At 39.8% G+C, this 144,179-nt stretch overlaps 1 protein-coding gene and 1 long non-coding RNA gene across 3 annotated transcripts; one reads left to right on the top strand and one right to left on the bottom strand.

Moving 5' to 3' along the window:
- Window positions 1-1,941: 1,941 nt before the first annotated feature.
- Window positions 1,942-119,536, bottom strand: LOC133607143 (uncharacterized). Of its 2 annotated transcripts, XR_009815383.1 has the most exons (5): window positions 119,461-119,536; window positions 15,113-15,254; window positions 13,522-13,603; window positions 7,496-7,661; window positions 1,942-2,880 (listed from the first exon to the last, which is right to left on the bottom strand). It is a non-coding gene; the product is annotated as an uncharacterized lncRNA (long non-coding RNA). The 2 variants fall into 2 exon arrangements; XR_009815382.1 differs by lacking the exon at window positions 7,496-7,661.
- On the top strand, window positions 63,617-69,501 carry spry4 (sprouty homolog 4 (Drosophila)). The gene is made up of 2 exons (XM_061962556.1): window positions 63,617-63,859; window positions 65,931-69,501. Exon 2 carries the CDS (start codon window positions 65,981-65,983, stop codon window positions 67,097-67,099), a length of 1,119 nt encoding a protein of 372 aa, XP_061818540.1. The 5' UTR covers window positions 63,617-63,859; window positions 65,931-65,980; the 3' UTR covers window positions 67,100-69,501.
- Window positions 119,537-144,179: the final 24,643 nt, after the last annotated feature.

Raw genomic sequence — 144,179 nt, forward strand, 5'->3', positions numbered from 1 at the left:
GCTTATTCCCTTCGGGGTCGCAGGGGGCGCTGGAGCCTATCTCAGCTACAATCGGGTGGAAGGCGGGGTACACCCTAGACAAGTCGCCACCTCATCGCAGGGCCAACACAGATAGACAGACAACATTCACACTCACATTCACACACTAGGGACCATTTAGTGTTGCCAATCAACCTATCCCCAGGTGCATGTCTTTGGAGGTGGGAGGAAGCCGGAGTACCCGGAGGGAACCCACGCAGTCACGGGGAGAACATGCAAACTCCACACAGAAAGATCCCGAGCCCAGGATTGAACCCAAGACTACTCAGGACCTTCGTATTGTGAGGCAGATGCACCTACCCCCCCTCCACCGTGCTGCCAAAATGATATTACAGTTTGTATAATATTTTTACTTCTGACAGAATACTGTCTCTTCATGGTCTTTGCAGCACGATCGCCTCCTTTCTCACAGCTATTTGTGCGTAAGTGTTCAGTTCAGTTTCAGTTTCAGTTTATTTCGAACACTGTAATGCATCACATGTGCCAGTTTGCGCAAACATTCCAGGTGTGCTAAATACAAACTCAAAAGACAAAAAGACAATATAACAAACATCCATAAACGTGGATGCATACGCAAAAGTGCAATATATTTATCTGTACAGTAATCTATTTATTTATATGTGCACCTTATTGCTCTTTTATCCTGCACTACAACGAGCTAATGCAATGAAATTTCGTTTTTATCTGAACTGTAAAGTTCAAATTTGAATGACAATAAAAAGGAAGTCTAAGTCTAAGTCTAAAAACAGTTTTAGTCTTGATAAATTACATTGCGAGCGCTGAATGACTATATTTGCACCTCCTCTTTCCGGTATTGTGGGCAATCTGATAATCAGCATATATTCCGCATATACACGCTAAACCAGGGGTGTCAAAGTCAATTATTATTAATTATCTATGGCCCCCGGGATTATATTTGATTAGTATTAGAACCGGCCCACAGGCCACAGCCGCCTGCTGCTTTTTTGCACGCACCAATACTCCATCAGTGTTGGCGTTAGGAATTTTCAAAATGGGGTCCCAGGGACTCCATCAAGTCATAAAAATGGGGTCCCACAGTAAATTTTTGGGGTCCCACTTTTTTGTAACTGTTTTAAAAACAAATAATAAATGTATGCATTATCCTGTTATATCTCACATTCTATATTGTGTTTTGAAAAAAGGTTGTCATAAACTTTGCTTAATTAATTTAAAAAAATAATACAAAAGAAAACATTTTTTTATGCATATGTAAATGTATTCAGTTATAAACATTTATTCACTTTCTTCTTTCCTTCATGGATCTAAACCAGTGGTTCTTAACCTTGTTGGAGATACCGAACCCCACCAGTTTCATATGCGCATTCACCGAACCCTTCTTTAGTGAAAAATAAAATGTTTGTTCAAATTCAAGAAAAAGTTATGGTTTTTTTTACTGGTGCACAAAATGAACCGTGCATGAACATCTCCTTGTTCAAGAACAAAACCAACACAGTGCATAAACTCACAACAAATTACACACCTTACACACATTACCATGAATTGATTAACGTGGACCTCGACTTAAACAAGTTGAAAAACGTATTCGGGTGTTACCATTTAGTGGTCAATTGTACGGAATATGTACTGTACTGTGTAAACTGTACTGTGTATTCTCTTCCTTTGCAATCTGCTAGTAAAAGTTTCAATCGATCAATCAAACAACCTGCAAATCAGATGGAAAATTAGAGGGAACATTGTTTGGGGGTATCAATAATACGCGGATAGGGAGAAGTTTTTATTTACACGATAAGTCGGATGTATATCTTTATCTCCGTGGCAGACGCTCCGCCGAACCCCTGAGGTCGACTCACCGAACCCCTAGGGTTCGATCGAACCCAGGTTAAGAACCACTGATCTAAACTTTACCGCTGCCGGTATTTTTTTCTATATTTTTATATTATTTTTTTCAGAAAGTGTTTGTTCTATTTTTGGCCAAAGTAAGACAAAGAAAACAATCTGTAGTTGTCTTTATTTTTTAGTTTTAATACCATGATTTTAATAGTCCAGCGCGCGTGTGCACAGATTTTCCTCCATGCGGTCCCTGAGCTAAAATGAGTTTCACACCCCTGCGCTAAACGGATTGCACGAGCAGAGTAGATCAGCTTTGCGTGTGTTATCAAGTTTTTTTATGTGTTTTAATACACGCAAACCTTTCTCGGGCCCTAAGGCAGTGTCCATATAGATATTGCAGCGTAAGAACAAAAATTTGCAAATTTAAACACAAATTGAGCATTTTAGCAAAATGTAGAAGTTGTGCCAATTTTAAGAACAGTCTTCAAAAAAACTGTCAAGAGCCTAAGAAATATCCTAAATTTTTTAAAAGTTAGAATTGCCTGGTAGTAAATAACATTTAGTCATTTTTCCAAACCTGGTTTTGAAAAAGATAGGTCAGCTTTTATTCAGGTTGGTCTTATATTCTGGTCAATACAGTACCTAAACTTGGGGTGTAAATGCAAGCCAAATCTGGTTTTATAGTTCCAACCCGAAATGTACCGCTTGGTGGCAACATGATTTTTTTAAGATACAAATCCAGTGATTTGCCATTGCTCCCTTTCTATAGCAGTACTTTGGTGTTAGACTTTTAAATGAATACACTCAGTATAATTGAAGTGTGTTCAGATACAACGAGCGTTGGAGATTTTCTAACCTTCTCTCCTCGTCTTCATAGTGCTGACCTGTGCTGGAAGTGTTCTCAATTGAGAAAGCAGCTAATGACTTCAGCAGAAGAAGCTTCAAACAATCCACCGCCTCCACCGTCTCCATCGTGGCCAAGGTTGGCACGTGTTCTGAGCTGCCTGTCAGTCCTTTGGCATCAAGAATCTGTGGAAGTAGATAAAGCATCTTTTTAGTAGCACGGCAATATGCTAACGACGGGATGTTCTGACATTTCAGTTAACATGGCTATTGCTCCAAAGACAGGTTTTTGGGGGAGGTCTGCAGTCACGAAGTCCCCCCAAAACCAGGATCACCATGGTCCGGCTCGGCTATTGTCATTATATAGCGGAAATAATCAATGACTTGTAACGAAATGTTAAACATATACTGCAGTCAAAGTCTGGGCTGCATGCTTGTGGAAGTGTGCAGAACACTTCCACACCTCACCTTTCACGGCGGTGGTCATGCACTAGGGAAAGGAACGGTTTATGAAAAAAATTCACACTGTTCGGTTGACCTAACACAATGTGAAGTTTGAAACTTCGTTTTTTTCTTTATCTTTTTAACACTTAGGGTCTGATTCATTACTAAAGGTATACGCTTACTAAAACCCGTGCAAACCTGATAGCACACGCAAAGCTCATCTACTAAACGTGCGCAAAGTGTATTGCGTCTGTTAAGCAGAGGTGTGGACTCGAGTCACATGACTTGGACTCGAGTCAGACTCGAGTCATGAATTTGATGACTTTAGACTCGACTTGACAAAATGTAAAAAGACTTGCAACTCGACTTAGACTTTAACATCAATGACTTGTGACTTCACTTGGACTTGAGCCTTTTGAATTGACATGACTTGACATGACTTGCTACTTTCCCCAAAACCCAAAGATGAAAAAGTTATTCAGGAGCGCTCCGTATTTTTCATTGTGTACTTGTCTATCAGCGTTGCGTGTGTCAGCTGGTGTGGTCTCAGTACAACAGCCAATCAAATTAGATCTATTTTGTTTTCATCACACAGCATTCATCCAATCAAATTGCAGGACAACCAACGAAGAAGACATGTCCAAACCACACGCCAGTGAACAAAAAATGATACCTAAAATAATTTTGTTTGGGTATAAAAATTACGAGGTGGTCAACACAAAACGGTTTGCAGTATGCAACACATGCGGTTCGAAAATTACTGATGGAGAGGCAACAACTTCCAACTTCGTCCGGCATTTGAAGTTGCACAAAGAACGGTAAGTTTTGAATGTAAGATAACGTTTATTGGCTAAGTAACGTGACTTTTATTTGCTGTGTAGTTAAATCAGTGAGGCTGTAAACTCACTGCTAACGTTATAACGTTATTGCAAACACGGGAATCTGTTGCAGTTCACTACCTTATTCATACTTTTTGTTCAGTGATTTTTTTTAAGCAGGGTTACGTTAGTCAATATATCACACGTAACGTTAGACGGCGGTCAGCAGCACCGCGTATTTTAGCCACCTAAAAAAAGACAAAAATAGTCAAATAAAGGTCAGTTAAAATGTATACTATATTATGAATATGTGTACCGTTTTAGCTAGCTTTCTGACATACTGTTGGTTGTTTACCTCAGTGGTCCCCAACCACCGGGCCGCGGCCCGGTACTGGTCCATGGATCGATTGGTATCGGGCCGCACAAGAAATAATTTTTTTTTTTTTCTTTTTTTAATTAAATCAACATAAAAAACACAAGATACACTTACAAGTAGTGCACCAACCCAAAACAACTCTCTCCCCCCTTTTGTTCTGGGCATTGAACATGAAGACTCTTCCTTCACTGTTCCGAGTGGCCATGAGAGTCTTGGCAGTGCCTGCCTCCAGTGCTCCAGTGGAGCGAGTTTTCAGCCATGGTGGCATCATACTACGCCCCCATCGTGCACAAATGACTGACAGACTCTTGGCTAATTTGGTCTTTTGCAAATGCAATGCAGCATAGGGCCCTGACATATAAAAAGTACAACTTTTTTGTTATGTTCACGTATATGTCATGTTTTTTCAATGTTAACACTTTTGTACAAATAAGTACATTTGCACTTTATTTTTCAATGTGTTTGTTCTGTAAAGGAATGAGTTAATGTTTAAAATGACTGGTTAATAGTGCTATTATAAAGTGCAATGTCAGCACAATTTTCTTTCCTGCAATTTAAAATGCACTTGTTTTAATAAATAAATACAGCGTTTGAAAAGCCTACACAATCTGTGTTAATATATTAGTCTGTGGTTAAAAGGACTTGAAAGGACTCGAAACTCAAAATGCAGGACTTAGGACTTGACTTGAGACTTTCCAGTCTTGACTTTGGACTTGACTCGGGGCTTGCCTGTCTTGACTCGGGACTTGACTCGGACTTGAGGGCAAAGACTTGAGACTTACTTGTGACTTGCAAAACAATGACTTGGTCCCACCTCTGCTGTTAAGTGAGCAGAATAATCCATTTTGCGTCTCTGTCTTCATTAATATGCAGAATATATGTTGATCATCAAAACGCAAGAAAATGCAAATCTAATTATTTAGCACTGGCAATGTGATTTATCAACACTCATCACCGGTTTGCGTTTTATTTAGCACCAGTCAAAAGGACGTGCAAACTGACAGTTCCACACACAGCTGCAGGATCAGTGCTCTTGCTGCACAGACAAATGACACAAATAGAAATATATAAATAATAAATGTCAGTGTTTATCTCATGCCGACAACCCGAACATGTCACTTTAGCTTGTTTGCATTAGCATTATGTTCACTCGGTTTAGTTAAAAAGTACCAATGATTGTCACACACACTCGGAGTGGTGAAATTTGTCCTCTGCATTTGACCCATCCCCTTGTTCACCCCCTGGAAGGTGAGGGGAGCAGTGGGCAGCAGCGGTGCCACGCCCGGGAATCATTTTTGGTGATTTAACCCCCAATTCCAACCCACGATGCCGAGTGCCAAGCAGGGAGGTAATGGGTCCCATTTTTATAGTCTTTGGTATGACTCGGCCGGGATTTGAACTCCCAACCTACCGATCTCCGGGTGGACACTCTAACCACTAGGCCACTGAGTAGGTTTAAGGCTAATAACTACACAAATGGAGTGTCACTGACTACTTTTACAACATGTAATAAAGTAAATAGTTAACAGTGTTGAGACTAACGCGTTACAAAGTAACGCCGTAGTTTATTTTTTATATTCAGTAACTCAGTTACCGTTACTACATGATGCGTTACTGCGTTATTTTACGTTATTTTTTATGTAGTATCGGCTAGAAACAGAAGATCTGAGTGTGTTTTAATGCAGCGCTGCGGTGGAAAAGAAAAGGCGTGCTTTGTGTGGGTGGGGGTGGGCTCCCAGACCGTAGTTGAGGGGCGCAGGGGAGACGTTCCTCCAGGGCCTATGTACTTCCGGGCTAACAGCCTTCACTTTACTCGGAAGTGGATCTTTACAGCTGAGGGTGAATGACGAGGCCGGCGGTTTGTTGCAACTTTGTGACTTTATTGGACGCAGCCATCCACCAAGCTAGAGCACCTGCACGCACTCATTGTCGCCGTTCCCTCACCTCTCTCGCCCACTCACTCACTGACGTAACTCACCTCACATGCTGTCATATATTAAAGGGCCACACACACACACACACATACGCTACTCTCATAACAGCTAACAAGACATCATGGTGAAGCCAGAAGTCGAGTTTCTTAACATGGAGACATTCTCAATACTTTTCTTTTGTCGAGCACAAAGAAAATAAAATTGTAGTTAAATGTAAGTTGTGTCTTGGATCAAAGATCCTATCTACTTAAAGTTAAAGTTAAAGTGCCATTATGTTGCAGCTATTTAAAATAGTTTTGTCAATTTGTTCTGGCCTGAAATAAATTGGCCCTTTGAAACATATCTTTGTCTTTGTGTGTTTTATGTAGAACACATTGCTTTCTGAGTTCAGTGATGCAAATGCATGTCAAGTTGATCAACACATTGTATTATTCTCCAGTGCAATAACAGTACTGAAATGAAGGCTAAAAGGGCATTAATGGGAGCCTTAAAAAAAAAAAAAAAGGGAAAAAAAGTAACTAAATAGTTACTTTTCACAGTAACGCATTACTTTTTGGTGTAAGTAACTGAGTTAGTAACTGAGTTACTTTTGAAATAAAGTAACTAGTAACTGTAACTAGTTACTGGTTTTCAGTAACCAACCCAACACTGATAGTTAATATTTGATGTTATTTACTTTCGTTTCACTGGTGTACTGCCTCCTTTTTTCCACATGTATCCAACAAAGTCAGAGTAGTAAGCAGCGGAGGTCGCCGCCTCGAATCCGGCTTCCTACTCCTCCGTAAATATGTTTAAAAGAATCCGTCTTCTTCTCGTAGCTTCGCGTATCGAAATTAAGTTTGTAAAAAAAACAAAAAAAACAACAACATTAAACTGCATATGATTTAGGGCTATATAAATAAACATTGATTGATTGATTGATATAGTTTAAAGACTACGGCGGAGTAAAAACCCTGCAAGATAGTTTCACTGATCAGCGTTCTTCATCACAAAGATGTCCCACAAAAGTTCCTGCAAGTCAAAAGTTCCTTTTTGTTCTTCTTTCTGTCCATTGTCAAGTTTGTTGTAATAGAAATACACAAAAATTAGAAATAAACAAGTCGTCCCCGAAAAGGTTCTGGGTAGCTTCCAAAAGTCCCACCTTGCAGGCAGGAACTTGGAAAGGTTCTTGAAGAACTTAATCTTCCCGGGTAGTTTTTTGGTGGAAACAAAGGGGGAAATTTATTTACCTGGGTAACTGGCAACGTTCCGGAAAAAGTTACTGCGGTGGAAAAGGGACCACCGGCGGAAAAAAAAAAAGTTTGGCCTCCCCTTCCCCAAAGCCAGCACACATGCAGAAGTCCCTGGTCCACCTGTTGAAGCCATGATTCTCTCTCTCTCTCCAACATCTGCTTTCTGGGACACAAAGGTTCATATAATAACACTTTGACACTTTGGCTGTCCTGCAAAACGAACTGAGAGTCATCAAGACCGGCTTTCCGCTTCTCCTTCCTGCCAAGCAGCACAACTCCAAGGTGATGAGAAAACCTCTCTCTGCGAGGAAATATCCCTTTTCTTCCACTGTCTACACTTCAATACACAACGTGCATCTAATAGGAGGGCATGGTTACAGGTCAAATAGGACAAGACTCAAACAGTAGCAGCTAAGAGAAAGAGTCCCGTATCCTGTTTGCATCCCCAGCTTAGGTTTCTCCTGAGCATTCCAACACTGAGAAGATCTTTTTTCAATTGTGATCTGTGAGCACGGAGAAGCTTTTTGGAAAAGTGGAACTTGACTATTCTCCCAGGAACCTTTTCACCTGCGCTGGACAACGAAAAGGAGAAAGAGGAGGTGCTCCAGGTCGTCTGACTGAACCCAAAAATGTCAAACTACCATAAAGTCACTGCAAGACATCTCTCCCTCGTATTTTTATGACAGAATAACTTCTCCTGAGACACTACTAAAAAATGGATATACTTTAGAGCAGTGCTTTTCAACCACTGTGCCGCGGCACACTAGTGTGCCGTGAGATATTGTCTGGTGTGCCGTGGGAAATTATGCAACTTCACCTAATTCAGGGGTCGGCAACCCGCGGCTCTAGAGCCGCATGCGGCTCTTTAGCGCCGCCCTAGTGGCTCTCTCGAGCTTTTTCAGAAATGTATGAAAAATGGAAAAAGATGAGGGGAAAACAATCTATTTTTTGTTTTAATATGGTTTCTGTAGGAGGACAAACATGACACAAACCTCCCTAATTGTTATAAAGCACACTGTTTATATTAAACATGCTTCACTGATTCGAGTATTTGGCGAGCACTGTTTTGTACTACTAATTTTGGCGGTCCTTGAACTCACCATAGTTTGTTCACATGTATAACTTTCTAGGACGTGTTTTATGCCACTTCTTTTTCTGTCTCATTTTGTCCACCAAACTTTTAAGGTTGTGCATGAAAGGTGAGTTTTGTTGATGTTATTGACTTGTTGGAGTGCTAATCAGACATATTTGGTCACTGCATGACTGCAAGCTAATCGATGCTAACATGCTATTTAGGCTACTATATGTACATATTGCATCATAATGCCTCATTTGTAGCTATATTTGAGGTCATTTAGTTTCCTTTAAGTCCTCTTAATTCAATTTATATCTCATGACACACTATCTGTATGTAATATGGCTTTTAATTTTTTGCGGCTCCAGACAGATTTTTTTTTGTATTTTTGGTCCAATATGGCTCTTTCAACATTTTGGGTTGCCGACCCCTGACCTAATTGGTCCAAAAAATATTTTTTGCAAATCAATAATTATAATCTGCAAATAATGTGCCGTTGCTTAGTGTCTGTGCTGTGTAAAACTCGGCAGGGTAACCACGTAATTCTCCATGTCAGTAGATGGCAGCAGTTAGTTAATTGCTTTGTAAAAGTCGGAATGTGTCGGGTGAGACAAGGATGGTTTGTTGTGATCCCAATATGCAGACCACATCGGGAGGCAGTGTGCAGGTAAAAAGGTATGTAATGCTTTAACCAAAAATTAACGAAAGGGAAAGGCAATGGCTATGCAAAACGAAAGTAAAACTGCACTGGCTACAAAGTAAACAGAAAAAGAATGCTGGACGACAGCAAAAACTTACAGCGTCCACAAAGTACATCCGTACATGACATGACAATCAACAATGTCCACACAAAGAAGGATAACAACAACTTACCGGTACTGTAATTAGCCTTGCTTGCTAACACAAAGCAGGTGTGGGGAATAGCGCTCAAAGGAAGACATGAAACTGCTACAGGAAAACACCAACAAAACAGGAAAAGCCACCAAAATAACAGCGCAAGACAAGAACTGAAACACTACACACAGGAAAACACCAACAAACTCAAAATAAGGCACAACGACTTGGTGGAGTTTCATTTTTTAACATTTTCTGCTGGTGGTGTGCCTCCGGATTTTTTGATGAGATAAATGTGCCTTGTAGAGAAAGGGTTTTCCGGGCCAAGGACCCCCAAAGTGATTGACAGATGGAGCAGGGATCCTCTACATCAGGGGTTTCAAACTCATTTTAGATCGGGGGCCACATGGAGAAAAATCTACTCCTAAGTAGGCCAGACTGATAAAATCTCGGCACAATAACTTAAAAATAAAGACAACTTTAGATTGTTGTCTTTCTTTAAAAAATTATGTTGTTTTGTTTACACTTACCGTATTTTCCGCACTATAAGGCGCAACGGATTATGAGGCGCACCTTCAATGAATGGCATATTTCAAAACATTGTTCATATATAAGGCGCACCGGATTATAAGGCGCACCTATGCATCCATTAGATGGAGCTGCAGCTCTTAGCTTTGTATGGATTCATTGATCGTTTACAAACGGAGTCAAAGCGCCACAGCCAGCTTCATAACAACCCGTTCGGTAACTCGGCGGCAACCACGAGAAAGATGGAGGCGAGTCATCCAGACATGCCCGTGTCTCTTCTTCTTGTACATGTACAGACGCTTGTGGAAATCACACATGAATACCCTTAAGAGAAGGAAACGGGCGATTGCAACTATTTCGGATACAACACATCTCAGACGGCAACATAGCAATGTTGAGCAACGGTTTTGGATAAGGCCTGGAAAAACAGCAGCCTGGTGGGATATGTTTGTCAACAAGTGTGTTGTTGTCGGAGGAATGGCAAGAGAACTTTCGAATGTCCAGGTCAGCTGTGATTCTACTTCGTGAAAAACTTTGTCCATTTGTCGAAGGAGAGACAACGAGAATGCGGGCTCCCGTGGACGAGGGAAGACTACGAAAAATAGCGAATGCATTTGGACTGGCAAAGCAGACTATCAGTTATTGCCCTCGATGTATGTCGAGCGATTACTCAACGTCTAGTTTTGTACTCCATAACTATTGTGAAGCCATGAAGTGGTTGCGGCCGTCAAGTACGACCACCAATTTCAGCCTACAAGCACAGTGTCCTGACCAGATATCTAGATCCCTAGCTTGATTGTTGTAAAATGTTCTTTATCACATTGTTTACTTCCAAACGTCCATTAAAGGGGAACATTATCACCAGACCTATAAGCGTCAATATATACCTTGATGTTGCAGAAAAAAGACCATATATTTTTTTAACCGATTTCCGAACTCTAAATGGGTGAATTTTGGCGAATTAAACGCCTTTCTAATATTCGCTCTCGGAGCGATGACATCACGTTGTGACTTCACATCGGGAAGCAATCCGCCATTTTCTCAAACACCGAGTCAAATCAGCTCTGTTATTTTCCGTTTTTTCGACTGCTTTCCGTACCTTGGAGACATCATGCCTCGTGGGTGTGTTGTCGGAGGGTGTAACAACACGAACAGGGACGGATTCAAGTTGCACCAGTGGCCCAAAGATGCGAAAGTGGCAAGAAATTGGACGTTTGTTCCGCACACTTTACCGACGAAAGCTATGCTACGACAGAGATGGCAAGAATGTGTGGATATCCTGCGACACTCAAAGCAGATGCATTTCCAACGATAAAGTCAAAGAAATCTGCCGCCAGACCCCCATTGAATCTGCCGGAGTGTGTGAGCAATTCAGGGACAAAGGACCTCGGTAGCACGGCAAGCAATGGCGGCAGTTTGTTCCCGCAGACGAGCGAGCTAAACCCCCTGGATGTCTTGGCTCACACCGTCCCTTAAACTGGACAGATCAGCTTTCAGGAAAAGAGCGCGGATGAGGGTATGTCTACAGAATATATTAATTGATGAAAATTGGGCTGTCTGCACTCTCAAAGTGCATGTTGTTGCCAAATGTATTTCATATGCTGTAAACCTAGTTCATAGTTGTTAGTTTCCTTTAATGCCAAACAAACACATACCAATCGTTGGTTAGAAAGCGATCGCCGAATTCGTCCTCGCTTTCTCCCGTGTCGCTGGCTGTCGTGTCGTTTTCGTCGGTTTCGCTTGCATACGGTTCAAACCGATATGGCTCAATAGCTTCAGTTTCTTCTTCAATTTTGTTTTCGCTACCTGCCTCCAAACTACAACCATCCGTTTCAATACATTCGTAATCTGTTGAATCGCTTAAGCCGCTGAAATCCGAGTCTGAATCCGAGCTAATGTCGCTATAGCTTGCTGTTCTTTCCGCCATGTTTGTTTGTGTTGGCTTCACTATGTGACCTCACAGGAAAATGGACGGGTGTTTATAACGATGGTTAAAATCAGGCACTTTGAAGCTTTTTTTAGGGATATTGCGTGATGGGTAAAATTTTGAAAAAAACTTCGAAAAATATAATAAGCCACTGGGAACTGATTTTTAATGGTTTTATCCATTCTGAAATTGTGATAATGTTCCCCTTTAAAGATATGATTCATGTATGATGGCTCAGGTGTGATTCACTACAACAGTCTAACAGCTGCTGATGGTAAGGCAAGCAAGGTTTACTGTTAAAAGAAATGTGGCAATAGGCTACGTTGAAACACAGGGTAAGGATACACTTCCGGATCAGAGGTGGCGCACATTTTTTTTTTTGCGCATGCGTACTAGGTCGCGTTGCGCCGGTGGACGGAGGGGAGAGGGGGTCTTAAACCCTCTCCTTCGTGGAGAGGGGGGTCACAGATTCGGTGACCACAGATGATTCGCTAGCTGTCCACAGTCAGGACCCAGGGTGTACCACTCATCTGTGCATCAGTTGGGGACGTGTCTGCGCTGCTGACCTTTCTCCACTCAAGATGATCTTCTGCTGGCCCCACTATGGACTGGACTCTCACAATGTTATGCTAGATCTACTCGACGTCCATTGCACCGGTTGCTCTGTGGTCCCCTCCAAGGTTTCTCATTGTTATCCCATTGGGTTGAGTTATTTCTTGCCCTGATATGGGATCTGAGCCGAGGATGTCGTTGTGGCTTGTGCAGCCCTTTGAGACACTCGTGATTTAGGGCTATATAAGTAAACATTGATCGATTGATTGATTAAACGGTGGCATTGTTGTGTGTGGACAGGGATAAGGTTATGTGGGATTTACCCTAGATAGTGTAAATGGGGCCGGAGAAGATGGCTCACTGAGTTCAGCTAATTCTACTGGTTGACACGCTCAGGTGTCTTTCCTCCTGTTTGAAGCGAGAGACAAACAAACGGGAGGTTCAACAATTCTGATTGGCAAACATGTCTGTCACTCAAATGCCGGTGACCCTGCAACTGACTCATTTTTTTTTTTTTAAACAGGGTGGTTTTTGAGCTTCTACTGTGCTGCCCGTGTCAGGTTTAGGTTGCGATACCTCAAAAAGCACCGTGGGGGTCAGGGATTTGTCGGACGAGCTCCCTAAGCAAACATCACGAGTTTGATCATGAACCTCTTTTCTTGTGCGGGTGTGTTTGTGTGATGACGTTGGTTAAAGTTCAGGTTGGGTTAAGGTGAGGATTAAATCTTGAGGAAATGAACGGAGGTCAGTGTAATGTGTTCTGAACTGATGGGTGTGTGTGTGTGTGTGTGTGTGTGTGTGTGTGTGTGTGTGCGTGTGTGTGTGTGCGTGTGTGTGTGTGTGTGTGTGTGTGTGTAGGGGATGTAAATCACCCTGTCCAAAGTGATCACTGTGAAAACATCCTGTGTGCATGCTGTGAACCCGCCCCCTCACACACACACACACACACACACACACACACACGCACGCACACAGACACACACACACACACACACACATATGCAAAAGCTATGATGCAAGCTGAGTAGTTCAAGTGAAGGGGAAAACAAGCCATCTAATCTTTCAGTTATATTTTCTGTTCTTTTCAAAATGGTCAACTCTGCTTACTTTATTCGCTTCCATCGTCCTGCACCTCTGAAACTGCCGTGTCATGCAGCAGGCAGCCCAAGAGTGTTGCTCCGGTCCACAGCTAAATATAACACACACACACACAGAGAGACATCTGTTAGAAAGACACTTTGCAAATCATGCAGATGAGTGTTATGCAAACTTCAAATGGTTGTGAAAAGTCTTTAGAGGTGGAGTTTTCGGTACTTTACATTATAACTACAGTATCACAATACGAGAAGCGCTTCGAGACAAATATGTCTTAATGTGGTTGGATTTTGCAGTAGTGTAAGTGTAGTAATACATTATTTATTATTTATTTTTCTTATTTTTTTGCAGAAGTACAGTAGTTCTTAGGGACGAGATAGTGTACTGAAGAAAGCCCTCCCATGCTTTGATCTACTTTCTATGTGTTCTATATGTTTGTTTATTCTTTAAATGTTTTATATTTTATATTGAATTTTATTAAATAATTTTTTGCAGCTATTTTTGGTTGTCGACTGGTTTAATTTTAGGACTAGTTACATTTTTGACGTGGTTCGATTTACTTTGTGAATGCTATTAATTTGCTTTTAATGTGTTTATACTTTACAGAATTGTATTCCATTCCCTTTTCCTCATCATTGTAATAAAAGTAACAATAAATAATTACTAGTATAATTTTAAGTTCTTCTATATTTCAGTTCAGTTCATTTTATTTCGGACATGCATACCGGATGACAACTGTGCACAAACTAAGGTTGACAGTTTATCTTTCAACATGTCCAAAAGGAGTAGGAAGAAGCAGAGCTTATTAAATCCCACCCCTTCTCAACATAACAATTCCCAGAGCAAATGTTGTCCAATCCTTGTGTTCAGTATACACCAAAAGTTTTTTACACAATTCGATCTCAAGGAAGAACCGTCAGGACGCAACGTGAGCATAACCCCGCCTTCACAGATGAACCCAAACCCTAAATTGTTGCTTTTTTTCTTTTATTAATCTTATTTATTTTTAACATATTTTAGTATTATAGATTATTGTAATTTTTTTAATTACTTGTCTCTATTTTCAATATTTTATTTCATACATTTTATATACATTTTTCAAGTAAATTTGGTTCGGCGTTTTTTTTTTAATTTTATTTCTCCTTTTAAATTTTGTTTGTTGCAGTTTTTTGTTATATCATTCATTAATATTGTTTTTTGTCATAGTTTGGAGGCTCTGTCATTGTCACTTATATTGTTGCTATTTTTAGTTATTTAGTTTTTAGTTAAGCATTTTTTTAATCTTATCTATTTTTTGTAGGATTTTTAAAATGTTTGTGTTCTTTTGTGTGTTAGTAGTACAGTAGTAGTATAGCACTTTAGTAATTAAAAACTTGTTATTTAAGATATGTTTTATTTTCATATCAGTTTTTGGAATAATATGCACAGCAAATTGTAGGTAGTGTAGCAATAGACAGAGCTATTTCTAATATTTTAGCTATGGATTACCTGGCCTAACAGGGATAATATCCGTAACATATTAACAAGCTCTCAGTGCAAAACATAAATATGACATTGATCAGGTGAATGTCTAATAAATTAGAAAAGAAAGTCAGAATGTCACCTAAAAATGTGTCCTCCTTGCTTAAAAGGCAGTTTGTGGCTGTCAGTGGCGTCCAAAAATAGTGGAGTGCTTTGATGGCTGCCAAAGTGCAGTCAAGTCATGGGTCAATAGGTCACACAGCAACAGGTTGCTAAAGGCCACGCTGCATGGGAGAGACACAGAAAGAAAGAAAGCAGCAGGGTAACGACAAATGCTTATCGCTTGACCGCCCTCGTGTCGACGGCGCCATCTCAGACTGTCGCCACCTTGAGTGACACACATCAACGGCAGAGGTGGTGGAGGAGGTGGAAGAGGAGGCGGAGGAGGAGGGGTTGAAGGTGGGGTGAGGAAGCAGGAGGTGTGAGGGAGAATCGTAAAGCTGCTTGGACAGCAACAAATACAAAAAACGTGGCCATGGTGGTAAATACACTGTTTTTAAAGGCACTACTGAATTACTCATGAAACTACAATTAAAATAAAGGCCATATTATTCGATTTTTATTTTATTTTATATATATACATATATGTGTGTGTGTGTTTATATATATATATATATATATATATATATATATATATATGTATTATATATATACACACACACACACATATATATATATGTATACATATATATATATGTATTATATATACACACACACACACACATTATATATATATATATATATATATATATATATATATATATATATATATATATATATATACCAGTGACGTGCGGTCACTGGAGGCAAGAAAAAATGTAAAGAAAAAAAATTTAAAAAGAAAAGAAAGTTTATTAAATTGTTATATGTATTCAGTGATTATACTATAAAGTTATTTTCCATTTAACTTCACCAGTTTTAGATTATTTTTATTCAAAATCGCTGAATTTTCACATTTGCCGTTCAAATACTGATTTGATCAGCAGCCAGTTGAGGCACGTCACTCAGTGCCTCAACATGGATTGCGCAATGACTCGGCTAACTGCTGGCCTGCTGTGCAGTGACACCGTATTGCTATATGAATTATATTATACATTTCCATAGTTTAGTTAGCTGAGGTATTTAATGTACAGTGTATTTTGTCAACAACTGTATATGTGTAACGTATTTATTGTGCTGAGCAATCATAAAACTGCTGCGAAGACGCACTGGCTGATGCTCGCAGTAATCCCGCCTCCTGGTGCCGGTTAATGCACCCCCCGACGGGAGCGCCACACCAACCAAAGCCACACCCAAACCCTCCACGTGCAAGACCGAATCCACCCAATAAAACTTAACAAGAAGCCAAAAAGTGCAAAAACAACAATGCTCGCGCCGGAGGAGCCGTACGTGAACGACTGCAGGGACACAACATTAGGTACACCTGCAGACTGCAGCACGGATTTCATATTTCATTCATTCACAACTCCTCCAACACCAACACCACTGTTCCCGCACTTATAAGTAAAGGTAAGACCATAATACAATTTTTTTAATTAAATGTGCTTTTTTGTGTGCTACAGTTTATATGTATAAAGTTAAAGTTAAGTTAAAGTACCAATGATTGTCACACACACACTAGGTGTGGTGAAATGTGTCCTCTGCATTTGACCCATCCCCTTGTTCACCCCCTGGGAGGTGAGGGGAGCAGTGGGCAGCAACGGCGCCACGCCCGGGAATCATTTTTGGCGATTTAACCCCCAATTCCAACCCTTGATGCTGAGTGCCAAGCAGGGAAGAATGCTGGTATGTGCTTTTAAACATAACCCGTTAACTGCTGCCAATCAAATGGTGAATAAGATACTCTTTATGGTTCATATGTTTGTAAATCTGACTGTGATGAAGTCAGTGCCTCACCAGTCATGAACCTCACCGCACGTCACTGATATATACATATATATGTGTGTGTGGATGTTTATATATATATATATATATATGTATTATATATATATACACACACACACATATACATACAACTATAAATAAGTAATGTATAGTTTTCAAGTTTTTCTTTTGCAAAAATTGCTTTGTTAAAAAGTAGATTTTTTTTTATTTTATTGGATTTTATGTTTTATTCATTTACATTATTTTTTTATTAAATCTTAATGAATTAATTATACAGTTACTATTTTTTGTGTGTCTGCTTTATTTTCTGGTAAAAGACTCACATTGACAAAACTGTGAGCATTATTATCTTTACAAAGGCAGAATAAAATATACATTTATATTTGTTATTATTTATGAATTAATTTAAAATACATTTGAATAAAAATGTGTTTTCTAAAAATCCACATTAAATTATCGATATTACAATAAAACTACAACCCAAAAAAAAAAATTCTGAAAACATACATTCAACATATTAATGTGAAAAAAATGAAATAAAAATGTATCTATTAATAAATGAAGTAAAAACAGTAAACAAAACAATAAATTATAAAATAAACAATAAAATAAAAAAAGATTACATTTTTAATAAAAAATAAAAAAATAAAAATATGGCAACAAAATCCCTTTTTTAAGCACTGTTAACTATTAAAAACTACTTCTAAAACACTGAATTTAAGTATATTTTTAAAGTTAAATAAACTGTATGCGCACATTCACTATAGTATACACAAATGGAGGTCGCCCAATAGGATACATTGTGGTCATCAACAACTATTTACAGTAGTTTTAGATTAAAGGGACACAATTTCAATGAATTCAGAAAAATAAAGCTTGAGTTTTGTGCATGCATGGCTAGGTTAAATGTTGATAAAGGTTGTGAAAGGGGGGGGGTTTGGTGGGTGTGGGCGGAGCCAGATTGAGAAAGGAGCACAGGTAGGGGGCATGGCAGTAGGTGGGTGGCTTAAGGCATTGTGGGAAGTTAGGCCACTCTTAGCAGGAGGATGCTGGAGGTGAAGTGAGGACGTGACTGACACTTGGATAGAGACCACTGGCAGGGGGTGCTAGGAGGTGGTGGGCAGTGGATGAATGGTGTCAGGATGTGTGTGCGCGCACGCATGTATGCATTTGTGTGTGTTCCACTTAAGGCATGGTCCCAGTCAATGTTTTTTCAGGTGTCCACACACCCCAGTCAACTTGGAGCCTGAAGGAAGAAGTGGCAGCTCATTAGCCTGATCAAAGACACAACTTCCTCCTACGCTTCAACACACACACACACACACGTGCGCACACGCACACACACACACACACACACACACACACACACACACACACACACACACACGTTTTCCAATGTTTACCAGGTAAATCCCTTGCTAATCTGCCTGACATAGGCAAAATGTGAGGACCTCAATTAAAGGAAATAAAGGTGTGCACGTGAGGATGTAGGAGTGGATAAAGAAGAGCGACGTTTTTTGGGTCGGCTTTGAAACTCTGAGTTAGAATAATTAACACATTTTTATATTTTAAACGGCATTCCACAGATGCATTGATAAATTCATTATTTGTAAACTAAGCCCGCTGCCTTGCCACCTGAGAACATTGTTACCACTAATCCTACAATATCTGCTGCGGTGTCACCTGCCCATATAAGGAGCCCAACATACCTCATCCCAATCAATATGATGGAGAGCTCAGCTCCTCCAAACTGTTCTTCCTCTATGCGCCCCAGCGTTCATAATGAGTTTGCTTACATGGAAGCAGCCGCCGGGGCTATGGCTATTAGCTCCTGCAGAGCCATGGTTCGCTCCTCTCTTCGACCGTTTCTGGATGAGATCAGAAATGTTTTTGACCATCCACTGCGGGGTAAAGATGCAGGCACCCGGTTGCTGGATCTGCGCCTGGGGTCTACCAGCTTACCTCCTTTGTTCAGATTCAACAACTTTCTCTGCCTACTGCTATCCCTGTGTGTTCAGTCATTATGGAGAAACCCATGCAGCTTGGAGGAGGTCGCCTGTCTGCTTCCGAGCGAGAGCGGCAGAGGAAGCTTCAGCTTTGCCTGTACTGCGGGAATCCCGATCACTATCTTTGCGATTGCACCGTCCGACGTCTACGGCGCAAGATTGCCCCCCTTGGTTGTCACACAAATTCTACCGGTGCTGCTCCACATTCAGGACAGCGTGTTTCCACACAACACTAGTGTGAGTCCAATACTTCATCTCACACTGCAGAATCCATCCAGAACCAGGGTGTTCCGTGATAAACTTCAAATGCAAGTGACTATGACTGTTGTTGGACTTAATATTGATGTTATTGCCCTTTTTGACTCCGGTACAGATGATTGTTTTTTGGACTCTACCTTGGCTGACTTGCACAACCTAATAGATGGATTACTTCTCCGTTGTGCCGAGAAAGTGCACTACTTGGATGAGCGCCTACGGCAGGTCATCACACATAGTACTAAAGACTTAACCCTTTCGCATTTCTGGTAATCATTACAAGACAATTTGTTTCCTTATTATGCCCTCACGATCCACCCAGGGAGTTTTAGGTATAAAGCCCCACTAAAAAACTTTTCAGTTTTGGTTGATTTTGGCGGCGCTAATGCACCAAAACGGTAGTGTTTTACCTGAAGTAAGACCACATTTCCCATGAGGACCAGCGCATAGCGTCGTAAATCGTCAGAAACTACAGTCACGTACATACAAGCTCACACGATAACACCACAATGATTCAGTATGACTGATCTTTCCACAGTAGGAACCTCAGAATCAGAATCAGAAATACTTTATTAATCCCCGAGGGGAAATTTAAATTTTCAGCACAACATACATATTTTACTCAAAATGTATATATTTGCGGTTAGATGATATACTAATATTTTCAAAATCTTTTCGCGAATGTCCAGCATGTTCGTTTGGTACAACACAGACTGTTAGAAAATTGTCTGTAGGTTAAGGCAGAGAAATGTGAGTTCCATTAGAGGTCTGTAGCTTTCTTAGGTTTTATTGTGGAGAAGGGTTAACTTAAAACAGATCCAGCCAAGATCCAGGCTGTGGTTGAGTGGCCCACTCCTACAATTAGGAAGCAACTGTAAAGGTGTCACTGATTTGATAATTTTTACAGACATTTATCGCGATTTTAGTAGTAAGGCAGAACCACAGACAAGACTCACGTTTACCAAAATAAAGTTTAAATGGTCCACCAAAGCTCTAACAGCATTTTGTCTACTTAAAAGTATTTTTACTAGCGCCCCGGGCGGTTCTTATTCACCCTGATCGATCGATTAAATTTTTTGTGGAGGTTGATGCTTCAGATACCGGAATAGGAGCAGTCCTGTCCCAGCGCTTACCTATCGACTAGAAGCTTCATCCCTGGGCCTTTTTCTCTCGCCGTCTTAGTCCTGCTGAGAGGAATTCCGACGTAGGCAACAGTGAGCTCCTGGTCATCGTTCTGATTCTGCAGGAGTGGAAGCATTGGCTGGAGGGTGCTGCCATACTCTTCGTTGTCACCGACCATACGAATCTGGCCTACATCTGCTCTGCTCTAAGACTTAATTCTCTGCAAGCACGTTAGGCTTTATTTATTACAAGATTCAATGTAATCATTACGGAACGCCAAGCCAGATGCCCTTTCAAGAGTTTATGGCCCAGACCAGGATAACTGCAGTCCTGAGCCGATAGTACCTGGAGACAGTGTTGTGGGAGCTTTTCAGCGGCAGGTAGAAAGTATCGTTGCCAGTGCCGCCAGGTAGAAAGTATCGTTGCCAGTGCCGCCAGGTATGTCCAGACTCCAGAAGGGATGTTCTTCAGATAAGTTGTTTGTTTCGAAAGTGGCACGGGCTGACGTACTCAGATGGGGTCACTTCTCCATGATTGCCTGTCACTCTGACAGTTCCTTATACCCCAGAAGTTTTGTGGCCATCAATAACCTAGAATCTGAAGGAGTTTGTTGCTGCCTGCCCTCCACTCCTGTGCTCGGAGTAGAACTCCAATCGTCCTCCTGCTGGTTTCCCTTGTCGTTTGCAAATCCCCTCCCGCTCGTTGTCACACATTGCATTGGACTTTGTCACTGGTCTTCTTTCCACTGTCTTATAGGAACACAGTCATTCTGAATATTGTCAACAGATGCTCCAAGATGGCACACATAATGCTCTTCCCAAACTGCCATCTGCATTGGCGACTCCTCGCCTGCTGGTCAAACACATCTTTCGCATTCATGGCATTGAATTGAATTGTCTTTATTGTCATTGTACCAGTACAACGAAATTACCTGTTGTCGGATATAGAATCCCAGTTTATTTCCCAAGTTTGGAGGGCGTTTTGCAAGGCATTGGGCGCCTCCCTTAGCCTTTCCTCAGGCTACCACTTTCAGACAAATGGTCAGACAGAGCAGGCCAATCAAGACCTGAAGGTGGCTCTGCGTTGTGTGTCTCATCAACATTCTTCTTCCTGGTCTATCCACCTTCCATGGGTGAAATATGTACTGTTATGTCTCTGTTTTCCACCCTTACTGCTGATGTGACCTCTGCTCTGCTTTTTCCTAGAGCCTTCTGGAGGTGCCGGGGGCGTAGCCACAGTACCACACGTGTTGCTAGTTTCAATTAGGCCCTTTATTTGCTTGGTGATCATTACTTTGGTTGGCAGATTGTTACACTCCCATGAGCTTCTCATCTGCCTTTCTTATTTCCAGTCCCAGTCTTCTTTGGTTATTGTGCAGTTCCTCTCTGAGTTGTTTTCCAGTGAATATTCTGGTTGCTACTTTATTCTTGTGTTTTTTGTGGCTCCGCCTTTGTTCTGTTTTGTACTTTGTTTTTTCTCTGAGTCAGTTTGTTACAGCAACCTTTTGTTGCTGTCGTTTTTTGTTACTCCTTTGTATTTTGAACTTTGACCTTTTTTACACCTCTGTGCTCTTTTTGTTTTTATTGACCTTTTGCTTGAGTCTCTGTTTTGAGGTCCTTTTCTGCTGCTTTACCGGCCATCGTGACATAAAGTGATTTATTGTATAAATAAATGCATTTGAATGCCAAAAAATGAATACATTGAATTATATAATATAATAAAATACAAATTATAGCCTTTCAAGCAGCTCTAAAAAAGTAATTAACCCCCCCAAAAAAGATTGTTACATTCTTTAAATAATTTCTAAATTAATGTTGAACTTTAGTGATACCTTCATTTTAAGAAATTAAGGAAAATAACATACAAATGAAAACCTTTGAATTTGATCAATATGAATACGAGCAAATATTCAAAGAATTGCAAGTGTAATTAATTACAAATAGCAACAATCCAACTACAATGCCGAGGAACTAATAACTACAAAAAATACAATACCAAATCAATACATGTAAAATATAAATAGATAACTTCAAATAATAAAAAAAAGCCCCAAAAAACAAATAACCACATGAAAAAATATAAAATCATGAATGAAAAAGAAAAACAGATTGTTTTTCATCAAATATTTTACTAAAGGCAACAATACATAAATACTATTATTTGATTCATGAATTTTTCTACCGCTTGTTATAATTTATTTCAAACATGTATACGCTATCAATATGGTACATCACATATTTTACATATTTTCTTTACATGTTCAAAAAGAAGTAGGAAGAAGCAAGGCTGATCTGATTCTCCCCCTTTTCACTTCATAGCAATTACTAACACATACTTCCTGTTCTCAATTTGTACACATATACATCAATGTGTTTTAAATAGTTAAATCAGTTATAATGTCATTTTCAATAAATTCATGACGTTTTGTCATATTTATTTTTCTTTGTACTTTAGAAAACACTTGTATTTTCAACAGCCTCTTAAAACTGGATCATATTACTGTAGTACTTTGTTTGACTTCTTCCATAATTTAATTCCACATACTGACATGCTGAAGGTTTTAAGTGATGGACGTGCATACAAATGTTTTAAATCAGATTTATTTCTAAAGTTATATTTCTCCTCTTCTGTGGAGACGAATTGCTGTTCATTGTTGGGTATCAGGTTATTGTGTGCTTTGTACATCATTTTAGCTGTTTGCAAATGCATCTTGTCGTTGAATTTCAATATTTTGGATTTATTAGTGTTTGTATGTTCTCTATTTCCAACATTATGTATTATTCTAACTGATTTTGTAACACAGTTAGTGAATGAAGTGTACTTTTGTAATTATTTCCCCATATTTCTACACAATAACTCCGATACGGTAACATTAGCGAGCAGTAGAGAATATTGAGGGATTTTTTTGTCCAATACATATTTTGCTTTATTCAATATTGACCTATTTCTTGCTACTTTATGTTGTATATTTTTATGAGATTTCCAGTTCATTTTATCATCTATTAATACACCCAAAAATTGTATTTATTTTATTCTTTCAATTTTTACTCGGCCTATTTTGTATTTGTGTTTGACTTTCCCTTCTACTGTTACCAAATAGCTTTGTTTTAGTTTTACTGAGATTCAAAGAAAGTTTGACAAACACAGATTCTCTCTTACATTTGTTAATTTCTTCTATTATTTTTATTAGCTCCTGTGTGTTCTCTCCTGAACAAAACACAGTCGTGTCTTCTGCAAATAATACTAATTGTATGTCCTTTGTAACTTTACAAATGTCATTTAAATAAAGCAAACAATTTTGTCCCCAGTATTGATCCCTGAGGTACACCGCAATATATCTCTAGCTCTGTTGATATATTTTCACCTAGCTTCACATATTTCTTCCTGTTGGTTAAGTAGCTTCTTAACTAGTTCAAGACCACCCTTCTGATGCCATATTGTTCTAATTTGATTGTGTCAAATGCTTTTGGTAAATCCATAAACACTGCAGCTGCACACAGTTTACCATATATTGCATTGGTAATTTCTTCCTATTATTTTGAATAATGGCAACAATGTTGAAATGTTAGATCTGTATCCGTATTGGTTGTCTGTGAGTGTTCCGCTTTTGATTATGAATTTGTCCAATCTGTTTTTCAAAAATTTTAGAAAACTGTGGCAGTAAAGAAATAGGTCTGTAGTTTATTACAATACTATAGGAAAACACAATAAATTATACATTTAGTTATTCAATCATATTTACATTAAAGGGGTCATACTTTGGAAGCAACTTGTGATGTTAACAAACCTGTGACATCAGTGTATATCTCCATACATATAGTAGAGGTTTTCAGAAGACATCTGAGTTTGCAGTTTTTATTTTCCCGAGCAGCAATTGTAGTCCAGACAAAAATGTGTCCGCAATAAGACACGGTTACCGAAAATGCTCTGTCACTGGTTGTATTAAACCGCACAGGTCACTACAGAAACTTCCAGCATCATTTGAAAAAGTACCTGACTTTTGGGTTTCGTGACAACGTCTCTACTTGACAATGTCGGAGAATTACAGCCAGACGTCAAATACAGATCCTGGCTAAGGAACCTGTCATGGTCCGAGGGTAAATATACAGAAGGATTTACACAAAACTGCATTTAATCGCGAAGACAGTTGCTATAATTAATGGCAACGGTGGATACATGAAACAGTAACAGTAGATATGACCATTTGTGATGGTGTGTTAGCATGTAGCATTGTAGCTTACTGGACTGCATGTCCAGTAGATGACAAACAGGCTACGTATAACGCAATATTCTTGCCTGAATGGACATAGTTGTTTCAAATAGGGAGGCAGACATAATGATAACATGTAGCCTGTATACTTAAAGCTTTATGAACTGAAAGGCATTGAAAGACAAAGCTAATAAACTAAACTTTCTTTACAATTCTTAGGTTTGTTCTTGTTTATATTCCTCTTGCTGCGGGTCAGACATGTACAAGTAAGGTTGGATGCTAAAATCCTTCGCTGTTGGCATTTCTAATAAATACTATAAGTGTATCTCAGGGCATTTAATCGATCGCAACTGGACTGTTTGGTTTATGCTCATAGACTTAGATTGGTCAGATCTAATCCCAAAGGCTTCTTCAGTTTGTGCTCCTAGACTTAAATTGGTCAGATATGGTACCAATCCAATCTAAGTCTATGAGCATGAACTGATGAAGCCTACTCGGAGGAGCGGCGAAACGTTTTCTCAGACAAACCCCGAGCAGTAGGGATGATACTCGAAACCGGCTTTCCCGGTTGTTCGATAAGAAAAGAACCGAGTCCTCGGACTCAAATTCCTTTTTGAGAACCGGAACCCGTTATCGAGACCACTATAGTAAAGAAAAAGAGTTGGTTCTTTATTCAAATCCCTGGGAATGAATCCCGTCCCGACCAGAAATGCTCCGTGGGACATCACAAGAAATGACGTCACGTAGCTCAGTCATTAGGCGCAGATAGCGAAAGCAGGAAAAAAATGGACCGAAAAAAGCGCTCCAAGGTGTAATAAAGTTCAAAACAAAAGGTATAATCCAATGAATAACTTTACTGAGAGATTTGAGCAGGGTACAAACACATGACGAACACGTTTACGACCAACCGGAAACATAGCAACCAGGCTAGCAACGCACCTCCTTTACGGCAGCTGTAGCAACGTTCTTAAAGCAACCGCAGCACATACATATATACACAACACATCTCCCTTTTTTAACTTTTGTTTTTCTTTCCTTGTAAACAAAACAAAATCACACTGTATATGTGTTGTCTGTCTAATTATAAATAATGCAGACGAGGCGTGTTGGCTGAGTTCTTGACGTTTACTTTCACAGCGTGCTCATAACCTCATTCTTAGCTGCCGGGTGGCGACATGCAACAACACTTTTCGGGGCTCGTCACTCCCGTTGCATGCTGGGTAGTGTAGTTGTTAGATTCCCTAGCTCATAACATCACATCTTTCCCCCTATAAAGAAATAATGTTAACTCAATAAAGTGTATTTCTTTTTTTAGCTTTAACTTTTCATTTTTTTAGCATTGTAACCACATTTGCAAACAACTTTTCTCTTCTTAGAATTTTCTTTCAATAAAGAAACAAAGTGCAAAAATGTCAAAGCATCATAACAAACAGTTATGTCAAATAGCAGCAGAAGTGCACTTTTTGGAGAGCTGTATTATTTTCAGTTTTGTGCCAAGGGACTGATTTTATTTAACACTATATTATTATTTATACACCTGTAGTGATCACAAAGACAGGTTGTTTTTGTGTTACTGTATATATTTGTTTTTCTGAAAAATCCCACTTAATATACTTTGGGTAACAACAGTCAATATTTTTTTTTTTTTTTTTTTTTAGGGGGGTAGCAGTCAATATTATTAATTTATTAGATTTTATTTTTTCTTATATAATAAAAGTGAGCTTTTGTTAAACCAAATATTGTGTTTTTTTCCATATACAACAACCTATCTGGACTCGATAAGAGAATCGATAAGGAATCGGTTCGATAAGAGGATTCGATAATAGGCTCGAACTCGATAATTTCTTATCAAACATCATCCCTACCGAGCAGTCCAGTTGCGATCGATTGAATGCCCTGAGATGACAATGACCTGGATGAATGAGAACATTCATAGACTAGTATAAGTGTGCCGTGAAAACTACAACATGGCGCAGTGGCAGTCAGCTGGAGGTGGTCAGGCGAGGAGGGGTTCATTGTCATCTATTTCGAAAGAAAGTGGCTTGAAGATGCTCGGTAAAGCAAAATGTTGAGCAAAGAACCACCGTTATATTTTATGCAGACCACAAAGAAGTGTTTTAAATGTTACCCAGGAACAGTAAAGCGTTATATAAATAAAGACCATTTACTATTTAGATAAAAACTCATAATATAACCGGGCAGTACGGTGGTACAGGGGTTAGTGCAAGTGCCTGGCTTCGATCCCGGGGTCTGTGTGGAGTTTGCATGTTCTCCCCGTGACTCCAGGAACTCCTCCCACCTCCAAAGACATGCACCTGGGTTTAGGTGTATTGGCATCACTGTAGGGCCCTGTGATGAGGTGGCGACTTGTCAAGGGTGTACCCCGCCTCCTGCCTGAATGCAGCTGAGATAGGCTCCAGCACCCCCCGCGACCCCGAAAGGGACAAGTGGTAGAAAATGGATGGCTGGATGGATGGCATCACTAAATTGGCCCTAGTGTGTGAATGAGAGTGTGAATGTTGTCTGTCTATCTGTGTTGGCCCTGCGATGAGGTAGCGACTTGTCCAGGGTGTACCCCGCCTTCCACCTAAGTGCACCTGGGATAGGCTCCAGCACCGCCGTGACCCCGAGAAGGTCAAGCGGTAGATAATGGATGGATGCATCATAATATAACCCCTGAATGTACTAATAAAATAAAATAAATTAATTAAATACACAATTTCAAAATACACTTGAACAAATAATACAATTAAAACAGTAAAATTGGATTAACAAAAATGTATTAATACATTATAATACAATCAAATTACATTATAACATTTAAACCCAATAAATGAATGAAGGAACTAGATGTAAAATAAAATAATATATATAAATACCAAGACAATAGGATAGATTGAAGAATTGATTTAAAAAGAAAATAATTATGGTATGAGTACAGTGCAGTAAATCAACGAATAAATAAATGACTCTTGCCCCTGGTGTGTCTGCGTTCATAAAAACTCTTCATATTTTAAGGAATTCATGTGACAAATATTATGAGTCACGCCAGGGAGAATGAAATGTGAATGAAGTGTGAGAATCACACAATGACAGTTTACACGTGTAGAAGTGTGACTTGTTCATCAGAATAGAATAACAATTACTAACTGAACTCATGGAGCTGGCATGAATCATCCTGGTTAGAATTGTTATGTTAAAATAGCTCAAAGGGATTTATTTTCACCACTTTTTGTGTACTGAATCAGATCCTGATTCATATCCTGTAGTGGCCGTTCTTTGTTTTGTTTTGGAACGGAAATTGGCCACCTCATCGTCCCTTGCAACAAAAGAGGCGCTGAGTCAAAGTGTCACGTTTGAGCCACATCCTCGTCAGTCACACTGTCCTGTTGTGTTACTCGCCGCAAAGTGGATCCACTCACCTTGTATTGAAATTATTCTCAACTTGTGTGTTTGTAGCTATAAAAGAGGCCTCACGGTCATGGTTTCGCTCCTCATTTCATGACATTTCACCATTTTGACATTGATGACGGGACAAGCGGTAGAAAATGGATGGATGGATGACGGCACATATTCAAGAGGTGTTATCAGAATCAACCATAAATTGGCTTAAGACATCGGAGTATACAATAAAAAGAAAAGTAAAACTTGTTGAATTCAGTGTTGGAGTATGTAGTTTGGAAATAGCACACAAACCTTAAAATAACACGTCATACAAATGAAGCAGGACTAAATTGGGGCCCATAGCAGAAAATATTTTGAGCCACCCATTACAAAATGTTTTCATACTTTTTTATTTATGTGAAATTATTTTTACACTTTTTTTTATTTAAACTCAAATTTTATTTGATAGGAGTTTTGCTAAAAAAAAAAAAAAAAGGAATCACATCCAAATACCGATTATTTTTTAAACCGATTCCAAATCCATCCATCCATCCATTTACTACCGCTTGTCCCGTTCGGGGTCGCAGGGGGTGATGGAGCCTATGTCAGTTGCATTCGGGCGGAAGGTGGGGTACACCCTGGACAAGTCGCCACCTCATCACAGGGCCAACACAGATAGACAGACAATATTCACATTCACACACTAGGGACCATTTAGTGTTGCCAATCAACCTATCCCCAGGTGCATGTTTTTGGAGGTGGGAGGAAGCCGGAGTACCCGGAGGGAACCCACGCAGTCACGGTGAGAACATGCAAACTCCACACTCCACACTCCCGACCGCAGGATCGAACCCAGGACCTTCGTATTGTGAGGCAGACGCACTAACCCCTGTTCCACTGTACTGAGGGGTTATTTCGGGATTCCAAATCGATTCCTAATTTTCAAAAAATGACATATATATATATATATATACCGTATTTTCCGCACTATAAGGCGCACCGGATTATTAGCCGCACCTTCAATGAATGGCATATTTCATAACTTTGTCCACCAATAAGCCGCCCCGGACTATAAGCCGCGCCTACGCTGCGCTAAAGGGAATGTCAAAAAAACAGTCAGATAGGTCAGTCAAACTTTAATAATATATTAAAAACCAGCGTTCTAACAACTCTGTTCACTCCCAAAATGTACGCAAATGTGCAATCACAAACATAGTAAAATTCAAAATAGTGCAGAGCAATAGCAACATAATGTTGCTCGAACGTTAATGTCACAACACACAAAATAAACATAGCGCTCACTTTCTGAAGTTATTCTTCATTCGTAAATCCTTCGTCTTCGGTGTCCGAAGTGAAAAGTTGGGCAAATTTACGATCCACTGGCAGATGTTGGCGTCGTCTGGCGCTGCCTCCTCGTCTTAGTGAAGGTGTGTTCGCCTTCTGTCATCCATTGTTCCCACGCAGTTAGCAGTCTAGCTTCGAATGCCCTGTTGACACCAATATCTAGCGGCTGGAGGTCTTTTGTCAATCCACCCGGAATGACGGCGAGTATTGAATTAAGCGCGTAAGCGTGTCTCTCAATGTGCTGTTATGAGCTAGCAAATATAACAACTACACTACCCAGCATGCAACGATAGTTACGAGCATGCGCGGTAGCCCTGAGAAGCGTTGTATGCTGGCAGTTAGAATGTGGTTATGAGCACGCTGTGAGTAAACGTTGAGAACTCAGTTAACACGCCTCGTCTGCATTATTTATAATTAGACAGACAACACACTTAATAGGAGCCATTTTGGGGTCTTTACATAAACACACAAATGGAAATGAAACGTCACATATCCCAGCATGCACCGCGCGCTTCTTCTACGGGGAAAAAAGATGGCGGCTGTTTACCGTAGTTGCGAGACCTAAACTTTATGAAAATGAATCTTAATATTTATCCATATATAAAGCGCACCGGGTTATAAGGCGCACTGTCAGCTTTTGAGAAAATTTGTGGTTTTTAGGTGCGCCTTATAGTGCGGAAAATACGGTATATATATATATATATATATATATATATATATATATATATATATATATATATGAGTCCAGCGCCCCCCGCGACCCCAAAGGGAATAAGCGGTAGAAAATGGATGGATGGATGGATATATATATATATATATATATATATTAGGGGTGTGGGAAAAAATCAATTCGAATTCGAATCAATATTCTCACATTGTGCGATTCAGAATCGATTCTCTTTTTTTTTTAAATCGATATTTATTTATTTATTTATTTATTTTTATTTTTTTATTTTATTTTTTTATTTTATTTAATCAATCCAACAAAACAATACACAGCAATACCATAACAATGTAATCCAATTCCAAAACCAAACTCGACCCAGCAACACTCAGAACTGCAATAAATAAATATTAGTTACAATTTCAACATAGCAGTGATTAAAAATCCCTCATTGACATTATCATTAGACATTTATAAAAAAATTAAAAAAATGAACAATAGTGTCACAGTGGCTTACACTTGCATCGCATCTCATAAGCTTGACAACACACTGTGTCCAATATTTTCACAAAGATAAAATAAGTCATATTTTTGGTTCATTTAATAGTTAAAACAAATTTACATTATTGCAATCAGTTGATAAAACATTGTCCTTTACAATTATAAAAGCTTTTTACAAAAATCTACTACTCTGCTTGCATGTCAGCAGACTGGGGTAGATCCTGCTGAAATCCTATGTATTGAATGAATAGAGAATCGTTTTGAATCAGGAAAATATCGTTTTTGAATCGAGAATCGCGTTGAATCGAAAAAAACATCGATTTTGAATCAAATCGTGACCCCAAGAATCGATATTGAATCGAATTGTGGGACACCCAAAGATTCACAGCCCTAATATGCTGTCAAAGTTAACGTGATAACGCGTTAACTATAAATTTAAATAACGGCACTCATTTTTTTAACGGCCGATTAACACGAACACATCATTTTGACCCTCCTGCCGTGCAGTAGCGGGGGGAACTTGGCTGCAGTTCACTTGCCACTAATGAGCCACAAGCGAGCAGAAATGCAAAAAGGAAAGTCCACCTCATGGAAATATCAGGTTCAAAGCCATGGCAAGATGTTCTCCCGACAAGAAAAGGACTATTTTTCGCCGTGAGAAGAGGCGACATCCTTGCAGCAAACGCCTGCTGCGCGTGTCGTTCAGAGGTGGGTGCTGCTTCACTTCCGTGTTCAGATTACGATTAAGGCGCAGTGATAACATAACATTTAGAATGTTACTGTGACTGCTTCAGTAAGTAAGATGTATAAGCTCAACAGAAATGAAAGACGCACATTAATATATTGGAGATGTACCCGCGGACAGCGATCATCACAATTTAAGGCCATGTCTACATTAAGCAGATAACTCCTTAAACAAATAATTATTTAGCCTAAGCACCATGTCAGCCACACTAAACCATCGTTTAAGGTTCCCCTTCTTGGATAATTTTTTACACGGGTAGGTGCACCGTGTATTTCTTGAATCTCCGGCTCTTAGCTTTGTATGGACTCATTGATTGTTGACAAACTGAGTTCGGAGAGGAAGTGACGCCACAAAAACCGCGCCCCACACAGGAAGTGACTTCAGAAAGAACGCGGCACAGTCAACTTCATAAGCGGTATCGTAACTCGGAGGTAACCACTGGAAAGATTGAGGCGAGTCATCCAGACATGCCCTTGTTTCTCCTTCCTCTACATGTACAGACGCTCGTGGAAATCACACATGGATACCTTAAGAGAAGGAAATGCGCAATTGCAGCTATTTCGCATACAACACATCTCAGACGGCAACATAGCAATGTTGAGCGACGGTTTTGGATAAGACCTGGAAGAACGGCAGCCTGGTGGGATATGTTTGTCAACAAGTGTGTTGTGCCAGAGGAACGGCAAGAAAACTTTCGAGTGTCCAGGTCAGCTGTCATTCTACTTAGCGAAAAAGTTTGTCCATTTGTCGAAAGGGAGACAACGAGAATGCAGGCTGCCGTGGACGAGGGAGGACTACAGAAAACAGCAAATGCATTTGCACTGGCAAAGCAGTTATCGTCATTGTCAGTGATGACAGTTCAAGGGCCCTCAGCCCGCTACAGTAGGGCCCACACACAGCCCCCAGTAGCCTCCATGTAAAAATGATTATGCATACACTTGAACGAATATAAATTAATACAAATTAAAACAAAGCCGGGCTTCACGGTGGCAGAGGGGTTAGTGCATCTGCCTCACAATACGAAGGTCCTGAGTAGTCTTGGGTTCAATCCCGGGCTCGGGATCTTTCTGTGTGGAGATTGCATGTTCTCCCCGTGACTGCGTGGGTTCCCTCCGGGTACTCCGGCTTCCTCCCACTTCCAAAGACATGCACCTGGGGATAAGTTGATTGGCAACACTAAATTGGCCCTAGTGTGTGGATGTGAGTGTGAATGTTGTCTGTCTATCTGTGTTGGCCCTGCGATGAGGTGGCGACTTGTCCAGGGTGTACCCCGCCTTCCGCCCGATTGTAGCTGAGATAGGCTCCAGCGCCCCCCGCGACCCCAAAGGGAATAAGCAGTAGAAAATGGATGGATGGATGGAAACAAAGCCACAAGTCATACAGTAATCATGTCAATAACCCCGTTGGCCCCTTCTTATAAAACAGTTTGGCCCATACCTTGGTTCATGCATGTTTCTTCCTCATTGGCATTAAGTGAGCACGAGTGAACTCCAGCAGATTAGGATGCCCCGCAAATAGCGAGGCTAGGAGTAGGAGCAGCAGTAGTTTTTTTTTCTCGAAGAAGCAACTAAATTCAACAGAACAGGGGCCCACACCGATATTCTTTCAGGGGGCCCAGAATTCCTAGCTACGGCCCTGCTGTTTGCAAGACCAGCACTAAAGGACCAGTGATGACGAAATGTGCCATTGTATTCTTTATTGTGTATTGTGTTAACTGTGTTTGAGGCTAAATTTGGGGCCCAACACACGTGAGGGAGGGGAGGGGGGCGGCCCTGAAATGAAGGCAAATATTGCATAGCTGAAATAACAGCAGAAAGTACTACAGTGTAAGGAAATAAATCACATAAAAAAGGCATACCACAGCACATTTTTAGATATTTTGCAAAAGATCCTAACAGGGGAGTTCTGACATTTTGGCAAGTATAAAGACTTGAATCAGGATGCTTTTTTTTTTTTATTCCAATTTAGTCCAAAAAATAATTAGGGGAAATAAATTACGTGGTTGTCAATTTTGATACCGAATCACCGTATTTTTCGGACTATAAGTCGCAGTTTTTTTCATAGTTTGGCTGGGCTTCAGTACGACTTATATATGTTTTTTTCCTTCTTTATTATGCATTTTCGGCAGGTGCGACTTATACTCCGGTGCGACTTATACTCCAAAAATACAGTAAATAACAAACAAAGAAAAATAAGTCTAGTAGGGGTGCTCAAAAAAATAAATTTACATCCAAATCGCCATTTTTATCTATTCCGATTCTAAACTGATGAAAACATTTTGATAATCGTTTTTTTTTTTTTTTTAATATCTTGCAATTAACTTTTTCAAACAAACAACTATTACTGATGTTATTATTATTATTATTATTGATACTGATGCTTTTTATTAATTTTGGGTTTCCTTTTTTGAGGATTGTATTTAGTATTGTGTTTGTATGTTTTCTTAAATGCTTTGTACATTTCTATCCTAAGTTTTGTAAAGCCCGGATTTGGTTGGAGTCGCTCTATTTCGCTTAATTCTAAATTAAATTTAAAACAAACATTTTTAAAAGGATGTTTTTAGGCCAAGACCCTGCATACAAGACGTGCATCAGCAACCAAGAGGAGCCTTTGTAACCGGTTTTGAAAATGTTTTATTGTAACTCGTGCACCAAATAATATATTACGAGAATCGTGTTCAACCGATAATTGATCCTGACTCGAATAGTAAACCCAAGAATCAGAATCGAATCGTGAGGTTCCCATAGATTTCCACCTCTAATGTTTAGAACTATAAACCTTCTTCTGTCGCTTATTTTTGATGTTTTTAACGTCACCTGGTGCTTGTTGAGAAGAGCGATATGTGCTTTCATTTCAGAGTCTACAAAAGTCTCCACTACTTTTTTTTATATAAAAAAGAGCTCTGATTACTTGACAAATATAGCGCTAAGTTGGCAACACTGATCCCTCCTGCTCTGTCTTCGTATTCTCAGGCAGACCAGGTGCGCTTTAATGCAATTATGAGCAAGGGCAAAAACACAAGGTCACATCCATTTATGGTGGTCAACATGTATTTGGGACAGGCCGTCATAAATAAATGAATGTATGGGAAACACTGTATATAACTATTAGAATATACAATTGAATGCCCTGAACTAGTTGTTTCTTACTAAAGTTGTCGACATTATCGCACCTGATAAAGCGTTTATATTTTTAGAATACAAATAAAAATGTCAATATGAATGCGAAAAGTTGATGCTGAGAAACTCCGTTGAGCACTAGCATATCGTAGAACAGGGATTCTTAAACTGTGGTACATGTACCACTAGTGGTACGTGGGCTCCATATAGTGGTATACGCTACTTGATTAAAGTACAGTGCTTTATTTTCCTACCTTCAAACACAGTGTTACTGTTCAAACTGTGTGTAATGTTACAGTGGCCTGAAATATTAAATACTGCCTTGTTTTTAATGAATACTTTGGCCTACTACGCCACTTTTATTTAATGTTTGTCATTATGGTGGAGCGGGGCAGCACGGTGGGCCAGGGGTTAGTGCATGTGCCTCACAATACGAAGGTCCTGAGTTCAATACCAGGCTCGGGGTCTTTCTATGTGGAGTTTGCATGTTCTCCCCGTGACTGCGTGGGTTCCCTCCGGGTACTCCGGCTTCCTCCCACACTGCAAAAACTGAAATCTAAGTAAGATTAAATATCTCAAATAAGGGTGTATTTTTGCTTATTTTCTGTCTGATAAGATAATTCTTCTCACTACGCAGATTTTATGTTAGTGTTTTACTTGTTTTAAGGGTTTTGGTCCTAAATGATCTCAGTAAGATACTACAGCTTGTTGCTGAGATTTTATGACCTATATTGAGTAAAACATGCTTGAAACTAGAACATCAACTGTTGCAAAGCTGTGTCATCAACACTCACAAGTATAAAACTACTTTTTTAAAGTAATTTCTTACTTCAAGCATGAAAAGAAAAATCATGATTTTGACGCAATTGTGTCTCATAATTAAAACAGATGACAGCCAAATGGACTTTGCTGTTTTATTTTCAATGAAACAATAGAACATACGTACTCATATAGTAGTACAGTTGGCACAGTACAGTAAACTGACAGTTAATATTGAAACATTTAACATGTGACATTTCTAACAATTCTGAACAGAAATAGTTCATGCACATTCAGATAAATTCTTCAAAATTACAATTAAAAAAAATGTATATATGCGCACTAATTGACTGAAAGAGCACGCACTTGGCGCGATGATGTCATGTTATCGATGGAACAATGTATTTTTAGACCATATGATTTGCCTGAGCGGCTAGTAGACCCGGAGAGTAACAAGCGGTTGCCTCGTTGCCTTTCCATTAAGAACAATAAATTATTTTTTAGTATAAGTTTGCTGGTTTCAAGAAATGTAATGCCGAGCGCATATCATTATGTCAAGATAATGGCACTAGCATTTACTTAATTTAAGAATATTTTTCAACATATTGAGCGAAGAGGTCTCGTTTTTTTTTTTCTACCAAGAAAAGTGCACTTGTTATTAGTGAGAATATACTTATTTTAAGGTATTTTTGGGTTCATTGAGGTTAGCTAATTTGACTTGTTTTGGAAAGCCTTGACAAGCCGAATTTTCTTGTTCTATTGGCAGATAATTTTGCTTAGTTCAAATAAAATACCCCTCATTTTTGCAAAGACATGCACCTGGGGATAGGTTGATTGGCAACACTAAATTGGCCCAAGTGTGTGAATGTTGTCTGTCTATCTGTGTTGGCCCTGTGATGAGGTGGCGACTTGTCCAGGGTGTACCCCACCTTCCGCCCGATTGTAGCTGAGATAGGCTCCAGCTCCCTGCGACCCCGAAGGGAATAGGGTAGAAAAAGGATGGATGGATGGATAAAATACCCCTAATTTTTGCAGTGCACCTCCAAAGACATGCACCTGGGGATAGGTTGATTGGCAACACTAAATTGGCCCTAGTGTGTGAATGTGAGTGTGAATGTTGTCTGTCTATCTGTGTTGGCCCTGCGATGAGGTGGTGACTTGTCCCACCCTCCGCCCGAATGCAGCTGATATAGGCTCCAGCACCCGCCGCGACCCCGAACGGGACAAGCGGTAGAAAATGGATGGATGGATTATGGGGGAGCCAAGTTTTTCCCAAGGTGGTACTTGGTGAGAAAAAGTTTGAGTACCATGTCATAGAAATCCCCAAACGCCATGCTTGTGACATGATGATCATGTGATCTTCCAGAAATGGTCTAGTCAGAATCTTGCATTATTGTCAAAATATTTGGGCAAAGAAAAGGCAAAAACAAAGACAGCATAAAAAACACCACCACAAACTTTTTTTTTTGAAGTTTGAATGTACGCAGGTTGCACTGACCGCTACCTCGGCAGAAACTGATATCGTTTTGGCGTCGACGTCACGGTCTAAACGGGAAGATCCCCCGCCGAGGGCAAGGGAGGAAGGGGAAGGAAAGGAGAGCTCCGGTGGAAGTTGACCCCTGACCTTTCTTCAGAGGAGCGACAGGACCCCCGACTGCACTCTGACCCTCGGAAGGGAGGGGCAACCAATCGGTGAAGCGTGACCTGCCAGGAGGGGGCGTGGCTCTCGCATTCTGGGCATTCCAAAGTGTCGCTGTGAGCACATATCATCCAGCCCCCTACCCCGCTATAAGGGGACGTACTAAAAATATATTGTCACGATTGTTTGGAGGGGATTTTTTTTCCCCCCTGAGGTTTGTCGAATAGAAATCCTCTGGCGTGCCGTCTACAGCCTATGAGCCGCAGCTTGCACACCCCAGCTGTAAGTATAATCAATCATAAACACACAATAGAGCCACCTGCCTTCCAGCGTACTTGCTGTCTGCTTCGTTTGGCCCACTTGCATGTCCTAATGTGTGTGTCTTGCAGCGCGCCGGGTTGTACTTTGCGCTATTTGTGCGCATGACAAGCCTCAAACCGACGCTAATGTGTTTTTATTTTCCCTTCCCTGTGTGTGGTTCCAGCTCCGAGTGGCACAGGCCGCAGCCCGTCTACTGCTGGCTAACATCACACACTACACACACACACACACACACACACACGTATATACTCACACAAACGCACAATTTTAAGTAGTGACCCAGACAGAGACAAACCTGGCTACACGATAATTACATGGCTGGAATTAGACAGAATAGATGTTTGACTGGAAAACATGGACAGAGGGCCAAGTTACTCACGCATGTCGAAAAAAATGATCATACAAACCCCGTTTCCATATGAGTTGGGAAATTGTGTTAGATGTAAATATAAACGGAATACAATGATTCGCAAATCCTTTTCAACCCATATTCAGTTGAATATGCTACAAAGACAACATATTTGATGTTCAAACTGATAAACATTTTTTTTTGTGCAAATAATCATTAACTTTAGAATTTGATGCCAGCAACACGTGACAAAGAAGTTGGGAAAGGTGGCAATAAATACTGATAAAGTTGAGGAATGCTCATCAAACACTTATTTGGAACATCCCACAGGTGTGCAGGCTAATTGGAAACAGGTGGATGCCATGATTGGGTATAAAAACAGCTTCCCAAAAAATGCTCAGTCCCGTCCTTTCACAAGAAAGGACGGGGCGAGGTACACCCCTTTGTCCACAACTGCGTGAGCAAATAGTCAAACAGTTTAAGAACAACGTTTCTCAAAGTGCAATTGCAAGAAATTTAGGGATTTCAACATCTACGGTCCATAATATCATCAAAAGGTTCAGAGAATCTGGAGAAATCACTCCACGTAAGCGGCATGGCCGGAAATCAACATTGAATGACCGTGACCTTCGATCCCTCAGACGGCACTGTATCAAAAACCTGACATCAATCTCTAAAGGATATCACCACATGGGCTCAGGAACACTTCAGAAAACCACTGTCACTAAATACAGTTTGTCGCTACATCAGTAAGTGCAAGTTAAAGCTCTACTATGCAAAGCGAAAGCAATTTATCAACAACACCCAGAAACGCCGCCGGCTTCGCTGGGCCCGAGCTCATCTAAGATGGACTGATGCAAAGTGGAAAAGTGTTCTGTGTTCTGACAAGTCCACATTCACTTTTTTTTTTGGAAACTGTGGACGTCGAGTCCTCCAGACCAAAGACGAAAATAACCATCCGGATTGTTATAGGCACAAAGTTCAAAAGCCAGCATCTGTGATGGTATGGGGGTGCATTAGTGCCCAAGGCATGGATAATTGACACATCTGTGAAGGCACCATTAATGCTGAAAGGTACATACAGGTTTTGGAGCAACATATGTGCCATCCAAGCAACTTATTTTTCATGGACGCCCCTGCTTATTTCAGCAAGACAATGCCAAGCCACATTCTGCACGTGTTACAACAGCGTGGCTTAGTAGTAAAAGAGTGTGGGTACTAGACAGGCCTGCCTGTAGTCCAGACCTGTCTCCCATTGAAAAAGTGTGGCGCATTATGAAGTGTAAAATACGATAACTGTTGAACAACTTAAGCTGTACATCAAGCAAGAATGGGAAATAATTCCACCTGAAAAGCTTCAAAAATTGGTCTACTCAGTTCCCAAACGTTTACTGAGTGTTGTTAAAAGGAAAGGCCATGTAACACAGTGGTAAAAATGCCCCTGTGCCAATTTTTTTGCAACGTGTTGCTGCCATTAAATTTTAAGTTAGTGATTATTTGCAAAAAAAAATTACGTTTCTCAGTTCGAACATTAAATATCTTGTTTTTGCAGTCTATTCAATTGAATATAGGTTGAAAAGGATTTGCAAATCATCGTATTCTGTTTTTATTTACGATTTACACAATGTGCCAACTCCACTGGTTTTGGGTTATGTACAATGGCATTCGATTTGTATTGTTCCAGTTTCAGAAATTTCTTCGGGAAATTCACCAAGACGTCACCGTGAAGTTATTGAGTCTGTTTAGCTGATTGGAGAGCGAGCTTACGGAGCAAGTGGGTTAATGGCGATGACATCTGTTTTGTCTGATCAGCCGTTTTACTACCGTGTTACAGACACCGTTTGAAAACAATTAAAAGGTATGTAAATAAACATTTACAACATCTTTTTGTGTAAATAACTCACTCTAAAATGTATATATCTGCAGTTAATCCAGTGCGGCCAATATGGAAAAATAAGTTTCTTCTAAAATTTAGTTGGTGCTGATTATATACCCGGTAGTTAAATGTGTGATTTAGAAAAAGGTTTTTTTGCGAGAGTTACAACAAGCAAATGGCACCAACTCTGTTAAATGGCCTACATTCTGTAGTTTCTTTTGTCACCCATGCCTACATAAGGTTTTCTACAAATCAGTTCATATCAATTGACTTGAAAACTCCACCTAAAATGTGTACCTCTGATCAGTTGTACTGTATTTTAGGAGTTACAATACACTGAAGGGCTTGTTTTCATGGCGTGACGGGCCGCAGCACTCAGTAGGATTAAAGCTGAAAGCATCAACACAGTTAAGTCCACAGACGTCCCCGCAGTAAAAGAGGCGGATTTCCACCACAGGGCCAGGTAGCTATTTAACTCCTCAAATATTGACTTCCTTCCTCGTGGTCCCGCCTGCTCGGGACGGAGGTGTGTTTGTATGCTTTGAGGTGTAAGGGGGGTGTGGGTGGTGGCTGCATGTACTGTACTGCACGACTGTCCACGTCCATTAAAATAAAGTGCTACATGGCTCCTAGCTTACACTTCAGGAATTATAATTGGATTGTATTTACTTAAAAGTGCTCTCGAAAACCACAATCTAATTCAAATATGTTATATATATATATATATATATATATATATATATATATATATATATATATATATATATATATATATAGTATATTTATTTATTGTGACGAATTGAAAGCTAAACTCCCCGAAAATTGTAAACATCCAAAAGTAAACATCCACCCCATCCATTTTTTACCGCTTATCCCTTTCGGGGTCACAGGGGTGCTGGAGCCTATCCCAGCTGCATTGGTGGTGTTTTAGACTGCAATATTGTTCAATTAACAACATTTATTACGTATCTCTAGCTTATGTGATATTGTGTGCTTAGCTGTTGTGTAGCTGCTAGCTTCAAGTTGCCTACAGCCTATTATGGTTGCCTTTTTGTAAATTACTTCACTAAAATACTGATCATAACAACCCGATACTTTTGCGACTATCAAAATTTTATAAGTTATCAAAATCGGACCAGGACTCCACTAATTTATAACATGTACAGTGCATCCGGAAAGTATTCTCGGCACTTTACTTTTTCCACAGTATGTCATGTTACAGCCTTATTCCAAAATGGAATAAATTCCTTTTTATCCCCACATTTATACACACACAATACCCTATAAACAAAATGTGGAAACGTTTTTTTCAGAATGTTTTGCTAATTTGTTAAAAGTATTTAACTAAGGAATCATATGTACATAAATGTCCACAGCCTTTGCTATGAAGCTCAAAAGAGAGCTCAGAGGCATCCTGTTTCAATTGATCAGCCTTGAGATGTTCCTACAGCTTAGTTGGACTCCACCTATGGTAAATGCAGTTGTTTGGACATGATATGGAAAGGCACCCACCTATATATAAAATATCTTACACTCGACAGTGAATGACAAAGCACAAACCAGGTATGAAGTCTAAGGAATTGTCTTTAGACCCCCTGGACAGGATTGTCTCGAGCCACAAATCAGTGATAGGTACAGAAAGATATGTTCTGCCTTGAAGGTCCGAATGAGAACAGTGACCATCATCCATCAATGGAAAAGGGTTTAGAACTGGCCGGCCGTCTAAACGGAGTGATCAGGAGCGAAGGCCCTAGTCAAAGAGGTGACCAATAAACGATGGTCACTCTGTCAGAGCTACAACATTCCTCAGTGAAGAGAGGAGAACCTTCCAGAAAGACAACCATCTCTGCAGCAATCCACCAATCAGGCCTGTATGGTAGAGTGGCCAGATGGAAGCCACTTCTTCCTAAAAGTTTGCCGAAATGCACCTGAAAGACTCTCAGACCATGAGAAACTAAATTCTCTGGTCTGATGAGGTAAAGATGGAAATCTTTGGTGTGAAACTAGGCACCGCTCATCACCAGGCCAATACCATCCCTACAGTGAAGCGTGATGCTGCCACCACCATGAACTTGGAGACTCATCAGGATAGAGGAAAAGATGACTGCAGCAATGTACAGAGACATCCTGGATGAAAACCTGCTCCAAAGCGCTCTTGAACTCAGGCTGGGGCGATGGTTCATCTTTTAGCAGGACAACGATCACACAGCCAAGATATCAAAGCAATGGCTTCAGGACAACTAGGTAAATGACTTTGAGCCAGAGCCCGGACCGCAATCTCTGGAGAGATCTGAAACTGTCTGTGAACCAACACTTTCCATCCAACCTGATGGAGCTTGAGAGGTGCTGTCAAGAGGAATGACCGAAACTGCCCAAAGATAGTTGTGCCAAGCGTGTGGCATCGTATTCAAAAGATTTGAGACTGTAATTGCTGCCAAAGGTGCATCAACAAAGTATTTAGCAATGGATCTGAATACTTATGTACGTGTGATTTTAGTTTTTTATTTTGAATATATTTGCAAACAATTCTAAAAAAAAAAAAAAAAAATGTATCACATTGTCATAATGGAGTATTGTCTGTAAAATTCTGAGGACAAAAAATTGTCTATTCCATTTTAGAATAATAATTATAAAATGTGGGAAAAAGTAAAACGCTGTGAATACTTTGCAATGTATACATCATATTTTTAGTGTTTTTATTTCACTTATTTAGCAGCCATTATTGAAATTAGGCTTCTAATTCATATTTCTGAATTGCTGTGTATTTACTTTAATGGGGTTATTGCGCTTTGCAAAATGGTACGATTTGATTTGATTACATGAATTATTGTCTGATTCAAAATGAACTACATAACAAATGCTGCCAAATACACCACCAGCTGCAGTCAAATTACTAAAGAGAAGTTAATAAGACTTGTCAAGTTGAACCTTCAGCACTTAAGATTTACACTATATTGCCAAAAGTATTTGGCCACCCATCCAAATGATGAGAATCAGGTGTCCTAATCACTTGGCCCGGTGTATAACATCAAGCACTTAAGCATGGAGACTGTTTCTACAAACATTTGTGAAAGAATGGGCCGCTCTCAGTGATTTCCAGCGTGGAACTGTCATAGGATGCCACCTGTGCAACAAATCCAGTCGTGAAATTTCCTTGCTCCTAAATATTCCAAAGTCAACTTTACTATAAGAAAAGTGAAGAGTTTGGGAACAACAGCAAGTCAGCTACCAAGTGGAAGGCCACGTAAACTGACAGAGAGGGGTTGGCGGATGCTGAAGCGCATAGTGCAAAGATTTTCTGCACAGTCAGTTGCTACAGAGCTCCAAACTTCATGTGACCTTCCAATTATCACACGTACAGTACGCAGAGAGCTTCATGGAATGGGTTTTCATGGCGGAGCAGCTGTATCTAAGCCATACATCACCAAGTTCAATGCAAAGCACGTCGCCACTGGACTCTAGAGTAGTGGAGACGCGTTCTCTGGAGTGAGGAATCACGCTTTTCCATCTGGCAATCTGATGGACCAGTCTGGGTTTGGAGATTGCCAGGAGAACGCTACATTTCGGACTGCATTGTGTTGAGTGTGAAATTTGGTGGAGGAGGAATTATGGTGTAGGGTTGGTTTTTCAGGAGTTGGGCTTGGCCCCTTAGTTCCAGTGAAAGGAACTTTGAATGCTCCAGGATACCAAAACATTTTGGACAATTCCATGGGATGGCACTTCAAGTTCACATGTGAGTAAAGGCAGGTGGCCAAATACTTTTGGCAATATAGTGTAGGTCACAGTACGCACAGATTTCATCCTGTATTGTAAATGCCGACACATCAACATTGCACAGCCAATTGTTGTTTCATCCACCCTGGATAAAAGAATCCCAATATACTCAGTGGCTTAGTGGTCACAGTGTCCACCCTGAGATCGGTAGGTTGTGAGTTCAAACCCTGGCCGAGTCATAGCAAAGACTATAAAAATGGGACCCATTACCTCCCTGCTTGACACTTGGTATCAAGGGTTGGAATTGGGGATTAAATCACCAAAATGATTCCCGGGCGCGGCTGCTGCCCACTGCTCCCCTCATCTCCCAGGGGGTGATCAAGGGGATGGGTCAAATGCAGAGGACAAATTTCACCACACCTAGTGTGTGTGTGACAATCATTGGTACTTTAACTTTAAATGAGATAAGGAGAGTATGTAAACTTTAGTCTCACCTGGTTTGGGTTGGTCATAAAAGAACACAATGTTTGACATTTCCCTAAAAGAACAAAACTCTTCCTATTAAACTTAGAAATATGAGCCAATATTAAGAAACCATTGTTGTTGGTGGTTGTTTGTATGCATGGTTTCAGTTTAGAAGGGAGAAATACCTGGCAAGGATATAAATCACACATCAGCTTCACTTTGCTGCTGACTCTCAGGGACACTTGAGGGCTCATAGCCTGGAAACCCGTGACCCCCCACACCCGGGTCAGGCGGACTATATTTTCTGGCCCGTGACCTCCATGTTGACAAGCGTGTGCCCGCCCGAAAAGCTCTCACGCGAAAACGGCGTGTCGCTGTTGGCTGCAGGGGGTGCTGCTCTGTCGCTGACCCCTTGACTCCTGAACTTCCTGTTTTGGTGTGGACACGCAATGAAAGTATTTTGTCAGTTGGGATATTTGAGTTACTGCAGTATGTCATTAAGATTATTGCACAGAGAAATGTAGATATATTAACATTGGCCTCAATGGATCCAAAAGGTTTGGACAATTTAGTTGAACTGGTTGGCAAAACAAGTATAATCATTAGAAGAAGCTACAAAACCTGCTAGTTTGCATTGATAGCAACAAAAATGTGATGTTTCAAAGAGTTACTACCGTATTCTTCAGAGTATAAGTCGCACCGCAGTATAAGTCGCACCTGCCGAAAATGCATAATAAAGAAGGAAAAAAACATTAGGCAACTTTCATAAACTATGAAAAAAACTGCGACTTATAGTCCGAAAAATACGGTACGTCTTTTAAATCTTCAGTAAACATATTTATGGACATTTTTATGTTTTTATTTATAGCTTTCGTTTGCTATTTTTATGGATACTCCTTGTTTTACTTTATTGATAATGCTTATATTGTTGTGTATGTGCTCAATTAGTTGCTACCATTTTATTGTTGGTTAGTGTGACGCTTGGGTCGCATGACGGCGATATTCGGCGTGTTTCTCGATATGCAGAAAGCCGAGGAAGGTAGTTTACATGTATTTAATCCAGTGACCAAAAAATAAACAAAAGACGAGTGCCGCTTGGAAGTGCACCGAAGCATAGGGAAGGCTATGCAAAACTAAACTAAAACAAACAGGCTACAAAACGGAGTGCTGGAGCACAGCAAAGACTTACGTGCAGAGAAGTGTGCCAGGAGACGCGTCCACATGAATAAACAATCACTAAGTCCCAACAATGAGAAGCAGCAACCACTAACTTGAATAGTCCTAATTGTCAATAGCATACTGATGTGTGAAGCAGCGTTCAAAGGCAGGAGTCAAGTCGCTGCAAGGAAACACAAAAACGGAAGTGCCACCAAAATAAAGGTACAACATAGGAACTAAAACACTAAACACAGGAAAATACTAAGAAACTCAAAATACGTCATGATCAGGTGTAACAGATCATGACAGGTTTGTGTATTATATATACAATGTTCTATACTTACTGTGAATTTTATTTTATTTTTTTACTTTTTACTAGGGCTGTAGCGGCTTTGTAGATACTGCGGTATTGCGGTTTCAAAGTCTTCACAATAATGCCGTGACGGTGTCAAATAAAGACTTGGTGCACAGTTTTATTCTGGCGCTTTAGCGTGAGCCCGGTCTAAAAATAAACTACATCTCCCAGAATACACGGCGCTGCATGGACATCGTAAGCAGAAAGTGAAGTGTGTTTTCATAGTATGCAAGAGGATTTCTTTTTTTGGACATTTTCCCCCCAAAAACCATAACAATCCAAACCATCCATAACTTTTTGAGTTATGTTGCTAACAAACACACAAACAAACCCTGGCGAAAACACAAGCTCTTTGGCGGAGGTAAGAAAGTCTGCGTTCTGCAAAGCAAAGCGCGCCACTTTAGTCTCGAGCGTTTCCAAGGCGACACACAGAAGGGAAGTCACCAAAAAAAAACTACACTATGGGAAATAGTAGTGAACTGAAAAACTATCGTATTTTCGGACCATACAGCGCACCGAATTATAAGGCGCATTGCCGATGAATGGTCTCTTTTTGATCTTTTTTGGGCGCATTAAAGGAGTCATATTTTATTTTTATTTTTTTCTAAATGGAAAACATAACATGTAATGGTGGTTCTTTGGTCACAATGTTGCATAAATTATGTATTACAGATCATCTTCAAGTCGCTTTCTGACAGTCGCTTCAGGATGCGCCGTTTTGTGGGCGGTCTTATTTACGTGGCTCACCTTCGGCAGCGTCTTCTCCCCGTCATCATTGATGTAGCGGTGTAGCGTGCAAGGACGGGAGTGGAAGAAGTGTCAAAAGATGGAGCTAACTGTTTTAATGACATTCAGACTTTACTTAAATCAATAACGGAGCAGCATCTCCTTATCCATAAACAACAACAATCCCGTGAAAAACCGTCCGACCGGAACTCTCTAATAATTAAAGTTCCTTGGGTGAATAATGTAAACTCACTACACCGGTATGTTTTAACGCTTTAATGGCGAGTTTACTGACAGATATAAGTAAGAACTTTACACTACTTTATATTAGAAATGGCAACAGTGGAGGATGAATGTCCCATAACAAGAAGATAGAGAAAAAGAAGAAGCTTATCAACTACACAGCAATTTTCCAGGACTTATGCAGATCCCAAATACAGATCAGCAGGTACCAGAAGGTAAGAAAAGTTGCTTTTGCATAATATTGCGAAACAAAATGCCAGATAAAATGTCTTACCTTATACACACACCATAATAATACTATGTATATCATAGTTTACCAAAATCGTACTAAAATATTTTGATAGATTTCTGAGCGCCATGCGTAATGTTCTATATTTTCAATGGAACATATAAAATGTTGCTGTTGTTTGAGTCATATTGCCATCATATTGCAGTCTACACATATCTCTTATTTTTGACTGCTATCTACTGGTCACACTTATCATTACACCATGTACCAAATAGAATTGCTTCGAGGTCGGTAAGCAAAACCAGAATTATTTCGTACATTAGGCACACAAGGTTATAAGGCGCACTGTCAAGTTTTGAGAAAAAAAAAGGATTTTAAGTGCGCCTTATAGTCCGGAAAATACGGTACTTAATATAGCCTCAATCCATCCATTTTCTATTGTTTGTCTCTGTAAATGTCGCGGGGGGCCTGGAGCCTATCCAGCTGCACTCGGGCGGAAGACACGGGACACCTGCTGGGCTGGACAAGTTTCCACCTTATAAACCGTCACCCAGAAAAGATATTTGAAGCCAGCGAAGCTAAACATCAGTTTGTGAGGTATTTACATAATTAAAAGTTACATTGTTCGTTAACTTTTCTGAGCAACAGCATATTCCAGACTGATCGCTCATCTTTTTACTTCTCAGACCACCTCTTCAATCGAACGAAAGGCAACAAAGATGCAACAAACACGCAAAAAGTAAAAAATACCCATTATCTGATATAATAATCCTTTTTCTGCAGAACTTTGTTGTAAAAATCTGCTTCAGCGTCTGTCCCTGACACCTGTGTCTCGGGCTGGCTGCTTTATGCCTCATCTGCTGTGACGTAGATTAATAATCATTATTATTATTATTAATCATAATAATTAATTTCACTCAAAAGCGCAGATTCCAACCATTGGAATATTTTCTATAATTTAAGACTTACGGTAATTTAAAATATTGGATTTGCATTTTTATAGTTTCGATGTTAAAAATCTTACGGCATTTTCAGTCGTGTTTTCGGGTTGGTCCGCATGAATTTTGAGGAGCTTGTCGTCTGTGGGTGAAACTTGTCAAGAACCTAAGAACAGATGTCAAGTGCACGTGCTTTTATTTAAAAGGATTACTAATCCAATTTCATTTTGAACCATTATAAATTGGCTTACCCACACGTTTCAACATGATGATCATACAAAGTTTTTATGGACAATCTGTAACTCATTACAAATGGTCTCAGGATCTATGTTGTCAATGGAGAACACTGACCTAACGCTGACCTAGAAGGTAGAATAGGATTGCTAAACGTTGCCTTACAACACAAATATTTACAGGAAGCAGGCTCAGCCAACATGCAAGGTCAGTAAATAAAATGTGTGTGCACGTGTGTGTGTGTGCGTGTGTGTGTGTCATTGCGAGAGTTTTCAAACAGGCATGTGTTTTTTAATTGCTACTTTACTGCGGAACATTGTGTGCTCCAAACTTGGAAGGACAATTCAAATGACTGTTTATGGAAGCACGGTCATGGGATTTATTATTTCATTTTTTCAAAGAAAAGGATGAGCAAGAAAAGCCTGTAGAGGCGAGTTAAGTGTAGATGCTAACTTGACTGTCACTACGTTTCCATGCACTAAATTAGTCTGATTTGTCCATGCACACTCTCAAATGCCACCATTGGTCATACGCCATGTTACTACTGATAGTCACACGCACACTAGGTGTGGTGAATTTTATGGGCTTATTGCGCTGCTCAAAATGGTACAATTTGATTGGATTACATAAATTATTGTCTGATTCAAAATTAACTACATAACAAATGCTGCCAAATACACCACCAGCTGCAGTCAAATTACTAAAGGGAAGTTAATGAGGACCCGTTTACACTAAGGTTATCCAGGGTAAATCACACCTAACCTTATCCGTGTCCACACACAACAATGCCACCGTTTAAGACCCCTGCCCCCCTCCGTCCGCCGGTGCAATGCGACCTAGTACGCATGCGCGGAAAAAAATACAAAATAAATCCACCTGCGCGTCCATCTGCTCCAAACTCTCCAGTAGATGACTTTACTTCACTGTGAAGTTGTTATTTATAAGAGCTTTATTGTAAATAGTTTGCTGTGCATTTTACATTTGTTTTCTGTGTTTTGTGTGCAAGATTTTAAATTGAAATGTATCTCCTTTAAATAATATCCAGTGTTGTGGTATTTCAATGAACTAGAATCCAGTGTGCTGTGGGGCCCTTTTGTAGTGAATATCACACCTGAGACATCATGCATGAATCAAATCTTTAATCGACATGAGAAAGTAGACAATGCGATAAAGAACATTTTACAACAATTAATCTATATATATATATATATATTTATATATATATATATATATATATATACATATATATATATATATATATTTATATATATATATATATATATATATATATATATATATATATATATATATATATATATATATATACATATATATATATATATATATTTATATATATATATATATATATATATATATATATATATATATATATATATATATACATATATATGTCAGGTTTGTCACTGACAGTTTAGTTATGTTTTGAGTTTTTCCTCTGTTTGTCTTTATTTCCTGCCGGCGCTCTTATTTTGGTTATTTCCTACTTGTCTCCCAGAGTGCTGTGTCCCCTCAGCTGTGGCTGATTGGCACCTGGCCACACCTGGTGTCAATCAGCCAGCTGCTATTTAAACCTGCCTTCTCCTCCAGTCACTGCTGGATTATTGTTGTTCCGACCTGTCGTGTTGATATCAGTGTAGCTGTATGCGGTAAGCTATATTTTGTAACTGTTTGTAGCTTACTGTCTTTTTGTTCCTAGTCCCTGTTTGCTGGATCCCTGTTCACTGTTTCCAGTTTGTCCATTCCTAGTTCCTGGTTGGTGTCTTTTCTTTATTCTTTATTATTTGAACATTAAATAATGTTTTCCCGCACAATGCCTGCCGCCTTCTCTGCATCTTGGGGTTCGTCACCTACAACTCCTGACTATATATATATATATATATATATATATATATAACATTGTTGTGGGTTGACTCCGCCTTTGGGGTATTCTTTTGTGAGATATGACGTCAGGGGAAAACCTGGGTCACCCAAAATAAAAACAGGGACCAGATCTTCATCTTCCAGCAGTTGTTTGGGACACGAGGGGATGGTTCCATCTTTCAGCTGCGCACTAATGGCGGAGTTAGCGAAGATGCGGGCATCACGCACGCTGCTTTGCCATTTCACAGTCACATCCATGAATCAATATTTGTAGCCACACACTGCCTGTATCACATCCACGGGAGGAAGAGACCAAGTTTTTCGTTAATAGACTCACAGCTGCGAAAGTTCTCTTGCCCGTCTGAGAAGTGTTGTATCCCAAATAGCTGCAATCGCTTTCTCAAAAGGTATTAATGTGTGATTTCCACAAGCGTCTGTACATGTAGAAGAAGGAGAAACACGGGCATGTCTGGATGACTAGCCTCCATCTTTTTAGCTCCGGTTGTTATGAAGCTGGCTGTGGCGCGATCTTTCTGGCGTCACTTCCTCTCCGAACCCACTTTGTAAACGATCAATGAGTCCATACAAAGCTAAGAGCCGGAGATTCAAGAAATACACGGCGCACGCAAAATTGGTCCGAGCCACACTAAACGCTGGTTTAGTGTGGCTGAAATAATTATTCATTTAAGGGGTTAAACGACTTAGGCCATGTCTACACTAAGTCGTTTAACCCCTTAAACTCCGCCCACACAGGAAGTGACGCCAGAAAGCCCGCGCTGCACACAGGAAAAGACATCAGAAAGAACGTGCCACAGGCAGCTTCATAACAAAGATGGAGGCGGATCATCCAGACATGCACGTATTTCTCCTTCTTCTACATGTACAGGCGCTTTTGGAAACCATAAATCAATACCTTCAGAGAAGGCAACGGGCGATTGTAGCTATTTCATATGCAACACTACTCAGACGGCAAGAGAACTTTCAAATGTCCGCGTCAGCTGTGAGTGAAGTGAAGTGAAGTGAAGTGAATTACATTTATATAGCGCTTTTTCTCAAGTGACTCAAAGCGCTTTACATTGTGAAACCCAATATCTAAGTTACATTTAAACCAGTGTGGGTGGCACTGGGAGCAGGTGGGTAAAGTGTCTTGCCCAAGGACACAACGGCAGTGACTAGGATGGCGGAAGCGGGGATCGAACCTGCAACCCTCAAGTTGCTGGCACGGCCGCTCTACCAACCGAGCTATACCGCCCCTATTTACCGAAAAACGTTGTCCCTTCCTCCCGTTGATTGATTGAAACTTTTATTAGTAGATTGCACAGTACAGTGAAGTACATATTCCGTACAATTGACCACTAAATGGTAACACCCGAATACGTTTTTCAACTTGTTTAAGTCGAGGTCCACGTAAATCAATTCATGGTACAAATATATACTATCAGCATAATACAGTCATCACACAAGTTAATCATCAGAGTGTATACATTGAATTATTTACATTATTTACAATTCGGGGGGTGGGATGAGGAGGGTTTAGTTGATATCAGCACTTCAGTCATCAACAATTGCATCATCAGAGAAATGGGCATTGAAACAGTGGAGGTCTGACTTGGTAGGATATGTACAGCGAGCAGAGAACAAAGTGAGTTTGGAAAGCATAGGAACAAGTATATACATGTGATTATTTACATTTGGTTATTTACAATCCGGGAAGGTGGGATGTGGAAGGGGGAGGGTGTTAGTCAAGGGTTAAAGTTGCCTGGAGGTGTGATAGGCAGTGTGTGGCTACAAATATTGCTTTATGGATGTGACTGTGAAATAGCCCGGCATGATGCCCGCATCTTCGCTAACTCTGCCATTAGCGTGCAGCTGAAAGATGGAACCATCCCCTCGTGTCCCAAACAACTGCTGGAAGATGAAGATCCGGTCACTGTTTTTCTTTGGGGTGACCCAGCTTATCCTCTGACGCCATATCTCATGAAAGAATACCCCAACGGCGGAGTCAACCTACAACAACAATACTTTGGGTATTCTCTGTCGAGATGAATTGTTGTAATTGTTGTAAAATGTTCTTTGTCACATTGTGTACTTTCGTGTCCAATAAAGATTTGATTAATTTATGATGTCTCAGGTGTGATTCACTACAATAGACACACTGGATTCTAGTTCATTGAAACACCACAACACTGGATATTGTTCAAAGGAGATACATTTTAATATAAAAACTTGCACACAAAACACAGCAAACAAATGTAAAATGCACAGCAAACTGTTTACAATATAGCTTTTGATTGATTGAAACTTTTATTAGTAGATTGCACAGTACAGTACATATTCCGTACAATTGACCTCTAAATGGTAACACCCGAAGTTAAGTTTTTCATCTTGTTCAAAAGGCCTACTGAAATGCGATTTTCTTATTTAAACGGGGATAGCAGGTCCATTCTATGTGTCATACTTGATCATTTTGCGATATTGCCATATTTTTGCTGAAAGGATTTAGTAGAGAACATCGACGATAAAGTTCGCAACTTTTCGTCGCTGATAAAAAAGCCTTGCCTGTACCGGAAGTAGCAGAAGAGTAGCGTGACGTCACAGGTTGTGGAGCTCCTCACATCTGCACATTGTTTACAATCATGGCTACCAGCAGCGAGAGCGATTCGGACCGAGAAAGCGACGATTTCCCCATTAATTTGAGCGAGGATGAAAGATTCGTGGATGAGGAAAGTGAGAGTGAAGGACTAGAGGGCAGTGGGAGCGATTCAGATAGGGAAGATGCTGTGAGAGGCGGGTGGGACCTGATATTCAGCTGGGAATGACTAAAACAGTAAATAAACACAACTCTATTAGCCACAACACAACCAGGCTTATATTTAATATGCCACAAATTAATCCCGCATAACAAACACCTCCCCCCTCCCATCCATATAACCCGCCAATACAACTCAAACACCTGCACAACACACTCAATCCCACAGCCCAAAGTACCGTTCACCTCCCCAAAGTTCATACAGCACATATATTTCCCCAAAGTCCCCAAAGTTCCGTACGTGACATGCACATAGCGGCACGCACGTACGGACAAGCGATCAAATGTTTGGAAGCCGCAGCTGCATGCGTACTCACGGTACCGTGTCTGCGCATCCAACTCAAAGTCCTCCTGGTAAGAGTCTCTGTTGTCCCAGTTCTCCACAGGCCAATGGTAAAGCTTGACTGTCATCTTCCGGGAATGTAAACAATGAAACACCGGCTGTGTTTGTGTTGCTGCAGTCGGCCGCAATACACCGCTTCCCACCTACAGCTTTCTTCTTTGCTGTCTCCATTGTTCATTGAACAAATTGCAAAAGATTCACCAACACAGATGTCCAGAATACTGTGGAATTTTGCGATGAAAACAGACGACTTAATAGCTGGCCACCATGCTGTCCCAAAATGTCCTCTACAATCCGCGACGTCACGCGCTGACGTCATCATACCGAGACGTTTTCAGCAGGATATTCCGCGTGAAATTTAAAATTGCACTTTAGTAAGCTGTATTGGCATGTGTTGCAATGTTAAGATTTCATCATTGATATATAAACTATCAGACTGCGTGGTCGGTGGTAGTGGGTTTCAGTAGGCCTTTAAATCGGGGTCCACGTAAATCAATTCATGGTATTCAGCTCTTTTAAATAACTTCACAGTGAAGTAAAGTCATCTACTAGAGAGCAGATGGACACTTTCTTTTTCCCGCATGCGTACTAGGTCGCGTTGTGCCGGTGGGGGTCTTAAACGGTGGCATTGTTGTGTGTGGACACGGATAAGGTTAGGTGTGATTTACCCTGGATAACTTTAGCCGGCTTAGTATAAACGGGGCCTTAGTGTAGACATGGCCTTAGTCTGACTTTTCAAAAACCGAACACAATCGGATTAAGTTGTTTTTTTGGGTTTATTTAGAGCCAAACTATTTGAGAAATTGGATTAATTTAGTGCATGGACACATATTAAAAGTTGCCATCAGTACGCAAAAAAGACAGCTGAGAGGTGGCGTGAATTTCACTTTTAAAGTGGGTAGAACAAGTTTAATGGGCCTGAGAGATGTGTATTAACTGCAACAGGAAGCTCGTTTGCATTTAAGCACTGACACCTAACACAAGGGGAAATGACCCACTTGTTTTGGGAGACTGACAAAACACCTTCAGATGAGTGGAATAAGTGAAGCCTGTTAGACTTTGTCATTTAATTTAAACTGCATGTGTGCCTTCAAAATGTGTGTTTTAAACCCAGGAAGTCATGCTTCTTCGATTGGACTGAGGACAGAAGAAAAAGAAAAAAAAACACGCGATAGAAAAATGTGTTCCAGGAGCAGATGGAGCTGTCCGTTATAACCCAAAAACTCACAGCAGTGGGGAGCAGATGTGGCCGGAAGGAAGGCTGCTGGGGTGTGGTGGGGGGGGGGGGGGGGATTTGGTGTCTAGGGATGGGGGACCCCCGAGGTCCCCCCCCCATCCCCCTCCTCCGCCTGCCCCGTGCGCCTGCATAGAACGCCTGGTTGATCACATCAACATTGAAAAGAGAACTCCGTGTCAGTCGGTCACGCAGCTGCAGTTTGCATGATGTCATTTTATAACTCATATCTCAGCTCGGTCAATCGGCCTATGTTTATCTGAAATAGACGGATAAATATGATACAATAATGACATTGAGGAAAAAAATGAATGCAGTAAATGGAAGGAGTGATTTATATATTTTTTTGGCATAGAGCAGGGGTGTCCAAACTACAGCCCGCGGGCCAAAAGCGGCCCGCCGGAGTCTTCAGTGCGGCCCGCGAGACATAACAAGTTTAACAAGAAGATTGGCCTGTTTGTGCCTAAATTTTGTCCCCTGTGGATTGAATTGGAGTGATATTGCTACCGTCTTTTGGGTAAAGATAAAATCGATGGCCAATGACCACAAATGTTATTTGACAGTAACTTGAGCACAGCAATAATATATCTCAGGGCATTCAATCGATCGCAACTGGACTGTTTGGTGTGTCTTAGAAGACGTTTCGCCGCTCATCCGAGTAGGTTTCATCAGTTCTATGAGCACAAACTGAAGTTTTACCACGATGGATGAATGGATCATTATTATCGATTATCCCTGTATCGGTATATGGTCGATACAACAGTGATAAGATTTCGTAGTTTGTGTTATTGTTTACAAACTTAATAAAATAAGAGCCAATAGTATTTTTCACTTCTGTTAAATTATTTTACCCTATCGACTTGAATACACATTTATAATGTAACCAAAGGGTATGAGGAAATAGTTTTGATCAGATCGGAAAAGGGTGGAGTGCCATCTCCAGGTTGGGGAGGAGATCTTGCCCCAAGTGGAGGAGTTCAAGTACCTCGGAGTCTTGTTCACGAGTGGGGGAAGAGTGGATCGTGAGATCGACAGGCGGATCGGTGCGGCATCTTCAGTAATGCGGACGCTATATCGATCCGTTGTGGTGAAGAAGGAGCTGAGCCGGAAGGCAAAGCTCTCAATTTACCGGTCGATCTACGTTCCCATCCTCACCTATGGGCATGAGCTTTGGGTTTTGACCGAAAGGACAAGATCACGGGTACAGGCGGCCGAAATGAGTTTCCTCCGCCGGGTGGCGGGGCTCTCCCTTAGAGATAGGGTGAGAAGCTCTGTCATCCGGGAGGAGCTCAAAGTAAAGCCGCTGCTCCTCCACGTTGAGAGGAGCCAGATGAGGTGGTTCGGGCATCTGGTCAGGATGCCACCCGAACGCCTCCCTAGGAAGGTGTTTCTAGGGAGAAGACCCAGGACACCTAGGACACGCTGGGAAGACTATCTCTCCCGGCTGGCCTGGGAACGCCTCGGGATCCCCCGGGAGGAGCTGGACGAAGTGGCTGGGGAGAGGAAAGTCTGGGCTTCCCTGCTTAAGCTGCTACCCCCGCGACCCGACCTCGGATAAGCGGAAGAAGATGGATGGATGGATGGAGTTTTGATCATTCGTGATGGGAAATTAAATAATTAATTGATTTTTTTAAATGTTGGATCCCTTGTAACTACAGTCGCTCCTGGTTTATCGCTGTTAAATGGCTCCAAACATGACCGCTATGAATGAATTCCCACTATATTAAAAAATATTTTCATAGCTAAACCATAAAAAACCTAAACTGTTTTTCTATATATATGTTTCAACATCACAAGAACCCTCTAGAAATGAAATAACACCTTTTAGTCACCGTTTCACTCTTTAATTCCCACACAGTAATGTTGTTGAGGCTTAGCCAATCAGTGGCCACAATACTGAACAGCACGCTGTGATTTGGTCTCATCTAATAACCAATACTACTTTAGTATTGTTATTTTTAGTTTATTTGGCCATTTTTGAGCTTGAAAATACTTTGTTTGGAAACAAAAATGTGTTGAATATGCCTTGAAAAAATCTGCAATGTGTTAAAGCTGCAATATTTGATGTTGAGACAATAATACAACTGGAAAAGACACAACATAGATAGTACTTTATTGATTCCTTCAGGAGAGTTCCCTCAGGAAAATGTAAATTCCAGCAGCAGTGTACAAAATTGTAAAAAGTAAAAAGTAAATAATGGGGGTATAAATGGAAACAAAATAGAAAAATACGCAAACGTCAGCAGCTAAATTAGGAGACATTTTTACTCGTTTTGAAATAGTTCCATTATCGTTTATATGCCAAATATTATATTGTGATGTATATATGTGGGCTTTGTACCGAGGATGTCGTTGTGGCTTGTGCAGCCCTTTGAGACACTTGTGATTTAGGGCTATATAAATAAACATTGATTGATTGATTGATTGATATTGTTGTCGCAGGAGGGTGCAATATAGATTTCAGTCCCTACTACCATGGAAATATATGTTCCTATAACAGGTCAAATGTATCTTTTTATTCAACAGAAAACTGAAGATATATAAAAATACAAGTGAGTTACTTGAGACAAAAATATGGGCATACAATAGGACTCCAGTTAAGGAAAGGAGTGAAATATCAGAGAGAACAATCGCACACTGTAAAAAAAACAAAAAACACCTGCACAATTTACGGTAAAATACTGGCAGCTGTGGTTGTCAGGAATTCCTCGTAAAAACAAAGTAGGGCCAAATTTAGTATTGCAAATCAGCCTATTTCCAGGTGCATGTATTTGGAGGTGACATGCAGAACCCACACACTTACAAGGAGAACATGCAAACTCCACACAGAAAGACCCCGAGCCTGGGAATCAAACCCGAGACCTTCTCACTGTGAGGCACAAGTGCTAACCAATTCTTCTTCTAGTATCTGCCAAATGCCATGAGGATTTTAACTTGAAAATATTTGTACAACCTTTCAATGGACAACTCACAACATGGCCTTCTGCAACATGTTTCTTTAAGTGAGCTAATAAAAATGAGCCTTAAATGCTCCCTATGATCTGCTAAATAGCTGCTTGCAAGCAGGTCCAACACACAGCGTGGTTCATTTCGATGCAGTTTGCAAAAAAGCACACAGACATAACCCCCCAATGTCTGAAACCACTTGCCACAAAAATACAAGAAAACATGTTGTTAGCCCGAAGTTAACTAGGCTAATGCTTGAACACAAACCCCTGAAACAATTAAGGTCTGCTGTAAATTCAAATGTACAATCTGCAAAAGTTTTAATTTAGACAGAATAATACCTTTTTTTTTTTTTAGTATTTGCATGCTTGTGACATTACAGTATTTTTTTAAATGCATTGTACAATATTTCATTATTTTCACAGCAAAGTCATGTGTTTTCTACATTTTATAACCATAGTTTCTTGGTTTGCAGGAATCCACAGCAGTTACGGTGTTTTACTGTTGCTATCAGTGTTGTCACGATACCAATATTTTGGTACCGGTACCAAAATTATTTTGATGCTTTTCGGTACTTTGATACTTTTCTAAATAAAGGGGACCACAAAAAAATTGCATTATTGGTTTTATTTTAACAAAAAATCTTAGGGTACATTAAACATATGTTTCTTATTGCAAGTTTGTCCTTAAATAAAATAGTGAACATACAAGATAACTTGTCTTTTATTAGTAAGTAAGCAAACAAAGGCTCCTAATTTAGCTGCTGACGTATGCAGTAACATATTGTGTCATTTATCATTCTATTATTTTGTCAAAAATATTTAGGACATGTGGTAGAAAATGAAATATTAATCTACATGTTCATTTACTGTTAATATCTGCTTACTTTCTCTTTTAACATGTTCTATTTACACTTCTGTTAAAATGAAATAATCACGTATTATTTTGTTGTTTGGAAGCTTTACATTAGTTTTGGGTGATACTGTATTTTTCGGACTATAAGTCGCAGTTTTTTTCATAGTTTGGCCGGGCTCCAGTGCGACTTATATTTTTTTTTCTTTTTTATTATGCATTTTCGGCAGGTGCGACTTATACTCCTAAAAATACGGTACCACAAATTTGGGTATCAATCCGATACCAAGTAGTTACAGGATCATACATTGGTCATATTCAAAGTCTTCATGTGTCCAGGGACATATTTCCTGAGTTTATAAACATAGTATTTTATTTTTTTTTAAACGAAAGAAGATGTTGTGATGCCAAAACATTGGGGGTGGCGGACCGGTACTTTTCAGAGGCGGTATAGTACCGAATTTGATTCATTAGTACTATACTAATATTGATATACCGTGCAACCCTAGTTGCTATTTAACATTTGCTTGTCGCAGTTTTTAACGGCCTTTTTTTTTTTTACTATACTATATTCCAATAACCGGTTGATACATAGCTCTGTCTCGAACATATTAACAAAGGAAGGCTGAAAATAATAAAATAGTAATACGGAAATGAATGGAAAAACAAAGAATTTCTGCAATACGTATTTTTTAAACATCTATTTATCCACACAATAAATGAAAGCACAACAAACATAAAATAATGCCTTTTGAAAAGGGAGTGTCAGATTTATCTATTAACATAAAATAATACAGTTTATGGACAAAAAAGGACTGCAATTGATGTGAGTAAGTAGTCTTTTGGGACGGCGTGGCGCAGTGGAAGAATGGCCGTGCGCGACCCGAGGGTCCCTGGTTCAATCCCCACCTAGTACCAACCTCGTCATGTCCGTTGTGTCCTGAGCAAGACACTTCACCCTTGCTCCTGATGGGTGCTGGTTAGCGCCTTGCATGGCAGCTCCCTCCATCAGTGTGTGAATGTGTGTGTGAATGGGTAAATGTGGAAGTAGTGTCAAAGCGCTTTGAGTACCTTGAAGGTAGAAAAGCGCTATACAAGTATAACCCATTAACCCATATCTTACACAGCTGTAAGAGCACATGTGTGGTGTCTATATATCATATATCTGTATGTTTTGTCATTGAATGAGACTGGGTTACTTACGTCTAGGGATGATGTTTGAAACCGGTTCTCCCGGTTGTTCGATAAGAAAAGAACCGATTCCATGGACTTGAATCCCTTTTTGAGAACATGTCCCCGTTATTGATGCCACTATAGTAAAAAAAAAAAAGAGTTGGTTCTTTATTCGAATCCCTGGGAACGAATCCCGTCTCACAGGAAATGCCCTTTGGGACATCACAGGAAATGGCGTAGCTCAGTCTAATGCATACTTGCCAACCCTCCCGAATTTTCCGAGACTCTCCCGAATTTCAGCACCTCTCCCGAAAACCTCCCGGGACAAATATTCTCCCGATTTTCTCCCGATTTCCAGCCGGAGCTGGAGGGGGCGTGGCTTAAAGGCACGTCCCCTCCAGCTCCATGCGGACCTGAATGACGACAGCCTGTTTTCACGTCCGCTTTTCCACGATATAAACAGCGTGACGGCCAAATCACGTTATAACATCTACGGCTTTTAGAGAGTGCACAACTGCGCACACAACAAGGAGACGAAGCAGAAGAACGAAGAAGCTACAGCCATGGCGACGCCGACGACGAGTAAGATGAAGAAATACGCTTGTAAGTTCCAAAACAAATGGAAACAAGAATTTCAGTTTATCTAGGACAGTTCGAAGGGGAAGGGGTATGCTGCCTGTAAATTTTGTAGAACAGACTTCTCCATTGAACACGGTGGCCGCAGCGCAGCACCGGTCCCAGCCCAGTATTATGGTCCACCTCACTAAATGGAGACCCGATGGTGTAACATATGCCGAGACAAAGATGGCTAGGCTGATAGCTGGAAGCAACATCCCTTTCTCATTTGCGGATGTCTTCAACAAATCCGTGAAGGAAATGTTCCCGGACTCAGAGATCGCTCGCCAGTACTCAAATGGCAGAACGAAGGCTACTCAAATAGCGAAAGGTAAGTGTTGTTGTTTTTTTTTAGTAAGCAGCAAGCACAGTACAGTTAGTAGAACAACTGTGTTTTCATTACTGTGTATTTGATAGGTAAATATATATATATATATATATATATATATATATATATATATATATATATATATATATCCATCCATCCATCCATTTTCTACCGCTTATTCCCTTTGGGGTCGCGGGGGGCGCTGGAGCCTATCTCAGCTACAATCGGGCGGAAGGCGGGGTACACCCTGGACAAGTCGCCACCTCATCGCAGTATATATATATATATATATATATATATATATATATAGTTAGAATTGACTGAAAGTCAAGTATTTCTTATATATATATATATATATATATATATATATATATATATATATATATATATATAAATATGTATATAAATATATATTTGTATGTATTTATATATATATATATATATATATATATATATATATATATATATATATATATATATACTGTATATATATGAAATACTTGACTTTTGGTGAATTCTAGCTGTAAATATACTCCTACCCTTTAAACCACGCCCCCGACCATTTAGACCACGCCCACACCACCTTTTTATAGTAAAATAACATCTGTGAATTAGTATATACAACAGTTGTGTAATATGTAATAAATTAATTAAGTCATTATTAATATACTGACATGAAGAATATCTTATTTTCAATAAGGTTTGAAGTATTTCTCATAATTCTTCTTTGTACTTTGTAAACACTATTAATTTGAACAACCTCTTAAAGTGGATCATATCAGTACAATGTTTAACTTCATTACATCATTTAATTCCACATACTAATGCAAAATACTTAATAACAGACACCCTATTCTTCACATTCAGCTAATTTCCCCCCTAATTCTATGCTGTGTGTGTCCCTCATTTTCCCTCCAGGAGAAGGACGTGCAGTCATTCCTGGAGTAGGCCACACTGATGGACCCCAGAAGGTTTGGATACAGACTGGAGGAGGATGTCGTCAAACCTATCTGTGTGTCCAAGCTAGTTCCACGCCAAGTGAACGTGTTTTTTCCACCTTTGGCGACACGATTAGCGAAGAGCGGGTCAGACTTGATCCTGAAAAAGCAGACATGCTAATTTTTTGGAAGAAGAATTGTTGATTGATGACTGTGGTGTTCTTAGTGTCATAGTGTGTGTAGTTGGTATGTTCCAATAGCAGCAGAAGTGCACTTTTTGGGGAGTTGTATTGTTTTCAGTTTTGTGCCCAAGGGACTGATTTTATTTAACACTAAATTATTATTTATACACCTATAGTGATCACAGAGACAAGTTGTTTTTGTGTTACTGCATGTATATATTTGTTTTTCTGAAAAATCCCACTTAATATACTTTGGGTAACAACAGTCAATATTTATTTATTTTATTTTTTTAGGGGGGTAACAGTCAATATTTATTTATTTATTTTATTTTATTTTTTTCTTATAAAATAAAAGTCAGCTTTTGTTAAACCAAATATTGTGTTTTTTTCCATACACAACAACCTATCTGGATTCGATAAGAGAATCGATAAGGAATCAGTTCGATAAGAGGATTCGATAATAGGCTCGAACTCGATAATTTCTTATCAAACATCATCCCTACTTACGTCTATATGACTACTAAATCGATCCATGTACAAATAACTAACTCTCATGCACTTCCGCTTTGTCCAGAGAGCAATAATCCCAATTTGGAGGTGTTGTTGTTACCATGGTGATGTATGCACGGTGTTAATAGGGGCAACCTTTGGCTGGTTGAAAGCCTCTATATCTCAAGGAGGGAGAGGAGAGGGGGTTGCAGCAATGGGAAACTCTTTCTCCCTCTCACACCACGCACGCACGCACGCACGCACACACACACACACACACACACACACACACACACACACACACACACACACACACACACACTCATGTCAAAAGAGAAAAGGAAATTCACACTCATTTCCTCCGTGTGGTTTCGGTACAAATCAACAACATCCTGTCCTTTTGTGAATCCTGCCTGCCCTCATGCTGGTTTGCCACACACACACACACACACGCACACACCCCTCCTCCCACCCTCAAACACACACACACTCTAAACCACCCTCCCCCCCTTTGTGTGTGTGTTTCCAAGCCTTGGTCATGTTGTTGTTTTATAGGAAGTAAGAACATGTCTTAAATAGACAAACTTTATTGATCCACAAGGGAAATTGTTCCACACAGGAGCTCAGTTACAAAGGATGGAAAGGGTAAGGATGGAAAGGATAATACAGGTGTAAAGTAGACTAAACATGTACCATAGTAGCAATATAAAATGTAACGGTAACACTTTAGTATGGGGAACATATTCACCATTGTAGTTGCTTATTAAAGTAACAAAGACTTAATTTAGAGTTATTTGGACACTTCTCCAAAGTGAGCTGGCTCAGGGTGGAGGACAGAGTAAAACAACCTGCACTGAGCCTAGTCTATAAAATCCGCTACACCTCCCTGATACCGAAGTACATGTCAAACTACTTCCTTAACGTAAATGACCGCCATAACCACAACACCAGGGGGAGCTCCACTAACCACGTCAAACCCAGGTTCCGATCGAACAAAGGTCTTAACTCATTCTCTTTCTATGCCACATCAATATGGAATGCACTCCCAACAGGTATAAAAGAAAGGGCATCTCTATCCTCCTTCAAAACCGCACTAAAACAACACCTCCAGGCAACTTCAACCCTAAACTAACTATCTCTGATGATGCAATTGTTGATGACTGAAGTGTTGATACCAACCAATCCTAAAGCCCCTCCATAAATCACAACCTGGATTGTAAATAATGGAAATAATTCATTGTATATACTCTGATGATTATCTTGTGTGATGACTGTATTATGAAAATAGTATATATTAAAGTTAAAGTTAAAGTACCAATGATTGTCACACACACACTAGGTGTGGCGAGATTATTCTCTGCATTTGACCCATCACCCTTGATCACCCCCTGGGAGGTGAGGGGAGCAGTGGGCAGCAGCGGTGGCCACGCCCGGGAATCATTTTTTGGTGATTTAACCCCCAATTCCAAACCCTTGATGCTGAGTGCCAAGCAGGGAGGTAATGGGTCCCATTTTTATAGTCTTTGGTATGACTCGGCCGGGATTTGAACTCACAACCTACCGATCTCAGGGCGGACACTCTAACCACTAGGCCACTGAGTAGGTATCTGTATCATGAACCAATTTAAGTGGACCCCAACTTAAACAAGTTGAAAAACTTATTCGGGTGTTACCATTTAGTGGTCAATTGTACGGAATATGTACTTCACTGTGCAATCTACTAATACAAGTTTCAATCAATTAATCAAGGGGAACAAAAATGGGTTAGGGTTACTAATAAGCAATAATTCTGAGGTTATTGAGGGAACACTCTTAGTTAATGGCTTACTGGTTGTATAATAGGGCCATGCAGAATAAGGCATTAATAAGTACTTAATAATGACTAATTAAGAGCCAATATGCTACTAATGTGCATGTTAATAAGCAACTAATTATTGGTGAATATGTGTTCCCCATACTAAAGTGTTACCAATGTAACATTTTAATATTATATATACAGTATATAATAGATACTGATATATTATATCCTTAAATAGTTACAATATGTAGATACAACACGCACTTCAATAAATCTGATCTATTTGAATAACGTAATACTCAAGTCTGATTAATAGTGTGTGTCTTAAAGAAAAACACACATTGAATTACATTACGGATTTGATGAAAACGTGAAAACACCCACTTCCTGGATCACAGCCGCCATTATATGCACCAATAGCGACCATGCATAGATAAATATATTACGGGGATTAAAACGGCGTGAGACTCTTTATGTAAATCAGACCTGACATCGCTCTTGTGACCCAAAAAAAAAAAAATCCCCTCCTTCGCCATTTCTCCCCATTCATAAAAAAACTAAAAACTGCGCTTGCGCATTGTCACTAAGAATCCTCCCCATTCATAAAAATGTAACCTCCCGAGTCTCAGTCCCTCCCATTCACAAAAAAAAAAACGAGGAAAAAAAAAACAAAAAAAAACAACCGAGGCATCTGCGCAACTCCTCCTCACCCTCCCATTCATAAAAACTCAACGCCCTCCCCCTTTTTTTTCTTTTTTTTTCCCCCTCGGAGGCGGTTGCAACATCACATCCAAAGCTGCGCGTCCACAACCGCAGTCGTCTTTTAACGCACCAGCGAGCTCGGAGGAGAGACCTCTCTCCGACATTTTATTCCCTCCTTTTGCTGGATTTAACACTTTTTCCCGGGGCTAATCGGCACACGATTGGGAATATATACACGGTATATATAGACGGCGTGTTGCGCAACGACGACGATGACGTGTTTTTACCCCCAAAGCACCGTAAGTACGCTTTTCTTTGGAAAAAGGACAGGAACTGTGGTTGCACCGTCGCGCTGTTCCTGGGTCTTCTGCAACGAAGCTGCCCCCTTCTTTCCCCCACCTCAGCCGTGTTTGCACTTGGAGTCAATATTTAACCAAAGTTAAGGGCGCAGGAAGGGGAAGTTGTGACGCTTCCAAGCAGATTTAAGTACTAATAATAATGACACCAAATAGGGTGGCATACTCCTCATTTCTTCATGCTTTCATCTCCAACCTACATATGTGCTTTTTGGTGTCTTTTCATGCAAACCTGGCAACCTGCATTCAACACGCTGCCTGCATCATTTCCTCTCCATCAAGGTTGTACATCACGTCCTTACATATAAAGCAACCATTGGAGAATATATATATATATATATATATATATATATATATATATATATATATATATATATATATATATATATATATATATATATATATATAAGTAAGACAGCGTCCGCCTCCGGTTTTTATGACTCAGTCCATTCACATATCGAAGGAAGGGGATGGGGGGGGTTGAGGGGGGAGTGCGTGCATGCACACACGCACGCGCGCAGAGGCACATAAAGCTCACGCACGCACAGTTCCGGCTTATAATGATCCAGATTTGATCACAGTGCCAAGCATTAGTGCAACAACAGGTTTTTGTCGTTGCTCGACCCAATACAGGAAAAAAAAAATGGTGCACACATGTTCATTCAATATAAAAATCCCCAGTCCTGACATTGAACAGCCATCAAAATGTGCTGTTTTATCTTTTAATGAAGAAAATGTTGGTTGCAAAAAAAGGGCTCATCATCATCATCATCATCATCATCATCATCATCATCATGACTGCTGCAGCGCTTTGAGTCATGCTTGCAACAGCCAGTGCAGCCAAGCAGCGTCCATTCACAAAAAAGAAGAAGAAGCTGCAACACCCCCACCAGTAAAAATACATAATATCAAAAAAAATTGGAAGCCATATTTCCACAAATTATGCCTATCGGGATGACTAAAAGATATAAAAATATTATAAATTTGACTTTGTTGTACTTTTTTTTTTTTTTTTTTTGCATCTTGGGGGTCTTTTGCATGCAAGTCCAGCTCGGTGGTGCGCCCCCGCTCTTTGGAACGTTCATTGTTCTAATGTCAGAGTTGGAAAGCGGCTCTTGTTTGGGTCGGTCGACCCGTGAGAAAATTACTAAGATGTTCCAATTTGCATTAAAGGAATGAAATTGTGAGTACATTCTGCAGATGAGAGTTGAAAATACCAAAAAAGAAAAGGAGGGGAAGAAAAACTTTTTGTAAAAAGTGTTTCCAAATGGGTTCGTTGCCGAGAATAGGTCGCAACTTGACCTTCGATGGTATGAACAGATGTGTCCAAAATGATGAGTGTATTTTATTCATGTCAGGGGGTTTTAAAGTGAGTGAGTCTCCCCTCTGAAAATACAATCCATCTGGGGCCTCCCCTGATCACTGGTTTTCTGAAGCAATTTTTGTGGAGTTTTCCGTTCACCACAGCATCTGTTTACCCTTTCAGCGTAGAAAGTAAAAATCTATTAATTTGGCCTTTAAACATACCGGAACTTCCTATGTTTTTCTTTATTTTCCTCAAACTGCCGAGCACATTTCGAATTCGGGGTCTTGGACCTGACAAGGTTAGGATCCGATAAACCCTTCATTGATGACATATCATAGGAATCCCATGCAAATACTGCCCCTAGTGGCTGTGAATAGTATAGGAATGGAAGGACTATTACAATATTTGCATGTAAGCTTTTTTTTAGTCATAGTTCTAAAATATTTTGGAGTAATTGAAGCTCTGCCCAAAAGGAGTATTCCAACTAGCCTTATGCTATGTCACAGAGGCACAATACTCATGACAATAACTGTTTAACAGCATTTTTTGGGAGACAAATAAGTAAAATAAAGTCAGTAAAAAAATTTTTAAACAATGATTTAATTTGTTTTAATATCATTTAAAGCCATGTTTTAATGAAAAAATAGGCAAGTAGGGGCCAAATTCTTAAAAAACCCAGTGCTAAATGTCCTTTGTATTTCTTCACAGTTGTGCTAGATGCTGCTTTGAAGTGACAAGTGCCAGGCACCACCCTACAGATGGAGTCCAGGGTTCCCCACCACATCCCCGGAGTGTCGTCCTCCATCATATCCCAGCCCTTACTGGACAGCCGAGTGCCCTACGGCCGCCTGCAGCATCCCCTCACCATCTACGCCATCGATCAGATCAAGTCCTCGCACGTGGAGAACGACTACATCGACAGCCCGGCCGTCGTCTCCCAGCAGCCCGAGAGTCAGAAGACGGCGAGCAGAAGGACCAACTGTCCCAGCCACGAAGGGTTTGTGGGCGCCAACCACAACAACCATCACAATCATCAGCACCATCACCAGGGTCGTTGTGAGCCTCACCACGACACCACCACCCACCCTTGGATCTCTTTCAGCGGGAGGCCCAGCTCAATCAGCAGCAGCAGCAGCACGTCGTCGGACCAGAGGCTGTTGGACCATGTCGCGCCGAACCCAACGGTGGACCACCACCCTAACCTGCACCCCCACCAGGGCCTTGTCAACACAATCACCACTCGAACTCCCGGCTGCTTGGCTCCCTCTGAACCTAAAGTGATCAACTCCTCCTCCTCCTCTCCTGCTTCCTCCTGCACCTCCTCATCTAAATTGCTGGACCTCAAGTCTGGGAAACTTCCGGCAGGAGGCCAGCAGGGGTCGGCGCTAATCCCGTCCTCCCCAGCTGAGAAGAAGCACCTCCTTCTCTGCGAACACTGCGGCAAGTGCCGATGCACCGAGTGTACCCTTCCCCGGACCCTGCCCTCCTGCTGGGTGTGCAACCAGGAGTGCCTGTGCTCCGCCCAGAGCCTGGTAGACGCGGCCACCTGCATGTGCCTGGTCAAGGGGATCTTTTACCACTGCACGGAGGACGAGGACGACGAGGGCTCGTGCGCAGATAAGCCCTGCTCTTGCTCGCAGGCCAACTGCTGCGCACGCTGGTCCTTCATGGCCGCCCTCTCCGTTGTCCTGCCTTGTCTGGTGTGCTACCTGCCAGCCACCGGTCTGGCCAAACTGGGACAGAAGTGCTACGACAACGTCAGCAGGCCCGGCTGCCGCTGCAAGAACTTGCAAGGTGGCATGCCGGTGTGTAAAAACGGAGGCGTGGAAGCGAAAGCGGGGACACTTGAGAAGCAAGGGGAGAAACAGGGGTCATGATACCAGAACTTTCTGTCAGGCGTTGCTAAAAAAGACAAACTGGACGGCACCACAGTACTTGCTCAATCTCTAGGGACCTAACCAACCACATTAATCTGCTGGAAGATGTATAACAAAAAGGTACTTATAATAGCTTCTTGACCTGTGTTCTGAAAGTGATTAAAACGAGCTTGACAAGAGAGAGTTGACGAGCTCTTGTAGATGTTCTCCTCTGTTAAAGGGACCTCACCCTGGGTCTGGAGTTTGGGTTGTTTTGAGAGGACAACTGCTAGCGAAAAGTCAGCTAATTTTGTGACTAACCATAAACCGGTCCTGTTGATTGTGGGATAATATATAAAATATATAAGTTGAACTACCGAGCTACGTATCTATCTACCCCTTCTTTGTCCCTATAAGCACAGCCCCTCTGTCTGATTATGAACACCTATAGTTAAAATATGCTAGCTTAGTAATGCTAACTATCCATCTATTGCCACAGATCATTTGAACAAACCCAATATTCCCTTAAAGTGAGACTCGGAACATCTCAATCTGAGGGTTGATCCTCAGTTCCGAAGTAGTGCATGTCATGACCTGCATGCTCCACCGTGCTAGAAGTTAGTCAATGTGTCGTAGAGACGTTTGTAAACAAAATTAGACCCAAACCTTCTCAGGGACTGTCCACTTTAGAATCTGCTGCATACACGGGTTGCTTGGGAAGTCGGAAATGTTCGGGATATGGCCTCAAAGGGTTGTAAGCAATGGTAAATGAAAAAAAAAAAAAAGGCAGACGACTGCGATAAACTACTCATCGAGTACAATCGAATCCCAGTGAAGTCGTAGGACTTTCAGTTGTCAGTGTTCTTGAATGCAGCGGGGAAACTGCCGAAGAACCCGATCTACTTCCTCTTCGCAATAGGGCAAAGAAAAAAATCGGGGCAAAAAGGCAATAGCAAAAACTAGTTAGCCAACTTTCCGTTGGAAAACAGAGGGCGGGTTTTAAGTCTTAGGTACGTAATCCGCCTTGATCCCTTGCACAACTTTTTGTTTTTAGGTCAACGCTAGCCCCTAAAGATCGTACTAAAGCACAGGATTACGGTGGTAAGTGCGCTACTTTTAGTGTCTTCGTTGTCATCATCAGAGCTGCGTTTTATTCCGAAAAGTCTTATTTTTGTGGCTTGCATGAGGACTTTTTTTTTTTTTCTGCCAAAGGAAGCGAGCTTACACTAGCATGTAGTCGCAGTCCGAGAGGGTGATTATGATGCACTCAGTTGGTTTCTCTCCCAAAAAAAAGGAACGTTAAAAAAAGCATGCTGCCCTTTAATACCGAAGGCCTTTTGTGTTTTTAGCTTAAACATGGGGGTCTGTCTGTGTTGCTCCATTTTCACCCTCAAATTCCGCTAACATTTGTCTTGTTGCACAAAAGCTGATTACACACTGTCTTTAGCCTTGATCGAATGTATGTGGCAATATCTAAAAAAGTGGAAAAGGTGCCAAACAAACCGAAGAAGAGCGGCCAAGCTTGTATCACCAGACGATATATTTAGTAATAGAAGCTATGCAGGTTGTTATTTGCTGTAAATACTTTCACTACATTTGTGTTCTTTAGAAGAGAAAATGTCCTTAAAAGGTTGCATGGTACACTATGATAACTACGATTAAAAGAGAATATATTAGATATCTATTTTTGAGATTGAGAATGGTGAGAGGAAGCACTTGATTCCAAAAAAGTGCCCGGCAATAAGAAATATATTTGAAAAAGTGAACAGCTCCAAGGCTTTTTAGCAGGCTAAGCTAATTCCCTCCAGTGTGGATTCAATGAGTGCACAGAGGGAACACAATCCGCCCGTGTCCGGATCGACCCATTTCCTGCCGCTCTGTTTCTTTCGCTCTTGAGTGACAAACACAGCTGCCGTGCATACATTTGTGTCACGGCTCAAGGTTGTGTTGCCGCCTGTTTCGCCTCGTCTGCTGCCGTTTTTCCGTCTTCTTCTGCCCTTTGCATACTTTTTACATGTGCTTATTGTAGCATAATCCTCAACAGTTCCATTATTGTATTTTATTCTCTGCAAATGCTGTGACCCTCTACATGCTCTCAAACGCCACTTGTGTCGCTCGCTTTTGAGCCAATGACGCTCCTCAATCCTTGAATCCCATTTTAGCTGAGTAACGCTACTCCGTTCCTTTATGCCTTCGCAAAAGTTCTGGGGAGCGAAGAAATCTGTGCTTTTTTGTTTGTTTTTAGATATACAGAAAGGAAAGGAAAAAAGCTCTCATTTAAAAGTTTCCCTTTATAGATATATTTATTTTGAAGTTCTATTTTATATAGTATTTATTTAGATTGCCAACTTTTTGTTTGTGAAGAAAGCCTATGTTGAAATGGAATGTACAACGACAATGGAAATATATATTGTTAAATATAACACGCTGATGTGTTGCGTCTTTTGTGACTGGGTTCTTATATAACGCACAACATTAACACATAACTCATATATATAGATAGATAAATAGGTAGGTAGATAGGTATGTAGTTTTAATTGACAGCTCAGTAAAATATATACACTAAGTAGCTACCATCGATGGATAGGCTAACTGGATTACTAAAATATATAAGCTAATTAACTACTATTGATAGCGAGACAGATAGACTGTCTAACAAAAACGAGCTCAATAAAATATATACATACACTGGGTAGGCTACAGTAATTAACTATGTCAAATGTATAGGCTAAGTAGTTACAATGAGTAGATAGTATGCATATTTTAGCTATCTAGCCTAAGTAGCTACAGTAGTTAGAAACTACCTAAAATACTGTATATCATATACACAAAGTAAGCACCATATGGATACTATACAATATAATACATACAACTACCGAGATAAAAATGAAACTATCGTACTATATACATACATATATACACATATACATATATAGATGTACATATATATACATATATATATACATATATATATATATATATATACATATATACACATATACATTTATATATATATGTTTGTATATGTATATATATATACATATATACATACATACCTATACATGTATACACATAAACATATATATATGTATGTATATATACATATATATACATATATATATATATATATATATATACATGTATAGACATAAACATATATATATGTATGTATATATATACATATATACACATATACATTTATATATATGTTTGTATATGTATATATATATATATATATATACACATATACAGTATACATATATATACATGTATACACATAAACATATATATATGTATGATATATACATATATATATACATATATATACATACACATATATACATACATACATATATACATACATATATATACATACATATATATACACATACATATATACACACATATATATATATACATACATATACACATACATATATAGATACGTATACAGTATATACATATATACATACATATACACATATACATACATATACATATACATATATATACATATATATATATTCATATACATATATATACACATGTACATATACATACATATATACATATACATTAGGGCTGGGAGATATGGCCTTTTATTATTTAGGCCATGTCACGATACACGATATATATCTCGATATTTTGCCTTAGCCTTGAATGAACACTTGATGCATATAATCACACCAGTATGATGATTCTATGTGTCTACATTAAAACATTCTTGTTAATACTGCATTAATATATGCTCATTTTAAACTTTCATGCAGAGAGGGAAATCACAACTAAGTCAATTGACCAAAAGTGTATTTATTAAACAGTTATTAAGCAGTGGTACAAACATTCATGTCATTTCAAAACAGAAAGTGCAAGATTGTCAGACATTTTAAAACAAGCTATTAGTTAACTTTTGTGCGTGATGTCACTAAGATGACATATCAAAACAACACTAAATCAAAGTGCACTTTTTGTACAGAACGCCACAACAATAGTTTAAAACAAATAAAGTGCAATTGTGTGCATGATGTCACACAAGATATTTCAAAAAGTGTCAAATAAAAATGAGCTGCATAATAGGAAATCAAATAGTGTATGTCCTTCGCTATGTGGTAGGTTACAGCGGACGTTATTTCCTTCTGTTGTTGACTATTTTTTTCATACGGTGTTGATGTGGAAATGGAAGATATATATATATATATATATATATATATATATATATATATATATATATATATATCTTCAGGGGATTTCATTATTTTTCTTAACTTATTTATATAATAAAATCCCCTGAAGAGCAGGGAAACCTGCGAAACAGGCTTGTAGGGATGAAATAGCCTCCGTGTTTTTTCCTGACCTAACGAATATATATATACATATATATATATATATATATATATATATATACATATATGCTAAGTAGCTATCATATGTAGATAGGGTCACTGGTGTGCTAAAAAAGTATGTTGCTAAAATATAAGCTAAATAGCTGTCATAGGTAAACTGGTTGACCAATTAGATTTTAAAAATGCTTGCTACAATATATAAGCCAAGTAGATAGACAACTAGTCAGTAAAAACATAAGCTTGCTTAAGACATATAAGCTACATAGCTACCTTGGTTAGCCAGATATGTTAACTATCTAGCAAAGAACATATGTTTGCTAAGACATACTGTACAAACTAAGTATCTATCATAAATAGATGGGATAACTAGCTCTGAGATGAGATGGATACTGTACAAAAATAATACTATATACAATAAATATTCATTATAGCCAGATCTAGGATAACTACCTAGCTAAAAAAAATAAATAGAAAATAGTTTACTAATATATATATATTCTAAGTAGCTACTATATGTAAATAGACAGGGGACCTACCTCTCTAAATAATATATTGCTTAAATATAAGTTAAGTAACTATCATGGGTAAATGGATTGGCCAATTAGATTTAAAAAATGCTTGTTACAATATACAAGCTAAGTAACTATCTTAGACGGATCGATAACTTGCCAGCAGAAACATAAGCTTGCTCAGACCTATTATCTGCATAGCTATCTTAGTTAGCCATATATAGAAATAACTTTCCTAAAGCATACTGTATGAACTAAGTAGCTATCATAAATATATACAGTATGTAACTAGTTCCAAGATGAGATGGACACTATCCAAAATACATTTATACAGTAGGTATTTATTTAAGCCAAATAAGCGAATTACATATAGCTAAACCTAGGATGTTTGAGTTAGGTGGAGTAGATACATTCCAATGACCTCTAATTGATCATAACTTCACCTTGCAGAGTAAAAAGTTTCTCCGAGATGTTATCCAGTCTGTGATTTAGTTAAAAAAATCGCCAGAGTGAGTGCCTCCAGCCCTAACCCATCCGATCAATAATGACGGACAGCTTCTGGGTACTTTGAACTGCAGCCATCGTCTTACAAATTTGTCGATACACCAGGGTAAAGCTTAATCTAGTCAGCAGATGCCCCGTTATCATAGTTCCGAATACGTAGACAACTTTGATGTCCTCAACAGAAAGACTCGCCAGGCACATGACCCTCTACTTCTTCTACGCGTTCATCATGTGTTCAGCAGCAAACATTCCCTCAAGACAGACAGATTCCCCCGAACTGTCGTAAAAAAATCTTGTCAATTGCGTTGAAAACCAGTTTATCAATTCCATGTTTTAGATTTGGAAAACAGTGCATGGAGAGGCTCCAAAAAGACGAGGCAAGACGAGACAAGACAAAGAAGAAAAAGCAGGGCACAGATAAGGGAGACAGAAAGGAAGCGTTCGCCTTTGTTGAAAGCAAGAAATCATTTTTGATGGAAAGATTGATAACCAGCCAGCAAAAACATAAGCTTACTTATTTTTTATTTTTACATTGTTTTTATATTGGATTTATATGTATTTATTTTGTTTTTATTCAGTCATTGGTGGAGCTAAGGATAGTATTTGAATCTTGTTTTTAATATTTTTGTGAAGCACTTTGGAAACATGTTTGTTGTTTGAATATGCTATATAAATAAAATGGACTGGCTAGCTATATATATTATATAGGGTAACTAGATCTGAGGTAAAATGGACACTTACCCCGGCGATAATCGAGGTACCACTGTACAGTAGGAAAGGGTTTCACATATCCCCATTCTTGGGCAACGTTCCCTCTAAAGTGCGCGCCTGTGCAGTTGCGCACTGCTCAAGCGTCCTCTGCGCACGGCAAATCTATGCCATGCACAAAATCAAATAAAAAAATAAGCGCATAACAATTTTCGACACACGGACACGACAGAGAAAACAGTTTTCGTCATCATTGTTCAAATATTGTAACGTCTGTCGAGACGCTTTGAAGACATGAATTCCATCCATCACTTTACTGAGCAAAACTCTTTATTGTCGGCCATAAACACATCACCAAAACATTAGGGGCGGCATGGCGTAGTGGGTAGAGCAACCGTGCCAGAAAGCTGAGGGTTGCAGGTTCGCTCCCCGCCTCTTACCATCCAAAAATCGCTGCCGTTGTGTCCTTGGGCGGGACACTTCACCCTTTGCCCCCGGTGCCACTCACACCGGTGAATTGAATGATGAATGATAGGTGGTGGTCGGAGGGGCCGTTGGCGCAAATTGCAGCCACGCTTCCGTCAGTCTACCCCAGGGCAGCTGTGGCTATGAAAGTAGCTTACCACCACCAGGTGTGAATGTTTGATGGGTTCTACATGTAAAGCGACTTTGGGTACTTAGAAAAGCGCTGTATAAATACCAGTTATTAAAAAAAATGATATCTAGCAAATGTGGTCATTTTCTGCAGCACAAACCAGACCAAAAGCAACTTTGTTATATCAACAGCAGCCGCTCGCTCTTTCTCACTTGCGCCAACACATGCACATATGGCCAGTGATGCGTTTACAGCCACACAAAAAGTCGGACAACTCCAACACCACACATAAAGTGTAATTCCAGGTCGTTACACTATGATTTACCAATCAAATGTGTGCTTATTCTAGTGTCATTTATTAGGAATCTTAATGTATAAATATTAATCATGAAATGCTGTTAGTATATTAAATAAATACTAATAAAAATATATTTTTTACAAACAGGAAGTTGCAGGAATGTACACATGATCCCCTGCTTACATCTCATTGTGCAACATGTGAATGTTTTAATGGGAACTAAATGCAATGTCTGAAAGGGGTACAAATTATTTCCAAAGCAGGACCTCCACCCAGACAAACAATACAAGTACACAGTTCATGAAAAACTATATTTTTTGTTATTGTCATTGTAAGTGGGCCTAAGCACTTATATTAGAAAATAATCTCATGGAAATGACTGCTGTCATTTGATTATAATAATAAAACAATGTTGTCTGTCTATCTGTGTTAGCCCTGCGATGAGGAGGGGACTTGTCCAGGGGGTACCCTGCCTTCCGCCCGAATGCAGCTGAGATAGGCTACAGCACCCCCCGCGCCCCGAAAGGGACAAGCGGTAGAAAATGGATGGATGGATGGAGATTGAACTTGTTATTTAGTCCGGTTTGGGACAGGTGTGCTGCTGGTGTAGCCACAGTGTGCACGTCTGATGTTGCTCACATGGGCTCCACTGAATGCTCAGGGAGTTTTTGCGTTTGCTCACACACATGAAAAATTAGAGGGAACATTGTTTTTGGGTGGATCTCGCGTGAGAGGAAGATGGGGGTTTATAATTTTAGACTTAGACTTACACTTAGACTTCCTTTTTATTGTCATTCAAATTTGAACTTTACAGTACAGATAAGAACAAAATTTCGTTGCATTAGCTCATGGTAGTGCAGGATAAAAAAGTATTAAGGTGCAGATATAAATAAATAGATTACTGTACAGATAAATAATATTGCACTTTTCCATATGCATCCACGTTTATGTATGTATGTTATATTGTCTTTATATTCCAGTGAGTTAATCCATTTTTGGGGGGAATTGAGGGGATTATTATGATAATTTGATAATATTTAATTTAATTGTAATTTAATTTAATTTAATAATATTATGATAATAATGATTTTGCAATTCAGTCTGCCGAAAATGATGGAAAGCGCCACTCTACATAGCAACGGACCCTGTGGTCAAAGTTGGAATTGCCACAAAACACATCTTTAGATATTCGACACTCTGGCGGAATAGTGCAGCTTACTGTCTAATGTCAATAAACACGATTGCTAAAATTGGAAAAGTGTTTAACTCATTCATAAAGAAACCTTTGTGACTAGAAGCTGCTGTCCTTGTTTTTTTCTAAGCAGCCTTTACATCACCACAGTTCCTGAGTCCCACACTTCCTCTGTGAGTGTGTGTGTGTGTGTGTGTGTGTGTGTGTGTGTGTGTGTGTGTGTGTGTGTGTGTGTGTGTGTGTGTGTGTGTGTGTGTGTGTGTGTGTGTGCGTGTGAGACTGGATCTCACTTTATAAAACAGTGGCGGGCCCACCAAGGCCAAATAAAGCTTGGACTGAATGGGAGCGTTACATAAGTGTCAGGAAATAGTTGTTAGGCTTCCTGCGGACCCGATGCTTGCTAGTTGTTGTGTTGCTGAGCACACAGGGTTGCTTTGTGGCAATCTGGATGTGTCACATTCTTTTCACGCTAAGTCTTCCTGCACTCACCTGCGCCGCTTGTTACCTGAGGCTGCACCCCCTCCCCGCCACGCCGCCTTCAAGGCTCGCTTCCTGGGTGTTTACCCGAGTGCACCTGGAAGGGAGGGATGTGTAAGACGGCAGGAAAGGCAGAGAAGAGGAAGATAAAGTCAAACAGGGAGAGAGAGCGCGAGAGAGAGAGAGAGAGAGAGAGAGAGAGAGAGAGAGAGAGAGAGAGAGAGAGAGAGAGGGGCCCTGCAGGCACGACTGTCTGCTCTGACTGTAAGATCACACTGCCTCCTGTTTACCTGCACGACTTTGTCAGCACACACTCACACCTGCATTTTGACTTCCTTCACACCTACATTGTCATCTACACACACACACGCGCACACGCACGCACACACACACACACACGCACACTCCCACACACACCCCTGGCCCGCATACTTATCGTCAACACAGGAAGCTCAGGCAGCAGAAGAAGACAGTGTTTATTATCAGCAACATGCTGTCCAACCAGTCACAACAACAAAGTAAAAGTACGAGTCATTATCAAGAAATAAGATAACAAAAACTTGACTTTTCGCTTATACACCTGCAATGAACATAGACTAGGAAGGAACAATCCAATCCAATCCACTTCATTTGTATAGCACAGGGGTCGGCAACCCAAAATGTTGAAAGAGCCATATTGGACCAAAAATACAAAAACAAATCTGTCTGGAGCCGCAAAAAATTAAAAGCCATATTACATACAGATAGTGTGTCATGAGATATACATTGAATTAAGAGGACTTAAAGGAAACTAAATGACCTCAAATATACCTACAAATGAGGCATAATGATGCCATATGTACATATAGCTAGCCTAAATAGCATGTTAGCATCGATTAGCTTGCAGTCATGCAGTGACCGGTTGGTCGTAGCGTGGATGTATATTGTAGCCCAGAAGAGTTAGTGCTGCAAAGTGTTCTGGGTATTTGTTCTGTTGTGTTTATGTTGTCTTTTATACGGCCACCCTCAGTGTGACCTGTATGGCTTTTGATCAAGTATGTCTTGCAGTCACTTACGTGTGTCTGCAGAAACCTCATATAACATGTGACTGGGCCGGCACGCCGTTTATATGGTGAAAAAGCGGACGTGACGACAGGTTGTAGAGGACGTTAAAGGCAGTGCTATCACGGCACGCCTTTAATATTGTTGGCCGGGTGAAAATGGGGGACAAATTCGGGAGAATGGTTGCCCCGGGAGATTGTCGGGAGGGGCACTGAAATTCGGGAGTCTCCCGGAAAAATCGAGAGGATTGGCAAGTATGTTGCTAGGGCAGGATAGCCATTCAAAGAAGGTGAATTCATTAAAAAGTGCATGTTAGATTTTTTTAAGAAATCTTTTCTCGTGACCCAGCCTCACCCAGTTTCTGCATCCAGTGGCCCCCAGGTAAATTGAGTTTGAGACCCCTGCTTTAAATAAACATCCAAAAACTGCCAACAATACTCCATTTACATCTGGCAAACTGAATATTAACCAAGTATTAGCAAAATTGTTATTCTAAGCGCTAACTTTGAGGAACTTCTTTTAGCGGCGCCGTGATTGCAGAGAGGTAAGTAGCTTATGCAGCGATTGACGTACTGAGCTGCTGCATCGCCTCTGAGTTGGTGAAAGTTAATTCTAGAATATATATCATGCCTCTCACTTTGATAGTAGAAGGCTGTTACCAAAAACCGAGAAGTTGGTCAACTTGGCCATTCAACTTAAACCCGGAGATGGTTGGTTTATTAAAATATGTCAAAGAGACTGATCTCAAATTTAACCCCGATTGAAAAGTAATTGACCGGTAAGTAATTGATGAGCGCTTTGTCTGCTTTTGTGTATTGCTTCACCGTGTTGGGGACATTCAGGAGTGCAGTTGCCTGTGGCTTCATGTCAATATTGGCCTTTTTCCTTATTTGACTGATGCCTGTGGTTAATTTTATTTTTATTTTATACAATTTTTGGAATTTTATATATCATTTTTGGGGGTTACTTGTTTGGGGAGAAAAATAATTTTTTTCATGTGTTGAACTTCATTGAACTTCTGGACTGTATATGTCAAAATTCCAATAAACAAATATTTTGTTTTTAAATTACGAAAAGATGCTCGTTTCCATCACCTTTTATTTTTTTAAACTTGCCTGAGGATTAATCACAGAATGACACAAACATCTCATCAGACGGCATCTCAGTGAGAGCAGACATTGTGCAGTATGTGATTATTTTTGTTATGTTCAGTTTGTATTTCTTGTTCAGCACCTAGCAATACTGGTGCATAATGTTTCACTAAAGCTGTGTTTGTTTAGCACACAGTTTCTAAAACTGGATGCTTATCCTCCTTAGATTCAGGCTCAAAAATATACATTTCTGCATCATCATTTATCCTAAAGTAGTCTTTGTCGTCTCTCATGAAGTCTGCCATCAGAAGTAGAAATTGTTGTTGAAGGAAATAACGAACATTCTGCAGTGTCTGTGAAATTAATACGCCGCCGTATGTTATTACATTACATAATGTAAATACTGTACATACAACGTGTATGTAAAACCTTAATGGAGGTTTTTGGATGTTTTTAAGAGCGCTTTATAGGTGGAATACAGCAAATCTTATTACCCCAATTGTTAGATGACTTTTACTAGCATTTATTTATAAAAATAGAAAAAAACGTGTGCTTGTCGGACATGATTGTGAATGGTCGGCCCCCCAAAAAGTGCAGTTCCCCTTTAATGAATGCCTAAAATGTAGATATTTTGCTTACACATCTGCATTTATCAGAAGCTAAGAAAGGAACAGGACAACTGCATGTATAAATAAGTTAGTAAAATAGAATCAACGTGTCAAAATTACATAATTATAATTAGGGCCTACAATTTTCATCATTTGTGTGTGCATCTGCATTGAACATTAAATACGGAGTACAAGAAAAACTGCATATATAAAGTCAAGAAAATACAATCAAATCTCATCTTTGCACATGTTAAATAAGGCCTCAAATGTATATCCTTTGCTTATATTTTAGCACAAACTCATACTGAGAAGAAGAGTGAAAGTCAGTAAAAGATTACACATGTTAAACAGGCATATCTGTCAACATTTGCATGTGGAAAATAAGGGAGTTTTACCAGGAAAATAGAGAAAATACACAGGTCGTGTATTTCTAAACATACTTGTTTTGCTTTTCATGCGTTCCGCTCACTTTTGTCTTTGCCACGGCATCCACAGTGATTTGCTTATTATACAAATCAGGAAATGGAAGTGAAGTGAATTATATTTATATAGAGCTTTTCTCTAGCGACTCAAAGCGCTTTAAAGTTAAAGTTAAAGTCCCAACGATTGTCACACGCACACTAGGTGTGGTGAAATGTGTCTTCTGCATTTGACCCATCCCCATGTTCACCCCCTGGGAGGTGAGGGGAGCAGTGAGCAGCAGCGGTGGCCGCGCTCGGGAATCATTTGGTGATTCAACCCCCAATTCCAACCCTTGATGCTGAGTGGGAGGCAATGGGTCCCATTTTTTGTAGTCTTTGGTAAGACTCGGCCAGGGTTGGAACTCACAACCTCCCAGTCTTAGGGGGGACACTCTAACCACAAGGCCACTGAGCTGGTTTACATAGTGAAACCGATTATCTACATCTTTAAAATACATTTAAACCAATGTGGGTGGCACTGGGAGCAGGTGGGAATAGTGTCTTGCCCAAAGACACAACGGCAGTGACTAGGATGGTGAGGCGGCACCCTCAAGTTGCTGGTGTTAGAATAATTATGTATAAGTTATCACACAACTCTTATGCTTAAAGGCCGTTGGTATAGTTATTATCAATTGTGCTGAAGTTGTACTTTTCTATCTGTGCAAAGGCACACAACGGGTAATCTTGCTTTGCGAGTTGTCTCCTGTCAGTAGTTTGTTTCCAGACCCTGCCTGCTGACAACCAAGGATGGGCATCGAGTACCTCGGCACGGACATGACAGAGACAGGGCGAGATCACGAGTGTCAGCACATTTCCGTTCTGAATAATCATGTATTGTGTCTACTGGGGCTGCTTGCAGCCTCAGTGACGTTAACTAGGGACCTCCCGAATAAATAGAGGAGCATGTGGGACTGTACCTCAGAGCGTAGGGGGAAACTGTAACTGAGTGTACAGCCCAATACGTCTCTCCTCATAAGTAACATTCAACTCTGTCTCTGCTTGATTCCTTCTTCTTGCCTTGTGTAATAGATAGTTCGGTGTTTGAACCTGACAGCTGGGACCAATGGAGTCATTGAGACCCCAGCCCCTGCAACTTGCAGCCACAAATAGATTGCAGTCCTGTGAGAGACACTTATTTAAAATGATCTCAGTAAAAAAAAAAAAAAAAGATACAAATATAAGATATGTAAAATCAGAAGAATCAAAATAAATATACGGAGTAAAAGGATGCCAACAAAACTGCCGTAGGGTAAAAAAGAATCCTTAATAAATGCCCTTTTTGGTCGCGTCAACAACCCCCGTCTGTCTGAGGGGCGTCTACGTAAAATCCACTACATGAACAAATAACACTTTCAGTTTGACTTCTGTTATTTGCCATGTTAAGATTTACAAGAACTACCGTATTTTTTGGAGTATAAGTCGTTCCGGAGTATAAGTCGCACCGGCCGAAAATGAATAATAAAGAAGGAAGAAACCATATATAAGTCGCATTTTTGGGGGAAATTTATTTGATGAAACCCAACACCAACAATAGACATTTGAAAGGCAATTTTAAATAAATAAAGAATAGTGAACAACAGGCTGAATAAGTGTACGTTATATGAGGCACAAATAACCAACTGAGAACGTGCTTGGTATGTTAATGTAACATATTATGGTAAGAGTCATTCAAATAACTATAACATATAGAACATGCTATACGTTTACCAAACAATCTGTCACTCCTAATCGCTAAATCCCATGAAATCTTATATGTCTAGTCTCTTACGTGAATGAGCTAAATAATATTATTTGATATTTTACGGTAATGTGTTCATAATTTCACACATAAGTCGCTCCTGAGTATAAGTCGCACCCCCGGCCAAACTATGAAAAAAAACTGCGACTTATCGTCCGAAAAATACGGTACATGAACTCCCTCCAAGAACTGCACAGTTCTCGTCACATCTTGTATCCAGACTTCAGGACAACCTGTCTAATAGTTCGGCTCCATAAAACATTGGGGATTCTGACAATGTTAGCATTATACGCCGTGCATGTGTGTGTAAAATGTAAACACACGTGTACTCTTTCCTGCAAGTGGAAACTCCTGATGTCCACACCTGTGGAATGCATGCATGTTGTTTGCCTTTACAAACACACACACACACACACACACACACACACACACACAGTATCTGCAACGCTTCCGCTCCCCACCCCTCCTCTTCTTCCCTCAATGGAATTCAAAAGTAAAATGAACCCGAGTGTGACAGGACGGCTTCAGCTGCAGGGAAAACACACATTTCAACACTCGGGGCTGCTGGGACAGTTGGAGGAGAACAGGGAGCAGCGGAGGCGCGGGTGTGCAGCATGTGGCCTCAGTCCATGTAAGTGGGAGTCAGCGTGAAGGTGGAACATGTACTGTAGGTGGCCCTTTAACGAGCACAAGCAGTACTCTACCCGGTGTTGACGCTTTAAATTGGACTCAGATGAGCGTTGACACAATCGGATGGAGAAATATCGCACTAAAATCAGTGTAAACATTTTTAGTTGTTTATTATTGTGTAAAGACATAATCCAGCGCTCGGGGCCACCATGTTGCAGAGCAAAGAAATCAGTAGAGACCGCGGTCGCATTCGAGACTGCTTGAAAGTAGGAACTTGGAGCTACTGGAAAGTAAACTAACAACATGGCTGACGACCTCAATAAGAATGCTGGTTAGGATTAGAGGTGCATTTACAAAACCCAAAACCAGTGAAGTTGGCACGTTGTGTAAATCGTAAATAAAAACAGAATACAATGATTTGCAAACTTATATTCAATTGAATAGACTGCAAAGACAAGATATTTAATGTTCGAAATAAGAAACTACTTCTTTTTTTTTTGCAAATAATCATTAACTTAGAATTTAATGGCAGCAAAACATTGCAAAAAAGTTGGCACAGGGGCATTTCTACCACTGTGTTACAAGGCCTTCCCTTTTAACAACACTCAGTAAACGTTTGGGAACTGAGGAGACCAATTTCTGAAGCTATTCATGTGGAATTCTTTCTCATTCTTGCTTGATGTGCAGCTTAAGTTGTTCAACAGTCCGGGGGTCTCCGTTGTCGTATTTTACGCTTCATATTACGACACACATTTTCAATGGGAGACAGGTCTGGACTACAGGCAGGCCAGTCTAGTACCCGCACTCTTTTACTATGAAGCCACGCTGTTGTAACACGTGCCTTGGCATTGTCTTGCTGAAATAAGCAGGGGCGTCCATGATAACGTTGCTTGAATGACAACATATGTTGTTCCAAACCTGTATGTACCTTTCAGCATTAATGGTGCCTTCACAGATGTGTAAGTTACCCATGCCTTGGGCTTTTGAACTTTGCGCCTATAACAATCCGGATGATTCTTTTCCTCTTTGGTCCAAAGGACACAACCTCCACAGTTTCCAAAAACAATTTGAAATGTGGACTCGTCAGACCACAGAACACTTTTCCACTTTGCATCAGTCCATCCTAAATGAGCTCAGGCCCAGCGAAGCCGGCAGCGTTTCTGGGTGTTGTTGATGAATGGCTTTCGCTTTGCATAGTAGAGTTTTAACTTGCACTAACAAATGTAGCGACGAACTGTAGTTACTGACATTGGTTCTCTGAAGTGTTCCTGAGCCCATGTGGTGATATCCTTTACACACTGATGTCACTTTTTGATGCAGTACCGCCTGAGGAATCGAAGGTCCGTAATATCATCGCTTACGTGCAGTGATTTCTCCGGATTCTCTGAACCTTTTGATGATATTACGGACCGTAGATGGTGAAATCCCTAAATTCCTTGCAATATCTGGTTGAGAAATGTTGTTCTTAAACTGATCGACAATTTGCTCCCGCATTTGTTCACAAAGTGGTGACCCTCGCCCCATCTTTGTTTGTGAATGACTGAGCATTTAATGGAAGCTGCTTTTATACCCAATCATGGCACCCATCTGTTCCCAATTAGCCTGTTGACCTGTGGGATGTTACAAATAAGTGTTTGATGAGCATTCCTCAACTTTCTCAGTCTTTTTTGCCACTTGGGCCAGCTTTTTTGAAACATGTTGCAAGCATCAAATTCCAAATGAGCTAATATTTGCAAAAAATAAAGTTTTCTAGTCTGAACGTTAAGTATCTTGTCTTTGCAGTCAACTCAATTGAATATACCGGTAGGTTGAAAAGGATTTGCAAATCATTGTATTTTGTTTTTATTTAGAATTAACACAACGTGCCAACTTCACTGGTTTTGGGGTTTGTAAATGAATGTGCTGAAAATTGCTCTATGTCACCTAATGACGTCACTGCGACCTCCACAGTGGTAATATTCATCCAGATATTTAAAACAAAACAATGATTTTAATGCCGCATTTGTATTTTTGAAGGCATCTCCTGCAATATATGGACAACTCAACACAGATGATGCCCTTTAAAAGTGTGATGAGGAATACAATTAGAAAATTAAAAAAAAGTCATTAAAATCAAACATAGAGGTTTTTGTTAATACTATATGTGGAAATTAAAAGTATTTTAAATAAAAAGTTTAACACAGCTTTTTTATGTTATTTGTTGGTTTTTATACGCAAAAGAAACCACATATGGTTATAAGAGCGGGTATTTAAAGTGGTAATCAGCTGCAAAAAAATATAATAATACTAGAGGGGCTTTGCACTGTTGGTGCTCGGGTCCTAATTATTAAAAAAATAGAAAATATAGAAAATATTTTGAAATATTATAACATACTTGTATAATATAGTAATTAAATATACTTGTAATAATACTAGGGCTGTCAAGTGATTACTTTTTAATCACACTCTAGAACTGTGATTAATCATGATTAATAACAGTGTTTAAACATTGCTTTGTATCCAAATATTGCCAATATTTATAAAGAAATGCAATTTAATCACACAGGAATATTTTTTAAATGTTTTACTGAACTGCAAGTCATTGATTTGCTCAAAACGTGGTGACTGTAAGTATAGTAAGAATTAAGTGCACATTTTAAAAGTCTTTGCAATCATATTAAAACGAGGTGCAGTTACTAATCTATAATGTGGTAAACGCACTCATCAACAATTTAACATCATGCACTAATTACTCTTCTTTAGTTTAAACAGTTGTTTAAACAAACAAGGTTATTTACCTCTTCAGATGACAATGCTGATGTCTTTTTTGGTACAAAAAAGCTTGTTGTGATTACTTTCAGATGTCTAGTGTTCTCCAGTAAGCAAAATAAATTCCCATTCAGCCGGTAGAAGCAACTTGATACTCTTGTTTGTGTAGTGCAGTTGGCTTATCCTTGTTGTTATTGTGCCTCTCCAAGGAATTGTATGACAGATCCTTCATGCGATGGTTGTCTGTTTAGCAAAGGCTTATGTTTAACTTACTGTAAATTCGGTACTTTTGTTGATGATTTTGACGCAGGTAAACTGCTAGTGTAGCGTTCTCCTCTGCTTGATGTCAATGCAGCATTCACGCTAATGGCCCCATCCTCGAGTACGTATTTGTCGCTTTAAGATGGTATTTTAAACTTGATGTGTGTCGATGATAAGAACCTTTGTCGCTACAATACCAACAAGTTACCTCAGTTTTATCTGTTTTAAAGGTAAATTGGCCGCCTCTCATCGTGATAACAATGCGAGCGTCCTGCGGGTTAAGCCTTAACGGATGTGATGAATCTTCACTCATATAATAACGCAATATTTAGTTTAATTTATCACATGCGTTAACACGTTAACACTGACAGCCCTAATTATTACATTTTATGAAAGTCACAAAATTCAAAGTTACAGTTTTTTAAAAATACTTACAAAAAATAAGTATTAATAATGATTAATACTGATATTATTTTTTATTATATTAATATTAAAAAAATGTGTCAGTGACCATTAATTAAAATGTCAGGTATGAAAAAGAATTCAATTAAAAAAAATATTCGAAAAAACTAGGGATGTCCGATAATAGCTTTTTGCCGATATCCCGATATTGTCCAACTCTTTAATTACCGATACCGATATCAACCGATACCGATATCAACCGATATATACAGTCATGGAATTAACACATTATTATGCCTAATTTGGACAACCAGCTATGGTGAAGATAAGGTACTTTTAAAAATATATATATATAAAATAAAATAAGATAAATAAATTAAAAACATTTTCTTGAATAAAAAAGAAAGTAAAACAATACAAAAAAAGGTTACATAGAAACTAGTAATTAATAAAAATGAGTAAAATTAACTGTTAAAGGTTAGTACTATTAGTGGACCAGCAGCACGCACAATCATGTGTGCTTACGGACTGTATCCCTTGCAGACTGTATTGATATATATTGATATATAATGTAGGAACCAGAATATTAATAACAGAAAGAAACAACCCTTTTGTGTGAATGAGTGTAAATGGGGGAGGAAGGTTTTTTGGGTTGGTGCACTAATTGTAAGTGCATCTTGTGTTTTTTATGTTGATTTAATAAAAAAATAAAATAAATAAAAATAAAACCAAAAAAACCATACTGATCATAAAAAAAACAATACCGATAATTTCCGATATTACATTTTAACGCATTTATCGGCTGATAATATCGGCATGCCGATATTATCGGACATCTCTAGAAAAGAACTATTTTATGAATAATATTGATGATAGTAATGAAAATAAATACATTTTGTAACGCTTTTGTAGAAAGTGAAAGACGTTAGAACAGTGGTTCTTAACCTGGGTTCGATCGAACCCTAGGGGTTCGGTGAGTCAGCCTCAGGGGTTCGGCGGAGCCTCCGCTACGGAGGTAAAGACACATCCGACTTATCGTGTAAATAAAAACTTCTCCCTTTCGGCGTATTATGGATACCCCCAAACAATGTTCCCTCTAATTTTCCATCTGATTTGCAAGTTGTTTGATTGATCGATTGAAACTTTTACTAGCAGATTGCAAAGGAAGAGAATACACAGTATAGTTTATACAGTACAGTACATATTCTGTACAATTGACCACTATATGGTAACACCTGAATAAGTTTTTCAACTTGTTTAAGTCGGGGTCCACGTTAATCAATTCATGGTAATGTGTGTAAGGTGTGTAATTTGTTGTGAGTTCATGCACTGTGTTGGTGATGTTCATTTTGTGACCAAGTAAAAAAAAAACATAACTTTTTCTTGAATTAAAAAAAAAAACATTTTATTTTTCACTAAAGAAGGGTTCGGTGAATGCGCATATGAAATTGGTGGGGTTCGGTACCTCCAACAAGGTTAAGAACCACTGCGTTAGAAAAACAAAAGCTGCTTCATGTTGTATGCAGTTAAAATATTTTCCACTTCACAACTCAAGTGTCACTTTGAAGCTAAAGAGGTGAATGTGGAAGAAAAAAATGATAAGTGGCCGAGAAAAGACAGATTATCTGCAATTTATTTTTTCCGGTTCTGCTTGCTTTCTCTCATACAAGTCATGCAGGCAGTCGGCATGTCCACCAAGGAGTCAGCCAACCCAGGCGGAAAACAAGCCAAGCGTTCCGCTCCTTTTCAACGGGGCCACTGGCACGGGACCAAGTAATGCCACCAAACAAAGAGCTAGTGTCTTGCATCACTTCCTCTCAGAAAGGCCATCCAGGCCACAGCAGCTCTTATCACCAGGCACTGCCAGTCTGCAGCCAGGCGTCCAGCACAGTGGACGCCTCTTTTTGCAAGCTTTCTCACATTCGGGATCACCATTAGACCACTGTGCTAAAGTCATACATCCTACTAATGTACCCAAAGAAGCGTAGTATGGAAAATAACTAGCAATGATCTCCACTAATCTCAACCTACTAATAAAAGTCTCAATCAATCAAAATCAAAACCAAGGCCCAACTATCCTAATTTGGATTTAAAACTCAAAACACTATACAATATCATTGCTTTATTTTGGCAGCGATTAGAACAAATATGACAGTGATTATGCGATGTGATACATTGCAATCAAATTATACGTCCCGTGGAGAGTTGCACATCAATGAGTCAGTTTAGCAAAATTAAAACCCTGATGTCAATTGTCAACACAAACATTTTTGCTGTACATTAACCCACCCAGGGCCGGTCAATATGGCCCAAAAAATGACCACAATGATTTTTTTCATATCATCTGATCTTGATTAATATGATTTTTTTTTTTAAATTAAAGGCCGATTGTCCCATGCAGTATTATCGCGAGTACCGTTACATCCCTACTGTTTACTACTGCAGTATCTTGTAAGAGACATTTCCACCATTTTTTTTCCCTGGTTTTGTTTATTTTTTGGTACGTTTTGTGGGGGTAAAGAGAAAGTTATTTTGTTTTGTCATCACAAACATTCTGCAGTAAACAAAGTATCAGTGGGGTAGTGAGTACTATAAGACTTTTATTTCAAGTTAACATTTACTAAACAATACCTTCAAATAGAGATGTCCGATAAATGCGTTAAAATGTAATATCGTAAATGATCGGTATAGTTTTTTTTAATTATCGTATCGGGTTTTTTTTGTGTTTTTTTTTTCTTTTTTTTACTAAATCAACATAAAAAACACAAGATACACTTACAATTAGTGCACCAACCCAAAAAACCTCCCTCCCCCATTCACACTCATTCACACAAAAGGGTTGTTTCTTTCTGTTATTAACATTCTGGTTCCTACATTATATATCAATATATATCAATACAGTCTGCAAGGGATACAGTCCGTAAGCACACATGATTGTGCGTGCTGATGGTCCACTAACAGTACTAACCTTTAACAGTTAATTTCACTCATTTTCATTAATTACTAGTTTCTATGTAACTGTTTTTATATTGTTTTACTTTCTTTTTTATTCAAGAAAATGTTTTTAATTTATTTATCTTTTTTTATTTTATTATTTTTTTTTTAAAGTACCTTATCTTCACCATACCTGGTTGTCCAAATTAGGCATAATAATGTGTTAATTCCACGACTGTATATATCGGTTGATATCGGTATCAGTAATTAAAGAGTTGGACAATGGGCAGCACGGTGGGAGAAGGGTTAGTGCGTCTGCCTCACAATACGAAGGTCCTGAGTAGTCGTGAGTTCAATCCCGGCCTCGGGATCTTTCTGTGTGGAGTTTGCATGTCCTCCCCGTGACTGCGTGGGTTCCCTCCGAGTACTCCGACTTCCTCCCACTTCCAAAGACATGCACCTGGGGATAGGTTGATTGGCAACACTAAATTGGCCCTAGTGTGTGAATGTGAGTGTGAATGTTGTCTGTCTATCTGTGTTAGATCTGTGATGAGGTGGCGACTTGTCCAGGGTGTATGCCGCCTTCCGCCCGATTGTAGCTGAGATAGGCTCCAGCGCCCCCGCGACACCGAAGGGAATAAGCGGTAGAAAATGGATGGATGGATGGAGTCGGACAATATCGGAATATCGGATATCGGCAAAAAGCCATTATCGGACATCCCTACCTTCAAAGGTAAATTATTATTTGTATTCTTTAATGACTTGCATACACCAGTGCTTGAAGCATTAATGGTGCCTTTACAGATGTGTAAGTTACCCATGTCTTGGGCACTAATACACCCCCATACCATCACAGATGCTGGCTTTTGAACTTTGCGCCTATAACAATCCGGATGGTTCTTTTCCTCTTTGTTCTGGAGGACACAACATCCACAGCCTCCAAAAACTATTTGAAATGTGGACTCGTCAGACCACTTTTCCACTTTGCATCAGTCCATATTAGATGAGCTCGGGCCCAGTGAAGCCGGCAGCGTTTCTGGGTGTTGTTGATAAATTGCTTTCGCTTTGCGTAGTAGATTTTAAGTTGCACTTACAGATGTAGCGACGAACTGTAGTTACTGACATTGGTTCTCTGAAGTGTTCCTGAGCCCATGTGGTGATATCCTTTACACACTGTCGTCGCTTTTTGATGCAGTACCGCCTGACGGATCGAAGGTCTGTAATGTCATCGCTTACGTGCAGTGATTTCTCCAGATTCTCTGATTCTTTCGATGATATTACAGACCGTAGATGGCGAAATCCCTAAATTCCTTGCAATAGCTCGTTGAGAAATGTTGTTCTTAAACTGTTCAACAATTTGCTCACGCTTTTGTTCACAAAGTGGTGACCCTCGCCCCATCCTTGTTTCTGAATGACGGATCATTTCATGGAAGCTGCTTTTATACCCAATCATGGCAACCCACCTGTTCCCAATTAGCCTGTTCACCTGTGGGATGTTCCGAATAAGTGTTTGATGAGCATTCCTCCACTTCCTCAGTCTTTTTTGCCACTTGTGCCAGCTTTTTGGAAACATGTTGCCGGTATCAAATTCCAAATGAGCTAATATTTGCAAAAAATAAAGTTTTCCAGTTTGAACTTTAAATCTTGTCTTTGCAGTCTATTCAATTGAATATACGTTGAAAAGTATTTGCAAATCATTGTATTCTGTTTTTATTTACAATTTACACAACTTCACTGGTTTTGGGTTTTGTATATACTGTTCCGGGCAGCCCAAGCGGGACAGAATTGATCCATTTTTATCAGTTACACTCATGAAACGATTAATAGGAGCAATAGAAACTTTTTCCTAATCGTGTTAATCGATTTACAACGATCATATTATTTTCTTTTAGCAGCAGTTAAAAAGTGGAAGGCTGGAATCTTAATGGGCAGCTTTGCTCCTCAGTCTTGATAAGTATTCCGCCGATGTAGTTTGATACTTCCTTCCATGCCACAACCTCTGTGTGTGTGTGTGTGTGTGTGTGTGTGTGTGTGTGTGTGTGTGTGTGTGTGTGTGTGTGTGTGTGTGTGTGTGTGTGTGTGTGTCTGTTTTCAACAGCCCCCTTGGCTGCCTAAGGGGGGGTGGACATGTGCAGGGAAACAGTTGCATTCCTTTCAGATCGTCCTCACACACACATCTTTCCCTCTATTCACACGGCGGTGCATACGAACACACTTACCCTCTCCTCCTTCTCTCTGTTTCTCAACAATCCCCTCCACCCCCTTAAAAAACTGAACCGACCAAACTTGGCTTCCGACCCCGGGCCAGGGCCACGCCCACTTGGCGGGAGCCTGCAGTGCATTCCTGCTAAGAGCATTGTCAAAGCCAAGCACTTCCTCTGGATGCGGGCCAGCGCCGAGACAATAACATTGCAAACATTCATCCCCTGGCTCGTACACTTCATGAATGACACCAGACACACACACACACACACACACACACACGCAGAACTGTATTGCAAAACACTGTTCGGAATCCCTTCTTTTCATCGGACTCACACTTTGTGCAAAATATAGGGGGCCAAAAGAAGTCTGGCAACTTCTAAATGGCATGTGTACCTTCATTAAAGCTATTCAACAGGTCGTCCGTGGGGCCAAATTAGCCTTTGGATGACACCAAATGTTCACCAAAAAATTGAGAAAACTGTCATACGGTTTTAAAGCCCTCCACAGCACAGAGTCAGCGCTTCTAAAAGTTTTTAACGATATCCTCCTGTCAACTGATTCTGGTAAATATGTTGTCCTGGTGCTTTTAGATCTGTCTGCTGCGTTCGACACCGTCGACCACGCCACCTTAATCACTCGTCTTGAGAACTGTGTGGGCATTAAGGGCGCCGCCCTCAACTGGTTCCGGTCGTACCTAACCGACAGGAGTTTTTGTGTAAAAGTAGACAGTTTTATGTCTTCCACAGCTCCTTTACCACATGGGGTCCCCCAGGGCTCAATCCTTGCCCCAATTTTATTTGCGCTTTACCTTCTCCCCCTTGGTTCTATTTTTAGGAAGTACAGTAATGCATTTCATTTTTACGCCGACGATTGCCAGATTTATTTTCCCATGGCACAAAATAACACGGTTCAACGTCTTATTGACTGCCTGCACAACATCAAAGTCTGGCTTTCAGCTAACTTCCTGAGCCTAAATGAAGATAAAACAGAAGTTATGTTGTTCGGTCCAAGTCGCTCTCCCTCCCCCAACGTTGACCTCGGCACTCTGACCCCGTATCTCAGCGACTGTGTCACAAACCTGGGGGTAAAGTTTGACTCAGATTTTAAATTCGAAAAACAAATCAGCAGCGTCGTTCAAAAAAGCTTTTATCAATTACGCCAAATAGCGAAAGTGAAACCGCTTCTATCAAGACATGATCTTGAGAAATTAATCCACGCCTTTATCTCGACTCGTCTGGACTACTGCAATGCCCTGTATGTAGGCATTAACCAGGCCTCCCTCGCCCGCCTGCAGCTCGTGCAGAACTCTGCTGCTCGTCTGCTAACTCAGACCCGCAGGCGTGAGCACATCACCCCTATTTTAGCGTCCCTTCACTGGCTCCCTGTGCGTTATCGAATCAATTTTAAACTCCTTTTATTTGTTTTTAAATGTCTAAACAACCTCGCGCCAACCTATCTCTCCGACCTCCTTCAGCCTTACTGCCCCACCCGATCCTTAAGATCAGCCGATCAGCTGCTGTTGACGGTCCCTGACACAAGGCTGAAGCTTAGAGGTGACAAAGCTTTCGCCGTTGCTGCTCCCAAGCTCTGGAACGACCTACCTCTGAGTGTTAGACAAGCCTCCTCTCTTCCTGTTTTTAAATCTCTCTTAAAAACATACTTTTATTCCATGGCTTTTAACACTGAGTGATATCCATCCTGCAATGGCGCCCCATAATACACCTGCTGTGAACCTGTTTTTATGTTTTTATTTATTCTATTTTATTTATTTATTTTTCATCATGTTCTGTTTGTGTTGTGTTGTGTTGTGTTTGCTCGGTACTCGTTTTATCTTTTAACCTGTTCATTGTACAGCACTTTGGCTACCTCTGTGGTAAATTTTAAATGTGCTTTATAAATGAAGTTGATTTGATTTGATTTGATTTGATAAAACAAAAGTTAACAACTCCACTTTTAACCAAATATTCATCAAAATGCAATGCCATCCATCCATCCATCCATTTCCTACCGCGTGTCCCTCTCAGGGCCGCGGGGGGTGCTGGAGCCTATCTCAACTGCATTTGGGCGGAAGGCGGTGTACACCCTGGACAAGTCACCATCTCATCACAGGGCCAACACAGATAGACAGACATCATTTACACTCACATTCACACACTAGGGCCCATTTAGTGTTGCCAATCAACCTATCCACACATTAATGCAAAACTAACTTTTCTTTGGTTGCATATGACGTCACGTCTGTTTTTCTTCTTGGCGGCTTAATTTACACAATGGTCAAGCAGCTTGAACGTAGCATTAAAACAAGTGAGAGTAAGTGTAGAGTTTGAGCAGAAAATGTCGTATTGCTGTTCTGTTCTTGGGTGTTCCAGTCGTTCTAATAGAGAGATAGGAAAGAGCTTTCATAGAGTCCCGAAAGAAGTGACTCATAAAGGCAATAAAGTCAGGGGGAAAAAATAAAAGTGCGTCGAAAGAAATGGCTCTTGAAAATATCACTTTCATCGTCCTGTGGAATAAAATCAACCATGCTTGTGTCTGCAGCGATCACTTTGTAAAATGTTTGTTTGTACATTTGATTTGTTTGAGAACCTTTCTGTGATGTAATCAAGTTTATTTTCCACTATATTTGTAGTGTTTGAGAGCAGAACTAAGTGTAAAGAAAAGAGCTCGCATTTGTTTGTGTTTTTTTGTGTTTGCTATGCTTGAAATGTATAACTACAAAGACCAGGTTGTGCAAATAAACTAACGTCATGTTAAGTCTTAAGAATAAATATTGTGATTGTTAGTCCAATCCCCTGTATTTTCTTTCTTGATTTTCATTTAAAAAACTAAAAGCTTAGTTGTTGTTGAGCAGGTAAGCCAAGGGCTTTATTCGACACGGATGACCACATGATAGCATCTTTGTTCATTTATTAATTTTTTAATTTTTTATTTTTTAATTAATCAATCCAACAAAACAATACACAACAATACCATAATAATGCAATCCAATTCCAAAACCAAACCCGACCCAGCAACATTCAGAATAGCAATGAACAGAGCAATTGAGAGCAATTGAGGAGACACAAACATGAAACGGAACAATCTAAAAGTAGTGAGACAAAAATGAATATTATCAACAACAGTATCAATATTAGTAACAATTTCAACATAGCAGTGATTCAAAATCCCTCATTCCCTCATTGATATTATCATTACAAACATTAATCAAAAAAAAAAAAAAAGAACAATAGTGTCACAGTGGCTTACACTTGCATCGCATCTCATAAACTTGACAACACATTGTGTCCAATATTTTCCACAAAGATATAATAAGTCATATTTTGGTTCATTTAATAGTTAAAACAAATTTAAATAATGGATCCCATATTCCAATATATGACTCATTATTATCTAAACTAAATTCAGTTTTTTCTACTGATATCATCTCCATAGCTTGTGTGTACCAGTCAGTATCAGTTGGACTATCAACATCCATCCATTTTTTTAATATTACCCTTTTTGTTATTTTGCATATTGAGAGAAATGCATTTTTACTCTTTGATGACACGTTACTAAATTGATGGAGATCCCCAAGAATACAAGTTTGCAGTGTCATTGGGATATATATATTAAGGAATGTGATTGCTTCTTTTGTTGTTTTCAACAATAACTCTTTTATTCTCTGACATTCCCACAATAAATGAACAAGAGTTCCCTCAGCTGCCCGACACTTCATACCTCTTTTAGGTTTTGCTGACATTTGCTTGCTTTTATTCAGACTCGCCGAGTTGGTGCTTTTCGAAACACTCGCAGCAAACGTGTGTGTAAAAAATACAAATAATATCAAGATGATACTTAAATGGAAAATTATACACATCAAAAATATATTAAATAGACATGTCCGATAATATCAGCCGATAAATGCTTTAAAATGTAATATCGGAAATTATCGGTATCGGTTTCAAAATTATCGGTATCGGTTTCAAAAAGTAAAATTTATGACTGACGTAGGGAGAAGTACAGAGCGCCAATAAACCTTAAAAAGGCACTGTCTTTGCTTGCCGGCCCAATCACATAATATCTACGGCTTTTCACACACACAAGTGAATGCAAGGCATACTTGGTCAACAGCCACACAGGTCACACTGAGGGTGGTCGTATAAACAACTTTAACACTGTTATAAATATGCGCCACACTGTGAACCCACACCAAACAAGAATGACAAACACATTTCGGGAGAACATCCGCACCGTAACACAACATACACACAACAGAACAAATACCCAGAATCCCTTGCAGCACTAACTCTTCCGGGACGCTACAATATACACCCCCCACACCAAACAAGAATGACAAACACATTTCGGGAGAACATCCGCACCGTAACACAACATAAACACAACAGGACAAATACCCAGAATCCCTTGCAGCAGTAACTCTTCCGGGACGCTACAATATACACCCCCCCCCCCCCCCCCTCCACCTCAACCTCCTCATGGAGCATGTCCCAAATTCCAAGCTGCTGTTTTGAGGCATGTTAAAAAAAATAATGTACTTTGTGACTTCAATAGTAAATATGGCAGTGCCATGTTGGCATTTTTTTCCATAACTTGAGTTGATTTATTTTGGAAAACCTTGTTACATTGTTTTATGCATCCAGCGGGGCATAACAACAAAATTAGGCATAATAATGTGTTAATTCCACGACTGTATATATCAGTTCCGGTTGATATCGGAATCGGTAATTAAGAGTTGGACAATATCGGAATATCGGATATCGGCAAAAACGCCATTATCGGACATCTCTAATATTAAACAAACCTTTAACGAAGTGATCACTGCAAATTCATGCACTCTTCCATCCTTTTTAATTACCTCTCAAGGAACTCTGAAGAGATGTTTATGTTACGACTGCGTGGCATTGTGATGCCGGAGGTCGTCTTTTCAAGATGCAGAGGGGTCAGGAAGCAGCTTGCAGGTGAGAATAAATGATTTATTCGAGTTGTAGTACAAAATATGCTGCGCGGTGCCCACAGCACAGAAAACAAAAGGGTAGCCAAAAGATGCTAATATCAAAAATGCAGACTATGAGCGAAACTAGGAGCGTAACTTGTTGCATGGGAGCAAACAAAACCAACAGACCGAATGAGGCCAGCGCGTAAACTAAATAGCCCTCTGATTAGTGCCCGGGCAACAGGTGCGCGTCCGGGACACTAACCAGAGGCAGGTGACTATAATTTGCCGTCATGGCAACAGAAACAAACTCAAGATGTGCTGAAAACACAAGTGACTTGAAAACAAAAACAAAAATATGATCCGGGCAGCGGATCATAACAGTTTATCCTTTTCGCGATTTGAACGGTTCCGACAGCCGAAAACAACACAAGCTTAGGGCCTTTTTTTCTTCGTGAAAGGCTAAATGGTGCCTCGTGCCCATTGAAAACAACGTATATTCATTGGACGAGACGTGAGCCGGATGTGATGTCAGTAACATTCCAGCAATACTGTTTTGGCTTCTGACTGAAATTTGTAATTAGTACAGAGTTTTTCAGTGGGCATTGCTTGCTTGATTGATGTTCCATTTTTCAGGGTCAGAAAAATCCTCCCACTTCCATTTTTTGTTGCCTCTGCAGCTGATCCGTCAGTGTAGACATGAGTCCACTGCTCATGGTGATAACTCCACTCGACGTCCATTGCACCGCTCACATCACATCTGCGGTCCTCTCCAAGGTTTCTCATTGTCATCCCATTGGGTTGAGTTTTTTCTTGCCCTGATGTGGGATCTGAGCCAAGGATGTCGTTGTGGCTTGTGCAGCCCTTTGAGACACTTGTGATTAAGGGCTATATAAATAAATGATTGATTGATGACTGTTCTACGTAGTCAATCGTTAGTGCTCCTTTCACTAACTGACGGATTTTTCAAAATAAGTACAAAATAGATAAATAAATAAATCATTTGTATTTTTTTTTTTTACTTGGGACATCCCGCTGGGCAAAGTATGGGGACCACTGGTTTGAATTATTTTTAGGACAAGCTTGACACGACTGGAGTTGCACAATTGATCATGTCCAAAAAGGAGCGGGCAGAAACAAAGCTTGATAAATCCTATCTTTTCCGGCAATAACTGATAGACTGCTCACTTCCCGTGTTGTCCGTGTTAAATAAGAAATAAACAGAAGATACATTCAAAATAAAGAAACTAAAAAATAGGAAGCTTCCATTTTGTTATCCAATGACAAAAACGAGCTCAGCAGCGCATGCACTTTTTGCGTCGGATGAAAAGAGCACAGCTCACTCCCCCCCATTCTCACCACATTCTACAGAGGCACTATAGAGAGCCTGCTGACCAACAGCATCTCTGTCTGGACTGGAGCCTGCAATGCCTCAGACTGGAAGTCTCTCCAGAGAGTGGTGAGGACGGCGGAAAAGATCATCAGGACTCCTCTTCCTCCTATCCAGGAGATCGCAAAAAGCCGCTGCCTGACCAGGGCTCAGAAAATCTGCAAAGACTCCTCCCACCCCCACCAAGGACTGTTTTCACTGCTGGACTCTAGAAAGAGGTTCCGCAGCCTCCGAAGCAGAACCTCCAGGTTCTGTAACAGCTTCTTCCCTCAGGCCATAAAACTCTTGAACGCATCATAGTTAAATGATCCCCTCAACTCCCCCCAAAATGGATTAACTCGCTGGAATAAAAAAGACAATATAACATACATCCATAAACATGGACGCATGTGAAAAATTGCAATATATTTATCTGTACAGTAATCTATTTATTTATTTATATATATTTATGTATTTTATATATATATATTATATATATTTATTTATTTATATATGCACCTTATTGCTTTTTTATCCTGCACTACCATGAGCAGAGGTGGGTAGTAACGCGCTACATTTACTCCGTTACATCTACTTGAGTAACTTTTGGGATAAATTGTACTTCTAAGAGTAGTTTTATTGCAACATACTTTTACTTTTACTTGAGTATATTTATAGAGAAGAAACGCTACTTTTACTCCGCTACTTTTATCTACATTCAGCTCGCTACTCGCTACTATTTTTTATCGATCTGTTAATGCACGCTTTGTTTGTTTTGGTCTGTCAGACAGACCTTCATAGTGCCTGCGTTTCAACAAAAACAGTCACTGGTGACGTTCACTCCGTTCCACCAATCAGATGCAGTCACTGGTGACGTTGGACCAATCAAACAGAGCCAGGCGGTCACATGACCTGACTTAAACAAGTTGAAAAACTTATTGGGGTGTTACCATTTAGTGGTCAATTGTACGGAATATGTACTGTACTGTGCAATCTACTAATAAAAGTTCCAATCAATCAATCAAAAGTGTGAAGGAAAAAAGACCCTTTTATTTCAACCGTACATCCCGTCAAAAGCCTAAAGACTGACTGCACAGTTCCTGTCTTCACAATAAAAGTGCCGCTCCATCGCGCCTGCGCTTTCAAAACAAGAGTCTCCGAAAGCCAGCGCAAACAAGCTAGCAAGCTAAGGAGTTTGCCGCCAATGTATTTCTTGTAAAGTGTATAAAAACGAATATGGAAGCTGGACAAATAAGATGCCATAAATCAACCACTTTCATGTGGTATTAGACAGAAAGGAGGAACTTTTTTCTCCTCCGTTTGAAAACGTGGACGCTATCAGCACTACTGTCTGATTACAATCAATGCAAGTCATCAGAATCAGGTAATACACCAACTTATATTCTTGTCTTCATGAAAGAAAGGAATCTATATGTGTTAAACATGCATGTATATTCATTAAAACACCTTTAACATGTAAACAAAAACGGCAAAATAAATAAATATAAATTATATACTGTATATATATATATATATATATATATATATATATATGATATGTGTGTGTATGTTACTCATCAGTTACTCAGTACTTGAGTAGTTTTTTCACAACATACTTTTTACTTTTACTCAAGTAAATATTTGGGTGACTACTCCTTACTTTTACTTGAGTAATAAATCTCTAAAGTAACAGTACTCTTACTTGAGTACAATTTCTGGCTACTCTACCCACCTCTGACCATGAGCTTATGTAACGAAATTTCGTTCTTATCTGTGCTGTAAAGTTCAAATTTGAATGACAATAAAAAGGAAGTCTAAGTCTAAGAACATTTGAAAAGTTTAGTCTAGAGGTGCGGGGCATAGAAAATGTTAGATATGCCCCCAAACCTTAGCGATGCGTCCTCGCTTGACGCCCCCCCACACGTCACACTTTCCAGCCTTAAAGATGGACAGATGGTGGAAAGAGAGGTAAATATATCCACATCAGACTGGAAACAGGCGGTTTATGGGAACTTTATCCTTGCGGATATGTACACATGCCGAGACACTGCTTCATCGTGCTATAAACAACCTGCTGCATGCACACATGGCGGAAACTAACATGGCCGTTCTCGCTCACGTATCCGTACAGTTGTGTTGTGACCGAGGCAATGATGTGCGCACATCTGTTGCTCCCCTCTAACGTGCCAACAGGCTATCTGCTTGACGAGGCTCTTGGGAAAACTTGTAAATTTCACATGGTCACATCTTCTTTGCAAACTTGGAATGCCCCCCCGCCTCCTGCTCCCCCACCCAAGCTCTCTCTCTCTCCCCCTTCCTGTTAACATACATCTGTTTAGTCAATATCATGAGCAACAAGGAACATCTCCATGGCAACCCGTGGGGGACACACAACATCAACAGTGCATCTTTGACACTAGCGCGCCTATAGGCGAGAAAAAAAGGGGCCAAGTCACGTTTCCTCAGATATGTGAGAGTTGTGGGTATATGTGTGCGTGTGTGTGCGCATTCGCATGGGCATATCTTGGCATGTCCCACTGAGGTTCAATGTTGCCTTTCAGGTTCCTGTTGGCTGACCTTTTCCCGTCCTCTCAAGACACTGTCATGTGTTGTTTGTTGGCGAAGTTCACGTGTCGCCCCCCGTTAAGGCCAGTGTGCAAAACAGTGTACAAAGAGTTGCAGTATCTTATCACACCAGTTGATTCTCATAACTTCAATCACTTCAGGCGAGTCATCCTTAGCCCTCGTGACACCAAAAATTGTATTCCTTCTACTAGTGCAGGGGTCGGCAACCCGCGGCTCCGGAGCCGCATGCGTCTCTTTGATCACTCTGATGCGGCTCAGCTGCATACTTGCCGACCCCCCTGATTTTTCCGGATTTCAGTGCTTCTCCTGGAAATCTCCCGGGGCAAACATTCTCCGATTTTCACCCGGACAACAATATTGAGGGCGTGCCGTGATGGCACTGCCTTTAACGTCCTCTACAACATGTCGTCGCGTCCGCTTTTACACCATGCTATCTGCTTGCCGGCCCGGTCACATGTAGTATGCGGCCTCTGCTTACACACGTAAGTGACTGCAAGGCATACTTGGTCAACAGCCATACAGGTTACACTGAGGGTTGTGATATAAACAACTTTAACACTCTTACTAACATGCGCCACACTGTGAACCCACACCAAACAAGAATGACAAACACATTTCGGGAGAACACCCGCACTGTAACACAACATAAACACAACAGAACAAATACCCAGAATCCCTTGCATCCCAAACTCTTCCGGGCTACATTATACACCCCCGCTACCACCAAACCCCGCCTCCCCAACCCCGCCCACCTCAACTGACGCACGGAGGGAGGGAGGGTTTGGTGGTAGCAGGGTGTACACCGCCTTCTGCCCAAATGCAGCTGATAGGCTCCTGCAACCCCCCCGCAACGCCAAAAGGGACAAGCGGTACAAAATGAATGGATGGATGTTGCAAAAGTTGTTTGATTTTAGGAGTTCAGTTAAGACAGAAAGACCAGGTAAAAGCTCAAAGTTTTTGCAGTTGTTAAAAAGTTGAGTTGCTCAATGTCATGACCTAATTCAACAAGTTCTCTGTTGTTTTAATGTCTTGTGCCTGGTAGGCAAGAACTCGTTGTCATTCTGACTCACGTACAGATATAGGATTGCAAAAACGTTGGCGCTGACCAATACCAAAATAAAGAATTTGCAGCCAAACGAGCTTGTCCATGGGCTGAAGAAGGCAGGAAACCCCTGTACTGTATAATCAATACTCAGGGCCAGAGGGTTTGTGGGCCAGACCACAACTGCAACAGATATGAGATACGTCTATAATATGATGTGATTCCCCTTGTTGAAAACCACTAATAGAAACAGGTTTTACAGGGAAAAACTGCAGGAGCTTGTTTGGTGTATCTTTCTATGTCTTGACATGCTCTCCATATTCAATAACATCAACTAAAATAAGCGCCATCAGAGTCCCTCTGGCCCCGTTATTATGTGTCCAATGACATCACATGCTTAAAAATAGCAACGCAAAGCTACACTAACAATAGCAACTTCGCTGTGGGGCTTACCCAAATGGCTGGGTAAATTAAATGGCCTAGATTTTTTTTATTTCCTAAGTGGGAAAGTTTGAAATAACCTAATGAACTGAAAGAAAAGTCCGAATTAACAACAACTTTAACCCGTTTATATCCAGATTATCCTTACATACACAGTTGATGAGGACATTTCTCTGGACTATACTGGTATTGTCCCAGGGAGGGGAATCCATTTATAGACCGAATACGTCCGCCTCTGCTATTTTGGGTCACACTTTGTTAGGGCTGGGAAAAAATAATCAAAACCCACATATAGACTACATTTACACTGCCGGGTCGGATGTCTAATGCAGATTTTTTTTGTCAAATCCGATCTTTTCAGTGTCCATTCACATTACCCAAAACAATTTCTAATGTGAATGCAATCTGACCCGCGTGCGGACATGACGTCATGACGACGCACGCATTGCAATGTTTACTGAAGTGAACATGGCTTCCACAGTCTCAGTCCTGGCATATTAGTGGCAATTTCAAGGATTTTGTGCAATCAAACTCAAGATTTTCTTAACCGAATTATTGCGTTTAGAAGATTAAGAAGGAAGAAGACATATATTTTGGCTCTGGCAGTTTAACCGGATATTTTGCTTTGATGTGTGCTTGACGAGCGTGTCTGTGGGTGGGCAGTCGGAGACAGGAATGGTAAAACTTTAACATGAGTTCCTAAAACATTTTAGTTTCACTTGTTTTCTGCTCTGTTGTCAACTATTTATTTTATAACCGTCTATTTCGGCGAATAATTATGATGCCTATCGCTTTTTGACAACGTTCTGATCGGATGAACGCGTCCTAATGGCCGGACCGTATCGCATATATCTGATTTATATCCACCATCATCATCATCGGCGGTCACTCGAAGCGAGTATGACGATCCTCCTGGTAGGGGGGTATCCCTTTATGGAGGATGCCTGTGCGTGACTTTGTTTAACGTGGGGAGACTGGTGCACAGACAGTCACCACACGATCCTTGGCAAATCCGGGTCAGGGTCCAGTGGCATGGAGTCCAAGACGACTGGAGACCCTTTTCTGCTGCAGCCTTCATCCGCCATCCTAGCCATTGTGACGCTCCGTAGGGTTAGCAATCATCCTCCGCCTGTTCCACCGTAGAGGTCTTGGGTTGTTATTTCCCCATAACTGGGCCCACATGGATGTGGGGGTGCCTTCTTCCGCCATCGCAGCCGTAGTGGTAGTTCTTACATCTACCGTCTTCCGCCTGCTCCGCCGTTGAGGTCTTCCCCGTATCCCTGGCTAGGGGGCAGTCAGGTACTAGGCCTTTGCCAAGGGCCACCTGGGGTAACAGTAGTAAAGGGGTTAACCTCCTAGTGCCCCAAGACCCCATAGAGGAGCCTCCACTGCCGGATGCACTTTAATGTCATGAAGAGGCCAGGGTAGGATATGAAAAATTCGGACTTGCACTGTAAGCTAGCAAAAATTTTATCATGCTAATGTTCACAAAAGTATGCTAACAGTTAATGTGTGACCGCACAGAGTTTTAGAAACCATGTTTTTTTAGGTTTAAACATTCAAAATTAGAATCAGCAGCTCCAAGTCCGAGTCCATGGTTCTCGCCCGGAAAAGGGTGGAGTGCCATCTCCGGGTTGCGGAGGAGACCCTGCCCCAAGTGGAGGAGTTCAAGTACTTAGGAGTCTTGTTCTCGAGTGAGGGAAGAGTGGATCGTGAGATTGACAGGCGGATCGGTGCGGCGTCTTCAGTAATGCGGACGCTGTATAGATCTGCTGTGGTGAAGAAGGAGCTGAGCCGGAAGGCAAAGCTCTCAATTTACCGGTCGATCTACGTTCCCATTCTCACCTATGGCCATGAGCTTTGGGTTATGACCGAAAGGACAAGATCGGAATTAGTTTCCTCCGCCGGGTGGCAGGGCTCTCCCTTAGAGATAGGGTGAGAAGCTCTGTCATTCGGGGGGAGCTCAAAGTAAAGCCGCTGCTCCTCCACATCGAGAGGAGCCAGATGAGGTGGTTCGGGCATCTGGTCAGGATGCCACCCGATCGCCTCCCTAGGGAGGTGTTTAGGGCACGTCCGACCGGTAGGAGGCCACGGGGAAGACCCAGGACACGTTGGGAAGACAATGTCTCCCGGCTGGCCTGGGAACGCCTCGGGATCCCCCGGGAAGAGCTGGACGAAGTGGCTGGGGAGAGGGAAGTCTGGGCTTCCCTGCTTAGGCTGATGCCCCCGCGACCCTAACTCGGATAAGCAGAAGAGGATGGATGGCATTCAAAATTAGCACAAATTAATCGCAAGATGTCAGAAAGTGGAATCAATGTGACCTTTCTACACAACACTGAGTCTGGATTTTTACTGTCAAAAAGTCGGGATTTTTTCTAAGTGTCAAAACATTTTCAAGGAAACCCTACAGTGTATTAAATCCATAAAATGCTATTGTGATGTTGAAAAATCCCATATTTGTATCAATTTTCTGGAGATTTCGCATATTTTAAAATGCAAATGTTGATGCTCATGAAAAAATCGGCGGAAAAAAAATCGGAATTGACCTGCAGTGTGAACATGGCCTTGGATCTTCAAACCGACTTCAAACTTCCATGTCGGTTATCTAGATTTTTTTTCTACAAATAGACTGTCCCTTTGATACACTACCGGTTGTGTAGTCACACCACAGGCCACCGGGTGTCGCTAAGCAAGAAAGCTGCCAGAAGAGCAGTAGAAGAAGTAGTCACAGCCAGTCTGCTACGGCAAAGCGTCATGAAGGAAAACCCTAACAATGAGCCATCAGTACAACGAGAGCAGCTTGTACCAAAAAGGAATTTGGTTTCAGTTATGTGGGCACACTTTGGCTTCAATAACGATGACGTGGACCAAAAACTGTGTCTTGTTACCGGATACGAGCAAATGCATATCACAAAATAAGAGGGAAACTCGGACTACTTATAAGCTCCCAACAAGTGACACAATGAAGCAATGTCCTTTACGGAATCATTCATGTCACACAATATGTAAAAGATTGAGGAAAGAACTTAAGATGATGATTATTGATGAAAGTTTCCGCCAAAATGATGCCCCGCATTTCATATACTGAGTGCATTATCGTACGGCCAACATTGCACCAAACAAATAGTCAGTTTGCGAGATTATCATTCCGCTAAATTGATTGGCCAAACAAAGAATCCCACTGTGTTTCTACTCGCTAAATATGTCATATTCAAAAAGGAACACAGATGGAGAGAAATCGAGGCACCTGCTCAGCGACCTCGGTCCAAACAAAGACGTCTCTGTCCCATAATGACATGCTGGACTTCCTGTGTCTGTTGGGACCAACTGAACACATTAGCTATTCTATTCTATTCAAACACGCATTCAGTCAGGGTTTTTTTTTTTTTTTTTTTTTTTTTAAGATAGACATTTGGCGTCCTTTCTCTTCAGGGCTGAAAAAACTTTGCAGGATAAACATGAGACTAGAATCACCTTGGAAACAGCTAAAGGCCACAAAGAGGACTACTGTAGTTGTCAAGAGGAGGTCACATGAGATGAAGGTTATTGCATAAAAGCTTACAACAAATGATTCTATTTTCGATAGTTGCTGTCAAATGTAACAAAATGTAAATATCATTAAATCGACAACGCCTGTTACACGTTCGAAGTTAACTCCGGTGCGTTTTCCGCCTTCTTTGTGCAAAATGCCAGCCTGGTGCTTCGGCGGGGCATTATGGGTAGAAACCACACATCATATGCAGCAGTGTCAGAAGAAAAAGAAGAGGAAGATGGCTCCACAAATAAGCACCCTGGGAGCCAAATCACCATCCACAAACCAAAGTGGATGTGGCGAAACTGTCAAATGACTGGAGCCAAACCGCAAGTGGTAGAAAAGGCAGGAAGTAAGTAGGGGGTAATTAGGGTAAGGATGGTAAAATAATTGTCTAAATTAGTGTTTTAGGAAAAAACTGCAGCAATAAATAAAAACCTGCGGACCACCTACAGCAGGGGTTCTCAAATGGTGTCAACCAACCTAAGACACATTTTCCACATGGTTGGCCCACTTTTATCTATTAAACCACAAAAATAAATATTGTTAAGTAGCTTCTCATGTTCTCATGTCATCTAAAAAAAACTACTATTACACGTGTAACGTGCATTTCAGAGAATAATATTACAGAATTTGGGTTAAAAAATGTTTTTAAAGGGGAACATTATCACAATTTCAGAAGGGTTTTAAAACCATTAAAAATCAGTTCCCAGTGGCTTATTTTATTTTTCGAAGTTTTTTTCAAAATTTTACCCATCACGCAATATCCCTAAAAAAAAGCTTCAAAGTGCCTGATTTTAACCATCGTTATATACACCCGTCCATTTTCCTGTGACGTCACACAGTGATGCCAATACAAACAAACATGGCGGATAGAACAGCAAGGTATAGCGACATTAGCTCGGATTCAGACTCGGATTTCAGCGGCTTAAGCGATTCAACAGATTACGAATGTATTGAAACGGATGATTGTAGTGTGGAGGCAGGTAGCAAAAACGAAATTGAAGAAGAAACTGAAGCTATTGAGCCATATCGGTTTGAACCGTATGCAAGCGAAACCGACGAAAACGACACGACAGCCAGCGACACGGGAGAAAGTGAGGACGAATTCGGCGATCGCCTTCTAACCAACGATTGGTATGTGTTTGTTTGGCATTAAAGGAAACTAACAACTATGAACTAGGTTTACAGCATATGAAATACATTTGGCAACAACATGCACTTTGAGAGTGCAGACAGCCCAGTTTTCATCAATTAATATATTTTGTAGACATACCCTCATCCGCTCGCAGATTTCTTTGACTTTATCGTTGGAAATGCATCTGCTTTGAGTGTCGCAGGATATCCACACATTCTTGCCATCTCTGTCGTAGCATAGCTTTCGTCGGTAAAGTGTGCGGAACAAACGTCCAATTTCTTGCCATTTTCGCATCTTTGGGCCACTGGTGCAACTTGAATCCGTCCCTGTTCGTGTTGTTACACCCTCCGACAACACACCGACAAGGCATGATGTCTCCAAGGTACGGAAAACGGTCGAAAAAACGGAAAATAACAGAGCTGATTTGACTCGGTGTTTGTAATGTGTTTGAGAAAATGGCGGATTGCTTCCCGATGTGACGTCACGTTGTGACGTCATCGCTCCGAGAGCGAAAAATAGAAAGGCGTTTAATTCGCCAAAATTCACCCATTTAGAGTTCAAAAATCGGTTACAAAAATATATGGTCTTTTTTCTGCAACATCAAGGTATATATTGACGCTTACATAGGTCTGGTGATAATGTTCCCCTTTAATGAGTAAATGATGGGTAATTTATGACTGTTTCAAATGCTTTGGTATACATGCAAATATAGTCAGATATCAAAGTTTTACAATCATTATACAAATGGTCTATCATTAATTGATTGATTAGACACGCCCATGCCCATGCAAAGACGTTTTGCTTGTTTTCCAACCAATCATAATCAAATTTTACACACGTGCTTGCTTGTCAGTCCCCTCAAGCAGTGTACCAAATGTGGTGACTGGCCAAAACAAACTAAAGTTATGGTAGCTGTGTGAGAAAGTTCAAGTGACTCAGACTTATGGCGGTCAAAATTTGAGGTTTGACATAATTGCCTCTGTCAGTAAGATAATAGCACAGACAATACAGTAGGGGTGCACACAATGTATTGTACGAGGAAAAAAACAGTCATGTTAAAAGACAACAACCTAACTATACTGTAGTTTTAGTGCAAATATAATTCAATTTGACACATGTATTCATCATTTATTGGTTCAAAAAAATGACTTTCCAACCTGCGTGCCAAAAATGTGATGATTCTCAATAGAGGGGTGAAGAAAATGACTTTTATTTTGCTGCCTCTACTTAACAGGAAGATATTAAGAGTTGACATCAGGGATGAATCAACTCAAGGCCTGGGTGGGTCATTAGGATGCAATAAATCACCGCTATATGTTTCAAATAAAGTGTTACCACTTGTGCCTCGTGTGTGTGCGCGTGTGTGTGTGTGTGTGTATGTGTGTGTACTCTTCCTACGTTTGTGCCGCACAACCCTGGTTGTCTGGATGGTCCATGCAAAAAAAATACTAGGATCATCCTATTAGAGTGTATGTGTGTGTGTATGTGTCCTCTGTCTCCATTGAGACTCCATGCCCAGCAGTCATAGTCAGCAGACACACTCACACACACACACACACACACACACACACACACACACACATTCTCGTATTTGTTACCTTCTTGAGACCTCTGAAAAATGCCTACCTCTTTAGGACCACCTTTTCTAGATATATAAAGTTTTGTATTTACAAAATGTTTAATACATACAAACTATGCAAATATAAAAAAGGTAAACTTAAATTATAATTTTTTTGTAATTGGCTTTTAATCAAATCAACTTTATTTATAAAGCACATTTAATCTTCATTATTTACTTCAAGTTATTACAGTATGTCTCTATATACATATTTTTTTTGATTAATTTTGGCCAAAGGGGCCGCATTTCAATTTCTTACACACACTTTTTATTACATATGTTGGCCAGAGAGGGAGCACTTCAAATTTTTACACACACTTGTTATTTCATATGTTGACAAGAGGGGGAGCACGTTTAAAACCAACAAACAGTCAATTTGAAAAATCCCTCCTTTTTGGGACCACCCTAATTTTGATAGATTTCACCGCCACGGGTGCAAATGAGACATTCTTTATTAGATGCAATGGTTTTCCGTATTGGGACCATGATTTTGGTCCTAACTTGTTCACCCGTCCTCCTATGGACGGTACTTTTCCTTGTTGATGTCTCAAGAAGTTTAGAAATACAAGAATACACACACACACACACACACACACACACACACACACACACACACACACACACACACATACACACACAGTATCTCCTGCTCACTCCATACCACAGCAAAAGCTGGGGGCCCCCAAGGCTTCCTGTGTCCTACTCACAGGCAGCAAATAAACACAATCACATTCATTTATATGTGCACACAATCTCACACACACAGACACACATCAAACCACACAAAGCATTCATTGGTGCACAGGCGTGCTGTGAACATACACAAAGACCCACACCAATCTTCAATATTCTACTCAGTAGCCGCTGCTTTATACAAAGGGGTGAAAATGTGTCAAAACATGCACCCCGACTGTGTTGCCTGTGCTATTATTTTTCTGACAAATACACCACATGGTGGCGCTCTTAATAAACCCAATAAGTCCAACTGGCTTGAAATTTTGCACACAGCTTAATGCGCTCTACAAAACACCCACAGTAATTGTGGGGAGTTTAGCCCAGTCCCCACAAAACTTGACGAGCAGGTAACATTTCAGCAAGACCCCGAAAGGGACAAGCGGTAGAAAATGGATGGATGGATGGTTGAAAAGCAAGAGACACAGGCGGGACTTACAGCAACTAACTGTTCGTAAATCATTTGTATAATGAATATAAAACTTTGAGGATAGGCTGCAGTACCCCCCGCGACCCAGAGAGGGACAAGCGGTAGAAAATGGATGGATGGATGGATGGATATCTGTGCCATTTACAGTCATGTGATGCATTTATGTAAAGAAATTGTCACGCTTTAGTGACGTGACCCCATGATGCAGCAGACGACAGGCAGAAGGTGGACTAATATTCTTTAATAACCAAAAGAAAACGGACTGACGGGGAAGTGGGGAAAACACAACAAGGAATAGAAAAAGTAACAAAAGAAGGAGAGTGCAACTAATAAAGGGACAAGACTCGGCACTTATTTTGTTTAAGGCAGAAATGCGAAGCAGAACAATAGGGAACGCAGCGCAGTGCATAACAATGAACCCACGCTCTAAAATAGGAGACTGATTGGCAAACGGGTACAGGTGTGTCCCGGTTGCCAATCAGGCATCAGGTGTGGACGCCTGTGCATGGCACGGGGAAGTGAAACTACAAAATAAGGGCACAGGGCAGGAACTAAAATACCACACAGAGAAAAAGATAACTTAAGTCCAAAACAGTCACAAAGGCGTAAAATAAATAAGAGACAGAATTACTGCAGCAATCCTAACTTCCAGTGTGTTTAACAATTGATCTTCTAATGGCTAAAGTTACAAACCATACAAACATGATTAGTGTTTTATCATAAAACTGTCTAGAAATCCAGAAAGGAATAATGTACGGTAGGTCAGTGTTTTTCAAACTTTTTTGAGCCAAGGCACATTTTTTGCGTTGCAAAAATCCGGAGGCACACCACCAGCAGAAATCATAAACTCAGTTGACAGTTAAAAGTCATTGTCGCAATTGTTGGATATGACTTCAAACCATAACCAACCATGCATCAATATAGCTCTTGTCTCAAAGTAGGTGTACTGTCACGACCTGTCACATCACGCCATTACTTATTTTGAGTTTTTTGCTGTTTTCCTGTGTGTAGTGTTTTAGTTCTTGTCTTGCGCTCCTATTTTGGTGGCTTGTTCTCTTTTTTTGGTATTTTCCTGTAGCAGTTTTATGTCTTCCTTTGAGCGATATTTCCCGCATCTACTTTGTTTTAGCAATCAAGAATATTTTAGTTGTTTTTATCCTTCTTTGTGGGGACATTGTCGATTGTCATGTCATGTTCGAATGTACATTGTGGAAGCCGTCTTTGCTCCACAGTAAGTCTTTGCTGTTGTCCAGCATTTTGTTTTTGTTTACATTGTAGCCAGTGCAGTTTTAGTTTCGTTCTGCATAGACTTCCTTAAGCTTCAATGTATTTTCTTAAGGGCACTCACCTTTTGTTTATTTTTGGTTTAAGCATAAGACACCTTTTTACCTGCACGCTGCCTCCCGCTGTTTCCGACATCTACAAAGCAATTAGCTACCGGCTGCCACCTACTGATATGGAAGAGTATTACACGGTTACTCTGCCGAGCTCTAGACAGCACCGACACTCAACAACAACACATCATTTGCAGACTATAATTACTGGTTTGCAAAAAAAATGTTTAACCCAAATATGTGAAATTAGATAATCTCCCACGGCACACCAGACTGTATCTCACGGCACACTAGTGTGCCGCGGCACAGTGGTTGAAACACACTGCTGTAGGTAAACAGAGTGTCAATCAGTAAATGGACTTGATTAAAAATACTTGTTTATTTCCATTATTTTCTAAGAAACAAAAACATTTTAAAATCTGAAAAAAAAACATATTTTTTGGTTTTGCCATTTTTTAACCGATTAGTTTTTGTTTGTTACTGTGGCTAACAATGAACCTCCTAATTCTGTTGAAAGTTTTGCTTCATATACATTTTGCCTCATCTACACCACATAACTTTTTGTATTCAGCACTACTAGAACAATGTGCACTAAACCTGTTGTAATTAGAAGTAATCCAACCCAGTAAAAGCAGAGTTAGGAGTGGAAGAAAGGGGGATGCCGGATTTGGGAGTGGGGTCGTTTGAGTAATTTACACCAGGAAGTAATTATGTAAATTCTAAAGCCGGGTCTTCCAGTTTATGGGCCGGCCGTAAAGCCACTGTCATGTCTGGCTGGCAATAAACATTATTTATTTCTTTGTTTATTAATGCTTCCACTGCTACTCCTCCCCCAACATTACTAGGTGACTTTTTCAAACAACAAAAAGGTCATTTAAAACCCACAAGATTAATGTGGAAATGCTCTGGAGGCTCTAAAGTTTGAGGGGAATATTTAAAAAAGGTGGGGGGGAGAGGTATGTTAGTTATTTTTATGAAAGTAACACACATCCCTCATGTGGCTTTGTTACATGTGGTTTTATGTGTTTTGGAGTGGAATTGTTTGGTTTTAAAGTGGGTATTAAGCACATTCAAAAGGCCACAAGACAAAGAAAGTGAAATAGTGTGTTTACATGCACTTCAGAGTGTTGTATCCGTTTAGGAAGAGTTGTTTTATTTGGGGGGGGGGGAAACAACACAACTCATCTCCTGTGTTTGTCTTGTGCTTTTTGGGAGAGAAAACGTATTGACAGAATGCTTTGGTGAGACAAAGAAGAAATAAATCAGTAAAAAATACATATGATGATGTTCCTCTTGTCTGACTTAAATGTTGTTACAATGTTGGACACTTGTGTTGAATAATAATATTGTTACGCTACAGGACATTCAATGAAATACTTACACATCCAACCCCCGAAAATGGTTAAAGTGTACTACTATATACATTATTGTAATCATTATTTTCTAATAACATATTATAATAACAATAGGGATATAACTCAAAGAAATAAAGGATCATTACATTTGAATGGATTTTTTTGACAGCTGGCAACCACTTTGTAATGTACGGCATAGCTCAGTTGGTAGAGTGGCCGTGCCAGTAACTTGAGGGTTCCAAGTTCGATTCCTGCTTTTGCCATCCTAGTCACTGCCGTTGTGTCCTTGGGCAAGACACTTTACCCACCTGCTCCCAGTGCCACTCACACTGGTTTAAATGTAACTTACATATTGAGATTCACTATGTAAAGCGCTTTGAGTCACTAGAGAAAAGCGCTATATAAATATAATTCATTTCACTTCACTTCACTACATGCCCGCCGCCCACAGGACGGGAGTGGAACAGCTTCAACTTAAAGTACCCATTAACTTAGTTTAGAGGAGGGAGCAATCCGGCCCACGATATGAGTTTGTGTAAAATTAAGCTGCATTTTTCAATTAAAGAAACTGCTGTTCTAAGTAAAAGTTGTCCACTAGATGTTGCAATAGCAATTCTGTTATGCAAGCAAATAGCGAGCAAACATACCAAGCAAGAGGTACACGGTAAAGCGGGGCAGCAACTCCTCCCCCTCGATGTTAAAACGTAAAACAAACAGGAGTAAAATAAACAAGTGGTAACCCTATTTAAAATGCTGCATGAGACACTGCACATTGATATTGTTCTGTGGAAATTATTGTCTTCTGTGGAAATTTAAAGAAAGTGAACTGTGGAAATGACAAATGAAGTAGTTGATACCTAGAAGCGTTTTTATTTATGCTTTATTTTGTTCCATCCTAGATGGGCTGTGACTTGAAGTTTAGCTGCTTTGTAGATACACTGAGATTAAGTCTAAGTTAATGGTGTTCTTTATGGTGTTTTTAAAACTGCAACAATTTGTTCCTCAGAATGTTCAACGGACTTGAAGTGTTTTGTCAAAAGGATTATTTGTGATATGTACATTTTCAGAATGTGTTGGTTTTATTTTGGGCGGAAGTAAAACAAAGAAAACAATCTGAAGTTGTTGTTGTATTTTTAAGTTATTATGCCATGATTTTACAAGTCCGGCCAACGTGCGAAGAGATTTTCCTCCATGCGGCCTCTGACCCAAAATGAGTTTAACACCCCTGGTTCAGAGGACACTAAGTAAAAACTTTAAACTGTAATCCCTTAAAATAAATTACAATTATATACCCTTTTATATAATTATTGCTATATTCTAATTAAGGTTATTTATGTGTAATACTGTTTTTTTTTTACATATTATGTATTTTGTTGTTTGACAGATGGTAACCTTCACTTTGTAATTTACATTACCGCCACCTATAGGACTGGAATGGAACAGCCTTAACTGCAACTTTTGATTTTTTAAATTTATTCTAGGAGTATTTTTTTACATGTTTCTTTCTTATTTTAACAGTTTATATGGCACTCGTTGAAATACTTACAAATTTAAAAAATTCAAAAAATATATCATAAAACAGCACTTTTTAGTTATATATAATTGTTGATTATTGCTATACTTTAAATAGGAATATCTGTGTATATTTGCTTTTCCCCTCTTATAAGCGCTATACAAGTATAACCCATTGATCATTTATCGTTATTTTTGATTATAAGTTTCTATTTCTTTTGTTCGGCAGTTAGCAACCATTCCCTCATTACTGCCACCTAGAGAACTGGAATGGAAAAGCATCACCTACAACTTCTGAGTCACTTACACCTGCGCTAATATTGTAAGTACTCATTAAAATAGTTTGAAAAAAAAAAAGTTATTTCATACCACACTTTAATTTTTTTACAATTATTGTTTTATGTAAAATAAGGATGTGTAAAGGTGATACACGTTTTAATTACTATGTTTTTACTATCAAGATTACTTTTCTTGCTAATTGGCTTGGATCGGAAAAAAATAGGAAAGAAATAACATGGTTGCATTTTTTATATTACAAATTATGGTAGTAATGATATGAAACAATTGTCGTCAACTACATAATAAACCCATATTCAGGGGTCTTTAAAAACAACATTTAAAATAACGAAAACAACTATTGTAAAACGATGACGCCAACTACAGCTATAAGAGCTGCACTTCCTGCAAAGTATTTACGCCCGTGTAGCACACACTGTATAACAAATCCCAATCAAAAAAGGTGGTGGGTGTCCGTTGGGAGAGGATAGGTTTTCAGGCCCCAAAGCAATACTTCGGGTCTCATTTCCTGATAGCGAGTACCCTGTCACAACATCTGCACAGCCCTGCCGGGTGCCAATAAGTCCAGGGAGATTGTTTTCCACTGACAGGGAAGTGGAATTCCTCAATGACATGTTGTATCCCATCCTAACTGTAACATCCTCCCCACAGCGTAAATAAAGGCTCTACATCAGTGTGTGGGGGGGGACCGGGTGGGTGTTCTTGTCTTTCTGTGTTTGTGCGGCATTACTGATGTCATTGAGTGTCCTTTTATCTTCAGTGTAAGACATTTGCGGCACGCCGTACGGGTTGTGATCAAAATGCTTCAAAAGCTAGCAAATGGTCAATGCCAATTAGTTGCAAAGTTCTGTCTGTTTTGCTTGATGGCGGTCATGTTTTCAACCCATCTTGCTCAGATTTACAGACATGTGCTTGTCAGTACCCTAAATATCCGTACCAAAGTTTGCAGTGATTCGACTTAACACCCTAAGACAGGGCTATTCAACTGGCGGCCCTAAAGCCAAATCCGACCCTGGAATGACACCATACAGGCCACCAAGATCAGTATAAAACTTGGTAGACAAACATTTTTGCAACAAATTCCTAAGAACACCAGAGTATTCCTGTTGTATAGAGCAGTGATTCTCAAACTGTGGTACGTGTATCACTAGTCAGAGTCGTGTCTAGAGAGAGTATGGACGACTAAACGAGAGGCGCCATGTTTGGTACTAAGGACGTGTGCGGCTGTGCCTGGAAGCATGCAAGTGAGTCGTTCTGACATTAGTTTTCCTGACAAAATATACCACAATAATAAGTCTAAATCTAGTACTAAAGACACTCCAGCTCATAAACTTACAATCAAATTTGCTCTCATTTCGTCAAAGTATTATATATAATAATCATTTTGGGATAATTTTGTGGCCGTTTTTGATGCATTCCACCACACATTCATGCAGTGTTTAGTGACCAGCTGCTCGGAAAATACACAACGACCAAAAATTGTCACGTTTGGGTCACAGCTTGCGGCGGGGTCGTTCTCCCAGGAATGCAGACGGACTACTCCGGACATGGCGTGCAGGTTGGAACATTATTTATTCCACAAAATATCAAAGTAATACAAAAAACGGAAAACAAGTCACACTCGAAGCTAATGCTACTATTAGCGTGGACCATACTTGCCAACCTTGAGACCTCCGATTTTGGGAGGTGGGGGGGGGGGGGGTGGTTAAGAGGGGAGGAGTATATTTACAGCAAGAATTCATTGAAATACTTGACTTGGTGAATTCTTGCTGTAAATATACTCTTAACCACAAATACTTGACTTTCAGTGAATTCTAGCTATATATATATATATATATATATATATATATATATATATATATATATATATATATATATTTATTTTATTATATACATATATATATATATATATATATATATATATATATATATATATATATATATATATATAAAAATAAAATAAATACTTGAATTTCAGTGGTCATTTATTTACACATATACACACACATAACACTCATCTACTCATTGTTGAGTTAAGGGTTGAATTGTCCATCCTTGTTCTATTCTCTGTAACTATTTTTCTAACCATGCTGAAAACCCTCTTTGATGATGCATTCTGCGTCGTCTCCTTGTGTGCGCAGTTGTGCACTGCACTCTCTAAAAGCCGTATATGTTATTGTCACATATGCATGTACAGTAGATGGCAGTATTGTCCTGTTTAAGAGTGTCACAACATTGCTGTTTACGGCAGACGAACTGCTTTACGGTAGACGAAAACGTGACTGCTGTTGTTGTGTGTTGTTGCCGCGCTGGGAGGACGTTAATGAAACTGCCTAACAATAAACCCACATAAGAAACCAAGAACTCGCCTTCGATCATTCTACAGTTATAACGTGATTGGGCAGGCATGCTGTTTATATTGTGGGAAAGCGGACGTGAAAACAGGCTGTCGACACGTCACTCAGGTCCGCCTGAATTTCAGGAGACTTTCGGGAGAAAATTAGTCCCGGGAGGTTTTCGGTAGAGGCACTGAATTTCGGGAGTCTCCCGGATTTCCGGGAGGGTTGGCAAGTATGGCATGGACTATGGACAAGAAATAAACACGTAACTTTGGCATGAGACAAACAACTTACGTAGCAGGGTTGCATGAAGCAAATAAAACCCACATGGACACGGCATGAAGCGAACAAACAGCATAAACTATGGCATTGCATGAAATGAATACGCCCGGCCGACTGACCGGCAATGGCAGGCTTAAATAATGCCTCTGATTAGTGCTCGGGTAGCAGGTGAGCGGCCGAGCACTAATCAGAGACAGGTGAACATAATTAGCAACCATGGCAACCAAAACAAACTCAGGGAGGTGCACAAACAGGAACTAAAGGAGTCCAAAACTAACAGAAAACACAAAAACATGATCCGGACCGCGGATCATGACAAAAATAAACATATTACCCTCATCTTGCCAAAATCTTCATTAGCGTTGGACCAACAATTAGGGAAAAATTATCACTTTTGCTTGAAGTAACCTGGGTTGATTGGCAACACTAAATTGGCCCTAGTGTGTTAATGTGAGTGTGAATGTTGTCTGTCTATCTGTGTTGGCCCTGCGATGAGGTGGCGACTTGTCCAGGGTGTACTCTGCCTTCCGCCCGATTGTAGCTGAGATAGGCTCCAGCGCCCGCCGCGACCTCTAAGGAAATAAGCGGTAGAAAATGGGTGGATGGATGTCAACTGTGGTGTTTGCCTCCAATGTACCGTTTGTAAGCACTGTGCTGTGTATGTCTGCGCTTTTACTTTTGCTTCTTTGAATATTTTTCAGAGGTCTTGCGGTGGCGAGTCATCCCTTTCTGATTTCATTTTCACCTTATTAACTTTAATACTGCTTTTTAATGCTTTTTACTGCAATATTTATTAGTTTAGTTTGGACTATTGGTGACACATGCCGAAAAGGTGCAGTTTTGAAGCAATTTTTTTTCAGGCAAAGTGTATCAATTTACTGTAACGGAGCGCGATATACTTCGTTTCCCATGTGAATGTATTAGGGGTGTCAAAAAAAACAGTTTTTCGAATGAATCGTGATTCTTATTTGTAACGATTTTTATCGATTTAAAAAAAATAAAAAATCAATTAAAAAAAGTAATTATTTATATATATATATATATATATATATATATATATATATATATATATATATATATATATATATGTACAGGGCTCGAATTTAACCACGGCAACCGCGGAAAGTGCCACAACCCCCCTTGTCATTTGCCGAAATGCCCTAAAAAATGACCAGCATTTACGGCAAGAACATGGCGTGACCGGCCTCCACTTTTTACTTGTTAATGGACTAGGGATGTAACGGTAAACGATATAATGATAAACTGCGGTTAAATTCCGGACGGTTAGTAATACCTTTTAATTCTTTATTATCGAAAAAACATCATTTATTAATGCATTCTAAGCGACATTGCTCATTTCCTGACAACACAGCAGCAGCAGCAGCCGCACCTCCGTAGATGACGCATGCGCACTAGCGCTGTTTGCAATGGCGGAAAACAACACACGGACGTCGCTCTTGAGATGTTGCCCTCCTAGTAAACGGACAACATCTGTAGTCTGGACGTATTTTGGATTGGTAAAGCATGCTGAAGGTAAAATAATTAAGGGTAGTCAGCCCATCATTCTCATCATTCTACAGAGGCACTATAGAGAGCCTGCAGATGAACAGCATCTCTGTCTGGACTGGAGCCTGCAATGCCTCAGACTGGAAGTCTCTCCAGAGAGTGGTGAGGACGGCGGAAAAGATCATCAGGACTCCTCTTCCTCCTATCCAGGAGATCGCAAAAAGCCGCTGCCTGACCAGGGCTCGGAAAATCTGCAAAGACTCCTCCCACCCCCACCAAGGACTGTTTTCACTGCTGGACTCTAGAAAGAAGTTCCGCAGCCTCCGAAGCAGAACCTCCAGGTTCTGTAACAGCTTCTTCCCTCAGGCCGTAAGATCATTATTAAATGACTCCCCCCAAAATGGATTAACTCGCTGGAATAAAAAAATACAATATAACATACATCCATAAACGTGGACGCATGTGAAAAAGTGCAATATATTTATCTGTACAGTAACCTATTTATTTATTTATATATGCACCTTATTGCTTTTTTATCCTGCACTACCATGGGGTTATGTAACAAAATTTCGTTCTTATCTGTGCTGTAAAGTTCAAATTTGAATGACAATAAAAAGGAAGTCTATGTCTAGTCTAAGTCTAAGTCTATCACCAGAATATACAGGAAAAAAGTCCCCGCAAAGGGAGGCAACACTTCAACATGTTGAGCCAACTCCGGAACCAATATCACATATTGTTGATATAGATGCCCATATCTGCTGTACAGATTTACTTTAGAAAATAAACTGTTATTGTCTCTCCAGCCTTCCCAGCGAACTTTCACTTCCCATATTTCTCTCCTTTTTTGGTTGCAATAAACGTATTCAAGTGCTTCCCGTATTTTTTGCGAGTCATAACAAGGCAAGTTTACACTGCAAGCCCTCTTCAATTTAAAGAAATGTATAACGGGGAAATGCAGTGTCGCTTAGCTGTAGCTTCAAACTGGTATATAACATGGTGCTTGGTTGTCACATGACAATCATTGAGGAGATCCCTTGAAACCGGGTGGTCCATTCTCTCCCTATACACGACTCTGCCACTAGTGGTACGCGGGTTCCATCTAGTGGTATGCCAAAAATAACTAATTAAAGTCCAGTGTTTTATTTTGCTATATTCAAACACAATGTTACTGTTCAAACTGTGTGTAATGTTACAGTATATCCTGGGCATAACGTTAAAGTGCATCCGGCAGTGGAGGCTCCTCTATGGGGTCTTGGAGCACTAGGAGGTTAACCCCTTTACGACTGTTATCCCAGGTGGCCCTTGGCAAAGGCCTAGTACCTGACTGCCCCCTAGCCAGGGATACGGTGAAGACCTCAATGGCGGAGCATGCGGAAGACGGTAGATTTAAGAACTACCACAACGGCTGCGATGGCGGAAGAAGGCTGCAGCAGAAAAGGGTCCCCAGTCGTCTTGGACTCCATGCCACTGGACCCTGACCCGATTCTGTCAAGGATCATGTGGGGACTGTCTGTGCACCAGTCTCCTCACGTTAAACTAAGTCACGCCCAGGCATCCTCCATAAAGGGATACACCCCTACCAGAAGGATCGTCATACTCGCTTCAAGTGACCGCTGATGATGAATGTTACAGTGGCCAAAAATATGAAATATACTTGTTTAATAAAACCTCTGCCTTGTTTTAAACTAATGCTTAGGCCTACTGCGCTACTTTACTTTCATGTTGGTCGTTATGGTGGTACTTGCAGAGTCAAGTGTTTTCTGATGTGGTTCTTGGTGAAAACAGTTTGAGATCCACTGGTATAGAGAAACTTGGACCGCTGTAAACACATTGGCAGGTCCTTTGAATTGACATTTTGACCTTGCTAGCAAACAGAACACTAGGGTCCAAACTTGTTATTTACATAACTGAGGCGTTCCTCGAGACACTCCTTTAAGTCCTCCTCTTTATGGCAGTAAAATATATTTTTTGTAATGTGATGTAATGTAACTGAGGTGTTCTATAGCTTACTTCAGATGCAGTCAGTAGTTCAACGTCTTTAGTTATACTTTTCAGTCCTCTCTTTTTCATCAAAAGAGCCAATCAACTGGTGGCCCTTGAATTCAGTTAAAACAATCTTGTAAGAGACTCGCCTTTTTGCAGAATATTAAAAAAAAAAAAATATGAGCACTCCTGTAACTCTATGACTAGAGATGTCCGCTGGATGCATTACACAATGTAACAAGGTTATTCAAAATTAATCAAATCCATCCATTTCCTACCGCTTATTCCCTTTGGGGTCGCGGGATAAATCAACTCAAGTTATGGAAAAAAATGCCAACATGGCACTGCCATATTTATTATTGAAGTCACAAAGTGCATTATTATTTTTAACATGCCTCAAAACAGCAGCTTGGAATTTGGGACATGCTCTCCCTGAGAGAGCATGAGGAGGTTGAGGTGGGTGGGATTGGGGGGGGGGGTTGAGGTGGGGGGGTGGCGGGGGGGTGTATATTGTAGCGTCCCGGAAGAGTTAGTGCTGCAAGGGGTTCTGGGTATTTGTTCTGTTGTGTTTATGTTGTGTTACGGTGCGGATGTTCTCCCGAAATGTGTTTGTCATTCTTGTTTGGTGTGGGTTCACAGTGTGGTGCATTTTTGTAACAGTGTTAAAGTTGTTTATACGGCCACCCTCAGTGTGACCTGTATGGTTGTTGACCAAGTATGCCTTGCATTCACTTGTGTGTGTGAAAAGCCGTAGATATTATGTGACTGGGCCGGCACGCAAAGGCAGTGCCTTTAAGGTTTATTGGCGCTCTGTACTTCTCCCTGCGTCCGTGTACCACTTCATACAGCGGCGTTTTTTTAAAGTCATAAATTTTACTTTTTGAAACTGATACCGATACTTTTGAAACCGATACCGATAATTTCCGATATTACATTTTAAAGCATTTACATCCCTATCTATGACACAATAAATGCACCAAAGTCAAATGTCTACTGTAAAGGAGGCTGGTTATTCGGAATACAACATTTAAGAGTGTTTAGCTTTCTGGAAATGGGGCCCCCAAAACTATTTACTTGAATAAGGAATATATAAGTAATTTTAAGTCAATCCAACTTATCAACTTAGCATTTTCTTTATTTTTACAGCACTTTTGTTCAAATCAAGAGTAGAATACACATGGGAAGTTATGTGATGTAAGCAGACTCACATTTGAAGCAGAAATATGTCGTCAGTCAAAGTGTGGATTGAGTCCGAAGTTCAGTGATTTCCTTCTTCTTCTTCTTCTAAAAATATAATTAAACATACCGCATTGGAACACAGACAAGAACTATTCGGACCACATTGAAACAAGTATTACATGAACGTCACACAAAACCATTAAAATATTGACAGTGGGTGTTTTGTAGAGCTGTGTGAGAAGTTTCAAGTCAAACCGACTTAAAGGGGTTTAATAACAGCGCCACACGTTCTGCCTTTTGTGTGCAGCAGTTCAGGAGTAGAAGAGTTACATACAGTCGTGATTGTACAAGCTGGAAATAAGCCTTCGGTCAACTTCTGTTTTCAGGAAAGTAAGCAAGCAAGACACTGAGGGAGGAAACATGCACCAATGGTAGCATGGGTATTTAGGCGTGCACGTGTGCGTGCGTGTGCACAGCGCAGATAGCCCTCTGTGTTTATTTAGTTTGAGGTGACAGCAGGAAGGAAGGCAGGTTAACGAGCTGCCGGCTCCAGGCACTGAGAGGCACATGGTGATTACGCAACCCCAGTCAACTCCTCTCATGCACACACACACACACACACACACACAGAGAGAGATGATGTACTCACCTAGGTGAGGAAATAGGCCACCTTGCAAGTATGCAAGCACATTTGAGGGCTTTCTACACCGGCATTTAGCCTTTTGACATACAAAAGAGGTATGATAACTGTGACCTCTCAGTAAGTAAGGAAGTACACTTCCCTTCGCCGTGGTCACACCCGCTGGGTGGCAAGCTAACCGGCCCATGTGTGGTGGAGGGTTCAGTCACGCTTGTGTGCCACCAAAACACAAAAACCACATCTTAAAGCCTGAAAGGGGCTGGCAGATCGTGTGTTTGAATCTTAAATCAGCGTCATCAGTTCCTTATGTGAGACAGAGGAGGCCTGACTGTTTTCCATGTCAACTAAAAGTACTAATATTACGAATAAATAACTCATATTATCACTTTACAACTTTTTCCTGCAAATTATAGTAATATTCTACATCATTTTCTTTATTGAATTTATACCTCAACTTAGGGTTTTACGGTATACCGGGTATTAGTATAGTACTACAATACTAATGAATCATTTTCGGTACGATACCATCTCTGAAAAGTACCGGTCCCGCACCCCCTCCCCGCGCCCGCATCGAAGTCACGTGATGTCATTGCTGGTTTACAAGCATGTTCGGCGGCACACAATCACAGAGTACTTACGAACAGACATATATATATATATATATATATATATATATATATATATATATATATATATATATTATTTGCTGCGATGAGGTGGCGACTTGTCCAGGGTGTACCCCGCCTTCCGCCCGATTGTAGCTGAGATAGGCTCCAGCGCCCCCCGCGACCCCAAAAGGGAATAAGCGGTAGAAAATGGATGGATGGATATATATTATTTGTAAATGTGTGTGTGTGTGTGTGTGTGTGTGTGTGTGTGTGTGTGTGTGTGTGTGTGTGTGTGTGTGTGTGTGTGTGTATATATATGTACTGTATATGTATATGTAAATGTGTATATATATGTGTGTGTGTATATATGTATATGTGTATGTATATGTATATGTCCATGTATATATATATGTATATGTGTATATATGTATATATGTATGTATATGTGTATATATGTGTATATATATACTGTATGCATATGTGTATAAATGTGTATATATGTGTGTGTGTATATATATATATATATATATATATATATATATATATATATATATATATAAATACATATATATATATATATATATACATATATGTATTCATACATATATATTTCTCGCGCACTAATTGACTTAAAGAGCGCACTTGCTGCATGTCACGTTATCAATGGTAAAATGCATTTTTAGACAATATGATTTGTGTGAGTGGCTAGGAGACGGTAGAAAATGGACTAGTAAAGACAAATAAAAAAAATCAAAAAAATCCCCAAAAAATAAAATATAATAAAACTTCCCGCGGGCCGGATTTTGGACGCTGGGGGGCCGTATCCGGCCCGCGGGCCGTAGTTTGGGGACCACTGTAGACAGAAAAGGGAGAACGGACGCATTTTGGCTTAAAAACTAACGATAAAGAGGTGCTTTAAGACATGGCTAGCGAGCTAGCGGCTAACGTCCATCCGCCGTCGGCAGTGTTTTAGCTACTTCTAAATCACTAATCCTCGTCTCCATGGCGACAAATAAAGTGAGTTTCTTACAAGTATCATCCGTGCAGGACGAGGAATAGCTAAACATGCTTCACTAAACACCGTAGCTCACCGGCGTCACAATGTAAACAAACGCCATTGGTGGATCGATACCTAACATCCACTGTAATGATATCAAGTACAAGCACGTATCACGTCGATATTTTTTGGCATCACAACATTTTCTTTCGTTTAAAAAAAATGTATATTATGTTTATAAACTCAGGAAATATGTCCCTGGACACATGAGGACGTTGAATATGACCATTGTATGATCCTGTAACTACTTGGTATTGGATTGATACCCAAATGTGTGGTATCATCCAAAACTAATGTAAAGTATCAAACAACAGAAGAATAAGTGATTATCACATTTTAACAGAAGAGTAGAAAGAACATGTTGAAACAAGAAGTAAGCAGATATTAACAGTAAATGAACAAGTAGATTAATAATTAATTTTCTACCACTTGTCCTTAAAAATGTTGATAAAATAATAGAATGATAAATGACACAATATGTTACTGCATACGTCAGCAGCTAAATTAGGAGTCTTTGTTTGTTTACTTACTAATAAAAGTCAAGTTGTATAGTATGTTCACTATTTTATTTAAGGACTTAACTGCAATAAGAAACATATGTTTAATGTACCCTAAGATTTTTTGTTAAAATAAAGCCAATAATGCAATATTTTTGTGTTCCTCTTTATTTAGAAAAGTACCGAAAAGTACCGAAATAATTTTAGTACCGGTACCAGTACCAGAATATTGGTATTGTTACAAAACTACCTCAACTAGGGTTGTACTGTATACTAGTGCTAATAAAGTACCGTGGTACAAATGAATTCAAAACGGTACTAAACTGCCTTTGAAAAATACTGGTACTGTTTTTCATCCACATGCTGCTATGCGGCGATGACGTACAGCATGTTGAGATTGTCAGCGTGCGCACACTCAGCAGAGCGTACAAGCAGAAACAGCGAGTAGAGGAAAAATGGCAAATAAAGGCAATCCTACTGGTCAATAAAGAGGGTGCGTGGAGCGAAATATGAAGGTTTTTGGGTTTCAAAACTATCGATAAAGATGACGCTTTCAACACGGAAGCCTCATGCTGCAAGCGCTGCTTTAAAATATGCCTCGCCAAAGTTGGCATTATTAAAGTGTTACCACCTTTACTTCAAACTTAGCTATACAATTAAATAAGCTGTCAGATTGACAGGTAATAAAGTTAACTCCTCTGTTGTGCCCATACAGACACACAGACACACACACAGCTGTTTGGCTTGATGCCAAATATTAGAGTTAAAACCACCCATGCACGCAACGTAAACTAATGCAAGTAAAATTACTGAATTTTGTGACAAATTCCTACAATTTGTGTTTTATCTTTAACATTGTGTACTTTACCTACATGTCTCATCTGTGTACTTATCATAGATGATGGTAGGCTATATGTAATATATACAATTGCAAATTGTTCTTTGAGTGCAACAAAAAAGCCCAATGTGTGTAATGCCTTTATTTTATTATTTAAAAATTGTTATTTGAGTGCAATAACAACCATATCTTTAACGTATTGTTTTTGTTAAAATGAAGCCTTTTTTTTTTTTTTGTGGTCCCCTTTCTTTTTGAAAAGTATCGAAATACATGTTGGTACCGGTACCAAAATATTGGTATTGGGACAACCCTAACCTCAACTTTATCCTCAGAGTATGTAGCAGGAATCACCAACCACCCGATGTTTGCATGAGGCCTCTGTTAAACATTGCGTGTAACAAACTATCATTCCATTCAATCATGTGCCCAAACAAAGAATCAACTGCAAAATAACACAAGGGGCCAAATAAGGTTGTGAGTGCCAGCATAAAGAAGGTGAGAAACACTACTGTAACAACTCCTCCTTCTCACCAGATTTGCCAAAAAGAGTAGTCAATAAAAGGTGAAAGTGATGTTAAGTTTTCTATCATTTCATTTATCATTTATATGTCACTGTGTTTTGCATGTAAAACTACTAACTTCATATTTTTGAGCATCTGGAACGACTTCATCAGATGTACATGATTTCTTATAGAAAATTTGGTTTGGTTTTCTGAGTCGACTAACGGTTTATCGTATTTAATTAAGACAAGCTGTTGATGAAGGTTCTTTGCAAAATGGCATTGCCAACTAGTGGCCTGGCATGCATATTACAGGGATTTCAATTATTCTTACAGCTCCATGGGAGCGGGTATAGCTGTTGTCCTGTAAACATACTCTTAGTAAAACCCCCCAAACAGATGTGTGTGTACTGCTGACACTGCAGATGCATTATGCTTACACAAATGTGGTCATGGTAATTGGGCGTGCACATTATCAGTGCTGCCAGGTGCGACATCAGCATTGTAGTTTGGCGTGTCACGAAGGATCTAATAGTGAGGAAATGTGTGTATGTGGCAGTGATGGTCATCCATGCAGAAAGGACCCCCCACATCATCCATTAACACAGTCTCACCTTTGACCCACACGTGCACACTGCACTGACAGGCTCGCTAATAAAGGCCATGTTGGAGCATATTTGTAAACTCGGTGGCCGTATGTGTTAAACAAGACCGTTTCAGGAAGTTTACACAGCAAATTCATACCTATAAAGAGATTTGTGGATGTACACAAAAGCTTGTTTTGCCTGTGTTAACATTAATAAATGCGTACAATTGAAGACTTCCTGTTATTTAGCGGTGAGAGGCCGGAGGAAGTCATTCCATGGGACACTGTTCATTTTGGTCAGAATGCGGGCCTATAAATACTGTTCATTCCGCCTTCCTCTCCAAGCCCCAGCCCTCCATCGTGGCCCGTAAATGAAAAACTGGTGTGCAGCAGAAAAACAAAAACAAAAAGGCATGCTTGGATTAGTTTTTAGACTTACTTTCTTACTTTCTTTTTTCTGCAAAATTGAACTATGCAGTCTTCTTCCACATATGTGTGCATAAACAGCTCCATGTAGTAGTTTGTCAGAAAATAGTTGCTTGCTATTATATGTGAATGATATACAAGCCAGTCATTTTTTTCCTATCAACAAAACCCACAATACATCTGCAACATCAGAGTAGCTGATGTTTCCATTTCACTCCTATTGGAAGAGGAACTACATTTTTTTTTGGAATGTTGCCTCATTCACAATCCTTATGTAAGACAAGCACACATATGTTTTTCTTTTTCTGTGCATTCTAACGTGTAAATAAATGCAAGTATAAGTCTGCTTAAAATGGAGCCTACAAAGCACTTAAAAAACCCCTCAATGTTATAAATACACACACACTGAAGTATGTATGTAATGTAGTAACAGGCACATTCACCATAAAATAACATGTAATATTTACATATTTTGCTCATTTTAAGCATACAGCGTTGTATTCCTTTATAAAAGCAAAAACGATGTTCACTATTTCCTCCATCAACATCACCGATTAATCACTACTCACTGCAGACTTCAAGAGAGCCAATAAACATAATAATAAAACACTTACTGTACGATGTCTGCTCTCACCAGGGTGCCGAATGTTAAGATGTTGACATATTCCCGTTTAGATGAAGAACGACTCCAAATCCTCACGAAGAAAAAAGGGGGGTAGAACCAAGCGTCTTTTCATGTCTTTCTTGCCATGTCAGCGTCTAAATTGGATGCCAAAGTGGATCAACTTGTCAGGATTATGTCCTCAACCTTTTACTATCAAGAATAAACATTCACAAACTCAGAGGTAAAAAAGCAGCTCACCAGTTGATGATGTCAATATAGCAGCACAAGCTAGTTATCTCTCTGTGATCAAGCCGCCACTAAAAATAGTTTGCGTTAGCGCTTATAATAACAATATCGCTAATACGTTGTTAATATTCAGGTTACGAAATGTAAATTAAGTATTGTTGGCAGTTTCTGGATGATTATTTACAGGGCTTTATGGGAGGAATAGAGGAGCTCCCATTAGCTAAGTGCACAATTTATCGGATTAAAAACCCAAACCGGAATAAAAATGCTTTATGTAAACACTCCATTCGGAATTTTGATCCGATCACACACGTTCGGATCAATTTTTCATTCAGATCGAGACAGGTAGTTTAGCCGATAGTCATTCGGATTGGAGCGCATGAAAACACATCTACCGAAATTTGGGTAGAAATTATACTTACTGCGCATGTCTTTGACATCAGCTATACTTTGGTAGTGAAACGGGGACTAAATTTATTAGTCTCGGAATGAAGCGATTGTCTTGCTGTTGTCTACGCCCATTCAACATGTACAGAAATAGAGTTATATACTGCTGAGTTTGTTGCTTTAAAACCGAGACTAGCAAAAACAAAAGTATTGGTCTGGAGTGTCATGCGCCAATATAAGAATAAAAGAAGGGATCCAGTTGTCGTCTCCACAAGCTGTTTTATTCACGACCTTACTGCTACTCCAAGTGCTAAGTGCTAGCCTCAGACATATACACAGAATGTCGTAACATGAAGACGGGCGGCAAGATGTGCATAAACACAACATAAATGGCACAGAACAGCTCCATTTTAAAAAGAGAGGTAAAACAAAAGTAGCGAACAGAAGGAAAAATGTATAAATATTGTGACGTCGGACAAGCAGAAATGCACAAAGCCATGTTTGTTTACAGCGAAAGTCACTGCTTTGTTAGCACCTGCAGTGAGCGAACTCGTCCAAAAGATGGCGCCATAGCACAAACAATAATACACCTTTCCCATTACGGTATATGGTACGCATGTCAAAGTAAAGTATTACGATTTAAGATGTGATGCATGAAAATTCACGTCATAATCAAATCATTTTTTCATGGTCCATGTAAACAGTAACATTCTAATCCAAACTATGATCAGACTAAAAACATTTTGCCTATGTCCACGTGGCTACTGACTATTGTAAACTGACTTTTATTTACTAGATAGAATGCATTAAAAAGATACATCCATTTTCTTGTCTCTCATAATAAGTTTGTAAATGATAGGCAAAACATTTTTTTAAAGTGCCGTTGTTAAGTTTGAGGGTTATTTGTGGTGTTTTTTGATTATGTTCCTCTTATTCTATTGTTGTATTGGTTATTTTCCTGCTAATTCCTTGTTTTTCTGATCTGTCTTTTCCTGGTTGCCAGATCACAGGGAGTCTTTTGAAGGGCGGCACCAGGAGGCACACCTGTTTCAGATCTGCATTTAGGCCTACTTATGCCAGCTGTGTGCTGGTAGTCAGTGCAGTCACAGCACATGGCAAGGACTACTAGATCTTCATTCTTCCTCTGAGGCCCTCGTTATTATTTCTTCTTTACTTCAAACCCAGTAAGAAATATCGCATTTCATTATACTAAATAGTGTTCTAGTTTTTTGCCTCCTGTTGCCGTCCTTGCTGCGTTGACTCTTTTTGTATTTATATTTTGGCCTTGTTTATGGACAGTTCTACGAGCCACTGAGCTACACCTTTTGTTAGCATTTATCCCTAGACTTTTCCTGCACCCTTTTGTTTGGATTCCTACCTTGTGGAATACTCTTTTGTGATTACACTGACTTTTGTGTTTTGCAAACAACTCTGCCTCGCATCTTGGGTTACTGCTGGACTACTCACCATAACAGCCCGAATAAATAATTGTCATTTAATAACTCCAAACACAGAAAATATGTTTCTGTGGCAAAATTGTTTTCATTTACACATTCTCATAAGAATTATGCAGGAAATTGTTAAAAAAAAAAAACACTTCATTTTAGCCTACAATGAATCTAAAACTGAAGGCCCCTTAAATCACATGATTCAAGGTAAAGGTGCACAAAAATTCTGCATTTGAACTGCCAGTGTGTATAATGTGAGTGAGCATCATGCTTGTCAACCCTCCCGAATTTTACGGGAGACTCCCGAATTTCAGTGCCTCTCCCGAAAATCTCCCGGGACAACCTTTCTCCCGAATTTCTTCCGATTTCCAGCCGGACCACAGGCACGCCCCTTCCAGGTCCATGCGGACCTGAGTGAGGACAGCCTGTCGTAACGTCCGCTTTTTCTTCATATAAAAAGCGTGCCGGCCCAGTCACGTCATAACATCTACGGCTTTTTGAGAGTGCACAACTGCGCACACAACAAGAAGGAGACGAAGCAGAACAACGAAGAAGAGACAGTCATGGCGACAGCGTGTGACAGGGAATAGAACGAGGATGGACAATTCAACCCTAAACTCACTCCTTTCCTGCAAATTAAATTTCACAGATGCTGCCTATACCTATGCTCCTTCAAAGGCTGTGCTACTGGCTGCAAAGCATTGCACTTTCAAATACAACAATGAGTAGAGGAGTGTTATGTGTGTGTATATGTGTAAATAAATGAACACTGAAATTCAAGTATTTCTTTTATATATAGATATATATATATTTATATATATATATAATAAAGTAAATATATATATATATATAGCTAGAATTCTTAATAAAATAAATACTTGACTTTCAGTGAATTCTAGCTATATATATATATATATTTATTTTACTTTCTAGCTATAAATATGCTCCTCCCCCCTTAACCCTGCCCCCCGGCCCCGCCCACCTCAAACACCCCCCCCAATCTGACGAATTCGGAGGTCTCAAGGTTGGCAAGTATGGTGAGCATCAACAGGAAGTAAGTTTCCAATTGTTTTTCTGTGACTTTTTCGGTTTCATTTTGTGGGGGGGGGGAAAACAGAAATGTATTTTTTTCGACGTAACGGTGACGTAGCGACAAAAGCGGTACACAATTTTCTGTGCCGGCAACTCAGTACAACATGGCTTAAGTAAAAAATGACTATGTTTCCATGCACTAAATTAGTCTGATTTTACAAATAGTTTTTTGTGTGTTTACATCTACATGTGAAGTCCCAGTGTCCATGCACACTAATGAGACTATTGGTCATACGCCGTGGGCCTCCCGTACACTAGGGGGGGCACTCATTTCCTTTTAGCGTGGTTAAATGTATTGCTTTTCCGGTTGACCGATGACGTCACACCAAAACCAGGCCTCTGCGCCTCCTTACAGGTCAACAGCCTAGCTCTTTTGTACTTGATGTCCACTGTAATATTGGCACAGATTACAAATACTACGTCTCTAAAGGCTATGTTGATGTTCGATAGCAAACAGCATCAAAAAATGATCTCATATAGCGCTACAAACATGACGCAACTATCAAGAATGTATTGGAGAGGACGCAGGTCGGAAGCAAGTTCATTCAAAAGGCTCTGTGGATTGATGGAAGGAGTTTTAAATCCGAAGACTGTACGTGCTCCGGCCGATACTGTTCCAGATGAAGGTTGCTATTGTTCTGTACAAGCTTGCCAGTTGTGTGGAATACAGAGTTATTGTTAATCCGTTTGGAGTGCACAAATGCAGCGTGAAAAGATTTGCGTACGCTTTATTAATCGCCTTTAATTGACCTGTTTCACTCTCTTTCCCATCATTCGTATTTCGTTCGGGAGTCGGAATTAAGCTTTCATAGCTAACTTCTAAAATAAATCTCTTTTTTTACCCATCGATGTACTTCAAAATGTTCTGTTCTTTTAATTTGTGAAGCAAATAAACAGTGTCCTCTTCATTACAATTGTTGCCACATTTTTATTGAATGTTATTTGGGTTGTATCCTTCAAGAGATCTGGTTTCCAATCGCATAACCCAGGTGTGTTAGTCCGTCTTTTTTTTTAAAACTCAACACTATTCGATTTTAAGGTGTTTCCATGAGTTGTCGGATTCTTATTTAAAGCCGCACTATTTAAGAAATCAGACTAATTTAGTGCATGGACACGTACCAATTAGAGATGTCCGATAATATCGGCCTGCCGATATTATCGGCCGATAAATGCGTTAAAATGTAATATCAAAAATGATCGGTATCGTTTTTTTTATTATCGGTATCGGGGTTTTTTTTTGTTTTGTTTTTTTTAATTAAATCAACATAAAAAACACAAGATACACTTACAATTAGTGCACCAACCCAAAAAAACTCCCTCCCCCATTTACACTCATTCACACAAAAGGGTTGTTTCTTTCTGTTATTATTTAATCTGGTTCCTACATTATATATCAATATATATCAATACAGTCTGCAAGGGATACAGTCCGTAAGCACACATGATTGTGCGTGCTGCTGGTCCACTAACAGTTAATTTGACTAATTTTCATTAATTACTAGTTTCTATGTAACTGTTTTTATATTGTTTTACTTTATTTTTTATTCAAGAAAATGTTTTTAATTTATGTATCTTATTTTATTGTATTATTATTTTTAAAAAGTACCTTATCTTCACCATACCTGGTTGTCCAAATTAGGCATAATAATGTGTTAATTCCACGACTGTATATATCGGTATCGGTTGATATCGGTATCGGTAATTAAAGAGTTGGACAATATCGGAATATCGGGTATCGGCAAAAAGCCATTATCGGACATCCCTAGTACCAATACCATACAAAGATACCGCAAAGTGAACAGCGTTTGCAGCTTTAATGTTATGTAACTTGCATCGTCCATGCGGAGTGCCTCTTAAATTATTTTCTGTTACGCCACCCCAGGAAGAAGGAAATATTTTGCGCCCTCCCACTCTCCACCATGACTATGAATAATATAATTTCTCTATAAAATTGCACCAAAGTACAACTTTGCATAACATTGTATCCGTATTAACATAAAAGAAAACAACACACCAATATTTCCTCGTCTCCCACTGTAGTCACAGTGAAGCCAAGCGATACATAAGCTTTGGGATCGGTAGGTTGTGAGTTCAAACCCCAGCCGAGTCATACCAAAGACTATAAAAATGGGACCCATTACCTCCCTGCTTGGCACTCAGCATCAAGGGTTGGAATTGGGGTTTAAATCACCAAAAATGATTCCCGGGCGCGGCACCGCTGCTGCCCACTGCTCCCCTCACCTCCCAGGGGGTGAACAAGGGGATGGGTCAAATGCAGAGGACAAATTTCACCACACCTAGTGTGTGTGTGACAATCATTGGTACTTTAACTTTAATATTCTAGTACGGCAAAAATTGTCTATATATTTTTAATTAAAGAATTTAGGCACAAAGCTAGTATTTGTATTAAGGTATTGGGTGTGGTGTCACCGGCCTTCGCATCACTCAAAATGATGCAATAACAAATACAAAAAGCATGATGAATGAAAATGATCGTGGGCTAAGAACAGAGCCATGAGGGACCACACCACCACACGCTCTGCGATGTCTCACCAGTGCGAGTTTCACAAACAACTATGATGATGCAAGTACAAATAGTAAAGTGAAAACATGTGAGGAAAAGTTCCGTAGTCTAATCTGAACCAGCTGGAAGGAGTACGACTGCAGGTAGTAGTTGGCAGGGTGAGGACGAGTGAGACAAAGTTAATAGACATCTCCTGATGCCATGTAAAAAAAAAACTATTTATTCCCCTGTTGGACACAACAGTGCTATTCTAGTAGAGTAAATGTAAACCCCTCCAACATCCACTGTGCAAAGGGAGTATCTTTTCTCTCAATCAACCCCCACTTTGTCCTGGGATTTTACCCCCCTTCCCCCAGGCAACATCGGAACTCTCTGTTTACCCATCCCATAATAAGGCTCATTCAAGCTCAGGACATCTTGATTAGGTTCTGGCGAACGTCTGGTTCTCATTTAGCATAGAGGATGGACGCAGGAAGAGGAAAGAGAGCGGAGGACTCATGGAGAGGTCAGTGGAAAAATCAAAGTAAGGCTTTGGAATCAGAGACTGGGTCAACTAATCAACTTTATACATGGAGGTTATGAGGGAGAAAAGTCCATTGTAAGCTCTTCTGAAGCCCAGAATAGGGGAACTTATCTTGTTTATACAACAAGAGTTTACCTCAGTTAGCCTCATAATGCTGATAACTGACTGTCCTGGGAAAAGTTGACAGAATTCGGATAAAATACCCTTAAACGTCTCTAGAAATGTTTGAGAAATATCACAGCCAGCTAGTGTGAGGAGTGTAAAAATAAATGACAATAGAGTACTATAACAAGAACAGTGTTGTAATAGCGCAAGAAAAGAGTAGCATTTATATGAAAATATGACTGCATCTATGCTTGTCATATTTCAAATTAATTCTTGTAATATTCATATTTATATATTATATCTGATTATTTCAGAGAAGTTTAATGTTTACGACTGTAATGTTTAAACTTTATTCTCGTAATATTGCAACTTTTTTTTGTTAAGTGTAAAAATGTTTCCCCTCGTAAATGTTTGTTTATTTTTCGTCCTATAAAATGTAACATTTTTGAAAAAAAAAAATATATATATTTATTAGGGATGTCCGATAATGGCTTTTTGCCAATATCCGATATTCCAATATTGTCCAACTCTTTAATTACCGATACCGATATCAACCGATATATACAGTCGTGGAATTAACACATTACTATGCCTAATTTGGACAAGCAGGTATGGTGAAGATAAGGTACTTTTAAAAAAAATTAATAAAATAAAATAAAATAAATAAATTATAAACATTTTCCTGAATAAAAAAGAAAGTAAAACAATATAAAAACAGTTACATTGAAACTAGTAATTAATGAAAATTAGTAAAATTAACTGTTAAAGGTTAGCACTATTAGTGGACCAGCAGCACGCACAATCATGTGTGCTTACGGACTGTATCCCTTGCAGACTGTATTGATATATATTGATATATAATGTAGGAACCAGAATATTAATAACAGAAAGAAACAACCCTTTTGTGTGAATGAGTGTGAATGTGTGTAAATGGGGGAGGAAGGTTTTTTGGGTTGGTGCACTAATTGTAAGTGTATCTTGTGTTTTTTATGTTGATTTAATAAAAATTAAAATAAATAAAAAAATAATTAAAACATTTTTTTTTTTTAAACGATACCGATAATAAAAAAAACGATACCGATAATTTCCGATATTACATTTTAACGCATTTATCGGCTGATAATATCGGCAGGCCGATATTATCGGACATCTGTAATATTTATTGCTCATATTGTAGGTTATTTCACTGTTTGTCAAAGTTACATCTAAGTTATGTCCATAACAGTACAGCAAAAGGTCATTTTTCAAGCTAATTTTGACAAAACGTTTTCTTTATAACGTCCATAGTGGTCGTACTAATTCATTGTTTGACACAAACTAAATTGGGGCTTCCAGCCAATGCGCATAATAATACTATATTAGTTGTGTAAAATTAAAACCTTTTCAGGACTTTTAAACGTACATGTTTTTCAGAATATTACAACTATATTCTTGTAAAATAACAACTTTCTTCTTGCACAATCTCAGTATAACATTTCTACTTTTACAACTTACGTCCTGTCATATAAGTCCTGTCATATATGAACAAAGTAGTTGAATATGAACGAAGTAGTTGAAAGCTTCAATAAGTACTATGTGAACATTGGACCAAATCTGGAGGAAAAGATTCCAGATCCTGAGTCAGTTGAGGACTTGACTGACACCATAGATAGAAACCCCAACTCTATGTTCCTAGAAGGAGTGACAAAAGAGGAAATAATCAATATTGTGAAAAAAGGCACATCCAAGACCTCAACTGATTGCAACGAAATTGATATGAAAACGATAAAAAAGTTTGTTGAAGAGATTTTAGAACCTTTAACATATATCAGCAACCCATCATTTCAAACAGGCAAATTCCCAGACAAAATTAAAATAGCAAAAATCGTACGGATTTATAAGACTGGAGACAAACACCAGTTTACAAACTACAGACCTGTTTCTCTACTTCCACAACTTTCTAAAATCATTGAAAAACTGTTCAATAACACATTAGACAAATTCATAAATAAAAACAAAATACTCACAGACAACCAATACGGATATAGAGCCAACATTTCAACATCAATGGCATTAATCAAAATAACGGAAGAGATCACAAATGCAATAGATAGTAAAAAATGTGCTGCTGCAGTGTTTATGGATTTAACAAAAGCATTTGACCGAATTAATCATAACATCTTAATAAACAAATTACGGTATGGCATCAGAGGGTTGGTCTTGACCTGGATAAGAAGTTAGTTAACCAACAGGAAGCTATACGTGAAGATAGGCGAACACACTTTCACAGAGCTAAAAATACCTTGTGGTGCACCTCAGGGATCAATACTCGGACCAAAATTGTTCAATCTCTATATAAATTACATTTGTAAAGTTACAAAGAATTTAAAGTTAGTATTATTTGCAGATGATACAACGGCATTTTGTTCAGGAGAGAGCACACAGAAGATAATGCAAATAACAGAATAAATGAACAAATTAAAAAGATGGTTTGACAAAAACAGACTCTTTGAATCTCAGTAAGACTAAAATAATGCTATTTGGTAACAGTAGAAGAGAAAGTCAAACACAAATACAGATAGACGGAGTAAATATTGAAAGGGTAAAAGAAAACACATTTTTGGGTGTAATAATAGATGATGAAATTAATTGGAAATCTCATGTAAAAAAAATATACAACATAAAGTAGTAAGAAACACATCAATAATGAATAAAGCAAAATATGTTCTAGACCAAAAATCACTTCATATTCTCTACTGCTCACTAGTGTCACCATATCTGAGTTATTATGTGGAAATATGGGGAAACAACTACAAACGTGCGCTTCATTCACTAACAGTGTTAAAAAAAAAAGATCAATTTAAATAATACATCATGTTGGATATAGAGAACATACAAACCCTTTATTAAATCACAATTATTGATATTGAATGAGTTGGTGCATTTGCAAACAGCTAAAATTATGTACAAAGCAAACTATAACCTGCTACCCAATAATATACAACAATTCTTCTCAACAAAAGAGGAGAAATATAACCTTAGAGGAATATCTCATTTAAAATATTTGTATGCACGTACAACACTTAAAACCTTTAGTATATCAGTATGTGGAATTAAATTATAGAAAAGATTAACTAAAGAAATCAAACAAAGCACCAATATGATTCAGATTAAGAGACTGTTCAAACTACAAGTGTTCACAAAGTACACAGAACAAGAATTATGATGAACATCTTCAACCCTTTTTCCCCCCTTTTTTTTTTATTTATTGAGAAATGTTGTATACTTGCATGTTCGAAATAAACTCAAACTCAACTCAAATATTATTTATGTATTTAATATTTGTATGTTTACTATGGTATATTATTTATTTATTATTTATTTGTTCACTGTTCTGTTACAGAGAACAAGGAATTTGGATAAAATTGCTATGGTATGAAAAGGGGTAGGATTAAATAAGCTCTGCTTCTTCCAACTCCTTTTCGGACGTGCTGTAATGAAACAACTGGAATTGTGTGATGCATTACATTGTATTGTATGCATGTTCGAAATAAACTGAAACTGAACTTAACTGAACTGAATATTAAAAACATTTCTGAAAAAATACAACATCTACAACAGGGGTCGGGAACCTTTTTGGCTGAGAGAGCCATGAAAGTCAAATATTTTCAAATGTATTCCCGTGAGAGCCATATAATATTTTTTAACACTGAATACAACTAGATGCGTGCATTTTTGAGTAAGACCAATATTTTTAGAGTATAATAAGTCTCTTATTCTTTTTAATAACATTGTTATTCTGAAGCTAACCAATAATAAATAAAATACTTCTTACCATTAATGCGACTTCTTGAACAGGTGCGGTAGAAAACGGATGGATGGATTAAAATGCATGAGAATGTTTTATATTTTGAACGTTATTTTTAACACTGTGATTACCAGCTGAATTATTCATTACTTATCGTGTTAAGCAATGTCAGCTAAGATTTATCTGAGAGTCAGATGCAGTCATCAAAAGAGCCACATCTGGCTCTCGAGCCATAGGTTCCCTACCCCTGGACTACAATATTAGTCTGATAATATTACAACTTTATTCTCATAGTATAAGTGTTGATCGACTTTGGAATTTTTTTTTTTTTTTGCAGCTGCTTCGCAGACTCGTGTCACATGGCTGAAAACTTGACGGCTGATTGGCTGGTTCTGAGACACGATCAAATGCCTTAGACTTAATTTATCGCGAGTGGGTCTTTTGGGTTTGAAGCAAAGAATATTTCTGCACTGAATTTAGTGTATGTTTTTTATACACTGAACAAACAAAAAGCCTATTTTAACAAACTGAATTTCTAAACAAACATTTTGCTCATACATTGGTAATACAGACAAATTTACCTCCATAGATGTCATGTCTGTGTGGTCATGTTTTGTTTTAGTCATGTTCGGTTTTGTTTTTGGACTTTTTGTGCACTTTTGTTTTGTTTTGTCACCATAGCAACCATTAGTTTTCACCTGTCACGTCACGCACCTGTTTCACGTTTTGAGTCACGCACCTGCTTTCACTAATCATGTCTATAGTATTTAAGTTCATTGTTTTCAGTTTGTTGTTCTGGCGACATCTCACATTTATGTTTTCATGTCCATCCTTCATGCTGCTATTTTTGTCCAAGCCAAGTAAGTTTTTGTTTATTAATGCTATAGTCTTTTGGTTTCATAGTTTGTTCTCCGCCACTGTGCGCGCTTTTCGTTTGTACTTTTTTTTTATATATTAAATAAATCATGTACTTACATTCCCGTCTCGCCCAAGCCAACTTTCCGTTGCCTTCTAGAAAAACTAAACCCCAGGACCAAGTCATGACAATAGAAAAGAATAAGAATGTGTTATTCTGTTTACTTATGTTACTCGCTATAAAACATGTTCAGTTCTATAACAATGTCTTGTGCCTGCTGTGATTTTTGTAATATTATGACTTTCTTTCTCACAAAATGGCAACTTTATTCTAGCAGTACTTTGACTTCATTTTCATCGTATCATTATTTTTGCCGGAGCTCTGTGGCGCAACCAAGCATTACATTCTGGCGTAACATTGACATGTTCAGCAGTTTATCATTCTTAGCAAATTCCTGACAGACACACCCGGTCGCAAAATATATACAGTTCCTTTTCAAAACACAGAGACTGCACACGCTCCCACGGTATTTATGTGTGGAAAGAGTGCGTGGCAAACTATGCAACACACACATACGCAGCAGATCAGAGTGGAGTTCATGTAAGTGATAAGAGACACAAGAGTCAACAGTCAGTGTAGATAACCTGCTGATAGCATGTTCCCTCGCTTCCGCTGCTCTTTTGTTTACCTAATGATCTTGTGGATCTGTGTGTGTTTGTGTGCAGGGACGCACTGCATGACATACGACTAATGCAACACTCTCTCCGAGTCATAATGATCATATCCCACATCAAAATCATGTAAATAAACGTCAAGTCACAGATTGACTGACTTACTGAATTTTATAATCGTAAATGCTGAAAGCTATCATGTTTTCAAAAGTAAACTGAGAATTCATTCAAGACAAGCAAACGATGGGCAGATATTAAAACTAGAAGTAACCAGAGGTGTGGACTCGAGTCACATGACTTGGACTCGAGTCAGACTCGAGTCATGAATTTGATGACTTTAGACTCGACTTGACAAAATGTAAAAAGACTTGCAACTCGACTTAGACTTTAACATCAATGACTTGTGACTTCACTTGGACTTGAGCCTTTTGAATTGACATGACTTGACATGACTTGCTACTTTCCCCAAAACCCAAAGATGAAAAAGTTATTCGGGAGCGCTCCGTATTTTTTATTGTGTACTTGTCTATCAACGTTGCGTGTGTCAGCTGGTGTGCGCTCAGTACAACAGCCAATCAAATTAGATCTACTTTGTTTTCATCACACAGCATTCATCCAATCAAGTTGCAGGACAACCAACGAAGAAGACATGTCCAAACCACACGCCAGTGAACAAAAAATGATACCTAAAATAATTTTGTTTGGGTATAAAAACTACGAGGTGGTCAACACAAAACGGTTTGCAGTATGCAACACATGCGGTTCGAAAATTACTGATGGAGAGGCAACAACTTCCAACTTCGTCCGGCATTTGAAGTTGCACAAAGAACGGTAAGTTTTGAATGTAAGATAACGTTTATTGGCTAAGTAACGTGACTTTTATTTGCTGTGTAGTTAAATCCGTGAGGCTGTAAACTCACTGCTAACGTTATAACGTTATTGCAAACACGGGAATCTGTTGCAGTTCACTACCTATTCATACTTTTTGTTCAGTGATTTTTTTTAAGCAGGGTTACGTTAGTCAATATATCACACGTAACGTTAGACGGCGGTCAGCAGCACCGCGTATTTTAGCCACCTAAAAAAAGACAAAAATAGTAAAATAAAGGTCAGTTAAAATGTATACTATATTATGAATATGTGTACCGTTTTAGCTAGCTTTCTGACATACTGTTGGTTGTTTACCTCAGTGGTCCCCAACCACCGGGCCGCGGCCCGGTACTGGTCCGTGGATCGATTGGTATCGGGCCGCACAAGAAATTTTTTTTTTTTCTTTTCTTTTTTTAATTAAATCAACATAAAAAACACAAGATACACTTACAAGTAGTGCACCAACCCAAAACAACTCTCTCCCCCCTTTTGTTCTGGGCATTGAACATGAAGACTCTTCCTTCACTGTTCCGAGTGGCCATGAGAGTCTTGGCAGTGCCTGCCTCCAGTGCTCCAGTGGAGCGAGTTTTCAGCCATGGTGGCATCATACTACGCCCCCATCGTGCACAAATGACTGACAGACTCTTGGCTAATTTGGTCTTTTGCAAATGCAATGCAGCATAGGGCCCTGACATATAAAAAGTACAACTTTTTTGTTATGTTCACGTATATGTCATGTTTTTTCAATGTTAACACTTTTGTACAAATAAGTACATTTGCACTTTATTTTTCAATGTGTTTGTTCTGTAAAGGAATGAGTTAATGTTTAAAATGACTGGTTAATAGTGCTATTATAAAGTGCAATGTCAGCACAATTTTCTTTCCTGCAATTTAAAATGCCTTGTTTTAATAAATAAATACAGCGTTTGAAAAGCATACACAATCTGTGTTAATATATTAGTCTGTGGTTAAAAGGACTTGAAAGGACTCGAAACTCAAAATGCAGGACTTAGGACTTGACTTGAGACTTTCCAGTCTTGACTTTGGACTTGACTCGGGGCTTGCCTGTCTTGACTCGGGACTTGACTCGGACTTGAGGGCAAAGACTTGAGACTTACTTGTGACTTGCAAAACAATGACTTGGTCCCACCTCTGGAAGTAACTGTAGACGTTGGCATAGAGAGATTGTGACATTTTATGAAGGCGATCGAACAAGTAACCCAAAGGAAGCACTTTCATTGGAAATGGTATGGGGCTTAGGACAGAACCCTGAGTGACCACATGTTGTTGAATTTACCCTCCCAGTGGGAGAGTCACAAACAAGCAAGGGGAAATCAGGAATGCAAAACAAGCCAGATTAGGGATGCAATCTGAAGGACGGTAAGAAAAGAAAAAAAATCAACCCGGCTTTAACCATGGGAAAAAGCAGGCACTCCAGATACGTGCCCACATTCTCACCAGCAAAGTCCATTCGGATTCAAAACCACCTGCTGCATTCCACAGCCAACAAGTCAGGAACTTAAGAGGCTAGCGTTTAATCAGCCACTCAGCCAAAGAACCCCTTCACGTAGTTGACCAGCTCCAACTGCAACTAAGGCTGGATGCAAACAAAGCACCCACAGTACATCAAACCAAGTAAGGACATGGTATATATATATATACTCCAACATTCAAAAACAAAAGCGTGTTTGAAAAAGTCAGTTGCCCCAAGAGGTCCATTTATGTCTTTTATTTGAATAATGTTGTCGGTGTAATAGATTACCTTGACATGTTTCGACTGTCATACGCAATCTTCCTCAGAAGGGTTCCTTCTAAAATCTAAATGGTTATCTACAGTCTGTTTGAATACTATACAAGAAACTGAACATATGAATTCAGCGTGTACATCTCTTTGTAATGAACGATTCGATAGGGATCTAGATACATGGGTTACAATATGTTTCAAAAACGATATATTTTAAAAACAATGATTCTATAAAAGCGATTTGATTCTATGGTTAACATTCGTTGATGGACACATTCTTTTTACACCACAAAATAAAATAAAAAATATTCCTTCCTGTGGATATGCAACCTCCTCATGATAGAGGATAAACAGTTACACGCCCAGACTACAGCTGTCCTAAGTCTATGAGCATGAACTGATGAAAACTACTCGGATGAGAGGCCAAACATCTTCTAACACAAACTGAACAGTCAACTGATTACATGATCAATGAGAACACTCATAGGCACATTCTATAAAAGTGACATGCTTACAGTATTTTCAAATGTTTAAAAGAACATACAGTATATTCCCAAAGATGCTGTAAGGTAAAGATAAAGTAAAAAGACAAACAACAGAATCACATCCATCCATCCATTCATTCATTTTCTACCGCTTGTCACTTTTGGGGTTGCGGGGGGTGCTGGAGCCTATCTCAGCTGCATTCGGGCGGAAAGCGGGGTACACCCTGGACAAGTCGCCACCTCAACACAGGGCCAACACAGATAGACAGACAACATTCACACTCACATTCACACACTAGGGCCAATTTAGTGTTACCAATCAACCTATCCCCAGGTGCATGTCTTTGGAGGTGGGAGGAAGCCGGAGTACCCGGAGGGAACCCACGCAGTCACGGGGAGAACATGCAAACTCCGCACAGAGAGATCCCGAGCGCAGGATCGAACCCAGGACTACATGTCAAATATAATTATTTTTATATGTAAATCAAAAAAGACTTGCTGAAGGAACATGTTTTTGTTTGATGGGATGATATAACATGATTAAAATAATGTATGAATAAAAAAACCCAGAGGTCTAGGCCTTTAGTCCAATCAATAAAGAGTAAATATCCAGTTTACTTCAGAGGAGCTCTGCATTTCTTGCAAGTGAAGTCAACTTGTCAAAGGTTATCAGATGTATTTTTACCCTATTGACAAAATTGATGAGGACATGCTGATTTTGGAGGTCCAAAATCAAAGAATCATATTACAGGCATATCCTGGGCAGCCATTTGGTGACCTTTTGTCAACTAACTTCTCCCTAGTGGTTCAGGGGAGTTGAATGAGAAGTGTGTGTGTGTACAAATCTTCCCATGGTTTTTGTTTCTGCTCTGTTGTTGGCTGCAAATTTAAAAAATAAAGTATTTGTTCTGCATGGCAAAACTGTCGTCTTTGTACGAGTCAAAGTGTGGGTATTATTTTTATTTTATTATTTTGGGGCGGCATGGCGTAGTGGGTAGAGCGTCCGTGCCAGAAACCTGAGGGTTGCAGGTTCACTCCCCGCCTCTTGACATCCAAATCGCTGCCGTTGTGTGATTGGGCAGGACACTTCACCCTTGCCCCCGGTGCCGCTCACACTGGTGAATGAATGATGAATGATGAATGAATGATAGGTGGTGGTCGGAGGGGCCGTAAGCGCAAACTGGCAGCCTCGCTTCCGTCAGTCTACCCCAGGCAGCTGTTTCTACAAATGTAGCTTACCACCACCAGGTGTGAATGAATGATGGGTTCTCACTTCTCTGTGAGCGCTTTGAGTATCTAATAATAGAAAAGCGCTAAATAAAATCTAATCCATTATTATTATTATTATTATTATTAACGGACGGCGAAGCTTGGAGACGCTCCGCTGTGTTGCCAGACAGCAGCCTCGTACCTCAAGGAAATCCGGGGTAACCATTTGGCAGGCAACCATGGCTCTCGCGTTGTTTTAAAGATAAGCTGTCACATGATTGCTAGTCTATATCTCGTCTTTAGTCACGTAAGCTAACGAAGCAAGTGTGTTGTTTTAAATACAAAAAACGTCAACTGATTTCTAGTTTTGCGCGATACCCTATGTTTTTATACTCGATTAATAAAATAAAATAGCATCTTATATTCAGCCAGTATTGTATGTATCCATGATTGGATACTTAAAGGCCTACTGAAATGCGATTTTCTTATTCAAACGGGGATAGCAGGTCCATTCTATGTGTCATACTTGATCATTTCGCGATACTGCCATATTTTTGCTGAAAGGATTTAGTAGAGAACATCAACGATAAAGTTCGCAACTTTACAGCCTTGCCTGTACCGAAAGTAGCAGACGAGTAGCGTGACGTCACAGGTTGTGGAGCTCCTCACATCTGCACATTGTTTACAATCATGGCCACCAGCAGCGAGAGCGATTCGGACCGAGAAAGCGACGATTTCCCCATTAATTTGAGCGAGGATGAAAGATTTGTGGATGAGGAAAGTGAGAGTGAAGGACTAGAGGGCAGTGGGAGCGATTCAGATAGGGAAGATGCTGTGAGAGGTGGGTGGGACCTGATATTCAGCTGAGAATGACTAAAACAGTAAATAAACACAAGACATATATATACTCTATTAGCCACAACACAACCAGGCTTATATTTAATATGCCACAAATGAATCCTGCATAACAAATACCTCCCCCCTCCCGTCCATATAACCCGCCAATACAACTCAAACACCTGCACAACACACTCAATCCCACAGCCCAAAGTACCGTACACCTCCCCAAAGTTCATACAGCACATATATTTCTCCAAAGTCCCCAAAGTTACGTACGTGACATGCACATAGCGGCACGCACGTACGGGCAAGCGATCAAATGTTTGGAAGCCGCAGCTGCATGCGTACTCACGGTACCGCGTCTGCGCATCCAACTCAAAGTCCTCCTGGTAAGAGTCTCTGTTGTCCCAGTTCTCCACAGGCCAATGGTAAAGCTTGACTGTCATCTTCCAGGAATGTAAACAAAGAAACACCGGCTGTGTTTGTGTTGCTGCAGTCGGCCGCAATACACCGCTTCCCACCTACAGCTTTCTTTTTTTGCTGTCTCCATTGTTCATTGAACAAATTGCAAAAGATTCACCAACACAGATGTCCAGAATACTGTGGAATTTTGCGATGAAAACAGACGACTTAATAGCTGGCCACCATGCTGTCCCAAAATGTCCTCTACAATCCGTGACGTCACGCGCAGACGTCATCATACCGAGACGTTTTCAGCAGGATATTTCGCGCGAAATTTAAAATTGCACTTTAGTAAGCTAACCCGGCCGTATTGGCATGTGTTGCAATGTTAAGATTTCATCATTGATGTATAAACTATCAGACTGCGTGGTCGGTAGTAGTGGGTTTCAGTAGGCCTTTAAAGGTTGTTGCTGACGCAACTCGTTAATTTGTTAATGTGCATTTGAGGGCGTGTTTTAGGTGCTCTGGATATGGATCGCTTGAAAATACATGTCCGTTTTTTTAGCCGGCCAGTCCGCCACCCACACTTCCGAGGAGCCAGGACAGGACAAGAACAGAGGAAGAGGTGATTATGGAGGAAGCCTGGGAGTCTTAAAGCCATTATTTGCCCCTCAGAGAGAGGCAGTCGGTGCACCACGGCTGACTGGAGCGCTTCAAAGCAGGAGAAGGGGGGGTCAGCTAAGTCACTTCCACCAGTCTTGCATGTTCAAGGGGAAGTAAGGAGTTTACAGGGTGACACGGGGGTCACGGGAGGAGACACATAGGGGGCGTTTGGATGGACAAATCTGATTATCTAGGATTTGTTTTGATCGGACGTGTAGATCTGTCCGAGCATGACCAAACAGGTGGCATTAGAAAATGTCGATTTCATTTCAAGGTTGGCCATTTTATTCAGACTAGCTGGTAGTCAGTGTCATTCTGTTGGCAACTGTGGTTATTGTATTTATGCATTCTAGTTTCCTCTGACAGGAATTACATTCGTTTATGGATTAGTAACACGACCCCGTCTCGCCTCCTGTAACCATTAATTATTACACACTGTTATTTTTGCACTCATTCAACATTTTTGCTTTGCTTTTGCCGTCAAATATTTCACTGATTTCGGTTATCCGCTCCATTATTAGCTTAAAAAAACCCAACAAGCGAACAACAAGTTGAGGTAACAGCATTCAGAAATCAACATTTCTTTGGATAGACCGGGCTATATTTTCTAGTAAGTAATAATAATATTAGCTAGTTAATGTAATAGGTACACATATTATGTACAAATTAGGACTAAGAAAGAAAGAGTGGGCTTCAGGGAGCATGTGAGGTAAAACTGGATTGGGTTAAGGACAAATCCTTGAAGAACCCCACATTAGGACCCACTTGGCAGAATGGTAATCACGGTGATACAGAAAAAGTATGGTATCCAGTGTTGGAGGATGTTCATTCAGTTGTATAATTTTGTAGAGAAAAAAATCACATAACAGACATGACACACAACTATAGTCATTTTATATGGCAACTTTCTGGCTTTAAGAAAGTAAAGAGTAAAACATATGAAAAAGAATGCTAGATTTGTTGCTAGTCGTTTTTAATTTAAAAAAAAAAGTCACTAAAATCTTTACACACTTGAAAAGTTCTCACCAAAGTATATTGTACAACAAAAAAGTTAAAAAGTTAAAGTGCCAATAATTGTTACGCACACACTAGGTGTGGTGAAATTAACCTCTGCATTTGACCCATCCCCTTGTTCACCCC

The sequence above is a fragment of the Nerophis lumbriciformis genome, linkage group LG09 (assembly GCF_033978685.3).
Source record: "Nerophis lumbriciformis linkage group LG09, RoL_Nlum_v2.1, whole genome shotgun sequence".
In the NCBI taxonomy this organism is placed as follows: domain Eukaryota; kingdom Metazoa; phylum Chordata; class Actinopteri; order Syngnathiformes; family Syngnathidae; genus Nerophis; species Nerophis lumbriciformis.

Excerpts from the sequence above, each read along its gene's own strand:
- spry4 (XM_061962556.1), top strand. The coding sequence starts at position 65,981 with ATGGAGTCCAGGGTTCCCCACCACATCCCCGGAGTGTCGTCCTCCATC.